At 39.2% G+C, this 144,179-nt stretch overlaps 2 protein-coding genes across 5 annotated transcripts; one reads left to right on the top strand and one right to left on the bottom strand.

Moving 5' to 3' along the window:
• Positions 1-24,807: 24,807 nt before the first annotated feature.
• Positions 24,808-83,379, top strand: klf12b (Kruppel-like factor 12b). 3 transcript variants are annotated; one of them, XM_036580635.1, is made up of 6 exons: positions 24,808-24,969; positions 45,330-45,412; positions 57,844-58,345; positions 67,320-67,455; positions 78,950-79,107; positions 81,920-83,379. In XM_036580635.1, exons 2-6 carry the CDS (start codon positions 45,347-45,349, stop codon positions 82,099-82,101), a joined length of 1,044 nt encoding a protein of 347 aa, XP_036436528.1. In that variant the 5' UTR covers positions 24,808-24,969; positions 45,330-45,346; the 3' UTR covers positions 82,102-83,379. The 3 variants fall into 3 exon arrangements, with proteins under 3 accessions (XP_036436528.1, XP_036436442.1, XP_036436367.1); XM_036580549.1 differs by lacking the exon at positions 24,808-24,969 and adding an exon at positions 24,977-25,169; XM_036580474.1 differs by lacking the exon at positions 24,808-24,969 and adding an exon at positions 29,314-29,565.
• Positions 83,380-92,074: 8,695 nt separating this feature from the next.
• Positions 92,075-100,786, bottom strand: klf5b (Kruppel-like factor 5b). 2 transcript variants are annotated; one of them, XM_036580356.1, is made up of 4 exons: positions 100,690-100,786; positions 95,479-96,262; positions 93,874-93,933; positions 92,075-93,538 (listed from the first exon to the last, which is right to left on the bottom strand). In XM_036580356.1, exons 2-4 carry the CDS (start codon positions 96,260-96,262, stop codon positions 93,360-93,362), a joined length of 1,023 nt encoding a protein of 340 aa, XP_036436249.1. In that variant the 5' UTR covers positions 100,690-100,786; the 3' UTR covers positions 92,075-93,359. The 2 variants fall into 2 exon arrangements, with proteins under 2 accessions (XP_036436249.1, XP_036436171.1); XM_036580278.1 differs by lacking the exon at positions 100,690-100,786 and adding an exon at positions 98,175-98,464.
• Between the last annotated feature and the right edge of the window lie 43,393 nt (positions 100,787-144,179).

Below are 144,179 nucleotides of genomic sequence, written 5' to 3'. Positions count from 1 at the left end.
AATGAGCAAGGAATGCCAAAAAGACAAAGAGGAATTTTCTCCGGAATTTATGTTGAATATCACACTGATGAGAATATGTATGCTCATAAAAAAGGTACTGGGGCAGTACTCCTGTTGTTACTTGGGTGGTACGCCCAAGGGTACATCTTCAGTACCCTTAGTTAGGTGACAGAAATGTACCATATTCCACTGAAATTATATGTTTTTTAAGTTGTGTTGATTCTACACACCCTGTGTTGACCCCATATCAACTGATACCAATATGTACCTTCTCCTCGGAAAAAAAAAACATTTTCTTATTTTCTTAAACTTATTACTATAAGATATTAAAAAACATTAAAACCATTATTGTACTTTTGAGGGTACATTTATATTGTTTGTACCTTAACCCCTTACCAAGCCATGGGCCCACCAGCAGGCCCAAAGTTTTATTACACACCTCTAAAAGAAAAGCTCCATTAGTTTGCACTGAAGTCCCTGTTCTTTATGAATAATAAGCCTCAGTATGTAATAAGCCTAGAAAGTTGAGGGGTTAATTAACAAAAAATGTACTTGCACAGTACCTTTTTCTGGCAACATGGGTCTACAAGGATATGTAGCTGTCAAGAAGCCATAATTGAGAAGAGGAAATAGACAAAAAAGAAGAAAATGAATATCAAACAAAGAAACTGCTGGTGTTCTCAGAATAATGGACTGTCCAGACCTCAACACCATTGAATGTCTTCTGGATTACTTGGATCGTGAAAAGAAGAAAATGCAACGAATTTCTAAGACTGAACTTTGGAGGTGTGAAAAAATATCCATGCAGATTTCTTTGAAAAACTAAAGCAAGTATCCCAAAAAGAATGGAAGCTGTAATAAAGGGTGGAAACTAAATACTGAAAAAAAAATATATATTTAGTTGTTGAGGCTTCTTTGGATTTTCTGTTAAATGTTTTTTTTTCCTGACACTGAGAAATATAACTTGAACTTAATGGCCGTTTTAGCTGGAAGTTAAATAAATGAAGGGTGGTCCCTGACTTCTCTGACTTTTGCACAGTACTCTGGATAGATACAAAAGAACAGACAATATGGCACCAGGTAAGCTTTCTGATGTTGTCAACAAAATCTATGAATGCTGGTTCTTTTTCACTTTAGATACATGTTATGTGTAATTGCATTCTCATACTGTCATATGTATCAGGGTGCAATTGTGTATGAGTGCTATGGCCATTTATGTCACAGTGCACCCCCTGACTGATGTTCCTCTCACCTCAGATGGCTGACAGTGTCACTGTGTGTATGTGTATGTGTGTTTGTGCGTGTGTAGGAGTTGCAGAGGACCGTGTGCTCCTCCTGCCAGGCAGGACTGGCTCAGACACCCATAGCCAGCCCCCAGATGCCCAGAGCGGCAAGGGCTGGGTGCCTCATCTGCTGTGCAGAGAATACAAATAGGTCAGTGTTGTAGAGTAGGGGCGGCCCTGGTCAGAAAGCCCTGCCAGATGAATTCCTCCATCAGACTTGATGGTGAGGGCCATCTGCTGCAAATGTGGGGGAAGTCAAGCACGAATCTGGGCTGTGCCTCTTCCAAACCCACCACACACATACAGAGATGCACCTGAAAATGTCACGGCCACATCTCGCACTCGCCACTCAAACTAGCCAATGTCCCCTTCACCTTTCACATTTATTGAAGCACTATATGTCACAGAAGTATGCAGACCCTCCTTCTAATTATTGAATTCATATACTTTAAGGTGTCCCTATTGCTGACGGAGTGGGATGCTTCACCATGCCCCATGCCAAACGTCAGCTAGAGGGGTATTAAGCCCCCAGCACTGGGCTGGGGAGCAGTGGACCTGCATTCTCAAAAGTGATGGAACTCCAATACCTTTGGGATGAGTTGGAGTGCTACTTGTGATCCAGAACTAATCATCCAGCATCAGTACCTGACCTTACTAATGCTCTTGTGGCTGAACGCAATCAAATCCTCATAGCAATGGAGGGACAAAATGTCATTGTAATTAATGGGGACAAGCTCTCTATTAATAGCCTTGATTTTTAAAGAAATGTTGGTTGAGATGTCTGTAAACTTTTGGTCATATAGTGCATATAAATGTGCATAATAAATACTGACCATTCATATAACTACAGTGGAGTTATTGTTGAAAAACATTCACTAGACCCAATGAACTATGCTAGGACAATTTACACTCTTTAAACAGTGTAAGACAGTTTTGGGGTTGCTTGACTTGCCCCTATATCAGAATCCAAGCTTTAAATTATGTCATTCTTTCTTCCTAAATAGACCCTTCACTATGCTCTGCCACGCTTTGTCACTGTTGCTGCATCTAACAAGCCTCTGAAGTCAACATGTCAATAAGTGAGACAACATAGTTTTTTAAGGCTATGATAGCCAACGAAATTCTCAGAAATTTTTAGGAGCAATTTATCCAAGAAGGAGTAGAAAAAAAGGTCTCCTGCACTGTTAGAAATAAAGGTTCTGTGCAGGTACATTTTTTGTTCATCAAGGTACAAACAGTGTACATGTTCCCTCAAAAGTACAACAGTGGTTTTAAGGTCCAATTGTGTACCTAAAATAAGTTTACATAAATTACATAATTGTACCTTTCCATAACCTAATGTTTCAAAACAGAACAATAAAATAAAAAGCCTGCAGAGGAGACGGTGTGTATGGAGTCAATACACCTTAGAAAATATATTTTCAATGGATTATGGTACAGTTATGTTCCCTGACTAAAGATACTGAGATGTACCCTTGAGGGTACCACTCCAGTGACAAGAGGGGTACTGACGCATTGACATTTTCATACCTTTTTTTGAGAGTATGTGTACATTTAAAGCCACAGGAATCGATGACATTGCAAAAAATATTTCAAAATTCTGAAGAAGATTAGTTAAAGTACTGATCAAATTATGCCAACAAATCTAGAAAACAGCTCAATGGCTGGCAGATTGGAAGAGATCAGTTTATATCCCAATACCAAAGAAAGGAGACAAAAAAGAGGGTGCAAACTAACACACAATTTCCTTACTATCACACTCCAGTAAAATTATGCTTAACATCCTTCAACACAGACTACAGCCTTACATTAAAAAAGAACTGCAAGATGTACAAGCAGGATTTAGGAAAGGCAGAGGAACAAGAGATATTATTGCAGATGTTCACTGGATCATTGAAAAAGCCAAGGGGATCAAGAAGAAGGTCAACATGTGTTTCACTGACTACAGCAAAGCCTTCGACTGTGTTGACCACATAAAATTATGGAATGTCCAGAAAGTCAGGAAACTGGAAATCCCAGAACATCTCATCATTCTAAAGAGGAATCTCTGCACCGATCAACAAGCCACAATCAGGACAGAAAATGGACAAACAGACTAGTTCCACATTGGCAAAGGAGTTAGAAAAGGCTACATACTATGGCCACATCTGTTCAACCTGTATGTAGAACATATAATGAGAGAAGCAGGATTGGAGGAACATGATTGAGGATTCAGGATTGGTGGAAGGAACATCAGTAACCTTTGATATGCAGATGACATTCATAACAGAAAATCAGGAAGACCTAAAAGCCCTTATAAGGAAGGTTAAAGAACAGAGTGAAAAGATGGGACTTCAGCTCAATGTGAAGAAGACTAAGGTTATGACAACTACTAACTTTTCTATTGATGGAGAAGATGTGGAAATGGTGGACAGCTTTTGACTATTCTTTATCTATTATTAATAACAGAGGATCCAGCACTTAAGAAATATGACACAGATTAGCTTAAAAGAGATCTTCAAATGCAATGATTTGTGTTTATAGACAAAGATCAGAACCACCAGGCTATGGTCTTCTCTGTGGTTCTTGACGGATGTGAAAGCTCGACAATAAACAAGGGAGACAGGAAAAATGTAGATGCTTTTGAACTCTGGTGTTGGCGAAGACTTTTGAAAGTTCCTCAGACAGTAAAGAAAACAGATAAATGGATGCTTGAACCTCTCTCTCAAAGCCTAGATAACCAAACTAAACCTCTCTTATGTTGGACATATTCTGAAAAGACCCAGTTTAGTGGAAAAGACCATTATGCTTGGAACAGTTGAAGGTAAAAGAGGAAGAGGACGACCAGAAACAAGATGGATACAATCAGAGGAATCATGGACCAGCCATTCAGAAGCCTGAAGACAGGATATTCTGGAGGAACACTCTCCATATGGTCGCCAGGAGTCAGAAATGACTTGACAGCACTTTAATAATAATAATAATAATAATAATAATAATAATAATAATAATAATAAGTTAATTACATTACATTTTAAGGAATGTAAGTTTTAAAGAAATGCAATCTGTAACTTACTAAAACTTTGACCTAATTAGCCGATTGCATTGCTAGTTTTGCCTCTTACTTTAACTAGACCACATTAACTATAGTGTAGCACTTGTTCTAAAGTGAAGGTTTTTCCATCATGAAAAGCTTGTTATTTGAAGCCATATTGAATCTGAAGCTACTGTGAGCTGCAAGGAGAATGGCATTACAGTAAATACTGCTGTTTACCTTTCCCGATTTCCACCTCCGGCCGTGGTCATAACAACTCAGGAGACTTTTCTCATAACTAGTTCCTGGACCAGAGCGAGTTTAACTTTCCTGTCACTCTGAAGATTTTGCACTTCCCTTTTCCAAAAAGTTGAGTTGTGTTGGAAAATCTGTGAAGTATTTGGCATTTATTGCAGATAGTTTGCTTATTAACCCACTGGAAAAAATATGAACTTAGTAGAACTGAAAAAGGTAAAATCACACAGGTGAGGTTTTATTTATTTCCGAATCAAGCTGTGATTTTGTTAAGTGTGTATTGAACTGTGAATCAGCTACACACATCCGAGTTGAGTCGCAAGTTAGATCAACATGTGACTCAAGTGTGTCTGAGATGCTAACTCGAGTCACTATCTCACTATCTCACTATAACAGTCAGTGTTCTCCATTTCATTCCTACTGCTATTTTTTACTCACTCATCCATGATACTGAATACTAAAATACTTGATTAACTAAGAGTTGCTAGTTATCTAACTTAGCTATGTGCCTTGAAGCACACGTATGCATTGCTCTTACAAGCATCCTACATGGCAGAAGGAGCCTTTACTCACAGTTGGTTGGCTAGAAAACACAGATGATATATATCAAGCCAGGTAGACAGAGAGCTTGTAGCCAGTTACCTGCAGCCAGAAAAACCTACATCTCTAAGTTTTAGGTTAACCCAGCATAACCCAGTATAGTCAGTGCAGTCTGTCAGTCACTAATTTGCCATTATATTGGGCATGGAAAAGAAGATGAGGAGAAGAAAACCAAAGTGTGTTGCACGCTTTGCATTTTCCAGGTCACCTGTGACCACATCTGTGGTGCTTCCAACTGGACTGTTAGATTACAGAAATGACCACCATTTTGTATTAGGTGCACTATATGCAGACGTCTGGGCAAATCCTGCTAATAATACAGAGAACACAGAGTTATGTGGCTGCTATTTATTCACCAAGATGCAGAGTGTTTTTTAATGTAGAGGTTCCAGCTTATCTTTATGGAGGGGGGAACCTTATCTGTCTATTTCCATCCAAATTATTATGTGAATTATCAGTGAACAAGTCATTTTGATTCAAATAATAAATGAGCATGCATTTTAAACCTAAAACTAGGCAAGCTAAAAGCAGGCAAAGTGCATGTCAAGCACTCCTGCACTGATATGCAGCACAGCTCTTAGTACAGGACAGTACTCTTCTGGGTTTATATTTTAGGGAAATGTCACTCCTTTATCAGGCCCCTAAATAGAAAAGATTCTACTCAAGCTGTAAAAGTCCTCATTCATGCCTATATGTTAAAATCAATTACTTAGGCCTAAATTCTGTATATTTTCTCAACTGTTTCATCTTAAGCAATATTCAGTTTAAATGAAGTGCCTGTGTACTGTGGAAAAGTCATTGTTAATTTTAAACAGAGTAGCATTTCAGGGCATTACTGAACTGGGAAAACGTATCTTTTGTTAGAATATTTCCAAAGATAGATCGGCAGTGAGTTTTTGAGAACTATCATCACGCTAAGATTGTTAGACTTGTTAGATGGTTTGCAGACTATGACTTTGATGACTCTCTGTGAGAGGTTTGATGATCTTCAGGTTACGGTGCTTTGGGAAAACATTGGGAGTCAAGTTTTCTCTTGAATTTGTTCTTGAGAAAGGTCCAAGGTCACAGAATTGTTCACACATTGGCGAATGTCAGAATCTTTGTAAAAACTGCAAAAGTGAATTTTAAGAAGAAATTTCTTCTTAAGAATGGTTGGTGAATGAGACCCATTGCTCTGAAACACATCACTAATAAATACTTGATTATCTCTAGAGTCAAGATGTTGGAAGCTCATAGAAAACTTCACACTGTGCCTGGTGTTGCCTTCTGGGCACCTATTGATTTTAAAGTGCACTCTGTCTTACACATGTAAACAAAAGTTTGCTTTAGCGCCTTATTTGAGAAGACTACAATTGTAATTCTAGAGGCAGTAGTCTGTCCAGTAAGAAATTTTTACTGTGAATTGAATATTCATGAGCGGTATTTTGGCTGTTAATAGTTATCACTGTTTTGGCTTTTGCAATATTGAAATTCTTTTGCTTTGTCCTTTGATGACGGTGGTGGAGAGTGCTGTCTAACACGTCAGAGCCAGATATCCTATAGGTGTTTAATTTGGTTGATATCTGGTGGCTGTGAAGGCCATAGCACATGATTTATGTCATTTTCATACTCATCAAACCCTTCAGTGACCCCTCATGCCCTATGTATGGGGGCAGTGTCATCCTAGAAGAGATCGCCTCCATCAGTACTAAAATGTGTCATCATAGGATAAAGGTGAACTTTGTACTGATTTGCAGTGTAGGCTATCATGACAAGTGGACCCAAATCATGCCAGCAAAATGATCCCCTACAGCATAACTGATCTGCTGGGATGCTACACATTCAGGTCTGTACCATTTTCTTGGTGTACACCACACATGCACTCATCTCACTTGTGGAGAATATGGTGAAGGATGACTCATCTGACCATATCACTTTTTTCCATATCTCAGTAGACCAGCGTCTATGGGTTCTACACTACTGAACTCTCAAATGTGCCTTTTTTATAATTACGCACTGCAATCCTACCATAACATCCATCTCTATGTAGTTGTGGATGGTCTGTTCTCTTTGAAACAATCTAATATTGTCCTGCATTGACATTCTCAGTCACCTGAGAAATATATGTCATATTAATGATTTTAAAGTGAAAAGACTCTGCAGTTACTTTAATTTCTATTAAAAATAGAAAAAAAAGCAATTGTGGAAAGTCTCCGGATGTAATCAGCTCATTAGGCCTTAATTGACGGGTTAGAACTGGTTAGACAGTTTAGGAATTGTCATTAGGAATTGTCAGTTGATGACAATTCCATATGGTAATAAATTATCTGACTCTTCAAACCTTGTGCTAACACTCAACAACCTTGCACTCCTCTAAGCAGCTGGCTGAGGATCTGAAAATGAACCTAATTAACACCTACAAGCATAGTAAGATTAGAAAAAGATATCAAATAAATGTCCAAATTGTCATTAAGAAATTATACTTATGGGGAACTGTGGAGGTCAAGGCAAGACAAGAAGACAAGAAGACAAGAAACCGCTCAGATAGAACTGCTTATATGTTGACCAGAAAGGCAAAATGAAGCAAAGGACCTACAGAAAGGCTTAGCTGACACAGGAGTAGTGCTGCTTCATTTTACTGTGCAGTATTGCTTACACAAAGACGAGCAACCTTATCACAAAAGTCAATGTGTGAAGTATGCAAAAGAACATCTAGAGAAGCCAGAGGCATTTTGGAAACAAGGGCTGGGGACTGATGAAGTGAAAACGGAACTCTTTGGCCACAGTCACCAAAGATATATTTGGAGAAAAAAGGAGCAGCATCTGATGAAAGGAACACCTTGTCAATGGTTAAGCATGGGGCTGTGTAGCAACCAGTGGCACAGAAAACACTGCACTGGTAGATGGAAGAATGGATTCCTATTATATTAGCAACTTCCATATGCAAATGGAACACAGGCCAATAATAAACTGAAGCTGAAAACAGGCTGGCTTCTACGACAGGACAATAATCCAAAACATACCTCAGCATCCACTGTGAATTACTGCAAAATGCAAACTCAAGCTTTTTGAATGGCTCTCGCAGTCCTCTGACTTTATTAAAAATCTGTGGGCAGATCTTAAACAGGCTGTGAATGAAAAAACCTAAGAATATTGCAGAGATAGAAGCTGCAAGGAGAAGTAGGTGAAAATTCATAAAAAAAAGAATTAAGAATAGTTGTTCTTTTCATTTAAGAAATCATTAAAATATGTAATTTGGCTGGGGGTGCCTAACTTTTGCATACAGCTATAGATACTTAGAACGCCCACTGTCACTTGTTTATCATTGGGGATGAAACAGAGGATTTGCCTGGCATGCCCTTAAAGCAGCATTATAAATTTGTCCTAAGAAAAAAGGTGAGCTGGTTTTGTTTAAATGTTAAAGTGCTATAACAAGCTAGCCTTTATCTTTTAGGCTGCTTTAAATTATAACTTCAGGTTTTAGCACCTGTGAGAAGTATTTGAGGCATACATTACCATAAAAGTGTGCAGGATATAAGAGCAGTGTCATAAGACCTCATCAGTGCATAAGTGAAGTTGGAGACCAGTCATTTTCACTTTGATTCTATATGATGCTGATGAGTTGTTTCTCATACAGTGGACCCATTAGTAAGTTAAGAAGATTTTCTAGAGGGTCTATCTGGGCTAATCACTCGTCGCTTTTGTACCAAACAGTCAGCTCATTAATAACCAAGAACAGAACTATGCAGTTTGCCTCAGCGTGATTAGTTTAACTTATCATAAAAATAACATTTTTGTAGAAGTTCATGGGTTTGGACCAGCAAGGAATTCAGTTTTTCCTCTTTTGGACTCTTTTGAAAATTCCTAAGATTAATAAAAACTGTGTTTAAGCTGAATGTAAAAATAGACGAGGTTGAGTAATGATGTAATGTAATCTAATATTTCTAATATTTAGCTAAGCAGCTCTTCTCAGTGCTAGCCATAGGGCACCTTTGTCAGCAGTGATGATTTACTTTGGCAGTGAATCAAAGTCCACTGCTAATTAAGGCTCACTTACTTTCAGTAGATCGACCTAAAATAAGTAGCTTTAAACGACTTGCCCTGGTCAGTCCTATTAAGCCTGAGCAGTCCTCGCACAAATGAGACATTCCTGTGTTTTAGGACGCTATCAGCTTCCATGTCTTACACCAGCGCTGGGTTAAAACCACATAAGGCTGATGAAAATACAGGAAATAGATGGAGTCAGTTTCTAGGTTTTTGCGGCTTATGGAACTCTCGAGGCTGCCAGTTATGTAAATGCGCGAGAGCTGGATTACTGTTTTTGGCACGTACTGTATGCCAGAAATCCCAAAACTCTTGATGGAAATCGGAATGTGGGCGACTCCCTGTAAGCACCTAATATTGCTATTGAATATTCAATAGCTCATATCCAATAAGTTGCAATAATCATGCAAGCCATGTAGCAAACAGCACTCATATTCAGAGGTTCCAGGTTTATGTTAATTGATGTAACTCACTGGCAAAACCTTTAAAGGAGTACTCCAATGTGCTACATTCAGTATTAATAATTACCTCTCTGTCTTGTCGGATTTAAATGGATGTTAATCATTCCTTCACAGTGCACCTTCAGCTTGCATTTTTGATTACGGTGAACTCAAAAGAATGCCTTTCAATTTCTCCTTCGGATGCGCATTGGGGAAAAAAGAAAAGAAAAAAGAGAGAATCTTATTACAGTAGCGAGCTGTCTGTGTTTAATACGGTCATTTCTACTTCTTCTATCTCGCCGTTGCTTTGCAACACATCCGTCTCCATGATTATTTCAACTGGTGCCAGCAAATGACTGTGACCCCTTTAATTTAGCCTGTGATGAGGGCCCCTCCAATTCTCCACAGTCCCTTTTAAAGCAGAAAAAAAAGTAGCAAGTGAAAGCAATGTTGTTGCCATGGCTACCTGCTGGCAGCCTCCTCGGTGTACCGAAAGCCCCCACAATGAACAGCACTGGCTGTTCCCAACCTCCAGCCTGGGTGGGAGGGGTGGAGCTGCTTGGAAACAAGGAGAGGTCTCTCTTCCACCGAACCAAGGCTGCTGGCTGGGGAAAGAGCAACAAAAGGCACAGCACAAATACAATGTTGTCTCCTGTGGCCGGGTGCTGGGCGCGCTCTGTATGACCTGACCGCTGCCAGGGACTGTCATGTGTTCGTACGTTTGCTCGACAGGTCGATAACAGGGTTGGCTACTAATTCGTAGGCAAGCGCCAACAGATCTGAAATAAAGTGGGGTTTGGTGGGTGAACATATTGGTCCACCGCCTCACTGTAGTCCACGGCTGAACATGTTTGAAGACTGTATATGAAGAAAAGCGAGGTTTGGAGATCAGTATGTGCTTTGCCGTTTTATCTGAAATTGGAATTGTCATTCATATCTGATTAACTATTAAGAAGCAAAATGACCACGTTATTGGCATGCTTGCACTAATGAGGAGTTTATCCTGGTAAATCTGGTGCAGCACAAAGGGTATCACAAAATATACCTTATCTACAATTTGTAGTGGGTATTTACACCAAGTCATTCCATGAGATCGAAGTCAAATTGACATGCTAATTTGACAATATCTCACTTTTTTGTCCTGAATAGTTCCAATTATATATTGCTCTTGACAAAAAAACAGGCTTTACCATCTCAATCAACATACATTTTCTGTGCCAAATAACACTAAGAAATCCACCCTCATCATACTAAAGTTGTGATGAAGGGTAAAGTATTTGGGGGAATATTTCATGCAAAATTGGCTGCTGGTTAGACCTCCTAATGTCAGTTTCTTAACAGCAAATGACATTAATTTTTTGTGAAGACTGCAATTTTGCAAAACAGGCCCTGTCAAGAGTGCAAAAAAGAGCAAATTATCAATGTTGAAAAAATGCAAACTTTCTCAGCTTTTCAACTTCACTCTCCTGAAGGCTCAGATACAGTATATTTATGGCATTCGGGGTCTTTTTTCTTATTCAATTAATATATTTTGATGTATTATCATAAATGGTATGATAAAGGTTTGAAGTTAATTATGAACTTTGAATTTGTATATATCACTACTGTCCAAAGAAAAACATGCAGAGACAAAATAGTATCTTTACAGGAGAAGGCAAAAGTATTCTTTACTTCTAGTGTAAGCTAATGTAAAGAGGTTTTATTCCAAGTGATATCAGACCATTTCTCATTTTCTCTTTCATCATGGAATTTTCTACACAATATAAAGGGCAACTGTTGTGTTCGAATGATGTATAAAAATAAAAATCTACAAAAATGGAGACACATGATTTTTTTATGACAGTAACGATATTTTCTTCCCTGTACATTGCATCAGTATTTTGGATTCAAATAACACTGTTTTCATAGAATGAAATCAATATAGATCAATGGATCTTACAACAGCCTCAAAATAGCAATTATATAAAAAAATAAACATAGAGAAGAAAAAAAAAGAAAAATAAAGAAAAAATGGAGTTACAAGATTTTTCCATTATAATATTTTTGTATCGTATTATTATTAGACCATAATACCAAAATACCAGTTGCCAGTTTACTAGGTATCTATATATCTTGGCCATTTTCTCAGGTACACTTACTACATAGCAGCAGTTTGTAGATTTACAATTACTGCAGTCCTTTTCCACTGATGGACAGAGTAGATGGGGGCTGACAAAGGGGCCTAAAGATTGCACTGGAATGCGTACCTAAGTATAAGTGTCAAGAGTCCTGCAGAGAGTGTTAAATACGTAGGTATGAAAGACCACTTAATGGTGGTAAGTATGAAATATACAAGGTGACAAAAGTGAAAGCTCCCAGTGGTCCGAGAGTGTTTCTTCTCAGCGGTCAGCTCGAACATTCTAATAATCAATATTAAGAGCTTGGGCAATCACTCGACTTTGCCACTGAAAAGCAAAATGTAGGACCTTAACGTAGGATTACTTATTGCTCCTTTATGCTTCAGAGTTGAATTAGCTTTATTCACACTGACCCAGCTGTTCTCAAATGACTCATGGGTTTGAGGGGGGTTAGATGTCAGCGCTGACCACAGTGAATGTGGCCCTCAAAGGGAAGATGATCCAGGTAATGGATCTGCACTGAGAACACGTAATACCTGCCCCGTTCCACATCGCTCTCCCTGTTACTTTCACAACCATCCTCTTACACGCTGAGTAACAAGCCCACCGTCTGTTAACCCCTTAAACTGCAGGCTTACTTTTCAGTAACTATTATAAAATAATAAGTATGGTATGTATTTATGAATTGAAGTGCAGGCCTGCTAATGTATCCTTAGGTTTTAATGTAGTATCCCATAATGTTGTTTACATTTTTTTTTTTTCTAATGCTGCCACTATGACCAAGTGGGAGCTGGGCAGTTACCTACTTCCAACTGGAAAAAGTAAATTTTAATGATCCTCAAACTCGTGATTCCCGCTTGGAAAGCCAGAATTTCTTAAGAGTTCCGACTTCTCCCAGTTGCTAATTCATGATTAGCAGCATGGAGGAACATATACAACAATAAGAAATGTGTTTTAAGTGTTTTAACAGACTTTTAAGTCTCTGTGTATGTATGTTACTGCAACATACAGAGGGATACTTGAAAAATTGCATAGCTAAGCTGTTTTGGGCAGGAATTTTGATCAAATCACACTCTTTCATGTCTTTATTGTCACTTTATTAATGATGAATTGCCATAGCCTTTTAAAATGAACAATGCATTTAACTAAATAGGTCTTTAATTCACATTCAAAACTTTTTACATGCAGACATAAGCCAAACAAGTGTTCGCTTACGTTAAGTATCCATTTTTTCTGACCTGACATCTGTTGCAGCATAAACACTTTTAGGTAGGAAGGGAATTAAAAAAAAAAACACCTTTATGATAATGCTAGTATGCTAGTAGTATGTTAGTGATGGTGATTCACATTAACATTTTTTGGGCATTCTAGCTTAAATATGGATATTTGAAGCATTAAAAAGTTGTTGCATTCTTGATTTGAAGCTTGTAATAGACATAATTTTACCTTGTATGATACAGGTTTATTGTTCACATAGAGCTGCCACTGCTTTTCATTTCTAACATTAAAGAAAATGCATTGATCAGCCTACGGCTCATATTCACAGTCAGTGACATGTAAGATTATATTGAATAAAAATTAAATTAGCATATTGTTAAATTTAAATACTCCTTAAAAGACAAAATCTATCTATCTATCTATCTATCTATCTATCTTATCTTTTATATTATGAGAGCACTTGTGTACCAAATGCTTCTGAGTGGAGCTTTATGAGTGAATGTTTTTGCTTCTAAATTCTCATCTCTCCCTTTTTTTTTCTTCCATCTGTGTTTTTCTGAGTGTGTTTCGTGGGGCTTCTCTGTGTGCACTTGTCTGTGTGTGTGTGTGTGTGTGTGTGTGGATGCAGTCCTCCGCAGTGTGTGTTTTGGAGCCCCCGCAGCTGCAGATGCGGTCGCTATTGGACACAGAGGTGGTGGTGGTGGTGTGTATGTGTGTGTGGAAGAGTCGGCCGACCCCTTGCTGCCCCCTCCTCTGCCCCGCGGTAACACACTGACCTTGGCCCCAGCATAGAGAAGCACCGCCTGCAGCCCCAGCAGCCTGAGCCCTCCCTGTGCGGCAGGTGGACGCACACACACACTTATACACGCACGTACACACAAGCACGCGCACGCAAGTTTGTATTCCTGTCTTTTGTGGGGTATTTACATTGTCATCTGTATTACTGTAGTTGAATGCCTCTGTGCTGCATCAAATCCAACTGGAACCAACTGTAAGCCTCAGGAACCGAAGGCAAGTCTTTACACCTCTTTTTTTTGTACTCAAAAGTTTTTTGAGTAAATTTTTTTTATTATTAAACATGAAGTGACTAAGGGGTGTCAATGTTATCATGTTAATAAAATGATAATAACACTTTAATAACATGCAGCAACATGTATAACAAACTGTAAAAAAAAAGAACATTAAGTAACTCTTAAGAGTTTGCATCTTAAATATTTACAAGGATTATGTTATGATTTATTTAAACCACATGCATATAGTAATATGCTAAATATATATAAAATCATAATTTATAGGGTACTTTCTGTTGGGGGGTGACTGTCTCAAACCCTAACCTCTAAATTTCAACTTGTAAAAATAATACTTGCATGTTTTTTTTTTTCAATTTTTCAAGATTTAAAGATTCTTTTGGCATTCGTTTTAGAAGTTTAAATGGTCTCAAGGCCACATGGTGAGCAGTTAGATCCCATTGTTTTGAAATAAAGTCAAACACATTTTCTGTAATTAAACAAAACTTCTTTGTCTTTCAGTGAGTGTACAGCTGTTCTAAGCTATGTTTGCTGGTCATGTGCTGGCTAGCGTTTTTGAGTTCTGCTCAAAATTACCTAAAATTGTCGCTACTGAAACATTTGGTAAAGTTTCGGAGGCGTTACTATTGTATTGGTAGTGCCCAAATGAAATGTTTTTACTTATTTATTTCATTTATTTCAAAAATAAATAAAAAATACACATGATTACTCAAAGCAAAAAGATTTTAGTGCAAAGTCTATGTTAGTTAAAGTCTGAAATGTCTTTTCAACTTTGGCTTGGAATCAATTTGGGAGAATGACCCATATACACTTATTGGTTGGAACAGCCACTGTTGCCCTCACTGAATGTCGGTGATGAAAACTGTAAATTGCATTCTCCTTACGGAAATCATGTGACTTTCTTGTTTATGTTCATGATCATCCGTTCAAATGATAAAAGCATTCAAAACATTGTTAAATTACTAAAAGTTTATTTTGTCCACTTTTATAGATATAATAACATGTACTGCTTTTTTACATTGACAAACATATTTCTTTAGAATCAAATTTGGACAAATAATACAAATGTGATTGATCGTATTTAACTACACAAATTAATTTGGTTGGAATTAGCAATGTTTATTATTTCACAGCCTTAGAAAAAAACACTGTTTTCTTTTTGGGCCAAATGTTCTCACCATATTGCACAATTTTATGTTTTCTATCATTATAATGACCTTTGGTTTCCACAAAGAGCTAAATGCATGGCCACACATAGACACCCACATGCACACATGCATACTGCCTGCTGGAGAGATTGCCCCCCTTAAGCAAGCACATGTCATGTGTCTCTGGACTCTCCTCGCTGAAGCACATACAGGAATAGTGGACTCGCTGGCGAGAAAAGAGCAGCTGATTCGGTTAGGCTTTAGCACAGGGGCTCTTTTTTGAACTGTTCAGTAGTGAAATACATGAAGCACTCAATGCAATTAAACTGTTTACATGAGCTCTGTTTTTGTCTTGTTTTGAGCTAGTCTAAGTTCATAATGGTGATGGATGCAGACACACATATTGATGCTCCAGTTAGGACTGGTGCAGTGAACAGAGCAGAACAAAGGCTACTCCAGTGTACATGGTTTCTATGTAAAATGCACATTTTCCATGCACTCATTTAGAAACGTATGGCCTTTTTTTCACCTTTCCGCAGTACAGCACAGCATAGTATGGTATGGTTACAAATCTGAACCCAGAACTATTCGCACCCTATTCGAATAGCTGAGTCTGTTACACATCGCACAGCTCAAATGTGAAAGTAGGTGAAGCTCTCTGTAGGTATGTGTGATCACAAGATTTCTCTGCTAATCTGCCATTAACAGTAAACATGAACAACAGTGGCAGCAATGGAGGAGCTTCAAAAGGCTCTTTTAATTTGCCTTTGGTTTTATGTGAGAGTCACAGACAACGATTTTTGCTTGGTAGTGTTTTTTTTTTAAAAAGCTCCAGGGACATCGCATGACAATTCTGTGATGATTGCATTTGACCAAGCAATGGTCTGCACTATATCTAGCCCCACCCATAGTATCTGTACTGTACATCACTGCCTGGTAGAAAAACATCATTAGAGCTCAGAATCCTTGTTTTTTTTTTTTTTAATAGCGAAACACCAGTAGCATTGCAGCTTAGTCTCAGACTAGGCTTAATCCCGTCCACGAAACTGGCCCATTGTGCACTAGACACAACAGTAATTTTATTTCAAAATGCTGCATATCCATTTGTAATAGTTTGGGATAAAAAGAGGTTTGCAATTAATAACACACACACACACACACACACACACACACACACATTTTCTAAATTATCCGCTTATCCTTCTGGGTTGCAGGTGGTGCTGGATCCTATCCCAGTGGTCATTGGGCGGAAGGCAGGATAAGATTAATAATAGGTGATGCATAATGTATGTATTTATCTAATAATAAAAGGAGGTGTCAAAGGGCCCATATTCTACATTTTTCTTTCATATTATTCTCTCTGTTGAGGTCCACTTATAAATTTTTATACACCAAAAATGGTCATAATTCATTTTTACATGACCATTTTCCAATCCCTCTTTAACCTTTAAAATGAAACAGGTTGTTTTTGTTACCATGTCTTTAAAGCTGAAATAAGATAACTGAGCTCTGTTCTGTATTGCACTGTATTCGTTCAAAAAGCACCCAGAGCTGAAACACTGCTTAGAACTTCCACGCAAACAGGCAGGGCTAAACTGTTGTAGGCTGAATAGCTGGACAGATACAGTGAATTCAAAACATGCTGTTTTTCCAGTTTAGTTTCCATATATGAAATGGATATACTGGATAGAGGAAGGTACGTTTTTAGAGTTTAAGAGTGTTTACACATTACTTCAAACATCTTTATGTTAAAAAAGAGAGTGAAATTTCCAGTATGTCATGATAAGGAAAGAAAATTCATGAAGGCGATATTTTCAATTGATTTTGGAAAAAAATATATATAATAATAATTAAAATAATAATAATATAATAATAATTCTAAAAAAACAGCCATCACTAGCCACATTTAGCACATTTAGCACATCTGATATGTTGCATGTTTCTGCAAGAGAAATTCTGAGTACTGTACATCATGAGTCCTGGTGGAATTGGACCTTTATTTGGATTGGATAGAAGTGCTGCTACAGGGAATTGGAAGAATCTGCGAACACACACGCCAGACTGTCCCCAAGCAGAGGGGTCTCAGTGGACGTCCTTACAGATGAAGTGATGGGACAACATGCAAAAACACCCAGTGACAAGTGACCTGTCTCACCCGATTGCAACTGCTCATCTTTCATTCTCCCAGCTCTAGTCAAAACAGCATGATGTCATTCTCACTCACAATACTCCTTATTGTTTTAACGACCACACCTCAGATTTTTCTTTAAAAAAAAAAACCATCATTTACAACAAAGGGGCGACTTCAAAAGAGATCTGATGTTTTACCACTTAAAATATGACTTCTTTGAAACATAATCTTGCTTTACATGTAATCCTTTGACTGTTTTCCCAGACAAACACTGAGGTCAATTTAGTTGGACATAATTTAGCCTGAAAAATTTGTTTCCTATATCCAACAAGAAACCATAATGATTGTTCTGCATAGCTCTGACAAATTGATTTTTCACTGTGAAACCTGAGACACACCTTTTTAAATGTAAGGCTTACATGACAATGGAGTGCACCACAGTGATAATTCTACAGGGATTTGTTCTTCAGCCGAAGCAGCTCAGAAAATATCCGTAATGCAGCAATGTCACAATTCTGAGCAATTTGGCATGGAAAATGGTGGGAAATTACGGATCTTTGTAAAATGCTTTTGCAGCGTTGTGAGAGCAGAGTGCAGGAAGGCAGCGGGAAGTGGCTCAGCAGGAGACGAAATTACGGCACTGTGACCGGGACCCTTGAGCTGTCGGGGGGGGGGATTGGGCAAACGCTAAAGGCCGGTACTCCTGCACTCTTCTGTACTGCTCAGTAATTTTCTTATTGACTGCGGTCTCTGTCTCCTAGGTCGCTTTTGTCTTTTCTATTTGTGTTCTGAAACAAAGTCAGGCCAAAGAACAGTAATCTTTTAGGCAGATGAGTAACTTCACTTTATTTTTCTGCTTTGCTTTGGAATGATTGCTGTCACAGCCATTAATGTATTAAAATATGCTAAATAATAGTGCAGTGCTCTTCTCTCAGAAGATCCACATTTTAATTCCTCATTCTTATAACTCTATACTTTATATATTACATCATTTAATTTAGACAATAAGCCAAAAAATTGATAACTGAAATATTGATTATTGATTATTGGTAATAAAATGGACTGTAGATTGTATGCAGTCAAAATCATTGTTCAATACATTCATTTTTCAATTACAATTCATTTTTCCAGGAGATATTTCTGAGGATATTAGATATACGACAGTCCACTTGTTAAAAAGGTAGTAGGAGAAAATGCAACCAACTTTTAAGACTGAACTGGAGGTGTTGAAAAAATTCCCAGCATGTTTTTTTTTAAACTAAAAGCGAGTCTCCTGAAAAGAATGAACGCTGTGATAAAGGCAAAACGTGGACACACTAAATACTGAAAAAATATATGTTATGTTTAGTCGATGGGGCCTTTTGTGTAGCTTTCTGTAAAATATTTGTTTTCTGCTTTGTTCCTGACACTGAAAAATGGAATTCCAAGAGTTTTTTTTTAAATGTCTTCATAATTCAGTTGTTGAAAGTTAAAAATGTCATTCAGGGTGGTTTGGTGTGAAACCAAGTGGTTTGATGTTAAATGGTTCTTTGTACAGAAAGGTTAATTTTTTTTACAGTGGTGGTGATAGGAACCAGGCGTCATAATGTCTACAACACAAATACAGTCATTATAATCAATATCCAAAACCACCAGTGAACCTATATGTGCCTTCTGAGTTTTATATGAAATGCTGACGATGGTAAAATCTGACAAAATGTTTTCTGTAGGGACTTTTTTGCCTCATAACATCCTGCATGCACCTGTCTGCCATGAATGTGTAAAAACGTTTTTACGCCAAAAGCTTGATGCAAAACTATCATAAAACGGGGTCTTAGACATCAAGCAGCATATTCATGACCATTTCATGTCATAACTTTCACTGAGGAATTATTAAGCTCTTCAGACGTCTGGTTCCTATCACCACCACTGTGAAGTCATTTCACATCAAATAAACTCTAAATGACTTTGTTTACATCTTAACCATTTAATTACTGCAGTACTCTCCTGATGTGACAACACTACGTTTCAGCTTCCCTGTGCCATATTAATGGTGTGTAAAAAAAAATAGCGCCCACCTTACATGGAACTCATCTTATAAGGGAAGCACATATAAAAATATACAGTGTACAAAACATCATCAGTGATGAAAGTAGTTTATTGACAGTTATGAAAGAGTGTAGTTTGGTCTGGTGCACTAACTTGCTGTTTAAGAGATATTTACGAGCAAGCATGATGTGAACCATGTATTACTCCTACGAGTGTCACTGTAAAACGTATGGATAATAACAACCTAGAAAAACAATAGTGGCCTAGTATATCACAGATTTTGAATCACACCACAACTGCTATTCAGCCTGTTTTTATATTTTAGTTTATATTATTGTGAACTCAATTATTTTAGCTGTGCATGTCATTTCTTTTGGAACAAAAGCTCCATTTTTATTGTTTTTCATTTTTTATATGTATATACGATTTGAAAACAGCCAACTGCTTTGTATTCAGATTTCACAGATGTCACAAGAACCAAAATGGTGCAATAGAACTGCTCAAAAATTACCTGGAAAAAAAATGTTGCATTAAATTCCATTCAAAGTTAAAAATTTCCTGCTGTAAAGTTGCTATTTTGGATATGTGGTTTTAATGCGACAGCAACAATATGCTGTATGAAATGAAGTGATGTGTTCCTGTGCAAAGTGTAACTGTAGAGAAACGCAGACTGTAGATTTGTTACAACTATACTAATAAATAATTTTTAACGCAATTGTATTGTGTAGGCTACAGTGAGCTCTGTACACTGCAGAGATGTAGTCAAATATCAATAAGCAACATTCAGAATGAACAGATGCATTCTAATGCATTCCAAACAGATATCAATACAGGTGTGAACAGGTGGTACAATTTTATGCTGTTGTTTATTTGTTTTAATTGCACAGGTCCTTTACTTGTTTTTTATATCCATGCCAGCTACCTGCTTTTTATCAATTAGTACCTTTTATAACTTAGTAACCCACTGTCCTCATTCAAAGGGTGGCACTTTTTCACAAAAACAACTTCCAGTTCAGGGTATTGTTTATTTAGTTAGCAGGTGCTACTAATTACAAATAGCGCAGAGAAAAATTAAAAAATGAACTAAACACAAAGGCTGGGTCTTAGGAGGCTACTGCGTTCCTTAAATACAGCTGATTACTGTAAAAAAAAATGCTACATTGTGGGTGATACAGGTCAAGCTTTTAGTCCAAGAAGTTAAAATACTGTACTTTACAGTAAAAGGCTGCTATTTACAAAGCATGTTGAGAAAATGACTGGAATTACAGACTTGAGAAGGCTGTCTCTGAATATTGGGCTACACTTCATTTCACAGGTGTTTTTTTTTTGCTACAACATATTAATATGTTTGAATGCATTTTACTTGTTTTGGTATTCCAACCATGATAATCTTCTGTATTTCAGTTAACTAGTTATTCTCGTAATGTTATCACTGGGGCTGTCAAATGATTCAAATAATTGCATTCTTACATGCCTTATTTTATTTCAATAACCCTACAGACTTTTTTTCATTTAAAAAGCAGGGCATTTTCTTATAACTATATATGTGAACAAAATGCTTTTATTAGCTTCAATAATTCACTAGTATTATTTTCGTCATGTTAATGCAGTTCACATGAACCTAACCTTAGAAAACCATGTCATTTCCAAAGAGTGAACACAGTTTCTAATTTTCATCAAAGGCTTCCAGTGAGAGCAACAAGAGCAGCATCTTTTAAGTCCTGCGAAACTGCAGTCTCTGCCTCTTATACCACTATGTTGCTTTGGCTTTCCACTTTGCCATTGCTTTTGTTAGTTTGCTATTAGTTGACCTATCAGTAGTTCTCCTGTCCAAGCAAATGCTCTTTTATTAAACAAGCAGCAAGGGAAAACTGCTCCTAAGCGCTGCTGAAATGGCCAAGAGAGCAGGCAGGTTATCAATAGCCTCGTAACACCAGTCCATGGCGACACAAAGACCCACTCCAACTATTCAGCAGCCCAGCACAACAAAGAAATGAAAAAAACATACACACATTATCACGCTAACAACAACATATTTACACATTAAGTCTCTCCTTACCAGGAGCACAGCATCTCCCAGGAGCTTCTACACATGGCTTCTCTGCAGGGCCACGCCTCCTGCACTCCCATGTCCGCATGACCCAGTAGCAGTATGCTACAATACTTTGGTGATAAACAAATTCACAGCATTGCAATAGTTGTAAATGACTTTGGTTTAAATGAGAGAGCCATGAATGGATCTTCATACTTTTTAAAGGCTGTACTTGAATACGAAGGCTACAATCACAGAGTTATAGCAGCAGCACGTGAGTAGCTGGGCCTCAGGGTGGAACTACGGATGGTTTATGGGGTCAAACAAGAAAAATGCATTAACATTGTTAAAAGAACTAGTGCTGTTAATAGTTTCACGTTAACACATCTTATTAACACTGATATGAGTCTTTACTACTGGCATAAGTGCATGCAATGTGATGTTCAGTTCATGGTGTGATTGAGAAACGGTACGACACTTTTATGAAAGGTAGTGGGATCACTCTCCTTACTATGTTACTGTATGCATGAACGTTCAAGCACTTGCTGATGGAAGCTAGCTGGCTAGATTTGTCATATCTGCCTATATCTTTACATGTTGTGCTACATAATGTTGGCGCTACATACTAAGGGCACTCAGACAGCTGTGGGTGCATATTAGAGCACATATGAGCAATACATTAAGAATACAGGGCTGCAGGATAAAACCTGTACAAATACAATAATCACCTGTATTTAGAAATACAGTGATGTGTCGTAATTTTATAAAGTATTATTAGCACAATATAATACGGTATATATAGAGTAAATAATGCAGTATTTAATCCAGCAGGAACTACTGTCACTAAATTACTGTAATTTGACACTATATTTTTTACAGTGAAAGGTTGATATGAGATACAACTAATTATTAAATAATGCCTATTACTGTAAAACTACAAGTGACTAATTCTTTATACTGTGTTGGCCTATATAAGCTTGTATAATCTTATCACCTCAAACCAACTGTTTCCATTTTGTGTGGTCACTGTGTTTGTCTGTGGACACTGGAGCCCACCTAATCGCTTTGGGTCCACTCTGCCACTTAGCCACAGCTGTAATCAGAGGTGGGTTGTTAGCTCAGGGCCCCCCCATCACCACCACTCTCTCTCTTGCTCTCTCTCTCTCTCTGCTGGGGAGGCAGGAAGAGGCCAGGTTTCTGGCAGTGTCCCATACGTGCTCCCATTCCTCCCATCCGGAGAGCCTGATTCCAGTTCAGCCCTTTACAAGACATGCCAGGACCCTTTGCGTGCCAGCCCAGGGGCAGGCTGGGCGAGCAGCCTCCTCAAGATGTCATTATTCCAGGGGAAATTGCTGCTCTCACTCGCGGCTGCAGCTGCCTGATACAGCGTCTCAGAGAGAGAAGCGTCAGGAACAATCAGCAAGAAAAGGGTCCTCAGAGTGAACTTGAAAAGCCATTCTGAAAGACATGAGCATATCAGTTTCTTCTTTATTTTGAGTAATAGGCCATTTTGTAATGAAACATCTTCATGAATGTGCATGCAGTTCATTCTCTTGTGTAGATAGGCTTTTTTTCTCCTTTCTTTTCCGTAAATTGCGGCTATTTCTTACACCTTGATGTGACCAATACTAAATTAGGCAAAAATAAATACATAACTAGAACAGCACTACTGACATTTCAAAACCCAGTATTTCCATTCATGGATTTCCAATGATTCCAAAATTACTTTGAATTGCATCTTGTTACATTAACTTACAATAAATTTTAAGATTTTTTTCTTTCTCCTGTAAAGTTTCCATTTTGGAGATACAAGGCTTGGTTAAGACAGCAACAATGTCTTAAATGAGATAAACACTAATTGTTATACTTACTATAAATGCATCTTTAGAAATGAAAAGTGTTAGTCTCAACACTGTATGCACTACATGTTCTTTCTGAGAAAATATAATGATGTAGAGTGGTGGGCAATGAAAGTGACAGGATCTGACTGTACATTATTATGAATATTCAGAGGGGATCAGGTGGATGAGTGAGTAGGTGATGTCAACACAGGATTCTTCAGATGCTCCAGGTTTTCAGCCTCAACATGCTTGTGTGTGCGAGCTGGACAGAGAGAGATGGGGAAAGAAACAGTGGGAGGAACGGTGGTTTATCAGTGATGCAAATTAGCTCAGAGTCCTATACATTAATTAAGATCCCCAGAGGAGCAAATGTGTGTTGTGAATATCACTGCTGCTTTCCACAGCAAATCCTTCAAAAGACCATCCACTGTGCTGCTCTACTTAGCCACAACTTGGCACTGTAAATAAAATATTACATGTTTCTTGAGGTGCAGGTGTTTAATGAGGGAAAGGCTAAATTCTGCAGAGCTGTGGCCTGGAAGGAACCCAGTGTGACACCCCTGGTCTAGGAGCAACAATAGCGTGGCTGTCAAACAGTAGGCCACACAACTTAACAGAAGAACTGTTTGTTGGATGGATTGGGTTTTCATGGAGGTCATGGTGGCCGAGCAGCCACATGCAAGCCAAGCATCAGCTGTAGTGGCGTAAAACCCAAAGCCATTGGTCTCTGGAGCAGCAGGAACACATTCTCTAGAATGATCAATTACATTTCACCATCTGAAAGTCTGATGGATGAGTCTGGGTTTGGTGGATGCCAGGAGAATGCTACGTGCACAAATACTTAGTGCCACCTATAAAGTTTGGCTGAGGAGAAATAATGGTCTGGGGCTGTTTTTCATGGTTTGGGGACCTTTACTTCTGGTGTTAATTCTACAGTATACAATGACAGTTTTCAACTTCAGGACAGCCAACTGCGAGCCAGGCCTTCTCAATTGACATCAGTGCCCGACTTCACTACTGCTGTTATGGCTGAATGGAAGCAAATACCTGCAGCCATGCTCCAAAATCTAGTGGAAAGCCTTTCTAGAAAAGTGGATGCTGCTATAGTCGCAAAGGGCGACCAACTCAAATATTAATGATCATGGTTTTGGAATGAGATGCTGAATGTGAAATTTGAGTGTTCGCATACTAATATCACATAGCATATTAATGTTTACTCTTTAATGATAATATAGTACAGAAATTAAAGATAATTTAGTGCAGCATTTAGGATTCAGGACTAAACTGCATTGAAGTTTGTGATATATTTATCCAATGTGATGTGAGTTTTCATCTGTATTCTGTTTTTCTATGCTTCTGTTTTGTATGTGAAAAATGATAAAAGTCATCTGACAGTAATGAAAAATGTCAGAAAAACGAGTGATATTGTGAGCCTACAAAACAGAATAAAGACTTCTCTTTACTGCTCCCATTTGAACATTCTCCCCATCAAACTTCTGCTTTTGTCATATTCTTTGACATTTCACACAGCAGGTTAAGCTTTCTTCCACTGTCAGTAGGAAGAAAGTCTCTCTCTCTCTCTCGCTCTCTCTCTCTGCCCTCCCCTTTAAGCGGGGAGGTACTCTACCGTGCCTCGGCTGCCGTGGCTCACACAGAGGCGGGAGGGAGCGGAGCAGACATGTCGGAAACCTCCCACGAGGGGCCCCGTGTAATTCGATGCACGCTGTTAAAGCTTAGAGTATATTGTCTTCTCTTGCTTATGAAGCCTCCACCCACTGGCCCACCCTACATTTAGCGGATCATGTGACTGTGGTAAGTCATTTGCAAGTACAACAGTTCTCTGTGAGCCCCCATTCATTTCCTGAGAACTACCCAGAGCAGCTGAGAGGAGCCGAGAGGGGAGGGAGTCTCGGAAAGCGAGAGAGAGAGAGAGAGAGAGAGAGAGGGAGACAGACAGAGAGAGCGGACTGTATAAGGAAGACACTTTCTGCCGCTCTGCAGCTCCCGATCAGGTCTGTATCTGTATTTTCACTCCTATTTTTTCTTATGTGTTCCTGTTCTGCTCTGTTCTTTTCTTGTTTTGGCTGCTTTGTCAGTGTCACTGTGCATCTTGTTCAGCTGTCATTGTAGTGTCATGTCAAATGACAAATCAGATCACTTCTTCTTCACTATTGCCTTACATTTTCCATAAGCATTACAAGCGACACTGTGCAGGTGGTATATCAGGAATAAAGTAAGAAATATCTTTTCATTTCCACCGTAGTTCTCTTTAAAGCATTTGTTTGGAAGAGTATAATTGAGCAGCATCTCGGCAGTTCTGCCAGAGTTGTATTTGCTCTCGTATCACTCACATTGTAGGTAAATGTTTGGACTTTTTTTTGCTGTCACACTGATGCAGAGTGTTGGAGAGAACTTGAAGCTCCTGAGTGTTGAGACAGACAGAGTGTTTTTCTGGGTTAAATATTGACACACTGTCAGAAAGGTGCGCGTGTGAGTCTGTGTGTGTGTATGATGAAGAAGGAGGAGGATGCTTACGAGTAGCCAGCGCTCTTTCTCTACATCGGCTTAGAAAAGTTTGATCGTTGTCATGAATTTGTGTGCGTGCATATGCGGGTTTTATGAGGGTGAAGAAAGGGTATGACGGGCTCCCTCGTTCGGTAACCGTGGTGACCAATGGGTTAAGAATTGGAAGGCTCGGGTGGCGGTGGAAGGACACCAGGGGGGTGGGAGGTGTATGTGTGTGGGGTGGAGGCTGACGGGGCGGGTGTTGCATGGGTGGCGTCTTGGATGTCATCTGCTCCTCTGGCACTTGTAGAGGAACAGTCATTGGTATTGATGGCTGGCTGTCAGCGGCCCGGTGCAGTGTGGTTGTGGGCTGGCCCGTGGCTGTTCTTTTCAATTACAGCAAACCTGGCCAGAGCTGACAGCAAAGGCATTTGTACACAGGGAGCAGTATGGGGGTGTGGTATAGGGTAGCGGTTTGTGTGTGTGTTCTGACCTGTGGGACTTTACCCTGTGTTAATGCTTGCCTGTAACTGTGAGGCAAGCTGGGCTTCAGCTGCCCCCCCTGCTGCTAAAGGCTATTGAGTCTGAGAGATTAGGTCCTATTTAACTTGCACTCTCTCTCTATTTAAGAAGCCCACACTCCAAGAATCGGAATAGTTTGTATGCATGTGCCTGTCATGGCCAACATGATATTACGTTGAAGAAAGACTTATTTTTCAACCCATCTGCCACATCTTTAGTCTTTCAGGGCCAGAAGTAATCTTAAGATTTCTAAACCAATCCAATGCCTCATGAAGGTGGAGCTCAAAGTAAGGGGCGATGGTGCGCTCGTCAACATTGTCTGACAGACAACAAGCCTGTCATTAGCACATGGATGTAACACAAGTTATCATGGCTAAAAAGTCCCCCCCAAAAAAACAGCAAATAAGCATGCAGACGTGTCATTATCAATTGTACTCTGGACAATAAAACAGCACTGGACTTCAGGGATTTGGGAACAGGTTTTTAGGGGGCATACCCTTTTTTGCTGTAAATTTTGCCACCATTCAGCACCCAGTGTTTAACTAGTTAGCCTTGTGATATTAGTTTCTTTTATACCAAACAGCAGCTACTGAAGTATTATTCCATAGGTCTCTGTTATAAATATGTTCTGAGTTGAATATGTTTTTTCTTTTAAGAAACAGACTTTCTGTGGTAATCAACTGTGTGCTACATATGTGCCAGGCAGAGATTATGTTGAAAAATGCTGGAGTATTTCTTTCATTCCATTTTAATGCAGTAATAGTTAATCCATTTTGGATGTTCCATATATGTAGAAGGCTGAACATGTTTTACAGATCACTTCTGACCTGTACCAATCAACCTTTCATTTGATTCTTTTGATTGTTTGGATTGCCCTTGCCTGGCTTTTATCTGGAATGTACTGGAGGATTTTATCCCTGGGTTGGAGGTTGCGATCAGCCAGGTAAGGGGCTCAATAATAGCACCCAATCATCAGAGGAAAGTCCGCTTATCTTCTTATCACCAAGGTTAGCCCCAGTTTACTCAGCTGTGCTGCAGGATTCCATTAAAAGTCCAGTGTGGGCTCCAGTGGAGGAGTGAATGAGGGAACGCTCAAGGTTAGCACACCTCTGTGTTGCCTGGAGGACCATACACGTTGGCTAAGGGAGGGGGTGAATTATTGATGGGCGCTGTCGGCTGCAGGACACCTCGCTGGAGGGATCAGCTGGCAGAATCCCTGAAAAGCTCCCTGCATCGTCCCAGCAAGCAAGCTCCAGGGCCAGGCTATAGGCAGCGAGAGAGCCCTGGACTGGACCCATCTGTGTCCAGCCAGGCCCTGGGGTTTTGGGAAGGCCCAAACGTCTCCTGACCTGTCAGTTCCAGCTAAGCAAAAGCTCGGAAACTGACCTTAACGACAAATACCAAAGAGTGTAGCAGCACACTGAAGGAAAAAACACAGTGATGAATCTGGGGTTGTCATGCCGACTGTACTACAGCTGGGGAAATAAGCCATTCAGACCAGCCCCCTTTAGAGAATAGAAGGTTCAGAAGTGTATTTTCAATTGACATGCTAAACTGAGTGACTGGTGTGGTGCACAGAGAGGCCAAGGAGAAAAAAAAGGGTCAGAGAAAAACATGAATACCGCTATTGCATCATGTCATGTTATATCCTTTCATAATAAAGTTCATTTCATGGTAGTTATCTGGCGTAGGTTACAGCATATGAGAAGCTGAGAATGTTTTACTCACTAACAACATTGACTCAATTGACTCAGTCATGCTTGGCACACATACAGCAACTGATGAAATGATGTCACCTTTTTACTCTATGAAAAGCCCAGACTTCGTTTTGAAGCAAAACACAGGAGTAACCAAATGTAATACTAATAAAACTGTAACAATAATACTAGTAATAATAATAGTATGAAATAAGATTAGTATGTTGGTAAAGCAATGTTTCATTAATATTAATGATGTTAATTAATAATTAAATAATACAACATGATAGGTACGAGCACTTTTTTTGTAAGAGACTTTTTAAGGGCTCATATCCTACGTTTTTCTTGTATTTTTTCCCCCAGAGGCCAATATGTTTGTACTTATGTGGTTTTATAAACGAAAAACAAATTCATTTTTAAACTACAACCTTTATCACTTAAAATCAATTAGACTTTTTAGTTACTGTGTCTTTAAGACTGGCTTATGTAAATGAACTCTGTTCTAACTGGCTGCCCTGTATTGCCTCGTACATGAAGCAGACTAAAAAACTCTTTTTAACTTCAGTGTGAATGGGTGGACCTAAACTGCTGTATACTGAATAGATTTGTAGATATATATATGGTGACATCAAAAAATGGGCTGGTTTTTGCAGCTTAGTCACTAAATATGGGCCACATGAACTGAAGAGTGAATGCTGTGTTTTGAAACTTTCCATATATCAAGCCCTTTCATTAAAAAAATCAGTTGTCCATAATAAAATAGAACCGTTATTCAGCTATTAGCTTTACAGCTAGCATGCTGGCCATGCTAGTTTGAGTTACCGGTTAGAAAAGTGTAATGTGATGGTACATAACCGTATTACTAACTTACCTACACCATTCAAACCTGTATAAAGCAGCAAAATAGTCCCATGTGAGTTATGAGATTAGCTGACATGTTCTGTTCTTTATTGGTTTTTACTAAAAGACGAAAATAACAGCACAGTGGCTGATCGATAACCTACTGTGTTGCTGCACTAGCAGCATATTAGAGTTTCTTACTGCAGTTTTGTTGTCTCCTCGTGGAAGTCTAGGGCAGTTCTTGAGCAGAAACGTTTAACTATTCTATTAAATTAGGATAATTTTAACTGAAGGAATTAATTCAACACTATAGTGAGCTTATTCTGCCAAGAAAGTCCCACCTCCAAGCTAGCGGAAGAGCAGAGCAGAGCTGCATCTCGATGGCCTCCAGCATGTTTGTGCTGCCGCGGTCCTTCGCACGCTGGACAGAGGAGGAGAGGGCGAAGGGCAATAATGAGGAGGAAGGAGGCCAGTGTGGAGGAACCGCAGTCCTGTTCTCTCCAGCTCCTCCTCATTTCGACATTTCGCTAAGTTGACAAAAATGTTCTTGTGCGCGTCCTCTGGTGTATTCAACCCTTGACCTGTGTGTCCAGCGCTCGCTTGTTTACTGAACGCGGTGCAGAGGGAAGAGGGACCGGCTAAACTTTGACACAGTCAGCAAGACGCGGAGGGGCTGCGCTGCTCACTACAAATAATTTACCGGTTATGGACCGTTCAGCGGCGAGGGCGGCTAGAAATCCACACGGAATAAGGATCAGCCGGAGCCTAATGAACACAGTCAGTAGTTCGAAATAGATGCTGATGAGTTGCCCGGAGATGAAGCCCAGCATGAATCTCTCTGACAGTAAGAGGAATCGCAGTCTGCGCTGCTTTAGAAACGCAGCCTGTCTGCCACTCTCAGCTCGTCGTCATAGCAACGCGGCCAGCGCAACGCTACTAGCTGTCAGTTTAACCTGAGAGAACTTTCTGGAAGTTTACAAACCGAGCTGTGCTAACGAGCTAAGTTAGCCTACTGGCTAATTTTGGGACGGGTTTGGGTCAAACTGGAACCCCCACCGTGCCGTCCAGTTTCGAGGAAAAGGAGGGAGAAAAACTTAAGGAGGCTTCTTTCGTAGCTGTTATGCTGCGTGTGAACCCTGTTAACAGCTGCAGGTCAAGCGTTTTGGGGAGAAATTAAGCAAACAACATGTGCTACCAATTTGGAGCTAGCGGCGTAGCGCGGCGAGGGGCCCCTAGCCACGTTAAAGGGGAACGCCACCGATTTTTCAAAATTTCTGCATAATTAAATGGTTAAGATGTAAACAAAGTAATTCAGAGCGGCCTGGCGTGAAATGCTTCGTTCTAGAGAAATTTACAGAGTCAGGGTTATTCACAGTGGTGGTGATAGGAGCCAGATGTCTTAACTATTGCATGCCTTTTTAAAGCACCCTCAAAGAAAGTTGTTACACGAAATGTCGGAAAATACACTGCCTGATGCCTGAAACATTGTTTTGCTACGTTTTTGAGATAAGGTGTTGGCCTGAAATATATCTTTTAAAAGCCATTCATAGTGGAGGGGTACATGCAGGGTGTTATAAGGCAAAATAGTCCTCAAAGAAAACATTTTTCCAGATTTATTACTATTTTACCACTAAAAACATTACATATAAAAGCTCAAAAGACATGGGTAGGTTCACTGATGGTTTTGGATAGTAAATAAAAAGGCTATATTTGTGTTGTAGACATGACAATCTCTGGTTCCTATCACTTACACTGAAAAGAAAATATGAGTCATTAAGTTTCTCAATGAAACATTTCACATCAAGCCAGTCCATATGACTTTGTTTACATGTGAACCACTGGAGTGTACAGAAATTTTGAAAAATCTGTGGAATTCTCCTTTAATGTATGTCCTCGTTTAACAACACAGCTTCTCTCACTTTAACGTGCCTCAAGTCTGGCACTTATTGTAAGACAGTATATTAGGTAAAAATAAGACAAGCTAGGCTATATTGAAAGCAGAAGCCAGCGCATGTGAAGCATGAATGTAAACACAGCTGCTTAATCTATTAAGTGGGCTATGAGTGCCGGACTGGGTCGAATTTCAGTTTAAAAATACTCTCGCAAGGACTTCCTGTATTACTTAACGTATCACTGGACTAAACCTTGTTCTTTTGCCATTTTTTTTCTCGTTTCAGTAGCTGTTTGGCCAAATACCACATGAGGGTAGTATAAATATGAGTGTTTGCGTGTACTAGCAGTGTAAGGAGGTTGAAGTCACGTTTATATTCTCTAGAGAGTGTTATTGTATTGTACGCTGCATTGCTCAATCAGTTTGTGCATTGCTCAATTGGTTTGTGTGGGTGGGTTTGTGAGAGGATGTGTACTGGGCATGCACAAGTATGTGTGCTGGAAAAAAATCTGGATAAATAGACATTTGTGTTTACCTGCATTTCCAAGGAGATAAGATGGTACTTATGCTCTTTAGAGGCAGTTTTTAATGTACACTCTAATAAGGCTGCGTACGTCATGAGGGTGTGGAAGCAGATGTCTGTACACAGTGTATGTATGCTCATGCTCACAGTAGGAGTTCACAGGCAGTGGATGCTGTAAGTGAATAAGAGAGGTTGTTTGCATGTGCACGTGTCTGTGGTTTGTGTGTGCGCGTGTTTGTACTTATTTGTGTGTTCTTGTGTGTCTGAGCACACAGACCTGGGTGTGCTTTTAAGCAGCGCTGGCTCAAGGGCTGACAGTAGACAGCAAAATTTTACATTGGCCCCCGCTAAGGTGAATCTGACCAACTCATCTTAGTATTTGTTTACTATCATTGGTTACATATATCTTATGTTGTTTTTGCGTAGTGTGCAGCAAAGAATGTATGGACCCAAAAAATTGGTACAGTGTATGTTGATAACTGATATTTAAATCACTTATGCCTAAAACACAAAGATAAACCACTAAATCAGACAATCATTTCTTATTGTAACTGCATGCAATAATCAGATATTAAACTTCTTGTTTTTTCTAACACCAAGCACCTCACTGACCTGACCCATTACTCACTCACACACGTTAAGCAGACTGAAGTTTCTCCACAAGGGGGAGCTCTTAGGTTAGGGTAAAGTAGGTTTTGTGTGGATCATTGAAAGAGAGAAAACTTATGAGCTCCTGTTTGCAGTTATGAATCATAATAAAGCTACATACAAAATAAAAGGTATGCTGCTTGAATACATTACAAGTGACACACTGTGTGCCCTATAAAATAGCCTATTTCACTTTGAAATATACAAAGTAGTCAAGTGGTCTGTATGTCATTTTGTAGCTCCACATAAATATTCCCACTCTGTTTTCTCCATCAAAACATTAGCAATAATGTGTGCACTTCGGTTTGGGGGGTGGCAGGTTTAAAGCAGAACTGCTCTACATGGGCCAGTCAGATCTCTAAGAGGGTGGGGCCCATCTTGAATCAGTGACATTAACATTAACATTGGTTTTGTGACCAGTAACAACAAAGCAATGTCTAATAAGAATTAATACTAATTCTCTTTTTGTGAATGCAGAGCAATTCTGCAGAGGTCTCTGTCAGTGTGGAAGCCCTAGTCCAGAGGTATTCAACTAAAACTTGCAATGCTTCAGTTACTTCAAATTTCTAGCTTGTGAAGGCCCAGAGAAACGAACCAGCATAAGTGAATATCAACAACCATTAACGATAAGTCCAGCTGACTAAAAAACAAAACATATAAAATATATTTTGATCAACTGCTTTATTTTGAACATATTTTATAATCTAATGAGGATTTTTAAATTGTGTGGCCATTGGTTATTGTTTGTTTTCTTTTTGAAAGAAAAAAAAATGTAAGAAAATCCCCAAATATCCTTAAAATTCCCAATAATATCTTTAAAAATATTTGTACACAGAAGAAAGATTCTTTCTTTCATAAGGTCAAATAGGTAAAATTAATTAAAAGTACAATTCAAATTAAAATGAATAAAGCCTGTTCTTGAGCATTTTACGCTCTTGCACGATCAAGAAATGGACGAATAGATGAGACACATCAGTTCTGAACTTGAAACAGAATCATGTTGTCGCTTCACCACTCAGACCAGAAATAATAAGTAAAATTATAAACCTGCAACATTTGATACATTTATTTGTGTCTTGATCTGATATATCACCCTGTAGTCTCTGTGCCAACGAGCTGCTTCTGGCTTCTGTGCTCTTGTGTGTTTTTGTACACGTGTGTGTGTGTGTGTGTGTGTGTGTTTGTTTGGGGGGAGGGAGACCCTCTCTGAGGCAGCAAGAGAGGCTGTAATGAGACTGAGGCAGGTCGCTTAAAGAATCTCACCATTAGGGCTTAAGGATGCAGCCACCCCCAAGAGATAGAGGAGTATGTTATTGTACTGATGATAATGCACCCCCTCCTCCACACTGACCCTTCACTCTCCTCCCAGCTATGGCACACATTCTCCAACACCATATACGGAAACCTTTACTGATGTACAGAAAAATACTACATTCATTTTCACAGCTCTAAATAGAACGTGGCAACTATGACTCTTTGCTATATGAATAGTCACAGAGGTTGAGGTGGAAGGTGCCAGTTACAGCTCTTTTTTTGAAGGTTATGGCGAATAAGATCGGCCCCAGTACAAACAACATCACACGTGTTTTACAGAGTTTGTTAGATAAACAAAAATAAATATGTATAAGGTGTGAGCAGCACAGTCCACTCAGAGCTTATTGACCTATAGTGTGGACACTGTTTAGATATCACAGCTTTCCAAGACCTTTTCAACTCAATCCAATTAAAGCTGCTTTTTTGTGTTTATGAGACAATCATACAAAAGAGTGTACAGTACATGTAATCCCTGTTAAGACTTGTTTTCTTTAGTTTTCTGTTTTAACCATTTTTGTGCTGTTTCATAAGTAATTTCTCAAAAACATCTTGCGATTGCACAGCTTGAGCATGTAACATTATTTATGTTTGCAACATCTGTGCTCTGGGCTATGTTTTCTTTGGATGGAAGCAGTACCTTTCCAACAAAAAAAAGAGTCCCCTGCTGTCTACAGCTGGTCCTGGCATACAGATGGCTTCTAAAAGTTAGCTTTGGCCACCTTTAAATGGATTTAGTTGAAAGCCTGGGACACTTTCTTCTCAGCTGTCAATCACAGAATGGACCATTGAGGTTGGATAACTAATAGGATGCGCATTACTAACGGAGATAATTGTGCTTAGAGCTAACTCAGTGCAGCTGATCCATGATCTTTTTTTTTTCTTAGTAAATGCGATGCTTATAATGGTCAGAGGATATCAGCAAGACTCCTTGGAGGCGATGTTTTACAGTCGCGCCTGTGTGACATTCCTGACAGCGAAGCCTGTCAAATCTGCAGGCTCATGTCAGTGATGTGACTAATTATACAAGGCTGAGTTCATTAAAGAGGGATTAATGACATATGAATGAATGTGACATTAAGAACCTGCTTCGTTAATCACAGCGACCTGTCACGAGCCCCCCGCCACCAAAAACTCTGTTAGTATGAGTATAGGTTTAAATGAAGCTTGTCATTGCAGTGCAAAGTAGACGCCACTCTGGAGGGTCACTGTCGTGGCATAGAACAGCGCTCCGTTTAGAGAGAGAGAGAGAGAGAGAGAGAGGAAGGAAGAGAGAGAGCGAGAGAGAGGCAGTGGTATTGTTGCCCTGGCAGTTCATTAGAGCTCTGCTCTGCATTACAGATCAGGCCGGCTGGTCTTTGCACTCACTGAGGGCTTGAGGTCAGTAAATAAGGAGCAGGGGGAGCATGTCGACGACTGCGTATGCTTTATTGATTTGGCCTGGGTCTTCCCTTTCACTGGCAATTTCACCTATTGTGGTTTTTCCATAGTAATCAATCTTGTATGGTACATCGTATAGGGGTGAGTGGAGGTATAACGATATGTAGAGATGGCACTGATCCAATACCATAATCAGAATTGGCTCAATATAAGAAGAACATGCTGCACCGAATATCATAGGGAAAAAAGGCATAAATATGATCCGATCCTGTAATCTGTCCTGACATATCACACACTCACCTTCACTGTCCTGACGTATCACACACTCAGTATAGTAGAGTGTTTTAGTAGTTTGATCAAGATTTACTTTTAGATGCTCATCTTAAGTGAAGTTCTTTCAATTAAAAATATCTCATTTTAAAGCTTAGTAATTTTTGAGGAAAGAAATTATTGGATCGTTATTGGCCAACACTTGTTTTAATTTTGGTATCCGTATCGGGCCATGAAAGAAGTGGTATCATCCCATCTCTAAATGTACGTGATCGTTAGCATAATAAATTGCATCACAATTTGCTATTTAAAAAACTAAACAACTGCATATACACTACATGGCCAAAGGTTTGTGGACACCTGAACATCACATCCATACATAACTGCCTCCACTCTTATGTTCACTCAGCTGGTGTTGCTTCTAGTCATTTCCACAATAACAGTGGCTACAGTTGACTGGGGCAGCTCAAGCAGGGCAGTAATTTGATGAATAGACAGGTGGCATCCTAACAAAGCCATGCTGACAGTAACAGCTCTTCAATATGACCCGTTCTACTGCCAGTGTTTGTCTATGGAGATTGCATGGCTGTGTGCTTGATTTTATGCAGCTGTTAGCAATGGATGTTGCTGAAATAGGCAAGCACTGATTAGAAGGGGTGTCCAAATTTAGCCCCATTATACAGAGCCTGCAAACTACAACAACCAGTGTACAGTAACTGCATATCCTGCATAGCAGCAGGTACCTCAATTTGTTAGCCCCCTTGTACCAATAGGTTGATTAAAAAACAAAAAAAAATTGTTTCATAAGTTTTAATAGCTTTTTTTATATTCAAAAACTGTGGCACTACTCTTCTGCTGGTGCATTTTGTCCATTGCAGTGTCAGAAAACCTAAAAAGCGCGAGACATTTTTGGGAAATGTCTTCAGGTCTTTTGACATTATATTTTTGCCATATCGCCCACCCTTACATATGAGTGCAGTTGAGGTTTTTGTGTCAGATCTATTTTGGAGCACTGGCCACTGACACCCCTGCACTTTAACGAGTACTGGCTATGGTGGGGGGTCCTCCCTTGCTGCTGCTGGCTGCGGTCCACTATTTTAAGGTTATTGGTTGTGTATACAGAATCAAGCCTCACTGAGTGGGTGCACTGTGTATTGCATGTACTGTGTGGAGGACATTTGTAATCAGACTGCTTACATGGAATAAGCAATGTAACTAGTAGGTTTTATGGTTTGTAAGTATTGTTTGCGTGTGCATGTAGGATGTAAAGCAGAGTGATTTTGCAGATATACAGGAGAGTGCAGACAGAGGTCAGACTGCTGTGGCACTGCCAGATTTAGCAGAGGAACCAAGGCTCAGGAAGCCAGACATGTTTATGAGAAATGGATAAACCACGTAAGAAACACCCACATGTACTTTTGCTTTGACTGTGAACATGAACACTGAGCTAAAAAAAAAAAGTTCCTCTGCACCAGCAGACCTTTTGACCAAATAATGTTGGTGTGCTAGTTTCATGCACCAGACATGGAATTCAAATGAATTTAACTTCTTAAACTTTATGGGCCCACACTTCATTTCCTTAATCTTGTAATTACATAACTTGCATGTTGATGGAATGGTTCTGCAAAAAATCTAATATAGCTGTAAGGTTAACATTGCTAAAAAATTACTAGAAGTCAATAGTCACCCAAATATTTTCAGTAAATAGTAAAAAAACATTTGCAAAATGTCTCTCCACCTACTCAAACTACATCCAGGTCTTTAGCAAGGTCACACAGACTTGTTGGTGTGGTTTAAGGCACAGCACAACATACTGTGAACAATAAAATACATAAAACTTCAGCTGTTGCCAAATGCTCCCATCAGCCATTTTTAATTTGATCTGATTTTTCACCGAACCTTTCCCTTATGGTTCATATGCCAAATAATTTCTAGTATTAACTGAATAATAAGACTTTAGATTAACAACTAAATAATATTCCTAAGTTGTAGGGGTTCATTGAAAAGTTAATGCTCAGTTAAATTGTTGCCCACACCTCCAAACCTTGGCTGTATTCTGTGTTCTCATTGCTGCATGTATTTGCATATAGTACTGTGCAAAAGTCTTGGGGATCTAAGCACATTATTTAAAACTATTTATCTTGGCAGTTAAGTGTGTTTTTGCTTGTAAAAACAGCATACATCATTTGAATAGATGCAAAAAACATAAATACAGTAAAAAGTAGACAAGATGACTTTCAGAAAAGTGGTTGACATCTTGTAAGATTAAAGAACAAAGTTTGGTTCCAGACTTCTCCACAATGCCCTTCCGTCACGAGCACTCCTGATTTAATTTAATCTAATTGATTAGTCAACTAGATACTGGATGTAAACTACGAAATAATACTAGGCTTCCAGGAGGAGAGATAAATCACTAACTTTTAATATTATTTGTATTTACTCCTATATTAGTTTGTTTTCTGAATAGATAAGCACTTACAGCTCAGAGAAATAACTTTTAATTATAATTTTATGAAGTGCCTAAAACGTCTCCTAAGTTCTATATGCTTTGTCTTTGTCACCCAAACCTAAATTTTGATGGCTTGTGTGTGTGGTGTGGACTCTGTCCTCTGTCCTCTTCCTTACACAACCCTGACCTTTCAGCCCTTCTGGGTTTACTAATGTATAAAACTTGCCAAATACTTTACCTTGTAACATTATGTAATCTGTTGAAGCCTTGACAATAATATTGGGACTACTGTGGAAAATGCCTGTTACATAAAATTTTCCAGCTTATTAGCTGGTTAAACGCCTCAGGGTGATTAGTATTATTATGCTTGTTAGAGTCCCAGGATGATTGCAGTTATGCCTAAACATAATCAGTGTGCACTTTCACGACAATTTTAAACTTTGCGTAGCTCACTTTGGCATCTTGATGAGTTAGCCAGTACCTTTCCCTAGAACAGGAGTGATTAACAACTGCACTTTGCTGGGACCCAGCCTCAGTCCAGACTGTAGGTGTGTATCCAGCAGACCAGGCCATCTCAACCCTACAGGATTACTGACACAGGATCTCCCCATGCAGAAATAGCCCAAGCCCAAGGGCAATCCACTGGACTGCAGGCACTTCCGTCGACCCTGTGGAGAATCAGCCTAATGTTTACCCCAGTATCAGCATTCTATTAATGGGCTCCCGCTTCCTATCAGGTGTTTGGGGGCCTAGCAGGGGATGCTGGGAAAAATGATGGGCCACAGGGCCTTTTCACAGCTGCCATCTTGGTGTCTATGTTTTTTTGCTTTTGGATAAAGGGACCTGCTGGGGGGATATGAGCTTTAAGGCTTTGTTCACTTTGTTCACTTACTGTGTTAACTGTGGACGGTAAAAATAGCCTGCACATTTGTAGACTAAACTGAAATGAATCTCGCCAGCGTCCAGCATAATCCTGAGATATTGCTACTTTTGTGTTTTTACAGTTCATCTGGTTATGTTGGCCCCTGATTCCCTAGTTCATCTCTCAGTGGGGGCACATTTGTCATATTTACTGGAATAATGGAAGCAACAAGATGAGTATACAATTGCTTGTAAGGCTGTGTAAATGAAAGACACTGTTTTGTGACTGATGATTTTAGCCAGTGGAGAATGGCTTAGGGGGTCCCTGAGGTAAAGCCCAGCACTCACACATACACACAGAACTCTCAGTGGTACTGAGGCAGCATATCCCTCTTGAGTCCAATTCAAAAATGTCCCAAAAGCATCCAAAGTCTTAGGGCTGACTCGCCTGCCAAGGAAAATGCGCCTTATGAAATGGAAAGTCTGAAGTCATTCACGGTGTGCCAGAAAAGATTAACAGACGAAAAAGTGTTCACCAGAGTACATGGAGGGCTGGGGTTAGGCTCTGCAATGTCAGTGGACAGAGCGTGTGTGGAAAATGAATTACACAAGGGCCACGGAAGTTCATTTTCAATTTAGTTTCAGTAAGAGTAGAAGCTAATACTGCTGCTAAGCTTTTACACAGTCACTCCACTCTCACTCCTCTAGTGATATGATCTTTTGGCATGTGCCGTTTGAATGGACAGTGCTGAAGTGATCTCTGAAAGAGGGAAGTGGAAAGCTTGCTGCCACAGACGTGGGCGGTGCTGGCAGCAGTGAAAAACTCTTTAAAAATTAACAAAAAAACAAAAAACAAACAGAGTTAGTGTGCCGATTGCAGTGTAGAGAACTGACTATTCCCTTTTTCTTCTCTAAAAGCGTGACAAGTTCCTGTACGAAGGGCAGGGCCGAAGTAGAAGGAACTATGGCTCCTTTTGGTTCTCTGCTGGGGTTGTTGTTGGGCTGACTCATCATACTGGGGGTGTTCGGAGGGGCTCAGAAGAGGGAAGTGGGTTTTGAGCTGAGCTTTCTCTCAGACACAGTGCAGGCCAGAGGAAGCCCTCTCCTCCTGTTCCATGTGAACTCTTGCCTGTGCATATGATTTTTGGCTTTAATGCTGACAAGATCACTATCTGAAAAATCCCCAGGAAGCTTCAAGAGGCCCATTGCAATAATTCCACAGACAAGACAAGGACTAAAGGCTCCAAACCCCTCAAAGATGAATAATATGGACACTTATAAATCTCCTCTTTCTGCTTTCAATAGAGCGCTAGTAGCTTTTTGCTGTTGTCTTGCATGTGATGTTTGTTGTTATGTAAAATGCTTCTTTTTGCTGTTACTGAGGCTGTGTGGCTCTGCTGGCACATTTCAGCTCTGTGCAAGTCTTGCTCTTGGCTGGGTTCCATCGCTCCTCCCCGTAAACACACACTGTCTCTCTCAAACACACACACACACACACACACCCTTACACTCTTCTGTATTTCCCCCTCGGCCTGTGGCAGCAGGACCAGCCTCTGTGCCACAGATGCCCACAGTTGCTCAGGGCGCTCAACATGGGAACAAAGCTTTGGCGGAACGGAGGAAGCCCGTCTGTTAGGGCTCTGCTCCGCCACTGCAAAGCTCCAACTTGCAGATAAGAAAACGGCTCCGTTTTTTTCAGGACGCATATATCATCCTCCTGTTCCATTCTCTCTACTTCCTGTGTTCCAAATCCTTTTTTTCCCTAATTTTTTGTGAACTTGCAGGGGAAAAAAAACAGCTCTGACTAATGTACACACAATTCCTTAGAACACCACTCCCCCACCCCATGTCCAAACCCAGGAGAACGGGCAGACACAACTTGATGTGTTTCACTGATTCCAAAATGAGACTCAACTACAAATAGACAGTTTACTCCCTAGACTGCGCACCCATTCTCACGTCATTCATATCTGTGCCATGCAGGGGTTTAGGAGGCGGGAACTGATTAAGTCTGGCAAGAATGTGAAAAAGAAGGCAAAAAAAAGTTGCACAATGCAGTGTGTGCCAAACTGCGGAGGGCTGAATGCTCAGTGTTCTTTAAATCTTTGTGTGTCGGGGTCAGCGTGGGGTCTTAAAGGTCTGGCTTTTCTGTGCAGGCCTGTCACCTCGTATTGATCTGCTCGTCAGTCGCTGAGACCCAGTACCCCCCTCATTGGTGGCTGTTGCCTCCGTTAGCACCCATATACATGGCAGCACTGGAGCTGTGAGTGGTCCAGAGAAATGCCAGCTAAGTAATGTAGCTGCGTCAAGACTGAGACCTGGACAAATCAAGGAAGAGTTGAAACCAAGACTTTGTAGCTGAGTCTGAGTCAAGACTAAGACTAGATTAAGATTTTTTAAGAATATTATTGAAAAGATAATTTATAAATGCTGATGGTAAGAAATAACAGATATGGTAGGGCACACAATATTTTACTGTCCATTCTTTGAATGAGGACAGCAGATGACTGTTTTTCCCCTGTTAACCAGTCTGAGTGCATGTTTTATTTTAAAGCTCTAGAGAAAATATTTTTGAATGTGTTGTTGAGATTTAATAATTCAGTACTGCAGGTGAGGAGGTCTTTCTCTCGGCTGATCTCAAGAACAAATTCTTGATCCTCTTTACCTTGAGACAGAAACAAATCCGAGACCATTCATTTGCGATCTTGAGGCCGGACTTGAGTACTACAACATTAGTGCCAGCCAACTCCCCTTCCCCTCCCTTGACTCCCTCGTCCTCCCCCTTGGCCAGACTCGAATCCCAGGCGAGCCCCCTCTGAGCCGCCCCGTTTCCAGTTGAATTGCCCTCATTCTTCTCAGGAACCTCCAGGGGGCCGGCTCCAGCAGTGCATGGCAATGAGACGCCTGAACACTCGCCTCCGTTCCCCCTCGACTCGCACTCACACCTGGGATCACCATTTCATTCCACAGCCCCGGTGAAATGGAAAGGTGATCTTAATCTGCACTCCCCACCTAACGCACACACATACACATGCACAGGCTGACCCAGTGTGTAGGTTTTCCAGAGAACGCCAGAGTACAAGGAGTCTCCATAGGGCTACAATTGAAGAGCTTTCTTTCCTCTTTTTATATAGAGTCCCTCTCTCTCTAAACTGGTCTTAATAACTGTTATTTTAGTTGCTCTCTGTGGCCAAATCTGAGTGATGACAGCTGGTCAGTGCAAATGGCAGACACTCACTGTGGGTGGCAAAAAATAAAATAATTATAGCATCAAACATGATTTATGCTTAATTCATTACCACTTGTTCTCTGTATTAATTGTGTGTAGATTTTGCATGTTTCTCTAAGTGCATTATCCAATTTTGCTAGCAACTTCTTTGCACATAATACATTTGTCTAAAATTGTTTAAAACTTGAACTTTTGACACATTAATAGGGATGCCACGTTTTTGTCTGAACATTGCTTTTTTATATCTGTAAATTCGGAAGTTGTATGTTGGCTGATTGTGATGCTGTGTTGTTCTCCATCAGTGTCTCTTGATGAAGTGTTAAGCAATTGAAGCTCAGTTATGTGCTCCACTCAGTTATGTTAATAATGTGTTTAAACACAGCTGTTTGTGCAGCTGAAAGCCTACTCACCTTATTGATTTCCCATTGCCAATGTCTTGTGGGAGCAGTGTGAGGTTAGTTTAGCTAGAGGTTGCTTCATTCATCTTATGTCCTATCTGATCATCATCATTACAGTGGCATATTGTGTGAAAGGATGATAGAGCTAGGGTTTGATTTCAGATGCACAAAATGGCGGTCGGGCAGGCAGTGAGGTCTCTGGTCATCAGTGTAGCCCATGTGTCGATCCAGAGGGACAGGAATCCCTTGAGCTCCAACTTGGGTTACCATGGCAACATTATCTTGGTCCACCACTACCTTAAGCCATTGCACATCCTGATCACAATACGTGTCCAATACTGCCAGATTACCTGGGGAGCCTGCTCTGTGGGTATCAGGAGACTAAGACTGGATTTCAGAGCAAATCACATTTTTTCCTCCACAAGACCCTTTAATTAACTTATCAGGGCTTTGCACAGTCCCTGCTAGATCAAGCCAGAATAGAAGACTGTTAGTTCTGCTGCTTTAGCCAGGTTTGTTTGGCATAGCATCTGCAGGTGACCAACTGCCCCAACTGCCTCTGTTTTTTTCTTCCATTAGCACATAATTCCATAGCTAGTGCAAAGCTGGCAACATGACCAGCCTTTTGGCAGGACCCATTAATTGACTACCATTTGAAGATGTGCTAACTGCTTTAGTAGATCTGGCTCCAAGTCAGGGCCAACCTTGTTCCTGGAGACATATCCTTCCAACCCTACTTTAACATGTTGTCTCTAATGTTCACATGTTTCTTGCCTCATTGATTAGAAACAGATATTCTTATGATAAGGTTAGAAGTAAATTCTTTAGCAGCATGGTTTAGCGCTATAGTTGTAATTTGGTTGGCTAAGAATAAAGCAATATCTAGCCTAGTTGTCAGATGAGCTGGTCTGGTACATTAGGGTTAAATTTCTAGCTTTAAACGCACAACCATGAAAAGGTCCGGCCTACTGAGCCAGGCTGTTGGAGCATGTTCACAGTGGCCTATGCCAGGAGTGAAGTGTAATGGAGATGTTTAGAGCATATCTGCTTTGCTTGCATTCTTTCTTGTGCTGCTGCTAAAATAATAAAAGAGCGGGTTACCTCAGGACACCTCCCACTGAGGCAAACTTGCATTGTTCCAATGGGCCCCACCGCAAGGGTCCTGCTTCTAAAAGGTACAGCTGCCCACCTGGTGGGAAACACACTCTTTATGCTGTTGAGACTATGTAACAGATGCTGTTGAGCTTTGCTCGTGTCAAAGGAAGCACGGATACAGTTGCCAATTAGATCGTATTATATTGTTTTCTCACTTGCTGTAAGACATAACCCACAGCATGCTGTTTGGGTTAGATTTTATTCCTTCCCAACGGCAAACATATCTTAAATCATTAAAGCCACACATAATAGAACATCACCAATGTTTCAGGATCTCTTACAGTGCTAATTTGAGCCAAGCTTACCACATGGAAAGCTAAATTGTCCTGAAAAACTGGAAATATTAATACAGTAAGTGATTTTTACTGTGTCTCCTCCTGATGTGGATGTGCTTTCTGTGCCGTTACGCCTTCAAACATGGCAAAATTGAGTAGACAGAGAGGAAGAGACGGCCACAGCGGGACCGCTAAAGCATTTCATCTTCCCGTTGCGGCCATGCTCTGAGAACTATATTAGCTCGTAATCAGATTCTACCAGTTCATTAAACTTGTCTCAGCGCTCATCCCTGTTTATGGCGACCACGTTTTTTCATGAGAGCCTCGTACAGCAGGGCTGGGTCCAGAGGGGAGTGCTAAGAAGAAGCTTTTGCAGCCTTTGTTGCAACCTAATGCCGCCTAAAGGCAGTCCTCATAGAGAAGCGGTTTCTATAAGAAAGCCTTGCCTTGTGTGGATATCTAGAGAGAAAGAAATGTCATGGGCTTCCTCCACCCTCTGGTAGCAAAGCAAGGTTTGATTGATTGTGTATGTATGTGCGTTGCCTCTGTGCTTCCTTACAGCCACACAGCAGGTCACCTGGGTGATGCAGAGCTTTTTGTCTTATCTACGAGTAGAGGAAATGGTTCAGGGCACATTATGCAAGGCGTACTGCTGGAATGCTAACATGTGTGTGAATCTCTGCCAAGTTCTGGTGCATTTTCCGGTTAAACATATATCACAGTTCATGGAAATTACAGAGCATTTTATCAGGTGTGTATTGTTTTCGTTTTACCAGTGGCGCATCTTTTCATATACTATCCAGATATCTCTTTAAACCCTGAGAATCACAGGCTTATTGCATACTAAGACTTATTATTCATGAACTTCAATGCAAACTGGCTGAACTATTCTTAGATTATAGAAGCGTGTAATAAAACTTTGGGCCCACAGGTGGGCCTGGCCATTTAAAGAGTTTTATTTATCTCACAGTTTGTGTAAATTCATCAATAATTAAAGTAAAGCTGAAGCTCAATGCATTTGGTTTAGACTAATTTGTCAGCTGGCACCCTTTGATCAGAGATTACAAGTGGTTAACAAGGAACGAAGTGAAATCTGAAAACAAAGAATATTTTTCACAAAACATTTAAACGAAAGTGATGGGGACTTGGACTTGAGTCATGTTCGAGTCATATGTTGACTGACTCACAACTTAACTCGCACTTAAGACTTGTGAAGTTTCACTCTAAGAAAAAAAAAAAAGAAATAAAATTAGGATCGCCAGCCTTAAATGCTGTAAATTCATTTCTGACCTTATTTGTGTGACTGCTTGTGCCATGCAGTGCCATTCTCTCACAGCTCACAGGTTTCAAATGAGTCTTTCATTATAGAAAAACCTTCAGTCTGATGGATAGAATGAATACACTAAATGTAATGCTTGACCAAAAGGGGAAAATCAATTGGAAACGGTTGGCTAGCATGTAGCTTGTATAGCAACGTGCTATCTCATGCACTAGCTAATTTGATTAGATGTCAGCTAATCTATCTGGAGTTTAAGTAAATTACACACATTCCTTTAAAACTTCACACAACTTCAGCTAGATTAGCTATTATGCTAGCTAGCTATTATACTTGCTATACACACTATCAACCATGTCTAGTTCTTTTGCATTATTTCTTTTTTGCATTTTTGTAAAATGCAATGCCTGCAGCTTATAACTAAACTAAACTAAACTAAAATCAAATTTTCTACTAAAGACTTGATTCGGACCCGAAACCCAGATACAGCCAGAAAGTATATACAAATATACATAAAACTATAAAACTAGATCACATAATTAACAGGTTAACTCTAATTTCAATGTTTTTTCAATGTTTCCTAAAAAATACTGTATATTTTCTTTTTTTTAATTCTCTATATCATTTCTAATTTCTGCCTGTAATAGCACTGTACTATCTTTGCCCTCCGTTTCTATGAACCTGCAGTGCCAGCACAGATGTTTTTGTTTACTCTAGACTGTAAAGCTGAAGTGTTTATTAATTACATACCATCGTGACATCACCAGCTGCTTCATTGTAGTCTGTGCTATTGTTGAGTGAGAACAGCAGTGCGGAAAAGGTGAGAAGATCACACACGGACGCTTAGTCATGGTGAACGCGGCCTACGCAGTCGCTCCCCTCTCACCTTTCTCCCATCTCACTTCTCTCTCTCACTCTCTCTCCCTCACTCTGTCCCCACAGACTCCATCAATAACAGGATGTTAATGCTTGACGGAATGCCTGCAGTCCGAGTCAAAGCAGAGCCGCTGGAATCTGAAAGAGGGGTAAGAGGGAAACATTTGTTGTTATCATATGAAAACCTTTCTTTTTAGTACCATTTGAAAACTGCAGCACATTGTATGAACATGTTATGATGGTATAAATTGTCCAAATTTATTTGGAATAAAATCTTGTTACATTAGCATACAGTAAAGTTAAGAATGTTGTTTGCCTTCTCTTGTGAAGTTACCATTTTGGAGACATGAAGTTTTGTTATCCTGGAGATGAGTTTTTTGTTTTTGCTGTTTTCTGCCTCTACACCCTACCTCCACACCTCACTCCTCCTCTGCTTCCATCCTGAACACCCCTTCAACCCCTTAAACCCCAACATTGCTTTCCACGCTGTGATACCCTTAATTACTCCCAGGCATTGATAGAGGGGGTGAAGGGTGTGTGTGTGTGTGTGTGTGTGTGTGTGTTTGTGTGAGTGTGTGTTTGAGTGTGTGTGGGGAGGGGCTGTCCCTGATGGAGCACAGGGCTTGGGGAGAGAGACACAGCTGGAGCAGGAATGCTCCCAGGGCTTTCAGTCAGGGCCACTGTAGCCAGGCCCACCATTTTGGCAAGACACAAGCACAGATGCACAGAGATACTCCTGCTGGAGTCTAGCTCTCTGTCTGTTTTTCTCTTTATTTCTTAGTTTCATCAAGGATCCACGCCACTATCACTGTTTCCTCCTTCTACATGTCCATAACAAAGATCATGTGATCACAGTGTTATTTCATTTCTTGGTCTAGTCTCACTTTATATTTTGATAGTCTTCTTTTGCTTTTCTACAAATGCTCAAATAGTTAAATTATCTGGTGAAACTTGTAGATTGTCAGTAGTGATTTAGGTTTAGGGTGGGCCTGTAGATAGTGACGGTTAACCAAGTTACCATGGTAACAGTCTCCAGTGATGATTAAAACTTGTTTACCACCAGTTTAAAAACCTGTCGTTCACTTATTTGTTCACTTAATGTAAACCAATGCAAGACACTGGTGCTCTCACACATAAACATAACTGAACTTTTAGACATGTTGGAGGATGTGATATCCTACTTTAATACCACATTTATTGTACCTAGCATAGATAAGGTTATTTTAGAAACATGGCTGTGCTGGTTAAATGTTCTCGGTCTGGCAGACAGACATTCCTGTTCAAAAAGCCTCAGATGTTACGGTGTACAATTTAGGACATTCTCATACCACAGCATCAGCTTTCACCCATCAGGAAAAATGACAGTGTCTTGGGAAAACTTGGTCAAATTGGGTACAAAATCATGGCTCGGCTCTCGTTCTTCAGGAGAAACAGGCTTTCTCAAACAGGCTTAGGCAAAATGGCTTTGGAGAAGGAGGCATCAGGCCAAGAGACCACAAACACTCTGACGAAAAAGTTTGTGTGACATTTGCAATTTCGTTCTTTCTTTTGAGGATGATTACAGTTTTGTGTCCAAATCGAAAATAACATCATACTACAACCACAACTTTTAATGAACTGTGCTTATGTTCTTTGATTTGACAAAGATTAATCTTGCTCCTGTGTCTGCCCAGTTTAAAAGACCATCACATAATTACTTAACGACAAGGTAAAGGAACCCCAAAAAATCCCCCCCAGGCCTGTGTTACCTGCACAGGCCTAGTTCAGGATAAGGGTTAGGATTAGGACAAGAATTAGGGCTAGGGTCCGATTCTGGGCTGTGGATAAGGTTAGGGTTATGTTCACACTATAGCGGGAAACTCATGTTGTGCGCTGCCCTGTACAGCAGCAAGATTTGACTACACCATCAATCAGACGGCGAGCAACTTTTCAGAGGAGCTCAAACAAACATCTAAAACACTCCTTAGAACATCAAAGTGAATGGGTGGAGCTAAACTGCTGTATAAGTGGACCTATGTAAAAATGTATGTTTAGCTGTGTTGTAGGTTTCATTTCAACTTTTGGGAGGAGGGCACAGCTCATACCACCTCACCAATCATATAAAAAAGATTTTAAAGTAATGATTAGCATTAAAGACACATTACATTAGGAATGTGCTGTTAAAGGTTTATTCAATATGAAATACATTTTTACCTTATATAATTTACAGTACTGTAATTACATTTAAACAACATGCTGTCACCAGTAATATTCACAGTTATAATGCAGCATCATAACTGTTGGAGGTGGCCTCTTGGTTAACTTCATTAACGTAAGTATTCATATAAAACTGTTCATCAAGCTAAGCAATAGAAACCTCACTTCAGTATCATTATGTTTATTAATGTAATAAACTTATAACCAACAAGGCTTTTCCCCTCATGGGAGTTCATAGATAAAAGTGATGCAAGTATCATGATGAAAAAAATTATACATTTATCTAGAACCTATATATGAGAGGCTTATTAAACAATAAAAACACAGTATGCATTTGCTGTACTCTATGTTTTTTGCTCCTTACGCTCACACTTTGACTTTGACGCTCAAAATAGTTCTAATACCGGGCTTCCTTCTCTAATATCAGACTTCCTTTTCTTCATTGCTGTTTACACATACAGATTTCTGATCTCTTCAACATAGATCAGTGTAGCTGTTAGGCAGTGGGCTGAGAGAGGCAAGGCTAGAATTGCACTAATCGAATACCTTTAGAATGAGACTCGACCAGACAGTTTAACGTACAGTCGTCACTGGACAACACCGTTTAAAACTGGACTCTCTAGCTGAAAACCAGACCCCTTGGTAGACATAGACACAGAAGTACACCTTTATACGTAAAAGTTTTTCTCTAGGTTCAACAAAGTAAATAAATCTGCTCGACCTACTAAACTAGCTAGCTAGCTAGCTATTGCTAACAGACTAGGCCTTTTAAACCATAGGAGAGGTGCAGGTATATAACAAGCTTGCAGTGTTTTACATAATCACAGGTAGTCTGCTTAGTTTACCTCACTTTTATACATCCATGACAGTCTTGAACATGTGGAGCTGGCTCAGTTTGCCACAGTAAAGAAACATGAAAGATGCTAATTATATTGAGACTACGTTTCCCAGGAGTCTTGTGTGTGCAGGGAATGTAAAGACATGACAGGAAAATATGGATTTAAACCTAGATCCTCTCTGTTTAGGCCATAGTTGATTAGCAGTCACAACTCATTGTTAAAAAGCATTGTCTGGATTCAATTCACCCCCCTCCAAACATTAAAACCATAAAAGCGACACACCCTACCACTCCAACTGTTGTCCCCACTTATGATATTCAGTTTGCATAAATGAACAGTATAGACTAGGAAGTGTGTGGAACATTTTGAAACTTTGGCAGTGTTTACATACTACAAAAAGGTCCTTTAATGACCAAGTCAGCATGTAACAGTTGTCCTTAGTGTTTCTCAGGAAGGACACTCATATGAAAAGCATTCGTAACTCCTCCATGTTTTCTTAAGCAGTAACTTATGCTGATAAGATGATAGCAGACCTAGCAGACAGACAGGAAGTAGTTTTATTTACATGCAGACAATGGGCTCGACTTTGTAGCTAGTGGGGCATACTGTATTAGCATCAACACACTTGTTATTAGCATTCTTCCCTTCATCTCATTTGATACGTTTGAAACCGCAGATGCTTATGATATGGCCTTCTTTTATGTGGCGTCTTGCCAAGGCCGGGCTGGAAATGGTTAGCTTTAGCGAAAGCCTTCACCCGAACAGGTTAGCGAAAACAAACTCCAGCTCAACCACCATCCCCAAATAAAGCGAAAGGCACTGGAACAGAGAGCGAAGTTGGTAGAGCTGAGGAGGCGTGAAAGTGAGAGAAGGGGGGGGTAGCTGAGTTGAGGTTTAGAAACATGCCGCTTTCTGCTGAGATGACATTCAAACAAGGGCAGGAAATGCGACATGTATGTTGTTTTGGCACTCCCACAGACACTTTGATTTAGACTGTTGTTAGTTTTGGCTGAATTTGAAAGTAGGTCATATGAGGTTTTCTAGGAGGAGATTTCCTACATAATCACTTTATTCACTTTAGCCATGCATTTCTTATATGCTTTCACTGTGGTTTATAGCATGGGAGCATGTTATCATGCTGTTTAATCGCAGAGGTGTATTGCGATCTAGTGCTGTGTGAAATTGTCTGTGCCGGTATACTGATATGCCAGTATACTGAAAATCAACAATATTTATGTTTAGTTTTAGATTACTTTAGTGTATGTCATTTGCTGGATGCTTCAGATTGTTATGAGCAGTTAGATCCCGTTGCTTTTAAGTAAATGTGTCTCAATATCTGAAAATCAGTGTGTACCATTAAGAATTGTCACTACTGAAACACGTATTTTATGCAAATTAAGTAAACGTTTTTGTTTTAATGAAAAATATTCAGATTTTATGTGTGTACAGCTATTCAGAGCTGTGTTTGCTAGTCTAGTTTTGTGCTGGCTAGAGTCTTTGCTCAAAGTTATGCTCAAAATTAGCTAAAACTGTTACTACCGAAACAATCACTACCAAAACATTTGGTAAAGTTTTGGATGTGTTATTGTTTTAGATGTGACAAAATGTAATGTTTAAATATTTATTTTAATAAAATAAACATAATAAAGGTATAGGGATCCTTTAAAGCAAACAGATTTTAGTCTTAAGTCCAATCAGTTAAAAGTCTGAAATGTTTTTTTCAGCTCTGACTTTGAGCCAATTCAGAAGAATCATCCACACATGGAAAATTTAGGGATGTTAAATTTTGTTGCGATTACAATCACAAACAACCTGCAAATGGACAGCATTTAATGCACTGCTTTGACCATTGAGCAAGTAAACTTAATTGAAACTGCGTTGTAGCTGAATGAGCCAGTTATAACGATATGGATGTCAGAAAGCTGAAGAAAATCTAAGCCTCTTCTCTGGAGACTTCAAAAGCCTGAGGCTAAACTGCCTGAGGAGAATCAACACCACAGTCCTCAGCTGATGAAGGAAACACCAAAGGGTACATCAGAGGGAATTCAGTTGTACTAAAAGAAAAGTTCAGTATAACAATGTGCACCAGGCTTCTCTGTCTTTAGAAAAGTTTCACCTCTTCATGCTGCACTTCGAACAAGACTGGGTCTCATTCACCAGCCTTTCTTAAGAAGAGACTTTTAAACCCATTTACGCAGTTTTTACAAGGATTCTGATATTCGCCAGTGTTTTCTTATTTGGGATTTGTTCTTAGGTAAGAACAGAATCTACACACACTCAAGAGCACAAAGGTGGGAACAATGTTTAAAAACATCATAAATCTGACATAGACTTTTTCTTAGGACCTTTCTCAAAAACAAATTTAAGAAAAAACTTAGGAAGACTTTGGTGAATGAGGCCCAGTGTCTTTTGTAGTAAGGGAGAGACTAAAGAGGAGTGAGCTACTGCTGCTGCTTCTCCTGAAAAAGGTTGACCAGAGATGTTGCCTCTGTGCATTAAACGAGAGAATCATTTTTGGGCTAGTTGAGGTCTCTCTCTCTTTCTCTCTCTCTGGGGAGTTTCACAAACAAGTCTTTCAATTAGGCAGTGAGGTTGTGATGCAGATTTGAAATTAGGGCCTGATCCTTTCTCTTTATAAAATGCTCATTAGCTGGTTGTTAATTGCAAATAGAAGCTGCTTGTTTGGCTTGGATATTAGCCCCTGTGTGTCACTGCATAGCACCAAAATCCTAAATGTACATTCTCAAAATTCCTCAAAGAAGGACCATTCACAGACATTTTGGGGGTTAGTGGCTCAAAAGAAAAAAACAGCCAACATCAATGTGGTTTAGTCTTGATTTAAAGTTAAGTCAAAGTCAAAGTCAGCTTTATTTCTTCTCATCCAAGATGTGGTGAGAAAGCAGTGAAATACAGTCTCTCCAATAATAGACAATAATACACTAAATACCAGTTGGCAGAATGTATTCTGTGGAGTGATGAATCACACTTCTCTCTCTGGCAGTCTGATGGACCAGTCTGGGTTTGGCGAATGCCAGGAGAACGTTACCTGCCTGACTGCATTGTGCCAACAAGTTTGGTGGAGGAGGGATAATGCTTTGGGTGGGTTTTCAGGGGTTTACCTAGGCCCCTTTGTTCCAGTGAAGGAAATCTTAATGCTTCAGCATTACAAGACATTTTGGACAATTGTATGCTTCCAACTTTGTGGGAACAGTTTGGGGAAGACCCTGTTCTATTCCAGCATGACTGTGCCCCAGTGCAAAAAGCAAAGGCATGGTTGGGTGACTTTGGTGTGGAAGAACTTAACTGGACCACACAGAGCCCTGACCTTAAACCCATCAAACACTTTTGGGATGAACTAGAATGGAGATTGGGAGCCAGGCCCTCTCGTCCAACATCAGTGTCTGACCTAACAAATGCTCTTCTAGATGAATGGGTGAAATTTCCCACAGACACACTCCAAAATCTTGTAGAAAGTTTCCCAGAAGAGTGGAATCTGTTATTACATAAGTGCGGAAGGTAAAGTGCAACAGATGAAGTGAGTAGTGTGGCTGAGGTAGCAGTCATGCTACATATTACAACATACTGCAACTACTCTTATCAAGTGAGAAGTCTAATCGTGTTTCAGAGGAAACCACACATAGTGTTGAGTTTTTCTCAAGGCAGCTAATTAATTTATCTTTTAAAGTTTGACGTAGTATGTAAAAATGATTAAAATTTCAAAATCTACAGTTCACTCTTCATATATAGAAACAAAACTGCAAAGGATTAATTAACTTGATTAATTAGTTGTTTCTACAATGCCACAAAAACCAACGTATTTACACATATCTCCCTATTCAGCCAACAGCAGTTTAGCTCCACCCACTGTTGAAGTTATAAGTAGCGTTTTTGCCTGGTTCTGTAATGATGTACAATACAGAACAGAGATTCTTTGCATAAATCAGTATTAAAAGCACAGTAACAAAAACAGCCTGTTTAATTGTTGGGCATGTAAAAATAAATTATGGATATTTTGGTGTGTAAAACCACACAAATATTGTAAGTGGACCTCAGGGAAAAAAATGTACTGACCCCACCAAACAAAAATTGAAAAAAACGTGAATTAAAGATGATACTAATTTGCTTGCTTACTCTCAATTGTTTTGTCTTAAACAAGTTGATGCTCCGAAGTTGTGCTACTCCACCAGCAAGCATCAAGCCTAAATGTTTAAATAAAACTGCCTATTTAAGATTTTAGAGATGCATTATGAATAAATAGAAGTGACTGTGTAGTTAGATGGAAGCTAACTGGTGAGGTATGTTGTTGAGAAATTGGATCTTTCCGTCAGTCATGGGTGTGCAATGTGTCAGTACCTATATGAGGGGTCTAGTATAGATTTTAGGGGCCCAAGTGCAATTTTGTCTCTGCTCCAGTAGCACCACCATAAAAAGGTTTAGCTGATAAGTAGCACCTCTTGCTGCCGTTTGTTTTGTCATTGTTCAAAGTAACCACATTATGCAATGTGATCTAAAGAGATTATTGTTGCTTTATTGGCAGGATTGACAGCCCTATGGTGACATACATCCATGAGAGGGCGCTCAAGAGCGATAAAGCTTGTGGAATCCAAGCTTCTGAGTAGCTCTATTCCCAGGGCGATGCTAAGCTAGGCCTCACTAAAACGAATCTCGAAAAATGGTCATATACAGCATAATTAGTATACATGCCAACCAAGAAGGCACTTGTACAGTCAACAGGACAGGAGCTCAAACAGCTTCTGGAGTCTGTGCATGTGCCTGCCTTAAAGAACAACAAAACAAGGAGTTAATAAATATTTATGTGCTGCCATATTAAAACCTTCTTATTGTTTTACACAATTTAAAAAAAGATCTGCCTTTTAGATTGTGTGAACATGTCAGGATTAATCCAAAATTACCATATATCAGTGTTTTTTAAAGTTTAAAGTTACCATGTGAGGTTTTGTCAAAGTTTTGCTTCTAACACAGAGTATCAGAGTATTCAGAGTATTCAGACTTCTGTCCTTTGTCACCAAGTTCAAAAGTGTGAAAAATGGTTTTGAAATCTATACAAAAGCATGCAAACTGCCTACATGTGAAAGATAGGCCTGGTGGAAAATTCAAGTTGACCTCTGTTGTACTGAAAAGGACTAAACTGCTACTGAGGGATTGTTAGGGGTATTGTCTAACTCATCAGTGTGAAGGGCTGGTCTTTGTTCTGAGAATAGTGCAGGCTTTTCTCCCTGTCCAATCAACTAAGTATTGTAATCCTGACCTAGAGGTCAAGGGTCTTGACCTGTGACAATGCCCTCTGACTTCTAACTGAATAACCCGTGTGTTTGTAAATCACGTCACAGGCGTTGGATGCCCCAGTAGTAGTCTTTTGGCCTCAGAAGCAGTTTCATTGTGCTGCATGCTGCTGATTCACAGGCCTGTTAGATTTTCTTTAGGCCTGAAATCACTCCATAATGCAAAAACAGTGCACCAGCGTGATCCTCCTCCAGCATGTTAATCCTAGCTGCCGTGAAGATTTGAGAACTTTTCCCCGTGCATTTAATGAGCTACTCTGTCATGATTATCTGACACTCTAAGGGTGATCATCTCCTGCATTGCTCCACTGCGCTTTGGCCAGAGGCTGCAGAGACCTGCACTGTACAGCATTCAAGACTTTACTGTTGACAGACTGGTTTGCCCTCCACATTGTTGTCCTTTGTGGTTCAAATTTCCAGCCCTTTTAAGATTTCTTAGAGCAGATGATTTGGAACTTCTTCAGAAATGCTGAGGGTTTTGTAAACAAGGTTAGGTATTTTTTGCCTTGTGTGAGGTGGTCAACAAATATCTCACACAAATATGTGTTTTGAACGTTTGCATGAAGACGATAGCATCTAGTGATAGCCAGGCTGCCTGAGCGAGCAGAGTCGGTTTTGGTTTTGGAGTGAAGATAGTGTCAGTTATAGGGAGTGTGCGTGAGTGTCCGAGAGAGAGTTTAAGCTTGGGGGGCTGGGGGGACGTGCTGACTGAGCCACCAGCGCACAGCTCCTCTGAGGCACGTGACAGTGCCAAAGCAGGTCAGGAAATTGGGCCCATATGATGTTTTTGCAGCAGTGGAGAGCAGATTTAGTGGAGATATGAGTGGAGCCATGAGGGATGAGTCGCAGTGAGAGTGAGGAGAAGCAGGACAGACACACAACCGCTGCAGACGCCACCCCTGCCAGCTCTGTGTTATTACAACTAGGGCTGGCCCGAATAATTGGAATACTCAAGTATTCATTCGTTATGTTGGTTTTCGTTTCCTTATTTAGTATTCGAAGCGTCGTCTTTTGTTAACCCTGTGGACCCCAAAAGACCTCTAGAACTCCCTCATAGATTCCTGATAGATTTCTGAGTCAGAGGCTTGTTTGTCATTGTTTTAAACAAAATTACTTAACGATAGACATGATATCCAGGTAATGTTACCTGGCTAAAGGCTGAACATAGCCACACCCCCCACACACACTTTCGCAGTGGCATCCCTTTTCTTTGAAATGTAACAGTTAAATGAAGCAAAATAGATAAATACACATGAATTTGTTTGGCTATAGGTTTGACTGTTGAGCAACATTCAGGTGAAGAACCTGAGGACATCCTCAGTTACTCATTTAGTCGAGATACAGAAACAAATGGAGACAGCAAGCTAGCTAATTGATTCATTAAACTTTAGCGGATTCCTACAAGTTATGAACAGCTGTAAATTTATAAGAATTTAGTATAAAACATTGAAATAAATTGCTGAGTCCTCAGTCCTGAATGAGATTTGTGTTCTGTCAAAGTTATTTCAGTTAGCATGGGATTGAACTTGGGCTACCAAGTTGGCAAAGGAATATAAGTTTGACTATCAATACAATCTATACAATCTATATAATCATTCAATCAGTTTTCTTTATGGCTGTGAAAACACATCACTAAAATAAATTAGCATCTCGAAAACAGCCTTGCTTAAGACTATAAGGTTAAGACTGTACTGTACACAGTGGAAGTCATATGTCAGCAACATCCAGAAACACTGCCAGCTTCTCTAGGCTCAAGCTTATCTGAAATAGACTGCACAGTCTACAATAGACACATGTATTGTGGTCCTATGGTCCAACCTTTCAGATTTTTTATGGAAATAATGGACGTTGTATCCTCCGGGCCAAGGAAGAAAAGGACAACCCAGATTGTTACCGGCATAAAGTTCAAAAGCAAGGGTCTGTCATGGTTTGGGGGTGTATTAGTCCCCATGGCATGGATAACTTGTCACACAGACAAGATGGATAAAAGTATGTAGCATAGCAGATACATCAGGGAAGTGGGGGTGCTGACTGCTAAAAATAGTAAAAAAAAGAACTAAACATGAATATAATTCGAGCCTAGTAACGACCTATGTGTGCTTATTTTAGGGTGTAGTTTGTATTTTATTTTGTTTTTTTTATATAGTATTTATATTATGATATTTATATTCAATTTTATTTTTATCTATTTTCAAAATCTGCAGTGCCATGCACTGTTTAAGGTAATGCATTTTCATTACTGCAGGCCAAGTCGCTTTCCTTGCCAACTGTTGGATGCTTTGGGGGGTGTGCTGCTAAAACACAAGGAACTTTAGATAGAGTTAGAGTTAAGATAGAGTTAGAGTTAGAGTTTTAAGAGTTAGAGATGCAGAGTTGCAGGTTTAGTTTGGAGCACCAAAGCACCCTAATGTTGTTTTTAGGTAACACCGTCCCATGTTTTGAATACATTTGTTGTCCTTTAAACCATTATATCTCCTGCTCTGTGTACATTCAAGTATTGAATCTCAGCATGTAGCTTGACTGTGGGTGTAACCCAATTGGTTACTGCGCAACATATCAGCAGTGTGATATTGCTCAGCTCATTTGAATAAAGTACTTTCAGAATAAGAAAAAGCAAATAAATCAGGGCATACAGCGGTAGTGTGGTATGTCAGTTATATGTATATACACCAATCAGGCATAACATTATGACCATCTCCTTGTTTCTACTCTCATTGTCCATTTTATCAGCTCCACTTACTATATAGGTGCACTTTGTAGTTCTACAATTACAGACTGTAGTCCATCTGTTTCTCTGCATACTTTGTTAGCCCCCTTTTACTCTGTTCTTCGGTGGTCAGGACCCCCATGGACCCTCACAGAGCAGGTACTATTTGGGTGGTGGATCATTCTCAGCACTGCAGAAACACTGACGTGGTGGTGGTGCGTATGTATGTGTGGTGGTGATACGAGTGGATCAGACACAACAGTGCTACTGGAGTTTTAAAACACTGTGTCCACTCACTGTCCACTCTATTAGGTGCACCTGCGTTGTTGGTCCACCCTTTGTGAAAAAGCCAGAGATAGCTGATGATAGCTCATCTCTTGCTGTACAGTATGAGCTAATCATCCTCTAGTTCCCTCATTGGTGGTCACAGGACGCTGCCCACAGGACGCTGTTGACTGGATATTTTTGGTTAATGGACTATTCTCAGTCCAGCAGTGACACTGAGATGTTTAAAAACTCCAGTAGCACTGCTGTGTCTGATCCACTCAGACCAGCACAACACACACTAACACACCACCACTTCAGTGTTACTGCAGTGCTGAGAATGATCCACCACCCAAATAGTACCTGCTCTGTGAGGGTCCATGGGGGTCCTGATCACTGAAGAACAGGGTAAAAGGGGCTAACAAAGTATGCAGAGAAACAGATGGACTACAGTCTGTAATTGTAGAACTACAAAGTGCACCTATATAGTAAGTGGAGCTGATAAAATGGACAATGAGCATAGAAACAAGGAGGGGGTCATAATGTTATGCCTGATCGGTGTATTGTATGTCTTACCTCATTATGGCATGTTATGACATGCTCTGTTTGATGTACATTATTAAAATTAAAAATTGGTACATTATTGTGCATCATGTTGCAGTGTGTTACACGTATATGCTGTTTAAAATTTTTGCGCCCCTATTGTAAAACACATTTGCAGGTGTCTTGAATTCTATTTTTTTAAATGGTGTCATACAGTGTCAGAAATCACATCCTGTTACAAGTATCCTGTTATAAGCATAACAGGATTATAAGGATTAACAAGATATGTATATCCTGTTAGAAGCAAGTATGTCTGAGCTAAATTAATAATTGCTTAACAATTTAGACATGCGTTTTGCGTGATGCTAACCGTGGCGGTATAAGCCTTCGGTCATGTAAGCTACTTCTTAATATAGATACCAAGGTGCCACTTTTTCTTTAAACACTACAAACAATGCCTGGTATCGCATCGGTGCCATCTCTACTGGTTAGCTTAATTAGCTTTGTAGCTCCAGTGCAAAGCTTAAAAAGCCAGCAGCAATCATGTCTCGACTGAATGCATTCATTGACTTCAAAGTACAAAAGTACAATTTGTGTGAGTTTTATTATTATATTTGTAATAGAACAAGTACTGTTGCTTGTTTTGAAGCATATTGGATTACTATCTAGGAGAACATCTTAGTAATAGGTTATGGCATCTGTAATCTGAATATCTCTGTCTCCCACAGTCCCCTAGAGTACACAGTTACCCTGATATGGAGGCCGTGCCCCTCTTCCTGAGCAAAGTGAAGGCAGAGCCACCAGAAGACCTCCTCTCTTCTGAGCAGTTCCAAACTCAGACTGAGCCCGTAGATCTGTCGATCAACAAGGCTCGGCCATCACCCCCTTCTGCTACCGGCTCTCCCATCACCTCTGCCTTCTCTCCTTCATCCTCCTCTTCATCGTCCTCATCCTCGCCCTCCGTCATCGCCTCCGTCTCTTCGGGCATGCCGTCGGTGTTGACACCAGGGCCTCTGGTAGGCTCTCCCCCAGGAGTCCGAGGCCAGCCGTTTTTGCACATCATCCACCCGGTGCCGCCCTCAAGCCCCAGCAAACTGGCCAGCCAGGTGCATCGCATCCCGGTGGTCGTGCAGTCACTGCCACTCATGTACACTACGGCAGTGCGCTCGCCCTCAAACCACCTCAACTCCACCATCATGTTACCTCTTGTGGACGAGGCCAAGGGCAAAGGTGAGGGACCACTCAGCACTTTATGAGTCGTTTCATGCCTGATTAGATTGTGATTTCAAGGACACATACCCTAATTTTTTCTTGCATTTTATTATTAGTTTTCATTGAGGTCCACTTTTTATGTACCAAAAAAGGGTCATGATCGATTTTTGCCTGACCATTTTCCAACCTGTCTTTCATCCCTCAGGAATAAACAGGCTGTTTTTGTTACTGTGCTTTTAAGACCAATGTATGTAAATGAGCTCTGTTCTGATTGGCTCTTTAGAACTTCAGCATGAATGGGTGGAGCTAAACTGCTGTAGGCTGAATCGGTGGATATAGAATAGGTGGATACATGGAAATGTGTTTGTTTTTGCGACATCACAGAAACAGTGAATTTAAAACAGGCTGTTTTTGTAACTGTGCTTCCATATATGAATTGTATGGTGTGGGCAGTAAACAGTATGTTTAGAAACTACATCGTTTTCCATTAAATTGGCTCTTAATTTAAGTTGTTTAGATGGCAGCTTAGACTACTTAAACTTATGTATTGATGAATTAATTGACTCATTTACTCTGTTATGCGTTCTTCAGTTCCTCTTCTTTTGCCACTTTCATTAACTAAATCTGTTCCAAGGAATTTCTTCTTTTGTGGTGCAGTGAAACAATAGAACAATATATTGCCCCCAGTGCTTCCTTTAGTTTATTGCACTCTGTTGCAAATGACTGTGTATCATATGATCATAGAGTGCCTTTTTAGAGTAAATGACACATCAGTAATAAAAATCCATTTTTCATAAGAAACGTTGTTGACTTTGTCGATTAAGCACTGCAGCCCTACAGCCAATAACAGTAGTAAGCTTCAAACGACAGTAGTAAGCTTCAATCAACAAAGAAATATAGAAAGTAGGTTATTTAGCGATGTCTGGGGTGGAATTAGAGGTATTAGACACCAGACGAGGCATCAGTGTCCCTATCCCTTTCCACCATACAACTGCTGATCTTTTAATCATGCACAGTTATGAGCTTGATTGTCCTCAGCTGCCTGTGCAGGTCCTGAAGTTTTACAGTAGGTTCTTTCTGTCTGGCCCTGGCTGCTCCCTGACTAGGTCTTTGTGCATCAAAGTGCACACTTGAGGTCGAACATGAAAAGAAAAAAAGGCTTGCAAGAAAACGTCAACACACTCTAACTCCAGTAAAGACCCTCTCCTGCACTTTCTGGGAGCTGCGGGTGTCTCCAGGCACTAATGCGTTTCTGGTGAGCGGAGATGAGATTTGAGAGATGAAAGTGACTTTCCGTAAGCGTGAGATTTTCCCCAGCGCTATCGCCTCCAGTGCAGGTAACGGAGACCCGCTGTCGGCCCTGTGCCACCCGGCCTAATCAAAAGCACACATCTCAGGCTTCCCACAGAGCTCCTCAGGTCCAGGACCTCACTGGCTGCTCTCTGGGGCTGCTGTTTGGAGCCGGTTTCCTGCAGGGTGGGGCTTTCTTTCACTGCTCTGGCCCAAAAACCACCAAGCGATGGGTGTTGTTATCAAACGGAGTCCGGCCTAAGACAGGCACTGGGGAGCTGTTTGTTACTAAACCGCTTGTTTATCTGGGACTAGTGTTGGTCCCAAAGGGCTGGGCATGGCCGGGCGCAGCGTAAGACGAGAGCTTTTTTAAACGTCGGGTGTTTAACGGCAGGAGAGGGGAGGAAGGAGAGGAAAAACAAAGTTTGCGTAATCGGGTGGGGCGGATATTGAAGATGGGTGGCAGTGTAAGCACTCAGGCACATAGCAACATGAGCTCCACCCAGGGAGATTCACTGAAGCGCAGGGGAAACGAGGTCAGGCCTGGGTGGAGCCTGCAGAGTGGCAGGCCATGGTATGGCTGTGTGATAGCAAGGTTAAAGCGATGCTTCAGCCAATAATCAAGTTGACAGAAAGTCCCTCTCAGTCGGTCAGCCAAGACGTGTTTGGTGTACGAAGTTTGTTTTTTTAGTCTATTATTCAAGTTACAATTCTGATGTAGCTAATACCTAACACGTGCCCCTGCAATGAGCATTGTGCAAACTGCAGATGATTATACACTTGCTTCAGTGTGTCAAGTTGCTTAAGGGCCCAATCATGATAAACTAAGTTTATCAAATAAAAGTTTGATGTAGTATGATGTAGTATATAAACACTGGTAAAGCTCCAAAACATACCATTAACTTCCCAGTTCATACTAACCTTATATTGAAACTAAGCTAAACTGCTTATTTTGAATGAATTGTTTTTGTGATGATACAAAAATGGGTGCATTTTTTTTAACATTATTGGTGCGCATGGATTTTAATGCTCGGAGCTCCGAGCTGAAGCCTCAAACTCCTTCACAAACACACATGCACACCCACACACACACACAGACCTTCTTTAGAACTTCAGCTTTGAGTCAGTGAATGATTTTAGCAGCTGTCTGTCTTTGAAAACTGATAACTTTATCGCCGTTACTTCTCCATGGATCCATTTTATTCTTTCTTTTTGTCCTCTTCGAATGAGTGTTTTTATTAAATGCAAGAGAAAGTAAAAATTCTCCACAGATTCCTACATGAACACCTTTGAGCTAACTTGAGAACCAGGCAGCTGGACATTTGTGGACCTGAATTTCCCACCTTTGGTTATTAGCTATGTAAATATGATGCTGTCCAATTTTTTTGGCGGTCATAAAAATTTGCGTGTAAATGTGTAAATTTGACTTTTGGCTGCTCAGTTGGATTGTGAACCTGAACTGTAAGAGTGTCTCATTACTTTCATTTCAAATATGTAGTGTCACAGGACTTACACTCGCACCTACACAGAGCCATGGACTCGAACAAATGTTCACATGCAGATGTCCGTGTCCAGGGCGCTGACGGTCAGAAGCTGAATGGACACTGTACACACACTCACACGCCCACACACACGCACACATACACATGCACGCACACACAGGTTGGCCATCCTTTTAAAGGGAGGTGTGTGCCCTTCTCTACAGCTCTGTCTCTGGTGGGGTTACCATGGAAACAGGCTTTGGCTGGAAACAACAGCAGAAAGAAATCCTGGGGTTTGCTTAGCTACCTCTCATGAACTCCTCTTTTGTCGCCGCCTTTATATGGACATTTTCCGAAATTTCCTGGCCCACAGTGTAGGTAAATTGGACAGCTTACTACAAAGCAGTTCAGCGCATTGTTCAGTATCATGCCTGAGAAAGCTGTATTTTCTTGTACTTATCATAATGCGTGGTATTCTGCTAGCATAGTTCATGCAAATTCATGAATCAAACACAGCCAATATTGCACAGTGTTTAAATACTGCGAGTGCACATTTACATAATGTACAGACTGGTATTCCGAGGGAACGCGCAAGCTAATAGGAGCTATTTTTCTTAGCCACTGTATGTGAGTGACTGAGCTGTGATGTGGGGTGTGCTGGTGTGTGTTAGCAGGCCGCTGTGTTGAGCTGTGTCTAGCTAGAATAGAGGAGACTCGGTGAGAGGGGACGTGCTCCGGGCTCTTGTAATGCATCCAATGAATCTTTCATTGGAGGAGTTGTCAGAAGTTCTGCTGAGCATTTGTGGCACTCTGAAATTAGACGTTCCAGCCAAGGCTGTTCTCTCCAAGTTACTCGGATACGGAGAACCCACCCCCTCCAATGCTGTCAATGAGAAGAGACACTGCCTCATAAAATCACCAGCAACTGACTGAGGACAGGGTTCATAGAGAATGATAGTGAACTAGTGACTACATGAATGTGGTTGTGGGAGAGCGGAGTTGGTTGGCACAGTCTTCACTCTCATACCATACATTAGGATAACCTAGCTGGCAGCAAATTGAAGTTGAACATTTTTGCTTTCAATGTCAGAAAGATTTCCTGGAATTAGTGCCTTCACAGCCACATTCATGTGGAGCACTTGTGTTATGTGGATGGTTGGCACAGCATTAAAAAACTGTAGTTTCAAAGAAGAAAGAAACAAACACAGCTTTTTATTTAAACCAGACCACAAAAAAAATGTTGATTGGCAAGCAGTTACCATTTTTGAATGAATGAAACAGTTGAAATCTTTCATGTCATTGTCTTGTTTTGAAGGACGTTAAGAAGGACAATAATCAGGATAATTTAACTCTCCACTTTGCCAATGTAAAACCTTTTTTTCTTTTAATAGCCTGTAATAAAACAACACAATTCATTGTGTCTGTTTTCTAGCTAGTGAATTAAAAATAAAATAAAAGTTAAATGTTTACAAATAAATGTCATATTTTAAAACATAATAATTTGAGTTCAACTTTATGCTATTTTCATTTTGAGATTTATCATCAAATGACCAAACAGCCTAGAGGTAAGAACAACTTATTAGAAACTGAATGTAAAGGACAGCTGTAGTTTTGGAGTTTTCAAATTCTATCAAAAAAAACTAGAAAAATAGACAAGCAAGGTTTTCTCTGACCATGGCCATATGGGTCACTGATATGACATTTATCAAATTATTTAATTGTTCATTTACTTTTTGCCTCTAAAAGTCTAAAAATGTCAGGTGGTGCAATCGTTCCAGCCATATATGTTGATTAACTAAACTATCAAGATAATTCAGTTATATAAAATTCTAAATAAAATAGTTTGACATGATTTTATGTTTGAAAACTTTAAAATAAGCACAAGGCACTTTTAATTTGACATGCTTTTACAAAAAAAGGGGCCAATGTATTGAATTCTAAAGAAGACCCAAATGGCCTTAATTGTGCAATGCTGAGGTCCGTAGCCCTTTCACAAATTTTGGAAAAAATGTCATTTTTGAAGCATGGTTAGAATGGTTCAGTTTACTGTGTCTGGTGGTATGACCTCAGGAAAACCATGAAAATGTGTATTATTTTAATATTTTCTTTTAAAAAATGTAAATATAAACTCAAGTTCAAGGACAAAGGTTTCTAAGTAGAAGGTGTCTAAGTACATGCCTGTTTAATTTGAAATTAGTCTGAAAAGTCAGGCGCAATCAGACCAGTTTTCACAACTGAGAAAGACAATTAAAAGCTTTGATAAAACTATATTGAAGATATAAAATGCACATAGATATAAATACACATGCAGATATAAACATGCACATCATGTCTTTTTAAAAAGGATTTGTCATTGACCCATATATATACATACCCTGTTATCTCACCCATAGCCCCTATCATACCAATCTCACCCATTGTCCCTATCAGAACACTCTATATTTACTTCATGTTAGCTAGCTAAATTTAGTTATGTTTTAAATTCTATATCAAAATGTAGCTTATTGCCATGAGGGCAATCATTTTGTCTTATGTGTTTGTAAGAATTCTCCCTGTTGACCTAGAAATTAACACTGTGTCACCCAACCCCTCTGCCAGCCAACCCTGTTCTCGCCTACATGTTGAGAGGTTCATGCTTGTTTTAGTCATTCTTTGGCCTCTGGTAAATCTCATCTGGTGCATCACAGAACTGAATACACTAGTTTTCTAAATCATGGCAGGAGAGTCTGTGTAGGCCTTTTTCATTTGTTAATTTAACCCCTTATTCTTAAAAAGCTCATATGTGGGCCCATATGTCCATACTTCTCCTTCAACTATGTGACTTATATTAGTTTCATAGTAGTTACAATAAATGGGGCGATTACTGATTTTATGAATTATTTCAGGCAGCACCAGTCTTGAATTTTTATGGTGAATTCCATATCTGCTGAATGAACACATAAAACACACTAGCACATTTCCAGTGCCTTCTGGTAGCCAAAGTCAGTATATAAATAGAATTATTTGTCCTTTAATTCAACTGGGTTAAACTGGCTGTTTAAATTCATTAATAAAAAACAGTTGCCTATTTAAATAAAATGAGATAAACAAAGTGCTACATTGAAAGAAAGAGGGAGTTGCCTATTCAGCACAATGACTCATACATAATTATGTTAGGACATTTTGGTACAGGTGTAGCAGCAGAATTCAAATACAGCGCAAACACACTCATCATAATGTAGCTACATAAATCAGCCAAAAAAAAAGAGGCAAAAACACCCCATTCAGATTGTAGCTGATATAATTTCAATTTCAAATGATTTCCAAAATTGTCTACATTTAGCATGTTTCTAAAAAGTCATGGTGGAAGTGAATGCTGCTGCACTGAAAAGTGTACACCAAGACAGCACATGATTACATAGTGCTGGTAATGTTTTTATATTTAAGTAGTTGTTTTATTATATGGGGATCCATGAAAAGTCCATTAATACAATACCTGCAGTAAAATGATATTATTGTGTTTTATGTGCTTTTTAAACATTCAGTTTATTTTAACAGTACTGCAATGTACCTAGTAGTTACCATTATAGTGATTGCTGTAATGATGCAGAGTTATACTTTATTGATCCAGCTGTGGGATTTGAACCCACAGCCTTCCAGTTGCTGGAGCGCTGCTCTTTCCAGAGGAAACTTTTATCGCTCAAACGTTGCTCTGTGATGGCTTAGAATTGTGATTCTCATAAAATTCTTTAGGATAAATAGAATTAGACAAAAAGGAGAAAGATTAGAGTTCAGTTGCAGATGAAGGTGAGCATTATTATCTTGGCAAATCTGATCACAATGTGTTACTTTATTGAGCTCTCTATTAAAACTCAAGAGGAGACACAAGTGAGGTCACTGGGCTCTTTTGTTTAGGACTTTGTCTTTCCATCTGATCTCACTGTTGTCTAGAAGAGACTAGAGATATTAGGGAGATCTCTTTTCTTGATATGTCTTTCCTGTGGGTTACTTTCAAGGCTACTGGCCACTCTTCAATAATAAGTCTTAAGATTAATAACTCAGTAATATACTTGCAGTTTAAGAGGTTGACTCCATTAACTAACGTCTTCAAACTGACTCAGTAAATCAGAGCGAGTGTCCCGCTGACCTCTGACCTCAGAGTTTTGGCTTGTGTTTTTGTCCGGACTTTCTCAGCATGACTGGCGGGGCGCCACCCTGCAGATAAACGGGAGTGGGTGGAACGCTGGCAGGACTGGACCATGTCTTTCTGCTCAGACTGGGTGGAGGAGGCTGTGATAGTGTGTTAATGGGCTACGCTGGTGACGTGCAGGGACAACACACTGACCAGGGGCTGATAGAGAGACAGCAGCACCAGCACTGGCCTCAGAACAGGCACAACATGCTCACTGAGAGGGAGTTGAGAGTTGCTGCTGCCTACAGCCGATCCTCCAGCAGCCTGCGCTCCGCTAGCATGCCTAATCACAGAGGACGCTACTGTTAGTCTCAGGGGACACTGATAGTAATCATGACGCTGGTGCATGACTGACTATGCAAGGGGGTGACACAAGACAAGAATATACAAACCTAGGCGTGGACATGATTTTACGCACAGAAGTGAAGACATGCATATAAATTTGCTGCTGAGTTTGATGTAGTATTTCAACACAAGTAAAATTTCACTCTCTAGTCCGTATAGCCCATATATGAAAAGGAGGCTGCTAAAACAGCCCATTCTGAAGTTGATGTTTTTGTAAAACCAAGGTGTTGAACCTACAGCAGTTTAGCCCCACCCATTAATACTGAAGTAATGATAAGTGTTTTAACATGGACTACTTTTTGAATGAGATACAATACAGGGCAGCCAATGACAATAGAGCTCATTTACATATAATCAGTCTTAAAGGCACAGTAACAAAAACAGCCTGTTTAAATTTAAGGGATAAAGAGGAGTTGGAAAGTAGTAATGTAAAAATTATTTTACTTTATTCATGAATAAAAGATATACAGCAACACTGTTTTGTCTTTCAGTTTACCAATTTTTGGTAATAATTGAGTAGATTTTCTCTTCTAAGTCTTCGGATCTAGTAAGCTAGCTACTTTTTTTTTTATTCTGTTCATCATTTTCATTGCCTGCTCTCATTTATTTTCTATTATGAAGTAACCAAGCTAACCAGCTAGTAATAAAATGAAAGATATTCTTCCCTTCCCTTTGCTTTTTGCACTGTTGTTCATGTGATCCAAGTATGTAGCTGCTACACTGTTCAGCAATGCTGTAGAACACTGCCTGTTCTGTCAGCCAGCACCAGTTTCGTAACACCACACTGGGTTTGAACAGGCCGATATCTTACCACTCTACCAGATTCATTAGCTCACCAATTACATCAGCAAACCAGGGTGGAACCGTTACAAATTAGTTGTGACATTTATAGTTTGTATGTGTGTTCTTGTATATGTGTGCATTTATATGTCGTCATATAATATAATATAAGTTCATGAAAATAGATAGGATTTTGGAGCATTTTTATTGGTCTGTTCTTCATTAAAATTATCACACAGTGTTAATCCTTTTACAAGCCATGGGCCTGCCATTTAGCCCAGAGTTTTATGACACACTAATATAACCTAAGAACATCTCCATTAGTTTGCATTGAAGTCCCTGGAGTTACTAAATAATAATCATTTGTATGAAATAAACCTGGAACATGAATGGATTAAGGGCAGCTGCTGTGCTCAAATGAGATGTTTTTGTTTGTTTGTGTGTTTTTTTTTTTTTCGGACGTCAGTGATATGTTCTTAGCTCACAGCAGCCAGCGCAAAACTATAACAGCCTTCCTCCTGACCCTCATGATTACTCACTCTGGCATTGGGGCAGTGACACATTTGCCCTCTAGTCTTTACCTTTTGACCACTGCTTGAATCAGAAGACCCAAATGCTCTTAAAAATAAAGTTTCTGTACGGGTCTTGGAGAAAAAAGAGATTTAATTTAGTGGCACAGAAAGAACCTTTACATACGTGAACCTTTACATGTGAAAGTTTTTTAAACTTCATAAAAGTTATTCACGCACACACATCTGGGGTACTGTAGTGTCTTTATGGAACAAAAAGTGGCTGCAAAGAAAACTTCCAGTACCTTTAAGGGTGCAGTGTAACTGTAAGTGTACATGCTGTGCTGTAAGTTTATAGAGTGTAATAGATGACTGTGTAACTAACGTACTCTTTGTCTTGCTCCCCCCAATGGCAGCACAAACAGACCCCAACGGCTTGTCGCCAAGACAAATCAAAAGTGACAGTGATGATGACGACCTGCCAAATGTAACCTTGGACAGTGTTAATGAAACAGGATCCACCGCGCTGTCTATAGCACGAGCAGTGCAGGAGTGAGTATGACTGCTAAACGCACACACACACCCGCACATACACACACACATATCCTCACCCATACTTTAAAACCAATCTGTCCTCTCTGACTAATGTTGAGTCTGCTAAAACAACAAAAAAGTAAAAAAAGTGAGTGGGAGTGTACACATATTGTAGCAGAGTAGCCATTATGCGTCCTCCTGAGAATGATGCATACCATACTTGAACTGTATTCTATTTTTGCCTCCATTCTATTCGGCTTTGCCTACACATTGTGAGCAGTCCTTTAAACGCTTTACTGTAACTCCTTTTTTTTTCTTTTGATAATTTACTGTAACTTCAGCACACTTCAAAAAGAAAAAAAAAGGTTCCTGAGTTGGAAAAACCTGTAATTATTATAGAACTTTTACCATACATGGAGGTTCTTTAACTTTTCATTTTCATTTACAAAAATGGCTCTTTAAAGAACCAGCCACTGAAAGATTTTAAGGGAGCCAGATGGGGTCATTTAATGGCTTTGCCCCAAAAGAAACCCCTTTCATTTTTAAGAGTGTAGTGCAACACACATTAAAAGGGATCCATGCTGAAGGTCCTGTTAGTCTTCAGTTATTATTTTATTATTGAATGATTTATTTAATCATAGATAATTATTGAATTGTTTTCTAATTATTTGTTATTTTGCTACACTATGTTAAGTGCCCTCTAGTATGTTAAGGTGGTTCTTCATGCAGAGGGGAACCATTTAGGAACGCTCTGAAAAACAAAGTTTTCTAAATTGTTCTTGGCTTAGTTCTAGGAAAAATGTTAAACTGGTAGAAACTTATGTGGAGGGTCTTTAAGCCTAAAGAGAATTCTTTACACATGCACGCATCTCATTTACAAAAATGGTTCTGGTGGAACCATCAACCGAAAGGTTCTTTAAGGAATCAAAAGCGAATCTTTTTGGGTCCAAAGAACCCTTTTATTTTTAAAAGCGTATTGCAAGGCACTTCAAAAAGGAACCAAGAAGTGCCATCATGAAGTTCATTCTTTTTCTAATGCTTACTAACATTAAATACTAGTTATTTAATTATTTTTGTATTGTTGTTCCTCTTGTTCCTATTTCATTGCATTTTCTACAGTATGTGAATGTTCTTCATGCTGCATAGGGAAACCATTCAGAAACACTCTTAAATTTGTACAGCCTTTACATAATGCAGAGGTTCTTTAATCTTAAAGAAGGTTCTTATCTGCACATCTAATTTACAAAAATGGTTCTTTAAAGAATTGTCAGTTTAAAGGTTCTTAGGAAACCAAAAGTACTATCTGTAAAATGTTAAACTGGTAGAAACTTTACAAGTTTCTTAAAAACATAACATTTCTAAAAGGCTCTTTAGGAAACTAAAAGTAATTCCAAAAAGCTCTCTTTATTTTTAAGAGTGTAGATGAAGGACTTTTTGCAAAATACTGCAAAACCCTGCATGACCAACTTCTCCACTGTTGGCAGCACTAGTTGTCATGTGGCTGAGATGAGTGAAGGCATCTCTCCTCATTAGAGACATTGCCCTGGTCCCATGCAGCCCGGGGGGCTTCCGTGAGAGCGCTGGCCCCATCTCCTCTCGTAAACTCTGTGGCGTTTCCTTGGCCAGGCCTGCGCCGGCCGCTTGTTATTTAGGCAAACTGCTTGGAAACTATTCCAGGATTCTGCTGTGTGTCAGAGTCCTCTGGAACAGCGCAGAGTAAATGTTTCCCTTTGCTGGGAGTGTGCTGCAGACAGACGAGGGACTTTGCCCCTGCTGGAACGCCATAGCCAAGGTTTAACCAGGACTTAAAAAAAAAAACATGCTGTTTCATAGAGGTGCTTTTTTGGTGTTTACAAAAGTGAGAAAGGGTGGGGAGAGAAAGAAAGAAAGAGAGAGAGAGAAAGAGAGAGAGAGTGCAGCTGTGTTCACTCTAGCTCATGAAATGAGATTACATTATGCCCAGTCAGGCTACAAGAATAACACTGATATCATAGCGTACCTATTGGGCCAGAACAAATAAACAGTTATCCTGTAAAATAAGAGTTATAAATATTTTCAAATGTTTGGCTTAAGACAGCGACTGTATTCTCACAAGACACCCAACTACAAAATCCAAATAAGTATCCTTCTGCGTCCTTTTTTTTAAACTTTTGCGAAATTACCCCAACACTGAGAGCTGAGATGGAGATTTTTGCTCATATTTGCGGGTGTGCCAGTCAGCAGTCAACTGTGTGGTGGGTGAGTGTGGGTGATGGGCTTGGTTGGCACTACCCAGCCCACTGAGATGAAAATAACTCTGACCTGTCAGTGCTCAGTCTATGCAAACTCTCCCTACTGCAGTGGTTCCAATACTAGTCCTGCAGGCCCCCAGACGTCACATTGTAGCATTTGCCCCACTCTAACACTCAGGAAGGGCTTGTTAATGACCTAATTTTTTGGATCAAGTATGTTAGGGAAGTAGCAGGTAAGATTTACAGCACAAGTAGGTTTGTTACTGCCTCACTATAGCACTGACATTGTTGACAGTGTTCCACTGCTGCCAGTTGTGCAGCTATATTAACGTAAAGGACCCATAACCCACATTTTTCTTGTGTTTGATTTTTGTTCCTGTGGTCCCATTTTTATGTACCAGACATTGTCATTACATGACCATTTCCTAAATGCTCTTTATCTCTAAAATTAAACGGGCTGTTTTTGTTACTGTGCTTCTACTGCACTGGCTTTACATGGTGAAACTTTCATGCAACTAGTTGCAAGTTGTGAGTTGCCTGCAATATAATTTCAGTGAATCTATTTGATACATCGTATATTTCTCATTATAAGATCATTCGTAATATATACATTTACAGCATTTTATCTTCTTTTGATGTTTTTTCCAAATGTCATTGCCATTCTTTTTTCTGTCAAAATATCTGTTTTTTTATCTATCTATCCAGGGTTCTTTACTATATATTTACATTTTTTATCTTTTGTTTGTATGTTAACCATTGAAAATGAATGTTTAAGCAGCAGTTATGGTTATTGCCCATAGCACAACAAGTCCATCGCGAACATCGCGTCTCCTCTTCTGTAATAATTTTTATCCTTTGAATCCCAAATCACTCTGAGTTCTGTAAAATTGCAGGGCAATGAGAGAGGAGAAATTGAATCTAGCTACACAGATCATGAACAACAAGCTAACAAAGAGGAACAAATGACGGCACAGACAGCCATTTAAACAGCTATTAGCATGAACTTGTTAGTTAATTCAGCTAGTTACAGAAACATTAGCTTTAACAAACTCAGGTTTGTTGTTGTGGCTCAGGAGGCTGACAAAATTAAAAACTACCAACCTTGAGCCATTCAGGGTGGGCACCTTTTCTACCACCAGTAAACCATCTTCTGTTTTATTTTGTTGTCTGATTCAGTGAAATCAATGCTTAAAAGTATGTAGTTTGAAGTTATGTTGTGCATTACTGACATTTTGATTGGCTGTTTCATGAAACTTGTTTCACGAAGATGTGATGCTTGTAACTGTTGTGGCTGAGTTTCAGCGCAACAAAAGATGCTTGTAAGTTTCACTGTGTAAAGCCAGCCTGTGATCATATATGTAAATTCTACCTCTCTATTCTAATTGGCTACCTTGTATAGTGCCTGATTTATAACTTCAGTGTGAATGGGCAGAGCTAAGTTGCTGTAGACTGAAAAGATTGATATATGTAAATATGTTTTCATTTTTGTGACATCACAAAAATGGTGAATTCAAAACAGGCACTTTAGTTTCCATATAGGAACTCTGTATAGACCCTCGCTTGTGACATCGCTCCTTAATAAAAAGTAATGCATGGCCATAACTTACTAAGGTGTGGGGACAGGCCTCTAATGCATGGTCATGACTTAGAAAGGCAGATGAAATGTCTCCAGTTGGGCTCCAAAGGGGAGCGAATGGTACATTTTGAAATCTTAAAAATTGGGGAAAAGTTGATGTCAGTTTGCACATACCTCATTGTACATGTATTTACTTTTAGATTTACTCTTTAACACTTATAAGTCTAGAAGTATTACTGTCATTTCATCTTACTCTTCTCATTAATACTACAAATGTAGTATAGATTGAATTGTAGAACCTGCACTTTGAATAGAATTTCTCTGCTTGTTTCCAAGAGCTACAGGTGAGAAATAATAAAGATCATACTAAACCATGCTGTTGTTCTCACTGGAGATAGTGGTGAATTCTAATGTTTAATATTCTTTATTCATGACATCAAATTCAGAGAGTTTGTCAGACTTGTACAATGATGATAAAAACATTGCTTTATTCATGAAAACACTAAAGGACAGGAGCACCGAGAGCTTCTCTATCACAGTACTGTCTTTAATCAGACTGGGAGAGAACTATTTTGCCTATTACAAACTCTGCACTTCCAAATGTCTCTTGACTGGAACTGCCCTACAAAACAGCATCTGGCAACGCTGGCAGGGAGGCGGCAGACGCTATCAGTCTTAAATGTCACACTTTATGAGATGTGAGTCATTGGAGGAGCCGTGGTACGGTGTGTGTGTGTGTGAGGGTGTGTGAGAGAGGGAGAGGTGATGATGGCACTATCAGAGAGTGTGCACCTGATCAGCACTGTGGGGGAGACTTACATGTGCCTGGAGCTCCGTCTGAAGCACTCTCCTACTCCCACATGGACAAACCTTCTCCAGTGATGTGTGTGTGTGTGTGTGTGTGTGTGTGTGTGTGTGTATACAAAACCCCACCTCAGTGGTGTCCTCCATATTCATGAATGCTGGGGGAAGATGCAGTGCTATTGTTAGAGTGGCCCTGGCAGATTCTGCCCCATCCCTTGAGTATCCGGGGCCGTTCAAGTAAACAGGTGGGGGAGCACACATGCACACACATACACACACTACAGTTCTGGAGTACCTTAAACACAGTTCAGACCCCCTCCCCCCCTTCTTTACTGTTCTGTACTGATGCTCGCTCTCCTTCTCTGTCATGTGGGGCTGGATTCAATTGCATTTCTTTAGGAAATGTTTCAGTGCATCATGAATTCTCAGATTTCACCGTGATTTGATTGAGTTTGCACAATAATTAGGCTGCGATTCTTTAAGAAATGATTTAGTGCATCATGAATTCTCAGATTTCACCTTGATTTAATTCACTTTGCACAATGATTCAATTACAATTCTTTAGGAAATTATTCAGTGCATCATGAATTCTCAGCATTCATTATGATTTGATTCACTTTGCACGATGATTAGGTTACGATTCTTCAGGAAATGATTGAGTGGATCATGACTTCTCTGATGTCACCATGATTTGATTAAGTTTGCCAATGATTCAATTTGATAAAACTTTTTAGGAAACATTTCAAAGCATCATGAAATCTCTGATGTCGCCATTTGATTCGGTTTTCACAACGATTTGGTTTGATATTTATTCTTTAAGGAAGCAATTTAAAGTATGACAAAATCTCTGATGTCACCACGATTTGATTCAGTTTGATTGATTCAGTTCGATTACAGTTCTTTAATTCAAAACATCATGAAATCTTTGTTGTCACCACAGTTTGATTAAGTTTACACAGCAATTCAATTATGATTCTTTAGCAAACAGTTAAAGCAAGGCTCTCAAAGTATGGCCTGTGGGCCAAAGCGGGCATTTTTTGACCTCCCAGAAAGTCACCTTAACCCCACCCCTTCACTCAGCAAGAGAATATACTTTTACACTATATATAGCTTCTTAAAGATGTAATAAACAATTGAATGTAATAATCATGACATTTCGGATGTGACCACGATTTGATTCAGTTTGCATATCTATTTGATTTGATTGTGATTCTTTAAGAAACTATTTTGTGCATAATGAAATCTGATTTCACCGCAATTCAGTTTAATTTTCAATATTTCAAAATCAATACAATTGAACCACTACCTTTAGTTGGATGCTCTGTCTGAAGAGCCACCAGCCTCATCCTTACTCTCTCTGTCTCTCTCTCTCTTTTTCTCTCGCTCTGTGTGACTAAATGACCACTGTTCAGGCTCCCTGCCCTCATTGGCCTTGTGTTCAAACTAATCCTGCTGACCCCCCTTTCTCGCCTCCTATTCTTTTCCACTGACTTCTCTCTCTCTCCCTCTCTCTCTCTCTCTTTTAAATCTGTTGCTGTAAGGTCTTGTATTCTTTGTGTCACTTGTTTAGGCCGTTGTGTCGGGGTACTGTCTGAGCGCCTCCAGCAGAAAGACCCTTTCACAGGTGACTCAGAGGGGACGGCTGAAACAAAGGAACAAAGGCACAATGCAGTCCTGTATGAAACAGATCGCTAGCACCATTTCCACAAACAGAGGAATTCATACACACGCACAAAGCCGGGATGTCAGGGTTATGCAGGGTTCAAGGCAGCCGTGTGGGGCTTTAGCAGGCTGAGAGTGTGTGAGTGTGTGTGTTCTGCGCTGGGCTGATCAGCCTTTCCTGTCTGCCATGCGGCACTACCCACTAATGTCATCAGTTCTCTGCGCTTTATGGATCAGGTGAAGAGGGTGTGTGCATGAGCCAGGCTGATGCAGTCTTTTTTATGATTCTCATGGCATCCCCTCTGAGTGAGAAGTAAACATCCTGTGAGAGTTCGCTGCTGAAAATCTTTCCACTGTAAATCCTCACTGTCGCTTCCCCGACTCCCCTCAGCGCTCCCTGTGCTTTTAGGAGCCCTGCTCCAACTCCCCCTTCTCTCTCTTCCGTCTGCATTCTTCTCTTATCCCCCTCTGATGTTCATTCTTCATTCTTACCAGAGCAGTGGTAACACTCTAGTGGAGCAGTCTAACACTCTTGCTGACACCTGAACTAATTTGAAACACTAAACTCTAAAGGACTTGGGGTCTAAACTTCAGTTACTTACTCTTGTAACTACACACCGTACGTATTAGTCTCGTTGTAGTTACTGAATGATTGGGAGTAGATGCTGGAAAATTCAACACCCAAATAATCGTAGTCTTAATTGGTGAAATTCTACATGCAGAATTTCTATGCAACTTAAAAGTTACACAAAGCAATTCAAAATAACGCAACACATTTTATTCTCCCACTAATTAGCATGATTATCTAAGATATCAAGATATCTAAACCAATCCAGTGTGTTATTTGCATTTTTGTATCATTTCAAGAGAAGAGAAAGTTAGCAAGATCATGATACAGCAGGCTAACAAAGCAGAACCAATGCTGGCACAAACAGGCTTTCCAATAGCTGTAATGTTAACTTTAGCTGCCTGTGTAACTAGTTAATTTCCCTACCTGGTTACTAGCAAATAAACTTGCTCCAAAAGAATAATTTGCTGTCACTTTAAATGAGTGGTAGAGGTTGGCTGGGAGTCCAAGACAGCACAATAGATCTCCCTCTTTCTGGGTGGGTAGGATGGCCCTCCGCTTGATGCCAGCACAATACTAGCCAGTGCAGGTGTCTGTTAGCTGATGTAACAGAATTGGCAGTTAGCGTTCTCCTCCAAGCGCACTGAGCTGTCCAGTGGCATTGCATTGACGAGCAGTTCAAAAAGATGCGGTGGCACTTTGGTGTCTTGGAGGAAGCACATGCTAGCCTTCAACCTGCCAGCTTGGCAGCATTGTGTGGTAGAGGGAGACCTGTCTAGTGGGTGGAACTGAACATGACCAAATTGGGGTAGGGTTTAACTTTAAAAAAAAAAAACAGTGGTAGGAAATGTGGAGTTTTTTAGATGACATTGTTTGATGTGGTCATGTGGTCATTTTTTTTATATAACTTCCAAGTTGCTTTATATAATGCAACACAAGTAAAATAAGATTGTGTGAATGTAAGTTTCAAGTAACTAAAAATGAGTGAGTTTGACCATGTAAATCTAGTCTAAGATTAATCTGAATAAGCTTGGGGTTACTTTTCATTGTTAGTCGGATCAAACAAACCAATAATGAGCTCTTAGTGATCTGAGCACATGCTGATACATTTCGCTATGCCCAATGTGGACATAGTGCGCCCCACTACTCTGGCGGCATATGTCTCTGAATGTTTAGCTGGCGGAATGTTAGGTTAAGACAAGGTTAACAAGCCCTACCTGAGCTGGGTGTATTAGAGCATAGAAAACACTAAAAAATGAAGGGCTACTCCAGGACAAATTTTGAGAAACCCTGTATGAGAATGTGTGGTACTCTCTCTCTCTCTCTTTCTCTCTCTCTCTCTCTCTCTCTCTCTCTTTCTCCCTTAACATCAGTCGTTGCCTCCATCCTTCTCCCTGTCTCTTTGTTCTCTTTCCTTTTTCTCTCCTCTCTCTTTGCTGTGTGTGATTTGGTTCTGGGCAGAAGTACAGGGGAGTTGGAGTTCAGCTTCATTTCTGACACATTGGCTCATTTCCGCTAGGCCTCCGCCTGGCACTGCGCCAACACCAACAGGTGATCCCTGGAGCAGAGGAGAAACAGGAAGTGGGCTGCGTGTGGTGGAGACAGTCCACTGGAGGCATCGTCTGGCCCCACCCACCTGGCCAATCACCAGGCAGGGGGGAGAGAACTGATCTTACTGCTACAGGGGGAGAGAGGGGGGGTGGGGGCGTTCTGTAGCTGTTTCTACTAAGGTTTGCAAGATGAAGAGACATTAAATTACACACTGATACACATGTGTAACACTTCTTACACACACATACAAAGGTTTCTATACACCATCAGGATGTATATATGTTATATTGTATATTGTATTCTTTTAATGTTACCTGTATTTATTGCAATATTAGTGTTAATATTAGTGTTATATATTAACACTTACTGACTAGATAAATAACTTATTACATCTAATGAACTAAACTAATAATTTTGCACAGTACTCTTTGTAAGTGCATATATGTATATACACACCAACTGAGCACTTTATTAGGTACTCCTACCTTGTACCTACACTCAGTATCCATTTTATCAGCTCCACTTACCATATAGGTGCACTTGTGGATCATTTCGACCAATGCAGTGAGTTTGACTTGGTGATGGTACTGTCCACTTAGCTACCTTGTTGTTCTACCTTGTAGAAATAAAGTCAGAGACAGTAGCTCATCTGTTGCTGCACAGTTTGTGTTGGTCATCCTCTAATCCTTCATCAGTGGGCACAGGAAGCTGTTGGCTGGATATTTTTGGTTGGTGGACTACTCTAAGTCCAGCAGTGACACTGAGGTCACGAATGAACACACGACCACCACATCAGTGTCACTGCAGTGCTGAGAATGAGCCTGTGGGGGTCCTGACCGTTGAAGAATGGGGTAAAGGTGGTTAACAAACTATGCAGAGAAACAGATGGACTACAGTCTATATATATGATTTTTCTTTAGTTTCTATCCTAAAAGTGGACAAAAGCAAACACACACACACATTCACACACACACAGACACAGATACTGCTTGGAGAGTGTATATCCTCTTCTCTTTTAGCACACAGTGACGTGGCTTTGCTGTCTGCTCCAGTAGTGTTAAGCTCATTGGCTGATACACAGCATAATAAAACCTCTTACTGAAAGCCAAGCAACTCTGTCACCACTTATCACCACAACTCAAAACAGTCCTGCGCTCACGTGTCAATATTTCATTAACCTACAGCCACTACAAACACAAACACACAGAAACATTAATGCTGTCCAGTTTTCATCCATTAGAGATGAGATGCCATCAGATATTGATCTAGTGTGAAAAGACTGGCCAGAGCCTATTCATTATGGCAGAACACAGTGGTGAACTATCATTAGGGGATAGCAAGCAAAACACTCAAAAACAAGATGCTCTGTGCTGAAAATTGGTGGTTGCTTCAGAAAGAGAAATGATCGGTCTTGGCTTCTCAACCAAAAAGCTCAGTTGAAATATATCAGGGATAGAGCGCCATCTAGTGTTTCATGAAGCATAGATCTAAACCTGTCTCTTCCCTGTAGCTGTTGGGCTGTGTTTTTTTGTGGTTACGTACAGATGTGTTATGTAGTAAAAGAGGCAGAGCAGTCAGTTGGCATTAATATAAAGAAGAAGAAAACTTGATGAAATCAGCAATGCACAAAAAGAACATGATTGCTGATGCAGTAATATGCTGAGAGAATAAAGAGCTGTCTGTTTCTGATTAAATAGTCCCTACTTGGATGTTACATGCTGATAATATTTGACTCTACAAAATGAAAGCCATGATCTGTGTACTTTTAGATGCAGTATGCATGGCTTTTGCCAATGACTGTTTTATATATAGTTAAGTAATGCTGCACATACAGTAAATATGTACTTAAAACTATGCACTTATTTATCTTTTACCTAGCTAATAGGTAACTTAAAGGACTAGTTTAGCAGTATTAGTACTAGTTAGTACTAGTTTGGTTTTTCAGTTTTGTAATGAAGCTACAAACAATTACAATGTACAATACTGAGACACCACCTTTCACTGATTTCCAGTCAAACTGACCATTAAATTCACACTGTTTATTATTTAGGAGCTATTTCTAAGAAGATAATTCACTTGCATAAGGAAGTGGAAAATATGTGTTAAAAAAGGAGTTTCCAAAACTGGAGTTCAAATAGTAATTAAAATATATAAAGGAAATGGGACTCCTAATAACTGTGCAAGACCTGATAGGCCATCAATACTGTCACTATCAGATAAACAGCACTTGCAGCTTTTATCTTTGAGAGAGAGGAGAAAATCAAGCTCCATTCTTGCTTCAGATCTGAAAAAATCCACAGGTGTTTTGTCCATTCTTCCACTGTTAGAAGACAACTCAACATTATGAGTCTGAAAAGATCAAGGAGCCGTTATAGAAAAAGAAATAGACACAAAAAGAAGAAAATCTGCAAACTAAACAAAGAAGCTGCTGATGTTCTCAGAACAATGGACTGACCACCTCAGAGTCCAGACCTATCGCTGAATGTGTTTGAGATTACTTGGATCGTAAGAAGCAAAACATGCAACCAACTTCTAAGACAACTTTAGAGGTGTGAAAAAACATCCTTGCAGGATGAGTTGTTAAGTAAATTAAAGACTTGTTTACATTGTTTCTGACTCTGTATCACATTATATTTATTAGACAGTGGGCAAATGTACAGCTAAAAGCATAAGTAGCAGACATGTTGAAGCCTGAATGTTGTCCCTACTTTTATTTATTCTTATTTTCTTTGTCTATTTTACCGATCTTTCATTTAGAATGAATAAACCTCTTTTTCTTTGGATTTTTGCATGGTTTGTAGCTACAATTTACTGATTTTTGTAAATGACTACTTATAAATAAACCAATAAACCAGTAAAATTTACATGGAATCTCCAGCACCAAATGTATTCAAAGAGAACATTACATTTGTTGGAGAGCAAACTTACTAACTGTAACTTCAATCAATGTGCCACTTGGAGACAGTAGTGAGTTCAGACATCAGCTGAAAGGAACCCCCTGCTGAGACCATCACAAGCTGATTAGAGTAGGTCAGGTTTCAGCTGACTCACTGTCTGGCTCTGTGTAGTGCGGTTCATTTGCTTTCTGCTGACTCATGCTCCTCTCCTCTCTTCATTCAGTTCCATGTCACCATTCAGTATTGAGAGCATGCGGCGCCCACGGCGGTCCGAGTCCCCGGACTCCAAGAAGAGGCGCATTCACAGGTGTGACTTTGAGGGCTGCAATAAGGTTTACACCAAGAGCTCCCACCTGAAAGCACATCGGAGGACACACACAGGTTAGACACACACACTGATGCATGCGTAAAGTCATTATTATGCTCTGTTTTTGTATAAAGGCATAAAGCTATTAACTGCAAATTTTACCTAACTGATTGACTGATTGATTTCAGTTTTGAGTATAATTCATTTCTAGTAAATACTGAAGCTACCAGTATGTTCCTTTGTTTAGTAGCTTTGGAGTTTCTGTTATAGATACTGTTTTTAAAGCAGACCTATTATAGGATATTCTGAGAACTTCAAGAGTCTAAAACAGGACCTGGAGACTCAAGGTCCAGGACAGGTTGATGATATTCTACATTTCCCCAATATAGCCTGCATATTAGTTTCTCTTTTCTCCTCTGAAATCAACATTGAATAATTAATTATTGAATAATTAATAGTTGCTACTAGGGCTTCATTGATGTGAACATTTTGTCACCTCAGTCAGCTCAGTCAAAACTTGTTGTCCAAGAATGTAAGTGAATTTTCCGCTTCATCATCTTGTCATCATATCTTCATCAATATAATGTTGATTTTGCATTTGAGACCTAAACTTCCAGCCAGATCCTCTTTAAGTATCTACATTAAAACATACATTAGTACATTTTAAATGATTATTTCAGGCTTTACAGAGCGACTTGCAGCAGTTATGCCACTTCTTTACATTTTAACAGAAAATCGTATATAGTGCAGCTTTAAACAGTGATTTACTGACTAATAATTTGTCAAAAATGACTGTCAGTTCTCCACTGTCAACTTCTTAAACACAAATAGTGTTTAGAAACAAGCAGAAACTCACATGCCAGTTTAAGCCTGATTGAGTCAAGTGGGATTTTAAACTCAATCGCTGTGTCTTTGGGAGCTGCAAATCTGTGGTTTAAACTAAACCCAATGGCTGTGTCATTTAAAAATCACACATCTGCCACTAGATGTCGCTGTATCTCAGGTTTAACTGAGGTTTATCTCCAATCTTCTAAAGACTGCTACAGGTAAGATTTTTGTACTTTAAGCGCATCTTGAGTTAAGATTGTTTACTATACCATAGCTACGCCTATAAACCTTTCACCATGATGTTTTCTGGACTATAAAACCTTAAAATCTCGGCTTATTACAGACTAAGGCTTATTATTCAGACACTACAGGGACCTCAGTGCAAACTGGTTGACCTATTCTTATCTTATAAAAGCCTGTAGGTAGGACATGGCCATTTAGAGGGTTTAATTCAAGTTGTAATTAAATGCTGTTTTGCTTAATTAAACACACTGAGATACTAGATTCAGGCTATCCCAACTATTCAAAAGGGAAAAATTTACATCTCAGCAGGCATTTTATTCTTTATTTTTCATTTAACAATTCAATCTTTGCATTTCAAACATTCAGATTTTTATTTAAATATATAAGGAAAATTTCACATTTCAGCTTTTTTTTGAAATTGTATTGAAATGAAAATTCATTAACTGACAAATTTGAAATAATTCATATAGCAAAATGTGTCCTTTTTATACAGTGTTTTATTTTAGTTGGGCTGATCATGGTTTACTGGACGTTAAGTGGTGGATCAGGTAGACTTGTTCTTGTTTTGACAGAGCAATCAGGTTTAATTTAAATGAGACTAAACTGCTGCTAAGCTAATGACAGAGCAATAGCACCACAGTCTTAAACAAAAATATTGTGTTGTGGTAGGTGGATCTTGGGAAGTAGTTGGCTTCTGTTAATTAGCTTTTATTTTATTTTTTATTTTTTAAATATTTTTTTCCTTCAGTTAACATGTTATAAAATGTTGTCCTTATGTTAAAGGTTAGGTTTGGAGTTTGGATTCAGTAGCATTGCCAGTTTTTCAGCCATTGTACCTTTCTTTTCTTTTCAATTGAACCTTAGTCTACCAGCGCAAAACAAGCCTTTATGCGACCATAATATGCTCCCACAATGCACCTGAATTTAACATTTAACACGATAATTCAGGTTGCACGTGTATATTGTGGCCGTATCTTGGCATATTTCACACTGCGTTTTCTCTTGTACTTACATCTGGTCCTGAGAGTTTAAACAGTGTCATTCTGATGGTAAATATTTTATCAGCACAGTGTCTAATCACTATGGCTGCTGCCAGTGTCTATGGAAGTCTCTCAACAACACCTCTTTTGAGACCCATTTGCAAATCTACACCTGTTTTTAAAAGGTGGTGAAAAGTTCCATTTTTCTCAAACTTCAGTAAATCTAGCAGCCATATGTGTAATATCTCCACCCATTTTTTGCACAGTCCTCCCACATATTACATGGCCCTCCCTCAAATGCATATCAATGAAAAAGATTAGCACATTTTGCGTTTTACCATGTACATAGCTCATAAACTGTGGGCTTTAGGCTTGTGCGCTTGTTTTGTACATAACATGCGGGAAAAGTGTGTCTGATTTTCACCTGAAACTGCTGCAAAAGACTTAGTACTTTAGCCCATGTGTAACTGATGCAAAGCTCAACTCTTAAACAGCTATATGAGTGAAAATATGCTATATTAGTGATAAAACATGGGTAAGTGAGTGAGTGAGTGAGTGAGTGAGTGAGTGAGTCAGTCATTCATTCATTCCGTCAATTCATTACAAGCCAAGTCTATGAGATACTTTGCACCTGACAAGCCTAAGCGTTAGCAAACTTCCTGAACTTGGTAACTAACAGATGAGTGATGATGAATCAGGAGTCTTTGAGCAGTGAAATCACCAAACTGTGTTGGACTGTGGCCCTCCAGGACCAGACTTGAGTACTCCTGGTCAAGAGTCTTTAATCCTTTGGCCTGTTGCTAATGTATAGTGTTTTTCTCGTTTTCTTCGGCAGGTGAGAAGCCATACAAATGCACATGGGATGGCTGCACGTGGAAGTTTGCCCGCTCGGACGAGTTGACGCGGCATTATCGGAAGCACACAGGGGTCAAGCCCTTCAAGTGTGCGGACTGCGACCGCAGCTTCTCGCGCTCTGACCACCTGGCCCTGCACCGCCGCAGACACATGCTGGTGTGAGCCCGGTCCACCTCACACACACATTCTCTCTCCCAAACACACGCGCATGCATGCCGGGCCGGGGGGAGCTGGGTTCTCCCCCTGCACTCGTTCAGCTGGGCTGGACACAGTCACAAGCGTACCGGACCCCAGGGATGAGACAGAAGAAAGACGGAAGAGGTATGAAGGATATGTGTCCGTAGAATTCCTCAAGGATGGAACAGGTCGGTCTTACAGGCTTGGGGTCAGTTTGGATATTCAGGATGTCTTGAACACGGACATATGGCGATGTTCAGCACCTGCTAGCTGGTTATTGAGTGAGAGTTCTTCTGTCTGCAGTTTGTTTTTCACTTTTTTTCATTCAGCATCCTTTTTTTTTGTTTGTTTTGTTTTTTTTTTTGAAACGGCTGCTTCTTTTCGTCATCAACAATGTGAAGAACTTCAGAATGGAGCAGCTGCATTCATGCCTTCCTTTTCTGACCCAGGCTAGACCTGGGCTAGAGGGCGGAGCAGGTGCAGCCAAGTTCCTTCAGGAACAACGTTGTTGCAAACAGTGATCTCCTGCTGATGCTTCTGGAAGCCATCGTACCTGTGCAGGGTTGAGGGGTCAATTCCATGGCAGCAGAGGAGGAACCCCAGGCAAGAAGGCCGGAGATTTTTTTCAATTTACCATAGGTCAGCAAACCAGCTAATGAGATTACTCACGCAGCAGGCGACACATCAACAGACTTTTTCACTGTCGTTGTATTTTGGTTCCCCCCGATGTTGGTTTTACACCAAAAAAACTGATCTTTGAAGCACAGGCACTGAAGTGTACGGAGTTTGTGTGGCTTTATGAACTCTTAGAAAGGCCTTACGACTGCGTTTGGTAACACTTCAGGTTTTCAGCCTTGTCCATTCGTATTGGTGCATTCTGTTCTGTGATAAGCGAGTTAAGTGCAATTGTACACGATTCATAGAATTTTCAGTATAAGATTATTTTGCTTTTCTTTTTCCTTCTTCTTTTTTTAACAATGTACCCTTTCTGTATATTCTTGCTTTGAAACAGCTTTGAATAGGATGGGCCCCTGAAATCAACAGTACAGCAGTATGTTCAGCAGTATTACTCATTCAGTCACCCCAACAAATGATCTAAAGAGGAACTGAAATGTCAGACGCATCACTGACCTTTCCCATGTTTGACTGGCGGGTTCGGTGCTCAATGTTCTTTGCCCATCTTATTTTTTTTCTTTTTGGCTCCGAATAAATCGGGGTATAAAAAGGCCGACCAGTTCTGCTAATGTGGGCCTTCAATAGTGTGGTCATACTTGAACAGACAATACATGCCAGGAGAGCAATACACTCACTCAAGAGCAACTGGGGAGTCTGCTCTGACATCAGAGGGCTTTCAAAACATGGACAAATCTTTGGCTTTCTACCAGTGCCACTTGGTTTTCTATACTGCAAAATCTTCTATATTTGTAACGGATTTGTAGCTCTGACATGTTGGACATTCTCAACCCCCAAAAGGATTGGATTGCATTTGAAAGACTAGATTTTCTTTTTAAAAGTGTAATTCGATACAGCACTGCAGAGTTTGCCCTAACGAAGCTCACTTTGTCCCCATATACTCTACTGAATCATGTCCAATCATGTACAATATTGCTGTATGGAATTTAATTCAGCGTTTTGTTAGTATTAAAAAGGGTCTTCTCACCATATGGTTATGTATTTGAATGCATTAAATGGGAATTCCAAAAATCTCTGCAGAATTCAATTACTGAGATGTAAACAAAGTCATTCAGAGTGGTTTGATGTGAAATGAATCTCTCTGAATCACTTTGTTTACATCTTATGATTCAATTATGCAGAATCTTTTTCAAAAATCCCTTTTATTTTGGAATTTCCCTTTAAATAATGCATGTCTGTACACTAATAAAATTACCTTTTATTAGAACTGTACAGCAATCCAGATTGCAGATGGAATCAGAATTCAGCCTCATTCTTTTACAACAAAAGCAGCCACTAGAGGGCAGTCATTTCAAAGAAGTTCCTTAAAGAACAATATAGACTATATAAATTATTCCAAATGAAGATACTAATTTTAGAGATTTATATGATATTATTTGTCAGAGAGATGAACAGTGAGGTGACGAAGTAATGAGTCGCCTATTTTGAGCTGCCAGAATTTGCGCTTACCTTAACCATTGAAGATAAACACTAAGTGAATATCAAAGGCAATATAACAAATATATCAGTTCTTTTGGTGTACTGATCCCAAATACAGGCCATTCTTAAAGGGGAATTCCACCAATTTTTCAAAATTTCTGCATAATTCATTTGTTGAGATGTAAACAGAGTCATTCAGAGTGGTTTCCTGTGAAATGGTTCATTGTAGAAAAAGATCAACTCAGACTCAGACTCAGACAGTGGTGGTGATAGGAAATATGTCCATTTCATATAATATCATGTAATATCCAAAACAACTAATAAACCTACATATCTTATGAGTTTTTATATGTAATGTTGATAATAGTTAAATAGTTATAAATTTTTTTTAAATTGGGAACTATTTTTCCTTAGAACATTCTGCATGTATCTCTTCATGAATGGACTTTAAAAATACATATTAGGACAAAGGTTTATCTCAAAACTATCATAAAACAGTGTTTCAGGCATAATGCAATGCATTTCTACCTATTTTGTGTAATAACTTTCTGCAAGGGAGCTTTTTTGCAAGGCATTATTTAGATGTGCGGCTTCTATCACCAGCACTGTGAACAATTCAGACTTGGTAATTTCACACCAAACCACTCTGAATGACTTTGTTTACATCTTAACAGCTGAAAACGGTAGGTAGAATAGCCCTTTAAGTTATTGGTGTTTTGTCCATTGTACAGTTGGATTGTTGTCAGACAGTAGACTCTGTGTGAACGGCTCATGCTTAGGTTTCTACTTCAGTTTTGTAGCTTTTTGTTCCTCCAGCGATGCACTTTCAGATGGCCAGTACAAGCCTCAGTGATACATTTTCATACAATCAGATTCGCACACGAGCAGGTACACACACTTTTTTCATGCGCACTGCTGTTGGCATCTCCACGTCTATCTTATCTCAAAGACAAAGAAGTTCGGTTTTGTGAAAATGCTGTAAGAGGAATGTGTCCATTAGGTAATGAACATGACCAACCACGTCTCTTGCTCTTTGTGTTCTGAAGTATTATGATCTATTATGTTTTTATTTGTCGTTACGTATCTGTTTGTGTACACATGCGTGTTTCCTGTGGTATATGGGCTCGAGCGTATCATCAGCACCTTGTTTTTATGAAGTATGAATATGAAATGGATTATTTTCAGTTAGATATGACATTAATCACCAGTGTATCTTATCATCTTAAACTGTATTTTCTTGAGGAATTTCTGCAATGTGGGGCACTTCATCTGCATATGACTATTTTCTGTACAAAGAAATCTTTTTTGAAATGTTGTAATATATGTGAAAGTGAAAGTTATTACTCAGTTTTACAGGCTGTAAATACCTATTGAGGATAGGTCCTTTTTATTTGTTTTGTAATACAAGGGATTACCTTTATACATATGCAGACTTTTTTGCAGAGACCTTCATGTACCTATCGTTAATGTAGAGTACAATGGGGCTGTATGAGCGAGTGTTTAAGGTCATGTCATCTTGAATGCTCCAATCCTTTATGATTGATGTAATGTGATTAAACAATCTGACGAAATGCACAGTCGTGGTCCACACACAGTGTTCAGGAGCGGCCGCTTCCGCCAAGGCCGTTCACGTTCAGCCATTTCTACTGCTCGATTATGCCTTTTTGTAACAGCGGTATTCTGCTAAATGTGAACGAAAAGGAAAACAACCTTGTTCAATGAATGTTCCTCTCCAAACAGTATTTGAGAGCCATCGGCATTGTTCCCTTTTTTCTTTCTTTCTTTTTTTCTAATTTTAGTTTGGTTTCAAACGTTCTCAAATGAAAGAGTTATAATTGAATTTGCCACCATTTTAGCTCTTGTACAGAACATATGTCTGTTTGAGCTAATACAGTCTGAGTCTATAATCAGTTTATGGGTTTGGTTTATAAAGACAATTCTTTGGCATTGTCCACAGTTAAAGGGGAATTTCAGTGTTTTTTTTTTTCACGATTTCTGTGTAATTTAGTGGTTGAGATGAAAACAAAGTCATTCAGAGTGGTTTGATGTGAAATGCTCCACTCCAGAGAAACTTACTGACTTAGATTTTCTATACAATGGTGTTGATAGCAACCAGGAGTTGCAAATATAGCCATTTTATTTGCTACATAAAATGACCAGTGAACCTCCACATCTTTAAGTTTTTATATGTAATGTTGATGTTGTTAAAATAGTAGAAAATCTGAAAAAAAGTTTTTTTGTAGGGACTATTTTACTACACAACGCCCTGCACGTATCTCTCCGCCATGAATGTATTTTTTAAAAAATGTGTTTTAGGCTCAAAACTGTCATAAAACAATGTTCCCGTTATCAATACAGCTTTTGGTGATATACATTTTAGAGGCGTTAAAGGCTTTGGACGTCTGGTTCCTATCACCACCACTGTGAGCAATTCTGACTCTAATTTTCTCTAAAATTTCGCATCAAACCACTCTGACTGATCTTACATCTTAACAACTTAACTTTGCAGAAATTGTGATTTGCTGGAATTCACCTGTAACCTACTAGTTAACAAGAGTATCAGTAAACAGTAATGTTTTCAAAGGAGTATTATCGACTTCCCAGTCTGGCATTCTTGCATTTTTTGTGGCATAAGTTTGTAACGGCAAACAGGGTCAAAGTTATGCAATAATGAAGAGTGCCTACTATATGACTTGCTTACAAAAAGTGCACAGAAAGGCAACGAAACGGTGCCGTGAACACAAAAGGGCATCCGATACCAATAAACCTGTACTAGACACCCAAAAGCAGCATACAGTGTAGAGTACAGTACAAAGCCTATTTGTAATGCACTGAGCCTTACAGATTGTTCGAAGATGACATCTTTAGCTAAAGCTGTGAACACTCACCCATTTATCACATTGTTGAGCAATGCTGTATATGTCTTCTGAGGAAGCTACATAGATTTGGATGGATATATTATTACTACAACTGAAGGACACAGTTTCTCCATTATTAGCGATTCCTTTTTGCCTCTTTGCTATAATACAGATGAATTTCACGACTTTCAACAGTTTGAGGCCTCCCTTGTGGCTAGGTGTAGAATAATTTGGTGCCTGCCATCCTCACAGATATTTTTCTGCGAGTACAAAGAGTTTGGGTACAGCACGAACCTTTGGTAATTCCTCTGTGAACAGCTTGATTCTTATTTGTATTCAATTTAGTCTGTACAATATTGCTTCTGTTTCGGTATCAACTCTTTTTTTATTTCTCTGCAATCTAAATATTTACTTAAATGCCTTGGTTTCCAGTTTTTTTCTCCCTGATATTCCGTGATTATTGTTCTTGTATTTATGTATAGTGTGTGTGTATTGTAAATATATTCAGAGCTTTTCATTTTACTGCAAAGTTGTGACATTTTGCCCCGCTATGCTTCAAAGGGAGTCCCTTCACACTGAATCCTATCAGAGGATGTCTTGTTTCAGTCGTTTCACAGGTTGAAAGAACAAGTGTTTCTTCTTTTGTTTGAGTTCTCCAGAAGGTGTCTAAATATTCTGTGCTTTTGCTTTTCTCTGTAGTTTCTTTTTTTCCCTAAAGATTGAGCTGTGAATTAAAAAATTGAGTTTTAACATTATACTTGTATGATAATCTAATCGGAGGCATGAAAGTTAATAAAGTTGCATTTTGTATGGAGTATGACTCTCTAATTTAGAAGAGACTGATGCTTTAGTTTTTTTTTTTGTTTTGCTTTGCTATGCTGTTTAGTTTTGAGGTCACGTGAGAAGTTAAGACGGGAAAAAAAGCTCCTGTCTGAGGAGACTGATGAGCGAATAGAATAGAAAAGACCTTCCTTGCAAAACTTAATGTTACTTTCACAAGAGGCAGGGCGTGGCCGTGTGACAACAATACTGTAAGACTACACCTGCCTTGAGCGAATGCACCGCACTGCATTTGAAATGCTTGAGACAACAATTCATGAATGTGCCTTTTTGTGTAACAGCTGAGCTTTTTTCTATGCGCTCTCTCACTGAGAGACAATCTTTATACGCACATTCAAATACACACAACAGACAGCTAGGCTCTGGATTTTACCATTGTTCTGTTCAATGGGAGAAGATAAATCAAAGGCTGTAAAGAGACTGTCTTTGTGATAACAGTCGTGAGCAGAGATTACAAAGGTAAAGCCAGGGCAAAACCGGTCAGTTCATATGCACAGATAAGACCTAAATTGAGGTAGATTACTTTCAATCCTTGATAAACAAGACATTTTTCAGTGCTGGGGCAACAAGAAAGTTTCTGCAGAGGAGCCTTAGTTACTAGTTACAAAGCCTGCTTTCTTTCTATTCACTAGGCCTCAAACTAACAACTCCATTGATGATGAGCAGTCTTAAAGTGGAATTCCAACAATTTCTACATAATGCAACTGCTGAGATGTAAACAAAGTCATTCAGGGTGGTTTGATGTGAAATGGTTCATTGTAGAGAAGTTTAACAACTCGCATTTCTTTACAGTGGTGTTAATAGGAACCAGGAGTCACAATGTCTACAACATAAATATAACCATTTTATTTACTATCCAAAATAACCAGTGAGCCTACACTTCTTCTGAGTCTGTACATGTAATGTTGATAATGGTCAAATAGCTGTAAATCCAACTCCAAACTTTGCGTACCGCTTACTGCCCAAAAATGGCCTGCATGTACCTCTCTGCCCTGAAAGTATTTTGTGAAATACAATTAAAGATAATCCAGAAAAGATAATCCTTTATCAGTCCCACAACGGCAAAATTCACAATAATATAGATGGTGCCAATCCATCAACCTCTGGGTTATGGGCCCAGCATGCTTCCACTGTGCCACTCTGCCAGCCGTACACCCCAGATGGGACCTGAACCCACAATCCCTGGCTTAGAAAGAAGCCAGAGCCTTATCCATTTGGCCAAAGACGTCATTGCAAAACTAACTGTAATGTTGATTGTTGTTGATGGTTACATAGTGGTTAAAAAAAAGTTTTCATTGGGGACTATTTTGACTTAGAACATTCTGCATTTACCTCTCCACCATGAATGGACTTAAAAAAAATCATGTTAAGCCAAAATCTTATCTCAAAACTACCATAAAACAATGTCTCAGGCATCAGTGTATTCATTATGATTATCATTTTATATAAGAACTGTCTCAGAGGGAGCTTTCAGATACATTAAAATCATCAGATATCTGGTTCCTGTCACCACCACTGTGAACAACCCTGGAAACCCTTTTTTCTGGAAAGATGCATTTCACATCAAACCTCTCTGAACGACTTTGTTTATGTCGTAATGATTTAATTTTGCAAAAATGATGAAGTTCACCTTTAACAGTGCTGAAAACAAAGGTGCCAAGAGGGTGTTCTGGAGCAATGCGATATATTTTGGTCCCCTAAACAAACTTTCGATAGAAAGTAGCATTTTAGTAAATGAGATATGTGAGTGTGAAGAACCTGCTTGAAGTTTCATGAAGCTCCACACAATGTCAAGGTTTAAGACTAGTTAAAGCTATCTCATAGAACAATACCTCTAAGCCAGGAACCATTTAAGAGCCATTATTTTTGAGAGCGTACTGAGCTGCCACCTCTCACTGGCCTGCAGCTTTTTTCACGGAGGTGTAATGTGACTGCAGAGCTTTTCCTTTTAGACTGACTCAACACATTTGCCCATCTGCTTCTCCCAGACTAATTAAAACAAACTAAACATCATCATAGCTCACCAACTGTGACAAACGTAGTGGAGAAACACCCTTTTTTAATGCAAGTTCTATTTTCTGACACATTCTTTAATGGTACGTACAACATGTACCAGCATTGATGAGAGATAATACAGAGAGCATGTGACTTTTCATGCCAGGACTATTCATTTTGGTGCAGGCTGTACTGTATCTCCTGTTAGAGGATTTAAAGTCTTGCAGCTGCACATAAAGCAACACCCAATTACTCATCTAAAAATATCCCTACATTTTTCAAGACCAGTAGCACCAGATGTACCAGTTTAATTCAATTGCACTATAGTTGTGCCACACCTATTAGCATTCAGCTAACCTCCCTGGCTGGGCTCGGAGCACAAGGACTTGCCAGCTTAACTTGTAAAACATTTGTAGTCATATGAAGCAATGACAGATCAAATTAGCCTCTTATTCACCGGTGTATATTTTAGTTTTTCCATTTAAATTTAAATGACCAAATTGTAAGGCAAATTATTCAGTAACTGTGTGAAATAAATGTACATTTTTATTTTATTTATTTATTTTTCGTAAAAGTTCCCCTCAAATTAACAGAATGTATTTTATGATCATACACATATTGCTATATGCTTACAATTTACTGCTGAAAGCCAGAAATCTTAGACGCTCTTTGTATTATTTTATAAAAATACTTTTTACAGAGCAGATCACTGAAGAGACACCATCTGTTTATAGTTTATAGCCCAGATTTGTGGAAAAATGGGTCGACTTTCAGTAGACAAAAAAAATTGTGAGTTCAGCTTTTTTTTTATTATAAGGGTTTAAAATTACATCACCCATCTATTTGACAGAAAAGAAGACAGTTTCAGCTCTCATATGACACTCACCTTTTGAATGTAGCTTATGAAATATGAAAGATGAAGAATATGACGAAGTGCGTTTTGGAACCACCGGTGGTCTCAAGGAGTTGAAAAGGTTAAAAAGATAAATACAAAAAGTTGGATTTTAATTAAAAGCTAAATTAAACTTTTTTGTAACATTTATTAAAAGTGCGTTTGACTCACTAATAACTCAATAACAGTTTAGAGGCATAATAACCTCTCCATGGCATTTGAAGAAGGCCAAAATAAAAAGAAAATAACCATTAAAAAAGTACATTTTGTAAGTAAATTCACGCAGGCATAAGGTACAAGCCTGAGGATCAAAATGTCTTTAAAATTATGAACAACATACATTCAATCAGATATGCATTAACTTCTGACTGGTAGTGTATCATTGTTAAAAAAATGAAAGCATTATGTCTCATTTTTGTGTAGTTTGCTTGATATACATGTATTTAATAGTTTAAAAAATCTTTTTAGCTTATTATAAGTAATAATTATACACTTGTGCTCCACAATGTGTGCAGCCCTGTAGCAGAAACTTATTTACAGTAGAATTAACATGCTTTCCTTCTGAGCATGCTGTTAAGCTTCTTGATTATGTCCTGTTTGTAATGTGACTTGCTTTAGTTCTTCTTCCTTTAGTAGTGTGTGTATGTTTCTATACCAGTGTGGCACATACACTGGGACCTAAGCCAAACGTATAATTATTATTGCTTAACTTTTTTATATATGTTATATTAACTACAGACATATGCAAAAGTTTGAACAAGTCTTGTTGATTTTCTAATTAAAAATAAGTTAACATATCCACTACAGAGAACAAGCTTAAATATTTTGTGAACTTTTTTTGCAAATTTTAACATGCAGGGCTCAGCATACTAGGAAAAAATAAAACACAAAATACAAAATGCTGTGACTTTTGTACAGGCCACATTTTATGCTCTGTTTTTTTGTGTTAAATTCTGCAAATAAACATTAGTTGTGCATTAAAGTGTGCAGATGTGTGTTCTCTGTAGACGATGTGTACTAACATTGACTTTTTTTAATTAAAAAAACATAGAATTTGACCAGGGGTGCCCAAAGTTTTGCCTTTGACTATGTTTATACCTTTTTAAATTATGTAATCTTTGAAAAATTGCAAAAGTGCTGAAAAGCCTCTACCTTTATACAATCTTGTTTGAATTTGAGTCATACCTTCACCTGCAGTGGATTTCTGCTGTTAATCATTGACTACACTGTCTCTGAGGAAGAAAGCCAAAAAAACACTTGATTACTGCAGTGGAAAGTAAAGTTTATGAGACCACACATACAGTACACACAAAACACTCTGTAAGCCTTTTTAACAGTTACAAACTGAAGCATTATCTGCTTATCTAAAGGCAATCATGTAGTTCTTCACTGATCTGAAAGATAAGATTTCTTTTAATAATTAAAACCATCATTCCCAGAACTCTACACACATCTTCCATGTGCATAGAGAAGTCTTTTATAGAGTAGAAAAACACCCAATCTCAAAAAAATAAATAATACAGAGTAAAACAATTACAATATTTACACTTAAAGCTTTAACATTCCAAATAAGTGTTCAGAACCATCCATAAAAATCATAAAACCAGCATTTATGGTTGTTCTATGGTGAAATGCAGCATTAGCAACTTTCCATTTGAAGTGACCAGGAGTGTTCATTTCTGAATTGTGCTTTGATTAAAAAAAAAAACAAACACATGGATACCTCCTTCCATAGGTACACTGATACAATGGATTACTTCTTTCTTTGGTATCTGAGACTCAATACTTGAATTAATTGAATACTTGAATTGTTTTTAATCAAGTGGTTCTTTTGAAAAGGGCTGTTCATGTCTTTATGAATCAGCATTTGGGCTTCACGTTGCTCTCAGAGTTCTTTGGTTTTTTCAGAACTGAAGAAAGCAGGCCTTGGAACTTGGACCACTGGGGTGAGATATCCTCCTTAGATTAACTGAGCTTTAACAAGAACAGTTGTGAAATTAATGTAGAACAAGTTTAGAACTGGAGCTATAAGGCTAATGTGACTAACAAACACAAAGAAGTCAACAGTCACCCAAATCTTCTTCCTAAAAAACTAACATCTGGGATTAGCAAAAAATCGTGTTGTTGTTTTTTTTTCCACAAAACTCTTTAATTTCATGACTGTCCTTGTTAAAGCTAAATTGATCTAAGGATAAAATCGCAACTTTTTTTCAGCTAAATCATTTAACAGTAAGGTGCAGTGGACTGGACGGTACATTTGCATTTGTAGTAGCTTCTATGTTCAATAAAAATGGAAAAGGCACTGAAAGTACTTTAGTCATGAACACGATAAATTAAAAAAAGAGCTGATGACAAATCTCTCAGCTAAGTTGGCATCATTTAGCTGTTGTTGCGTCCCACAGGGGCTACAGGCCTAGTGCCAACACAGTTCACTCCCGTACACCTCATGAGTTGCCGAAACCAAAGCGTAACCAACACACCGACGCCTACCAACACAAACAAGGAGGCAGCTTGGAGCATTGACTGGCCAGGCAGTGCTTGTAGTTCTAAGTCTGGTGTCTCTTCATGTGCAGGGCCAGGTGGTCGGATCGGGAGAAGCTCCTGCTGCACACGGCACACTGGAATGGCTTAGCCCCCGTGTGCTTCCTGAAGTGGCGCGTCAGCTCATCGGAACGGGCAAAGCGCCAATCGCAACCCTCCCAGGAGCATTTGTACGGCTTCTCGCCTGAAATAAAACACGACCTGATAAAGTTACAGTGGACGGGGGACACCATCTCTCCAACACGGAATATCAACACAAGAAAACTATGGCAGTAATGGACATATCAAAGAATGAGGGTTTGCAGTGATGGGGGCCTTATCAGCCAGTCTTGTCACTCTCAGTTTTAATGACTTTTTGCAGCCATCAGGAAGAAAATGTAACACTTTCAGAGAGCGATTAGAATGCGAGCGCATGCCTGCAGCATACTTCTGCCTGGCAACATAACAAGTACGCTCCAAAATAAGAGAACAGCCAGTCAGAAGAGGCCTTTTATAAAGTTCTCGATCAAAAAGTCTTACCTGTGTGAGTCCGTAAATGGGCCTTCAGATGAGAGGACTTGGTGTAGACTTTCTTACACCCTGATGCAAAAGAATGCAATAAATGTCAGTGAGCAGATGTTGTTGCATAACTTTAATTACCTAGCACTGGCTAGCTCTGACTTGTTCACCAAGCTCAAACCTGAATGATCATATCTTATAGAGAGGGCGAAGCTCTAATATTAATGATAATAGTCCCATTCTATTGCTGCTAAAGGACTGTTAGTCACTCTGAGACACTGATGATGCACAGGTGTTCTGTCAGGTCACGCTATAACACCTGTTACTTTCACACCTTGTGTGTAACCTTGTAATTATCATCTCAAACCCATGTTAGCGTGATCACAGCAAATATATGAAACATGACTGAGTTACTGAATAATAAGGCTTGAGACCCTTTCATGCTACTGTTCGCAAGCAAAATCACATTCTTTTCAATGCATCTGAATGCTGTGATGAGCAATTTCGTGTCATGGACTTCCAGGACGGATAAATTTCGCATGCAAAACTTGGCATCAAGCTCAACTCTGACACAAGATTTTGTGTTTTTGTAGTGCCACTGCTTTGGCTATGTTGACCTCTGAAGGGGTGGGACCTCATTGCACAGAACCTCAAAAATAGAGGAAATGATAACTTAATTAAGGTCTAAGCTCAAACCTTCTAAAATTTTTGATATGAAATACTGTCAGTCTAGAAAATGTATCATTATCTTTACTTTTGTGATTTTCCTGTTTGTGGTAGGTGGGTTAGTCCACTTGCTAATGGCTATGTTAGCTCCTTAGCTAACCACAGCTGCACACAAGTCATCCCACTGCCATCAACCATGCCAGTTATACATATACTTTTGCTACAGTTCAGTGTGCAGCACTATACTCTTGTAAGTATATTCTGATATGTGAGTATTATCTGATATAATTAATTTGTGTTTTTACCGTTTATGATTAGCGAGTTAGCACCAAAATGGAGGATCTTTTTTTCATTGCCAACCCTCTGGACCAGCCTTGTTCACACCTATTTTGCAAGCGCAATGCAAACTGCTTGAATCTCTTGAATCTTAGGTTCAGTTATTAATCTTAGGACTTGGACTATAAGTGCTATGAATTATAAGGTAATTCTATGAAACAAATGCATATTTATGGGCCCTTAGGGTTTAAGAAGTTAAATGTTTTGACTCTCATAGAGTTGTATGCATATCTTTGGGTACCCCTGGCCAATTTAGTCTACATATCTTGTTGACCTTTTAAGTGGAAAGAAGTAAAAGTGGATTTGTTTAAAACAAGATGTATCCTGCAAGGAAAAGTAAGTGAAAATTCATAACACAAAAATAGAAAGACACCTAGCTGGCTACAAAAAGTGTATTTTGTGTTGTGTAAATTGTGTTTACTTCTTTTTATTTAAAACAACAAGAAAATAAGTAATTTGGCCAGGAGTGCCCAAAACGTTTGCATACCACTCTATAAAAGCATTGAGTGCTAAAGAGTTTGCAGCCCAAAGCCACATATCCAGTTCTAATGCTTAGTCTGACAGCACCTGAAAGTGAAAACACTTTCTCCTCAGATGTTTGTCTGACAGCTTTTTACGGCTCACCTGGGACGTCGCAATGATGTATTCTCCTCTTGTCTAGATCAGGATTGTTCCTACGGTTATACCTGACATGCATTGCTTGTGTTTGCACTGCCATGGCTGCTGCTCCAGGGCCTAAGGCTGGCCCTACCAGTTTAGATGCCATGCTGGCAGCGTAGGAGGGTGGTGGTGACAGGTTGTGTATGAGTTCTTTCCTCCTGTCTGGGCTCCCCGGCTCTGAGTTTGGAGGGGAGGGTGGAAGGTAGGCTGCTTTCTGCTGCTGCTGCTGACCAAAGTGGCCAGAGGAAGGAGGCCCATTACTGCCCAGATCACACATGGATCTTCCTGTAATCTGAGTGGCTTGTGAGTGCATGTTGCTGTATGATGACATTGATGAGCAAACGCTGTTGTGAGGCTCAATGAAAGAGTGAGCGGCAGACACTGCAGGCTCCAGGTCTGAATTCAAAAGCTGAAATAAAGGAACATCCTGAAAGTCAATTGGAGGCGTCTCCTGTTTGATGAAAGTGTTGTTGCCGGCTCCGTTTGCTGTACTGAAGAACTGTGAGTACTCTGGGGCTGGTGTATGGTGACAGCTTGGGTAGTTGAGAGACTGCATGGGTTCGGGCTTCATTTGTGGTGCGGTGGGCCTAACGGGCCGGCAGAGTCCAGTCCGGAGATAAGTGACATCAGGAAGGAAGACATTCATGTTGATGCTGTAGGGAGAGCCTTGTTCCATCGTCAGGAAGCTGTCCTGATTGAACTTATGCTCTGAGCCTTGCTGGAACTGAGGTGGCAGGTATTTATCCATCTGAGGAGAAATGTAAACATGTTTAACTGCTTGTAGTCATCACAAAAGAGTAAACACCGAACATCCTAAAGTACTGTAGGGAGCAACATAATGCACATATTAGTTTCCTGGTAGTATGAAAACAATTAATAGTAGTCACTGAATAATAAGTCTTAAAGTGACCATATTCTACACTTTTCCTTTCAGGTCCCCTCATGACATTTGCATGGGTTTATGTAAAAAAGCATAACTCCAAATAATCCTTTAAACTCTACTGTGCCTAAATGCAAGCTGAATTGCTCCTTATAACTTCAGTGTGAATGGGGGAACCAAACTGTCACAGTCTGAATAGGGCATATGAAATACACCCTATTATGGGTATATTTCATATACCCATATATATGAAAATGATATATGATATATGAAAATGCATTCGTTTTTGAGACATCACCAAAAAGCTATTCATTCAAAACAGTTTTTTCCCTGCTTAGTTTCCATGTATGGACTGTGTAAACTAAGAGCTGAATGCTACTTTTTGAAACTTTAACTTTTATGTTAAAATATAAAGTGAGGACAATTTGTTTTTTCAAGAATTTTCCCCTTTAAGATGAAATCCTAAGGGTCCATATGTTGGTCCACACTTCAATTCTCCACTCCCATAACTTACACATTAGTTACTAAACAATACATTGTTGCTGCCATAGGAAATCCTTGTAACATTTTTAGTTTTTTCTTTTTCACTTTTTTTTTACATAAACATGTCATGAAGAACGTATTTTTTAACAAGCTACACTAACAGTTTTCTGAGTGACAGCAGCAATGCAGTAGTCTTTGAATAATAAATAATAAATCTTAAAGGAGTTGTTCAAATTCACATATTTTCCCCTTCACCCAAATGTTGTCAACCAGGAAAAGTCTTTTGGGTGACACAGATTTCTATTAAATTAGCCTCATAGTTCCAGTACAGAACTACAAAGCCCTGAGACACCAAACATTTTATGACTGATGGACTATGTTTGGGCTGAGAGGAAAACTGTGTGATCTTGATTTTCCACTGAACGGTTTATTTAAGCAACATTAACAACAAGCACACAGCGGGTGACATTAGCAGTTACACAGCTGACATATCAGGCTAACAACATCTTCAGTCGTCATAGGACCCCGAATACGTGTGTCACAGCAAAATATTCTCCAGTAAAGAGAATGAAACGAGTAGCAGTTGTTTAAATTGCAATGTTTATGGTGGTTGAACGCTCAGTGCATCTCGACACTGTAACTTACGAGTGATGCAAATCACTGAAAGCTCGTTCACCGCCAAACAGAAACCACCAAAATCTACGTCTGAATTTAGCTCTTCCAGCTGCTCCGAGTTTTCAGATTAAGGTCAGTACAAGTGCCGAGTTTCTCTCACACTCACACTGCCCGGTCTGCTGTGAGGGACAGGAGCTCTTATCCGCTGAAATAACTACAGCTACATCTGTTTCACAAACCACAATTAAAACACATAACGAGGAGGAATAACGTCTCCTCAGCAGCGTATCGTAAACACCGGAGCTGTTTAGGCAGGCCACTCCGCAGAACCTGACGAAGCTGGAGTCCGCTTCTCATTCGCCAGCTTCTTGTTCGAATCTTGCCGTTCCACCTTAAATGGTGCAGCAGTTACATTCTGACGCCTGAGACCATTTAAGGTGGAACGGCAAAATTCGAACAAGAAGCTGGCGAATAGGAAGCCAACTTCAGCCTCGTCAAAATGTAGCCTGTGTGCATTTCTTTTATTAGACAGCCAGCCCTGATAGATAGACGGATATAAAGATAGACAGATGGATAGAGAGAAAAAAGAGAGAAACAACAGCACTTTCAGAATCGACATTCTAAAAATTAAAAAAATAAATAAATAAATAAATAAAAATCCACACGCGACATTTTATCTTACCACAGTCTGGCTGTTTGTTGGGGCTGGCATTAAATCTAGTCCTCTCTCTCTGTGTGAGACAGTCCTGAAGGCTGTAACAGCGTCTCCTCCTCGCAGACCCTCGGCCACAGGGACACAGGGAGGGGTGGGCTTAGGCTGCACCTCTAAAGCTGGACCATAACCCGCGCTTTTCTCCTCACCACAGCTGGCAAAGCCAGAAAACGCAGCTCTTCTGGCCGAAACCTCGAGCCGGAGTCAGGTTCAGCAGTACTGAATGAGCTGGGCTAGGCTAGGCTAGCTGTCATGTCGCCTTTGACATGACAAATTACGCAACCGCCTCATTTCAACGCCTGGAGACGGGGCGGGGCCGAAAACTGAGGATGATGATTCCTCTCATGTTTGGAGACCGCTCGTGTATTGTCTGATACCGGGTAAACAATGTATGTCCAAAAGTATCCAGACATCCCTTCTAATTAGAAACACAGTCGAATCTGCATAGATAGAATGTGACTCCGCAGCAGCTACACGTGAGCCTAAGGACATCATGTTCAATGCCAAATGTTGGTTAGAGGGGTATAAATCCCCCCAGTATTGGACTGTGGAGCAGTGGAAGTGCGTTCTCTAGAGTGATGGAGCTTCATCTGATACCTTTGCTGGCACTCTTCATCTTGTGGCTGCCATCAAATCCTCACAGCAATGTTTCAACATCTAGCATAAAGCCTTTTCAGAAGAGTAGTGGCTGTTACTGCTGCAAAGGGTCACAAACTCCCTATTAGTACCCTCAATTTCATAAGCAACGCAGGATGAACAAGTGTCTACAAAATTTTGGAAATATAGTGTAACCTGCTATAAACCACTCGTAACTTGCTGTCCTCGCAAAAAGCACAACGTCCAGGAAATTCATTAACTATTACACCCGTTATGGCCAGTGCACCTGAGCAACTTCACTTAGGTTAGAACCCATCTAAGTAAGGAAAAAAAACAGTACCTTTCAGGGTGTAAACACTGTCACTGTGATGGTCCCCTTAAGCGTCTTGTTATGTATTTAAGTTGTACTGACTCCATACTCCCCGTCTTCACTCCAACCCTTTATTCGATTTTTTTAACTTAAAAAGTTAGGAAAAGGTACAAATGTGCACCTTTCCCCTGGGACAGGGAATATATGGTACCTTTAAAACTAATTTAAAATACACAATTTAATTGTAATGACTACCCTCTAACTCCAACTAAACTCCACCTCTACAGTACCCCTGTATTTAACAGTGAATCTGTTTGAATTTTCTTGATTCAAATGTGTTGTTTCTATTTATTACATCAACACAGTTATTGCTAAAAGTAAGTTAACTGAAATACAAAATTGTGTTGATGTCATATATTTTATTCAATATGGAAATTATCTACACATTTGAAGCAAGTAAATTCAGTGCATTACTTTTTTTCAGTGTAAGGAATGGTGGCAGGTGAACAGGCTGGAGAAAAGCCATTCTAGGCTTAACACACACATGTAAACTGTGGACTGCATTTGATTTCAGTTTCTCCAGTTGCCTCCCAGTTTTATATCACTGTAAGTGCATAACTACATAACTTACACATTAGTTTCATTCTCATAGTAGTTACTGAATAATAATTCTTAAGATGAATAACCTAATTATAAGCCTGGAGTTCAGTTGGTTAAACCCTGAAACGCTTGTTCCACATGCACACCCACACTTCAGTTCTTTGCTCTCATAATGACTTACATAATAGTTTCATAATAAATACTAATGCAGTTTTGCTGTTATGAAACTTTCGTTTTACATAATTTAAAAAGCTTTGAATGTTTAAGCAAATAATTTTCTAAGTTACATCAGCATATGTTAGCATTTTATTTCCATTTTTTTTATGACAGCAACAATGTAGCCACTGAATAATAAGCATTAAGATTAATAAATAACTAATAACAGTGTCAGTTTAACAGACTCTGGAATAGCAGCTCTAGATTTAAAGGGGAACTCTATTTAAAATATATGTATTATTAAAAGGTTAAGATGTACACAAAATCATTGAGAGTGATTTGATATGAAGTTCTTTTTTGTTGAGCAGCTTACAGAGACAACATTGTTTACAGCGGTGCTGATAGGAACCAGATGTCTTAAGCGTTTAATTCCTCTAAAAGCTCTGTCACAGAAAGTTATTACATGACATTTTTAAGAATACACTCCCTGATGTCTGATACATTGTTTTGGTGTTAGTTTTGCGATAAATAGGCCTAAATCATGTTTGTTTTTCATTAGTTTATGGAGGGGTACATGCAGGGTGTTGCAAGGCAAAATACTCTCCAAAGAAAACTTTCTTTCAGTAACCTGTGAAGAAATCTGAGTCAGTAAGTTTCTCCACAACAAACCACTTCACATTAAATCACTCAGAATGACTTTGTTTGCGTCTCAACCACTGAATTAGGCAGATTTTTTGAAAATCAATGGATTTCCCCTTCAACATAGAGACACTATATTTTTGACTTAACTTTGATCAACTTCTTTGGTTCAATTTTCATTACCAGATCCTAAATTGTTGACTTCAACGCTTGATTGCAGGACGTGAGTTACTTCAGCTCTCCGGTTCTCTCCCTTGGGCCATATGTGCTGGTATGCGAGTCTGCTCGACTGCTCTACAGCTGTCCGTGAGGACTGCGTGCTTTATGCCAACATGCCAGGGGAAGTGGTGAAGTAGGCAAAGACACTGCCAGGGATGAATATCGAGAATGTTAGATGAAAATAGCACAAGATGACACCGTTAAGTGTCATGCTCTGCATGCCGGCTGTATCAGAGGCCACTGATTTGAAGATGAATGTTCGAAGACAGACAACGTATTTCAGATATCGGGACCCACGCTTTTGAATTTGTTCCTTAATTGACGTGCTGTATAGCCTACGTATCAGAATTTCCAGCTGGCATTTAGTATTTCAGTCACGTTTATTCTCATCTCGTGCTAACTGCCTGGAATAGCTGTATGATAATTCATACTCTTCACAGTGGAGAGGCACAATTTTAATCTTTTTTTTATGCAGATTTCTTTAATCAAAAACAAACAGTATGCTTTGGCAATAGTTTCAGAACAAAAAGTAATGAATAGTGTGCATAACCTTCATGTATTAGGAGAAACTCAATGGTGATGTCAAGTTAAAGCCACGCCACTTATTCATATTAATAAAGTGCACAGCCGTGATTCATGGATGTCTTTGAAAAGCAAACATAGGTCTGTTTGCTAGAAATACAGAGTATTCAGAAGAACAAGGACCCATGTCAGACCGGTTTATTGGTTTTGTTCTGAGAGCAGTTACACTACTGGAGCCAAAACAAAGTGAATAATTTCAGATGGCATTCCTAAAGAAGCAGTCATTTAGCATTACAAGTTTTCCAATCAGGTTTCCCAGGTTTATTCTCTTTTCTTTACATGCAAATTACAAGCAGGAACAGCACCAAGCTGGGCAGATCAAGTCAAAGTAGTTCTCAGATATTTAAGTGGGAATCCACTGTTTTTTCAAAATATCTGCATAATTTAGTGGCTGAGATGTAAACAGTCATTCAGAGAGATTCAGATTTCTTTTTTAGTAGTGGTGGTGATAGAAACCAGGAGTTGCAATAGTTGTAACCCAGATTTAGCCATTTTATTTACTATCAAAAACACCAGTGAACCTACACATGTCTTTGTAACGTTAATAATGGCAAAATAGTAATAAATTGTTTTTGGCCAAAGCCATAATCTTAAAATTGTCATAAAATATAAAAAAAAAATATGGCAGGCATTAGGTAACTTATTTGTAACTACTTCTTGTAACACTACTCTGTGAGGTATCTTTTAGAGTCATTAAATGCTTCAGATGTCTGGTTCCTATCACCACCACTGTAAACAATTCTCACTCAGCAAGTTTCTTTAGAGTGGAGCATGTCACATCAAACTGTTCTGAATGACTTGATTTACATTTCAGCCATTTAACTATGCAGACATTTTTTTTTAAGTGGTGGAATTCCCCTTTAATGAGTTGCATTAACCTTATACTTAATAAGCTATGATTGATTTGTCTGTACAGTATAAATTTATGGACTATAGCCTGGACTAACTGAGCTCAATTACTAGAGCCAAATGTTGAATGGAAACTAGTTCCCCCACACGGCACTCAGATATGTGCTGAATGTGTATCAAAGGGGAGCAATTTCTGCCACTCATTAAAGCCTTCGAGGATCACAGCAGCCATGGAGCATCTGTCCATCTTGGCACACGGACCTCCGTACATATGAATGCAAGCAATCCACGTCGCCATCATTAAAAACTCAAAAAATGCCCAACAACTGCAACACAGATCTGGGAGAATGTTGAGCATGTGCCTGTGGCAGTTGGTGATCACTGACATGAACAAATAAGGCCAATCTGACATGGAGGGAATTGCGCTGACAAGAACTTGGCGAGCATCATGGCTAATATTCATTAGATATGAAAAATAGAGACATGGAAGTTTTGGAGCTTGAGAGCTGGTAAAATAGTTTTGAGAGGTACTGTCAATGAATATTAAGCTTATCAGTATTTAGGGTGCCACTAACTATGCTATAAAACTATTAACTTTAAAGGGCTCATATCATACAAAATCAAATTTTCCCTCACTTTCTTTGATATAAAAACATTTGTATGTTTGTATGTCGTACGTTTCAAAACATTCACTGACCAGCCCACTTCTATATATGGAAATTAAGCTGGAAAAAAATGGCCGGTTCTGGATTCATTGTTTTTGTGATGTCGTGAAAACCAACACATTTACACATATCGGCCCCTTTCAGCCTACAGCTCCGCCCATTCATGTTGACATTAGAAAGAGTGTTCAAGGCTGGAGTGCTATTTAAATGGCAGGGCGGCCAATCAGAAATGTAGTCATTAAAATATACAGTCTAATGCAAAATTTGAACACCCCCAGTCAAATAATGTGAAAATAAGTTAACACATCCACAGGGAACAAACTTAATTTTTTTGCTGAGTGTAACATTGGAAAAAAATAAATATGAAATATTCCACAACTTTTGCATGTTTTATTTATTCAAATATGTTCAATTCAGTAAATTAACAGTAATCGTGTATTAAACTGTGCAAAAGTGTGTTCCCTGTAGAGGATTTGTTAACTTATATTCACTCAGAAAATCGACAACATGTAATTTGACAAGCACAAACTTTTGCATACAACATACAACTTTTGCATCAGTCCTGAAGGCAGAACAACAAAAACAGTATAAATTGTACGCAGTGGCTGTTTGGTACACAAAAACACACAAATATCTCAAATAAGTTGACATTAGGAAAAAAGGAAAAAAGTACATACTTAAAAAAGATGGTTCTTTAAGGGTTCTTTGGTAAAGAAAATGGTTCTATATAGAACATTAGTTCTATATAGAACCATTTCATGACTAAATGGTTCTTTGCATGGTGAAAAGGTTTTTCAGACCGATGAAGAATGTGTTGTATGTGGTTCTATATAGAACCTTTTTGAAAATGGTTCAATATAGCACCAAAAAGAGTTCTTCTACTGTTACAAGCTTGACATTGTGACGGTAAAAGAACTCCTTTTGGTGCTATGTAGAACCATATACAACACATTCTCCATCAGATTTCACCATGCAAAGAACCATTTAAGCGTGAAATGGTAATATAGTACTCATGGTTCTAAACAGAACCGTTCACTTTAAAGAACTCTTGAAGAACCAATTTTTTTTGAGTGTAGGATGGGCCCTTTAAATGACTGCTGAGTTGCTGTAACATAGGCCAACACCTACTGTGATTAAAAGGTAAGAAATTCTGACAGTGTTACATGTATCAGTTAAATATACAACAGTTTTCAGATTAAGCTTTTTGGATTCTCCCTTCAAGAAGGCAAAACATAGCTTCTACTGTTTATCACACGATCAGGTGGTGCTTATATAGGCCTGTTAGCATACAACCCTTAACAAGACTGAATGGTGCTTTACTTTTAAAAAAAGAAGAAAAAATAAAGAAAATAATAAGAAAAAACAAATAGTTATAGGCTACAGTGAATTAGCTGAATGAAACGTTGCAACATCAGACGGACTGAGAAACAAAATGTCAATGGGATTAAGGGCAGGTTTAATTACAGGGTTATTAGACGTGACATTTCAGGTTTGCTGGCATTTAACAGGACTATTTTCTGCTCATTTCAATTCGAGTGGGCCTATGAGGAGAAAGAGAGGGGGAGAGAGAAAGAGAGAGACTGTTTATTTTTTTAAAAACAATTTAGAATATGTCTGTGAAGTGAATTTTAAATAAATAGACTGTGTAAATTCAATAGTGCTTTACGTAGCCTGAAAAAAGCATATCTATATGGCCAAAGCATAACCAGGCGTGCTGCTGCTGTCGGCTGCTTGCATCAATAGCTCAACTCAACAGCGCCCTGCAGGAAGGCCAACGTCCTTTCACACTCATATCAAGCGGTAGGTACAGATACGTAAACAAAGACTTACACAATGTGTTTAGGTTCTACAGTGCGTAAAAATAGTCACTGAATAACTGTCACTGAAGTCTAAACAAACACCACTACAGGATCTTTACAGCAGAACTGACAAGAGGACATTACCGTTAGCGTACCGTTAGCAAGTCAGCAAAGCTGACGCCATTTTAGCTAACACTTAGCTAGGCGTTATAAAAAAGAAACAAATACATAAATATTAATTGGTTATACAAAAACAACTGAATGTAACCAGCTGCAGTGGTTACGTGGTTAACCGCAAATGGCTGTTTATTTCAGGTAAATGAGCTTAGTTCACTTTTAGCCAGATATCCAGGAACATTAACAGCATCCATCATGCTAGCAGCTGTTTAGCTGCTTACATTAGTTGTTTGTGTGGGTGAACACCTTGTAGCCCGGCTTATTTTGCATGGATTGAAGCTATATTTTGATAAACTAATGTGAAATTTCTGTGATTTCATAGCTAGATGACATTGTGTAATTTATATATTAATTAGGCCTATTTTTAGCTAGTCTTATTATGATATTTAGCTTTTAGATGAACTAGGCTTATACACAGATCGAGCACTTCATTAAAACCACCTTCTTGTTTCTACACCCATTGTCCATTTTATCAGTTCCACTTACCATATGAGTGCACTTCAATTACAGCCTGTAGTCCCTCTGTTTCTTTGCACACTCCATTACCCACATAGTCAGGACCCCTGCAGGACCACCACAGTTGAGGTATTATTTGGGTGGTGGATCATTCTGAGCACTGCAGGGACACTGACGTGGTGGTGGGGTTTTATTGAGTGGATCAGACACAGCAGTGCTGCTGGAGTTTTTAAACAGTGTGTCCACTTACTGTCCACTCAGAACCTGCTCTGAGGTGGTCCTGTGAGGGTCTTGAGCATTGTAGAAGAGGGCAAAAGGGGGGTAACAAAGTCTGCAGAGCAACACATTGACTACAGTGTGTAACTATAGAACTACAAAGTGCACCTATATGGTAAGTGGAGCTGATAAAGTGGACGATGAGTGCAGATACAAGGAGGTGGTTTTAATGAAATGTCCAGTCAGCCAAATGTATGTCCAAAGGTTTATAGACACCTGCTCATCCAAAGTTCCTTCTGAAATCAAGAGGTTTGATAGAGACTTTGTCCTCTTTTACTGCATGGAAAAAAAACGTTCATAATTAAAATGTGTCAAGTGGTTGCACACAATTAAAATATGACACATCAACACAATTGCTATCTTTAAGTTTGTTTTTTTTTTTTGGCAAGAACTGTGTTGATGTAACATATTTAATTTATGTGCAACCATTTGACACATTTTAATCATGTGAATTCAAAACAACATTTTTTCCGTTGTGCAATAACAGCCCCTACTCTTCTGGGGAGGCTTTACACCAGATGTTGCTGTGAGGATTTGATTGCATTCAGCTGCAAGAGCATTATTGAGGTCAGGTATTGATGTAGGGTGATTATTTCTGGATCACAAACGTCAATCCGATTCATCCCAGAGGTACTAGATGGTGCTCAGTCTCCACAGTTTCACTGCTCCGCAGAACTGTACTGGAAGGCTTTAGCCTCTAGCCGATACTTGGCATTGAGCATGGTGGCCTTAGGCTCATGTGTGGCTGCTCCAGAGAGTCCTATTCTATTGGCATTGATTTTCTATGTAAATTATACAAGCTGAGTGTACGCAATTGGGGGCACCTTATTGGAGCGCACCTTAAAGTAGATGAATTCACTAATTTGAAGGAGTGTCTGTCTGGATACTTTTGGACATATTATGTATTTATAGATTAAGCCAAAGGGTCAGTGAGGGTAGCTTTCAATAGGCCCCAGAAAAAAAGGTGCGCTCTATTATTAATTTCCTGATTGTATGTGTGCTCCAGATTATAGAGTATTAGTATCTGTGTTAGCATTGGAAGGCTTATGTACACATTTCGAATTACTTAATTGGGTGTTTATTGTACAGGACGTAGGATATGTCCTTGTGTTCAGCCACAGTATTTCATGAAGGGTGACAGAGGACAAAACTAAACTGAAATTACACTGATGTACTTTAAATTCCTATTCAGTCATTTGAATGTGTTTTAAAGGAATCACATCATGGAAAAAGATTTTTTTCTTGCTATTTTAAAATAAAAACTTTTAAAATGCTCTGTTCACTCCATAGTTTATACACTCATATATGAAGACTAAGCTGCAAATCACAGCCTTTTTTTCATTAATTGTTTTTACATGTATCTGTATTCAGTTTACAGCAATTTAGTTATGTCCATTCACATTAAAGTTACAAGAAGTGTTGCACTGCTTTTACATGGGCAACCAATCAGTACAGAGGTTATTTGCACATATCAGTTTTATAGTAATAAAAACATCTTATCTAATTCTATGTGAGAAAGAAAGGTCTTTATTATGACTGTTTTTGGAACATACACCCACACAAATATTCAAATGTACCTCAGGAGAAAAAATAAAATGCGAAAAAAAAGTAGGATACAGGCCCTTTTGACGCAATTGTATTTATTGTTTTTACTCAGTAGACAAGAAATGTATCATCATGCAAAAAATCTGAGACCCTGACATGTAAGGCTGGATTTTTGTGAAGTTAACTGGCATACTGTGATACTGTGAGTCACAATTTAATTCCCATTTTCATATCATTGGAGAGGCTTGCTCCAGCACCAGTTCTTTTAACTTGTGTCCACCAGATGGCACTGGTTAGCTGTCACAGATATACCGTAGGTCTGAAATGGCCCTCATTATTTCATGTGGGTAGTTTCACAATGTCATACTGTGATTTCATGTGGCATTTCAGTTATGCATTTTTATTTATTAACTAGATAAATAACTCAGTAATGTGTTTATTTGCTTTACAGTTCTTTATTAATTTGTAATATAGATAAATGTTTTGTCTTCTTTTCGCAGATGGGTAAAACAGAAGGAAACTATAATTCTCACTGTATTACTTGATGGCATTGGGATGGAGAGCAATTCCTTTGTCCGAAGCGAAATGGTTGTTTCAGTTGCATATGTCTAAGTGGTCAAAATGTTTTTAGTTTTTGCTGTGTCCCACTCTTCAGCTTGTTTGAGAGGAACAGTCTAGTCTGTGAACAAAGGCAGTGTGTTATCATGTAGTTTATTAATGAGAGTGTAATATCTCTCCAGAGCACCTGATTATGAAATTGGATATGAAAAAGTTTTATCCAATTATCATTTCCCCATGAGTGTCATACCGAACAAAAGATGTTAATGCTCGCTTGCTGAGTTTTTCTGTGCCTCTAGTCTGACACTAGTGATCGTTTTTGCAGTATTATTCTGCTCTTGTTTGTAAAACAGCAGATGAGGCTAATGCTGCTCTCTGGGGAAAAGTTCAATATAATTTGTTAATTAAATGGAATAATTTAATTACAGTAACTCCAAAAGCATTCATCAATATAATTGTTTTTCAAGTCCCCATTATAATTGATGTTTAAGTGGAAACAACTCAGTTTCTAATGTACATTATGCTTCCCTACTAACTCCCCCTCTCCCACCCCTTGCCTGTTCACCCCCCCCCCTCTGATGTTCACCGCACAAGGCTAGTTGCTGTTTGTTTGATTTTCAGCGATACTGCCTGGCTGAAACCAAACATTTATTACAGCAATTTAATTTAACCTCTCGACAGGCTTTTACAAGGAGACCAGAGGGATGGTATCAGTGAAAGGCATTCAGTGTTCACTTATTAATCTGCTCCTGCCTCTGGCCCTTTCATAAAGGGCCTAAGCATTATCCAGACTCCAAACATACCACGGCCATTTAAACTGTCTTGAATTTCATCACAATGTGAAGTAGATAGAGTTCGATTCATCCGAGCGGGCCAAAATAATAAAACATAATTTTGGTTAATCTGCCTGAGGAATGTGGAGCGTTTGATGTGGACAGTGCCATGTCTTCGCTCGAAATAATTGCCTATTGACTCAGACGAGACGCTGGTCTGAAGTAAGCCCCTCAGCAGCTCGCACACCGTACAGGTGCTCCAGAGGACGCACAACTCAGCCCTTGTTTCAGACAGAGAGACATAAAGAAAAACACATTTGAAAGGAATCAGCTGACAGTGTGCATTACTTAAATGCTGGGTTGGGCAATGAACTGGGACTGTCATGATCAAACTCTGTTACAGTCGTCTGCAAATGTTTGAACAACTTCGGTTTCTACAAATTTTAGTGCACAATTGCTGTTCATTTGCTGAGTTTAACGTACTGGAAAACCCTAAAATATAAAATGTGCCATAACTTTTGCACAGACCGCATTTTATATTTTATGTTTTCCCAATATATTAAAAAAAATAGTAATTGTGTATTAGTATGTGCAAAGGTGTGTAGAGGACTTATTATCACCTTCGATCACACAAACAAAAAGTAAGCCCCTCAGCAGCTCACACACCGTGCGGTCAAGATGATAAATTACAGCCAACAAGTAAATTAAACTTTTAATTTAATTTAACTTTTTGGTGAATCGGCAGTGAATAGTTGGTAAATTGCATGATAACGCATATTTTAAGTTCTAGTCTCATACGGCAAAGACACAGGGCCTAATAAACACACCCACTTATATGCGTTTTTAAAACCTTCAATTTTGTTTTAGTTAAGTTTTTTTTTCTAAAAACGTTTTTTGAAATCTTTGATAAATCTTTGACTATATATAGTTTTTTATTGTTAACTTAAGTCCATTTTTAGCATTTTGCCTTTTTAAAAAACCTCTGAACTCTGAATTAATTGGTAGATTTTTTTTATTTGATCACTAATATAATCAATAGAGACAGTGAATAAAATGCTGCAGGATCTCTCTGCAGTCAAGTCAAAGGGAATTCTCTTCTAATATAGTGATGTCCAGATTTTACAGAAAAAAGCTGGTTAACTGTAAAAAGGTACTTTCAAACAAAGTACCCCAGACTTTTGCGCAGTATGTGTTGAAAGTTACAGTAGATTAAGCTTCACAGGGAGGTGACAATAACAGTCTAAGAATTGTGAACTGGCTAGCATTATCCCCATGTTAAAGCAGAATTTAAATCTACTTGTTTGAGCAGTCTGAACCTGCACATTATCATATACTGACATATTTTTAGCACATACAGAAGAGATTCTGTAGCTCTATAACATGAAATCCATTGGTGGTTAACAGGATTCTGGGGCTTCATAAACGCCTCATTTCAGGCTGGAAGATATCTGTCAAAGTGTTACATCAAACGGGGGTATTATTACGCTGGAATATTCACCAAAGTCTGGAATAATCAGTTACTCGCCTGTGAGACTGGCTAAAGCAGATGCCAATTTGCACCTAGGAGACGGAACACGGCTGCTGAACGTGCAAGGTGAAGACTGTTTACCATGTGTGAGAAAGGCTGAGAATAGAGCGATGGTAGCCAAAGCACAGGTCTTATAGAATGTGTAAAGTGCTATATTTGGTTGAGGAACAAGGAGAGATGTAGAGTTTTCCCTGTGAAGGTAGCATAATGCAGATTTGTTCAGATTTACATTCATTTTTTTGAAGGATTTTATACACCTGAACCCTTATGAAAGGCTTTTCTGGAGCAATGCTGTAGAAGGACCATGTTTGGTTCTTTACAGAATCTTTCAATGGATGGTTCTTTAAAGAATCAGGTTTGTAAATGAGATGTGTGAGCCTACAGAACCTTTTTAAAGTTTAAAGAACCTCCACATAATGTAAGGTTCAGGGAAGAACTGTTAAATTGGTAAAGAATCCTTATTTTATGTGAAGGTTCTTTAAAACTTTAAGTGGTTCTTCACACTCACAGATCTCTTTGTCAAACATGGTTCTTTAGAAAACCAAATGTGGGTGTTCTATGGCATCACTCAAAGAACACTTTGTGACACTTTTTTAAGCATGTGCAATTAAAGTGTGCCAAAAAAGGATTCTTTGGAGTGATGCTGTAGAAGAATCACTTTTGGTTCCTTATAGAACAGTGGATGTTTCTTTAAAGAGTCAGGTTTGTAAATGAGATGTGTGAGCCTGAAGACCCTCTTTGAAGTACCTCTGCATAACATAAGGTTCTGAGAAGAGCCATTAAATCGGTAAAGAACCTTTTGTTGTGTGAAGGTTCTTTATTACAGTCACAGATCTCATCGTCAAACATGGTTATTTAGAAAACCAAATGTGGGTGTTCTGTGATGTGGCTCAAAGGACCCTGTGTAGCACTGTTTTTTTAAGAGTGTACACTTACAAGGTGCCAGGCATTCGTTGGAGTGATGCTGTAGAAGAATCACTTTTGGTTCCTTAGAGAACCTTTCAGTGGATGGTTCTTTAAAGAACTAAATTTGTAAATGAGATGCATGAGCCTGAGGTTTAAAGTAACATGATGTAATGTTCTAGGTCGAGCCATTAAATTGGTAAAAAATCTTCAACACAGATTTACTCACAGATCTCATTGTCAAACATGGTTCTTAAAAAAAAAAAACAAATGTGGGTGTTCTATGATGCTGCTCAAAGAACCCTTTGTAGTACTTTTAAAGATTGTACACTTAAAAGGTACCAAGCGTTCTTTGGAGTGATGATGTAGAAGAACAACTTTTGATTCCTCATAGAACCTTTCAGTACTTGGTTCTGTAAAAAATCAGGTTTGTAAATGAGATGAAGAACCTCCACATAATGTGAAGGTTCTGTACCAATCAAAGGTTTTTCATAGAACCCTACATCCAAGCCAAGAACCGCTCAGGAGCCAGTGTTGGAGAATGAGCCTCAGCCCTCTTTTGAACACTGTGAAGGCTGAAGACTTTATCGCCCTCATTTATATGAAAAGTGAAACTAAATATTGTATGATACATTCGAGCCTGGATGTTGGTTAAAAGAGATGAGTGAATTTTCAGCAGGCACATTCTTAATCATTACCTGATCTTTCCTCAGCCCCTCCTCCACAGTCATTGCCCAGATTCTTTCAGGATGGACCACTAATCATCTGACAGAGCTGTCTCTATTAGCCTCCGCTGGCCTCTCCCTTCTCCTCAGCTGTCTCTGTTTGGCATCAAGCACAGAAACGGCCTTGGCTATTATCTTGTCCTTTATTGTTGTGGTAATCAATTAGTTGATCAACAATATTATTTACCGGCAGGAGAAACAAGCTAAGTCTGTAGATACACCTCAAAAATTGATGCCGCATGGTATGATGAAAACAAGCTGCGCTGAGTCTCTGAAGTCAATAAAGCTTGAACAAAGGGGCACATTCACGATTAAAGTGATCAGCAATCCCTTGAAAGGAAGACCTGTCAATCAGAGCAGTACTGCGAAGGCATTTGCCTGCATGCATGTTTTACATACTCGGTGAAAAAGGGAAAATGTAGGGAAATCACAGGCGTTACAACAACAATAAAATGTTTGCTTTGGGCAATGCTGGATCTATAAAGCCTTTAAAATTCAGTGCTCTTTTCACTGACCCTAAGCGATATTGTTAACAGATATTAAATATCTTACTGTCTGAAATGAAACAAGCCTAGTTTGACTCCTCACAGTATTTCCATATTTATTGGCAAGGACTTGTTTTTCCTTAGATAATGACACTGATATTTGGCTATCAAATAATCCTAGAATAAATTATAATAGCCCTCTTTGAAGAGCAACCTGTTTTTTCTTCTTGATATTCATAGAAGAACAAAACTCTCTATGTTTCTTGATCGTCATCCATTTGTGAGTTTTACCTGTTTTTAATAATTAAGAGCACTTTAGTATCAAAGAGTCTGGAGGTTTGTTCAAAGGTATTAATTAGGACTTTATTTATGCAGATTCGAAGAGAATTTGCATAAAAAGCTATTCCACAGATGGGTTTATGAGAGTAATGAATGTGCCAGCCTGTAATATAACATCTGCTTCATCACAACGGTGCTCGTCCTCAGAAAAAAAACAACAACAAAAAAAACATGTTGATTTTAATGAAGAGCGTGCTGAAAAAAAGAACATCTCACAGAAACTGGCAGACTTTTAAACAACAACAAGAAGTCAAAATGTCTTTGGTGTAAAACTTTTCAGCTTAGTTGACTTTTTTGTAGTGCTTTCCTCCTTGGTTTCACAAACACAATGGCCACAGCGGGAAGTCTTTAAATTGAGAAGTTATATGTATTGTCCATGCACCAGTGATTTTGGCCACTTGTTCCCAGTTCATAATCTCACATGAGCAGCAGCCATCAATAAGAGCTTAGTTGGCATAGATTGGTTTTATTGTGTCAACAACAGAGACTTTTGTGAACAGTAAGAATCCTGTGAGCCTGTACCTTTCTATGCATAGAACTATCTTGCGTTTTATGTGCTTCATTATCAAAGGCACAGTCTTTCATTGATTATAGAGCTGTTTCTTTCATGTAGGTCCATAATAAAAGCAGTTGCTTTTCATCAATGCGGTGCAGCCCAATCATGTATATTCATCAGAAAGTGCGGATGCGTTCAGGCCGTTCGGTGGGATTGAATATGAAGGGGGTGGGGGGGCGCTGTGTGAGCATCCGCCACTGGCTACAAGGTCACTCCAGTATTGATAAATCACACAGCTGTGATTCCCCCCTGACAGCTCAAACTAACATCAAGCTGGATGGGAGAGAACAAAAGACCATCAAGCAGCCCTTTTCTTGACACTTTTATTCAATCACGGCCAGATTGCTTACGACAGCAGCAGCAGCTGTTTTGTCTTCATCTTTCCCCATTTGATAAAGCGTGTCAAGTCATATTTTTGTAAGTACTCCGCTTCACCCCTACTGTGCCGAGCCGCTCCCGTTCGGCATATGTATTCCACATGAGGGGATCATCAAATGGGTCAGGGTTTAATGACATCCCTCTCAAGGTCATCAAGTATCTAAGAGGAAGCCGCAACAAAGCAACAAGCTGAGGGTCAAAGATAAGAACGCGCTGGGAGATATCTTAGATAAAAAAAGGAGAGAATTAAACAATGAGGCAGTGTGGGACAGCTTTGATTGTGTTGTTTAGTAGAAGGGCTTTGTGATTGTTATTTTGGGACCACCATTTCGCAGAGTGCCGATGTTAACCTTGTCCCCGCAGGATAGAGGTTACTGATATGAGTAATGCTGCACATGCCCATTGTTTATTTAAGAGCTCCCAGGAATGGGATTTCCATTCGCTCCTTTAAAGTCTACATTTAGATTGCATTTGCAGCAGTTGTTTTGAGAGGGATGTGTGATCACAATTACAGATGATCGAACGCTTGCTGATGGAATGATGTGTACTGCAGTCAGAACGTGGCTCTTGGACTTTAATGAAGAACGCTCACGGTCCTCTCGCTGTGCTGTTGGTTTTTCCTTGTTTGTCGTACTAGAGCTGGTGCTGAAAGACAAAATCCGCATGGGTTTCTCACAAAGCTCCTAGATCGTAGTAGATACGTGTTTACAGGAACAGATGGAGAAACTAATGGCCAGTGTTGCACTGTTTGCCCATAGCATTTCCACCCATGTTTACATCTGTTTCCTAAGCCCATCTGCCCTTAAGCTAAAACTGGACATAGCTCTAAGAACGCGCTTTCTTCAGTAGGGGGCTATTTTAGTCAAGGTTTCAGAGTGTAGTTAGAATCCTGAGTAGTGATTGTTTGATAATTTGTAACAACCTCCACTAAAATAAGGTTCATTCAATTTATTGTAGCAGTTTTTTTTTAAATAGAATGTCTAGTTGGAGGTTTGTAGGCCTACCAAATGTGAATGAGCTGAGAGTAAGCTCTTAGATATACAGCACCCAGGAAAACAGACAGAAAATGAGTGTAATTTGTGAGAAAGAAGTGCTGAGCATCTTCACTGATATTAATGTCATGCAGCAATATAGATTTTTAGGTTTTGCGATATTAGCAATGAACATTACAACATTACAAAAGTTTGCAATCACTTATCATAATGTTTTGTTATTTTACATACAGAAATAACAGTAATGTAGGTTTAAATATTATAAACTAGAGACTTAAACATGCTGCATTTCATATTTTGAGTATATCAGGGTCAACAAGAATTTATTCTTGATGTTAAGCAGGTTTTTTCTTTCAATATCATCTACATTCATTACATTCATCAACATCCTGTTCATTTTTATTTATTTACTTTTATACCTTTATCACTTCCTACTAACTATTTGAAAGCTGTGAAGGACTAGCATATTAGAATTATTTTATACATGTATGTGCAATCAAAGTGATTTTGTATAATTTGAAAGCATTGATACCAGACTTTTGAATGGCATGATATGTTATTAGCTGAATCCTTCAGACTGTTTTAAAAGTACAGTTAAAATGCATTAAAAAAATAAATAGTATGTTGTTTAACTCTGATTGATGCTCTTTTTGCATAGAGTAGCAGCACTCAGGAAGCATAGCAAGTATATCATTTGACTTTATGAAATATTTTGAAAATATCCTATAACAAAGTTTTTTCAGTACTATTCAGCTGTGCTAAAAGATATTCAGACAGAGGGTCCTGTTCCATCCCCAGGAGCTTGACGCTGTTACGTGTATGTATTTTTTATTTTTGATATTACTAAATTAATTTTACAGAGTCAGAGCACACACAGACCGACTCTGTGTCAAAACGAGGACAACTTCTTTGTTGGACTGAGTCCTGAGGATGTAGTCACCTAAGAATAACTTGTCTGCAGAAAAACAGATGCTTCAGCCATATGCTTCCCTCCAGAGGAGGAGAATTTCAGGCAGACCACCTTGCTTAGGTTAAGCGATGAATGCTACCCAATGCTTCATCTCCACATGTCCTTTCTATTTACACTTCTGGCTGCACTGGATGATACATTCAGCTCCCCACTATTTCAAAACCAGTGGAGTCAGAAGAGTACAGCTTTTGCTAAAATTTATGGAGAAAATGTTACATCCTAATAAATACTTGTTCTGTTATAGACTCGTTTACTCTCAATTTTTTCCAGCTGCATTAGATCCATTTTTTAAATTAATAAGTCATTAATTAAAATCATTTAAGTCATTAATATACAGCAAAATGTTTTTTTTTTTTTTTTGCCAGAGTTTTCATTGTTTATGCAGTGTTAGTGTATAACATATATACACTGCAGGCTAGTGTTTCTAAACCCGGTCATTGTGTACCCATCAGCCTTTTCACATTTTTACTGTAAACTAGCTCAGGTGCATATAATACCTTAGGGTTATAAAGGAATTCCGCAAGTGTTTTAAAATCTGCATAACTAAATTGTCAAAATGTAAACAGATTAATTTAAATAAGATGCAGCTGTCTGAAGAGGTTAATATCTCCAGGAGTTGTTGTTTGAAATGGCTTAATGTGTGAACACTGTTTGAGGTAAGATTTTGGCCTAAAATATATAGTTTTTAGATCCATTCTGCACAGGGTGTCATAAGGTGAAATAGTACCCAAAGTAAATACTTTACTATTATCAACATTACATGTAGCTTCACTGGTCATTTTGCATAGTAAATAAAATGGCTAAACTTGTGTTGTAGATGTTGTGACCCCTGGTTCCTATCACCACCACTGTAAAGAAATCTGAGTCTGAAAGCTTATCTACGGTGCACAATTTCACATCAGACCACTCTGAATGGCTTTATTTACATCTCAACTGTTTAAATATGCAAAAAATCTTAAAAATCATTTAAAAAAAATCTTTTTAAAAAAAAAAAAACAAAATCAGTAGAATTCTCCTGAAAGTATGAAAGCATTGGGTAAGCACTTCACTTTGTGGACAACCCTACACACAGAGGATATGAACATGGAAAACATCTTCCGTAATGGACTGGAAACTCCACTGCAGATGCTCAATGAACAGAGCTGACATAAATTTGATGAAATCAAGCTGGTGTTTACCACTTGTTTTGTGCTGGTGTGTTTTGAACCCCTGTTTTGACTGGTGTTGATTTTGTCAGCCCGTGCATGTCATGCTAAACCAACACTTGTTTTTGGCCAAGTTAAGTGACTTAGCTCATCAGTCTCTCTAGCTAGAGTAGAGCCTAAAACATATTACAGTAAAAAAATCTTTCTAATTCAGACGTTATTGGATTTTTACATGGCTGCAAACATTTTCTCTGGTAAATTATAACATGTCTCAAAGTCAAATAAAGACCATGAAATTGAACATCAATCTTAATTCAAGGATCAAAAGTAATTGTGTAGTTGGTTTTTTGGTAGTTGGCTTTTTTGGTTAGACTTTTACTGAAGAAAATCTGCTGAACACATCTAGAACAGTCTTCAGGGTGTAGGCATCGACATATGAAAGAAAAATCATCTGATATTGTGATGTATTTGGAAGGATGCAAGCCCCTGATAAGTCTTAAGAACAGAAAGGCCAGGTTAAAGTTTGCCAAAAAGAACATTAAAGTGAAGCAAATCTTGTAGCAATAGAAGAACCCTTTTGGAGTTCTATACTGAATCATATACAACACATTCTCTATCAACCTGAAGAGCCATTTTACCGTGCGAAGAACCATTTAAGCATGAAATGGATCTATATAGAACTCATGGTTCTAAATAGGCCAGTCTAGGGATCCAGGACTGATAGCCGAATCCCTGCACCATTTTGTTGATTTTTGTCTACTCAGGCACACCTGATCCAACTCATCAGCTAATTACCAGGTGTACTTGGTGTGCTAGAGCAGGGAAATCACCAAACTGTGCTGGACTCAGTTCCCAACACCCCATCTAAAGCATACTACTTCCTCTGTGAAATGTGGTGGAAAGTCATGTATGACTAGACTCACTCGTTTTTATTGGTGATTTAAGTGATGGTGGCAGCAACAAGACAAATTGTGATGTAAACGGCAGCATCCTAGCATTTCACATTCAGCCAAATGTCTCAAACCTCTGTGGACAATGCTCAACCTTGCAGTTGGACAATGAACCAAAACATACACAAAAACGGTTTTTCAGCACCAAAAGGTGAATGTTCTTGAAATCAACCAACCAACTAAGCATGAAAACAAAGGCAAAAAGTCTTCAAACAAGCAGGAACTGAAAACGACAGTTTTGTTAAAGATTGTGTTCATTATTTATTGCTTCTTGAAATTGGGGTAATAAGTAAAAAACTGTGATTCACTCAATGTAGATTTAAGCACTTGGCAAATATTCTTTACTTTAATCATAATGTCGTTGTTTAATTTTGATGTCAGTGTACAGAGTACATGGCCAAAGTAATGAAAATGGGATCAATGGCCATTTACTGTTTTTGCTAACAGTATGTGAACATACCATTTGGAGCCTTCAAATGTGGTTTGGTTTGTCGTGTCCCACAGAGCTTTAGTAACTTTAGTGTTTGACTTTCATTCAGAACTCCCTGTAGATTATCTCAAGCATAAAGAAAAATTTCTGTGCACCAAATATTGCGTTAATGACACATTGTGAATAGTAATTTTGTTTAATTAAATCAGTTATGGTGCAATAACATTTTCAGCCTACCTTTTAGATAAATTACATTCATAAAACTGTGCTATTGTGTCTAACTATATTAACGCTGTTGTCCAATCAAAGTAATTTTGCCTTGACTGGTGTGAAAGAATTCTCAGAGTGCAGATTAACTCTAACCTTAACTGAACTTAGTTATTGCTTTTGGAGTTATTGCTAAATATGGAAAATTATTTCCTGTTGGTATAGGTTTATAAAGGCCACTAGAGGACATGAAGAGTCTAAACACATTTTTTCAATTACTAGCTGCTGTTGTCATTAGTGGGAGAAAAAAAAACACCCTGCACTATTTTGTCAAAATAAACACTTCAAATTAAAATTACTTTTTGTCCACTGTTATCTCATGCGTGGGAGGTAATGAGTGAGATTATTACTGTATCTAGGCCATATATATGCATGCTGCCTAAGTCTTATGTAAGTCTGCTACACCATTATATTTTCTCTTAATCAAGAGTAATGTTTAGTATGCTGATTATTATTATTAGTATTATTGTTATTAAGTGCTGTCAAGTCAATTCCAACTTCTGGTGACCATATGGAGAGTGGTTCTGTAGAATATGCTGTCTTTTGTGTCTTCAGGCTTCTGAATGGCTGGTTCATGATTCCTCTGATTGTGTCCATTCGTCTTTGCTGGTCGTCCTCTTCCTCTTTTACTGTTCCAAGCATAATAGACTTTTGCAATGAGTCAGTTCTCAGAATGTTTCCAAAATAAGATCGGTTGAGGATCCATTTGTTTTTCTTCGCAGTCCAATGCTCTCAAAAGTCTTTGTCAGTGACTTCAAAGGAATCAGTATTTTTCCTATTTTATTGTCCAGCTTTCCACTGTTAAAGAATCACAGAGACGACCATAACCTGGACAATTCTGATATTTGTTTGCAGAGACAAATTGTTGTATTTAAAGATCTTTTTAAGCTCCTTCATGCTTGTTCTGCTGAGTGCCAATCTGAGTCGTGTTTCTTGAGTGCCGGATCCTCTGTTGTTAATAATTGATACAAGCTGTCCACCATTTTCACACCCACATAGCAGTCTGTCTTGTTATAACCTTAGACTTCTTCATATTGAGCTGAACTCCCGTCTCTTCACTCTGTTCTTTAACCTTCCTAATAAGGGCCTTCAGGTCTTCCAGATTTTCCACTGTAAGTGTTGTAACATCTGCAAATCAAAGGTTAATATTTCTTATACCAATCTCGATCCTCCTGTTGATCAGTGTAGAGATTCCTTATGAGAACAATAAGATGCTCTGGCATTTCCATTTTTCTGAGGATGTTCCATAAATTTACATAATAGATTTATATATAAATTATATACCCTTATGAATTTCCCTTGTTTTCATGATATATGTCGAGATCACTCTCCCTGATGAAGGCACAAGCAGCAACGTGTTGAGATATTTTTTTGTCCATAGCCATATTATAATAAAGGCTTTTATTTTATGAAGACTGCCATTGTTTGAACTCCTGGCCATAGAGCACCTATAATACCAAATTCATTTCCCTGCTGGCAGCACTCCATGTAGCATTAGATAAACACAGTAGCTTGTCTAGCTCTGAACATGGCACAGTTGTCAATTTGCTTGTTAACACTGAAGGAATAAACACTAGAAATCAGCAGCATTTAAGTTGTGCAGGTCATTATTGCTCATGTGTGCAAAGAACCTCCCCCATCTGCAGCAGCGAAAGGTTCGGCCTACCTGCAAGTTTGTCGTGCCCATTCAAAATGGCCGTTCTGCCGCCACTACTGTGTCATTTAGTTAGGTGTATATGCTAATATGTTTTGTCCAAAGGCTGTTACATAAAGAAATGAGGTTTTTTTATCCTGGGGTGACTTCAGGGTACCTCATAGTATATGAATGGTTACAGGTGGAGTTTAGGTAGTAGGTAGAGTCATATACAAAAGTTTAAACACCCCCAGTCAACATGCTTTGTTGAGTTTCTAAGTAAATGAACACATCCTCTACTGGAACAAACAAAAATCTTTTTTTCTACAAATTTTAGTGCACCATTTTTATTTTTCTATATTGGAAAAAAAACATAAAAAGCTGCCATAACTTTTGCACGGGCCACATTTTATGTTTTATAATATCTTAAATTTAGCACATGAACAATAATTGTGCATTACAGTGTGTAGAAGTGTGTTCTCTGTAGAGTGTTTACTTATTATCACATCATTGCACATCTACAAAATGTGCAACTTGACCAAGGGCGCTCAAACTTTTGCATATGAATGTGTAGTTGTTGCATACATCATTCATGACGTTGAAGTTTTGCGAGCAGCAAGGGTGGAATAAGTGAGTCGGTGAAATTATAGTCATATTAAATATAAACTGATCCTTAAACTTTTTCACTCATCCTGAATTCCTGTTTCTTCCCTTTAAGGCACAGCAGTATCTGCAATCTGCACATGCTTCCTTCCATGCACACAAACTCTGCCAGTGCATTTTTGAATCACTGGCCACACAGAATTGCTGCATGCCACTCAACCATATGACTGTGTGAATGACCAAAAGTGACCTCTAGCAACCACTCCATATCCAGTGGCTCATGGACAGCTGTGTTTCCTCAGGATTCCAGGCAAATTTGTGAAATTAGAAGGATTTTAAATACAGTCATTTTTCAGAGAAACTGTGGTTTATGTTCATTTGTTTGTAGATGGTCTTGCACTGCACTTGCACTGTAGATGGTTTTGTCCGGGAATGACAATTAAAAGAAACCACAAACCAGTAAATGAACTGCTATTATAAAGTTGCTGTCCCTCTGTTTGAGTAAGCAATTCGCATGAGGATTAATTAAGTCATATAGACCTAGTTTAAGTGATTATATTCTTAGCACTTTTAAGGCTTAGAACTATGGGCATTTGTGGTCTTTGTAAAATGTCGAGTGCTACAGTAATTATACAGAAGATTCTGTTTATTTGTCCTCAAGCACCATTTTATTATGCAAGGCACAATAAACTATAGTGATATATAAAATTTGCTCCAGTATAATTGCAGTTCTGTTAATATTATTTCACAGCATGCATTGACAAGCTGTGCTGTTCACATAAATTTTTACTGTCAAGAACAATGCTGTGTAATTGTCAGTGTGCTCATTAAGGGACACATTTGTACCGGCTCAATGACAACCTGCATTTCACAGATGACTGTGGCAACGTTTCCGATAAATTATACGTTTTCTATTAACGTGACTGTGCTCAGCATTATCAATTCTGAATGTTTTTTTCCACAGTGATTTTTTTCCCACTGCACCTTATCATACAACAGCAGCCCTTCGCCGCTTGGAAGTCATTTCCCTTTGAGAAAGACCCGTGGCGAACCCTGCTATTTCCCTAAGTGCCGTTCTCTGCTTACAATACTGGAAAGAAGCTTTTAGAGAAACTCAAGAAGGTGTTTTGCAAAAGTTCCACAGAAAGTTACCTCATATATTGTTGGTGTCCAAACAAATACACTTATCTCCAGAGTAAAAACTTGACAGGAGAAGGAAAAAAAGTGTTCTCAACTTTTGTTTATTCCAGGTCATTTTGAAGCATTTTTATTGGCCCATACATCATGAAATGTGTTCAAATGACGTATAAAAGTAAAAAATCAGAAAAAATGGTGATGCTTATATTTTTTTAGAACAGTGATGATATGCAAAAAATATGTAATGCAGGGAGTGTAGTGGAGGATGAACGCACATAAATACCATTTACATACCCTTTGAAATGGCATTTATGCCCATTTTCTTAATGGTTTACCCACCATTTTAGAGTTTGCTAACCTCTTTTTAGGGTTTACTCATCACTTGCTCATTTATTGGAATTTCTAAACTGTATACAGCTGTAGGCAGTTTCACTCTGATTTAAATGTTCTCCTCCTCCACTTCCCAGTTCCATTTACAAAGTGTAAAAAAGAGCTAAAGGTACAACGGCATATCGCTTAGTGGCTTAAGCTATACATTTGAAGAACTTCCCAAAGGAGGCATGACAAACCAGCTAATAAATGTAGCCTTCAATACCAACCATGCACTGCACAAGCGTCACACCACAGAAAACATGCACAAGATACTGTGGCAACAGTTTTCATTCATAAAGACAGTGTCACTGCTCTAGAAAATACAGGTTTAATGCAACATTACACTAAAGTAATTTTAGTGAAATTTAGTTTTAGTTTCATATTTAAACTTTAACTTAAAGAAATGAAGACTTGGTATTCAAATATTACAGAAATGTTTTTCTTATGCTATATGTGTTTGATTAACCAAGACATGTTTGGAATCCAGATTTTTGCTACATTAGCTACAAGGCTAATGTAGCTAACAAACACTAGAAGTCGTTACCCATATCATTTCCGTAAATACATCCCCAAAACTTCTCTCAAACTGCATCCAGATCTTCAATAAGGTCGTGCAGACTTGGCGATGTAGTTCAAAGGACAGTATAACTTGAATAAAAATGAATAACAATAAAAATACACAAACCTTACTGTGTAGCTAAACACTGTGGGCAGTCGTTTTAAAAAAAACATGTTGTGTCAAATTCTGCCTCTCCTGCAGAATCCAACTCCCCTTTATGCACACGCATATCCACCAAAGCACAGACCCCTGCACCAAAAACAATAATATAATTTATTTTACATGACCATTTCAACCTCTCTGTATCTCTCTTAGAAGCAAGCAGGCTGTTTTTCTTAAAATCTTGTGTCTTCATTTTTGCCGTATTTAATTTGTTTTTGTGTGGGTCAAAAGTTTATGACAAATGGAGCATTAGAAATTTCTGTTGTTTCTATTTTTCAACATACATCGACCTGCCACTTCATTAAGTACACCTCCTTATATCTACACTGCTTGTCTATTAAATCAGCTCTACTTATCTTATAGCAACTCTACAATTACAGACTTTAGTCCACCCTCTTCTTCAATGACCAGGACACCCACAGGAAAACCACAGTGCTGCTGGAGTTTTTAAACACTTCAGTGTCACTGCTGGACTGAGAATAGTCCACCAACTAAAAATATCCAGCCAACAGCGTCCTGTGGGCAGCGTCCTGTGACCACTGATGACGGACTAGAGGATGACCAACACAAACTGTGCAGTAGCAGATGAGCTATCGTCTCTGACTTTACATCTACAAGGTGGACTGACAAGGTAGGAGTGTCTAATAGAGTGGACAGTGAGTGGACACAGTGTTTAAAAACTCCAGCAGCACTGCTGTGTCTGATCCACTCGTACCAGCGCAACACACACCACCACCACCACATCAGTGTTACTACAGAGCTGAGAACGACCCACTACCCAAATAATGCCTGCTATGTGGTGGTCCTGTGGGGGTCCTGACCATTGAAGAACAGGGTAAAAGGGGGCACAAAGTATGCAAATGAACAGATGGACTACAGTCTGTAATTGTAGGACTACAGAGTGCACCTATATGATACATAGAGCTGATAAAATGGACAATGAGTGTAGATACAGGGAGGTGTACTTAAAGAAGTGGCTGGTCAGTATATGTATTCAAAATGGTATATCTTCTGTTTGAAACATCTAGAGTACACAGTTATTTATAAAAAGAAACAATAGAAGTTACAAAAATGTTCTGTAGTGTCCATATGCCTGTGTGAGGCTTTGTGCGCAAAAGGGAGTTGGAATTCAGCACACCCTGAACACATGATCACATGAAACATTAAAACTAGAGTGATTACAGGGATGAAAAGATATGCTCGGTGTATATACATACACAGATCTAGAAGAGATGAGTGAATTTTTTTACAACTGACATAACCTCTGCTGAGTATAATACTGAGACTAATAGGACCCTGTGGATGATTAACGCCAACTCATCAGCATTATCTAGCATACAGTAAATACTCTCAAAGAGAAATCACACATTCGTAATTACCACAAAATGGAGGGAGCTTTCAGTGTCCAGCTAATGCTGGCTTTAAACAAATTAATCACTCCACAGATGACTTAGATCAACTTTGAAAAACACTAAAACAAAAACCCATAAAATGATTACCAGCGCTGCCTGGAATGACAAGTATTATCAACAAAAATTAATCAGGCGCATCTTTTTATGAACTCAATTAATAATGTGCAACAACAGGGCCTTTTTTCTCGGGATGAAAATTAATTAGCAGTGGGAAGGTCACTCTGAGACGCTGACATCACTCATCACAATGGTGTGGCAGTTCTAATTATTTGTCTTCCAGGCTTGGGTGATCAAAAATTATTGCAATACCTGAGCAACATTTAGAAAAAAACCTGTGTTTTAAGCACATTTAATTAGACCTCGCTATGTGATTAATGCCGGGTAAGCATTTCAGATCGGTCTCTGATCATGGTCTGACAAGTTTGCTGCTTACAGTTCTGTGAAAGACGTTTCATTGATGTTAACAGACTGTTTAGTATCTAATTTGCTCACTTTGCAACAATTATACAGTTATTTGCTGAAAGAGTACTTGTTGATATTAATAAAGATGTTGTTAACTCTGACAATTCACTGAATTTTATATTAGAGTGTTGTTATGCACCACATATGCAAACCATATTCAGCAGAAATTCTGCTGATAGTATTTTTTGGTATTTTATCAGAAAGAAGCAGTTGCACGTCTTTTGTCAAGTGACTCATCACGATATTTAACAATTAAACAGACTTAAAACTGTGATCTGGAACACATAATTATTTCAATAAATTTCAATTAAGTGGTCTTATAACAGCAAACCTACTGTACTCCCGCTATAGTTTTTGACCTAGAACCAAATCCCAAATACCGTGCATGTGCTTTTTTACCCATTTTGACTCAATGGTGTTTGTACAGTGTTTGTTCACACATGATTCGTTCCACCTACACAGTATATCATGCTTATACCTCTACCTCTTATTCCACCACAGTCAGCGTACCATCTGTTTGGATGCTCATCTTATGTCACCATCATCACCCATCTAGCACTACCTTAACAACCACCTGGGTTAGCACAGCAACAGCCTAGAAAAACTTTAGCAACCATGTTGGATACCACAGCAACTGCCCAGCAAGACCTTAGCAGCCACCTGGGATACAACATAAATGTCCTACCAACATGTTAACAGCCACCTGGGTTACCATAGCAACAGTTTGTGCTCTTGAGTGTGCATAGATTCTGTTCTTACCTAAGAACAAACCCCAAATAAGAAAACATTGGTGAATGTCAGAATTTTAGTGAAAACTAAAATTAGTTGGTTTTAAGAAGAAATCACTTCCTAAGAACGGTTGGTAAATAAGGTCCCAATGTCCTGCAACTGCTTTAACTTTAAAAATATTATTACCTGGCTTTGTCAAGCCAAATTAAAGTTCATTCACAAACTTTCCTCTTCTAGAATGTTAATGAGTATTTATCATTCCTATTTTTGTCATTAAGATTATCTTAATAATAATCTGTGGAGCAATTACACGCAAAAATGATTATACACAGTGTAGTCTTCGATATTTGTTAAAATGATATATAAAGCCGTTTATCTGGGCAGTAAGCTGTAAAACATTGACATTAGGTTAAATACAAATAAACAAAACATTATGATTGTGTCAGTGTGTTAGCTTAACTATTTCCAAATCCCTCCTTGAGGAAGTCTGGTATTTACAGTACCATCCAGTACCTGTTTTAATTAATCAGTTTTTCATTAAATTTAATCAGGTGTGCTGATGCGCCAATGACTGGAGTGAACTGCGAAGTCAAGAACCAAACCTGTTGTGGGTTTTCCATCCACCTCCTTTATGTGAATTTTGAACATTTACATAAAGCCAGAAATTCTAAAAAATGCCTCAATATTGCTTGGATGAGATGGAAAAGTTGGTTTACCAACAAGTGAGAAATGCAAAAAATGGCAGTTTTTTAAATAAAAACTGACGTGGCTGGAATATGTTTCCACTACATCTCATGATAGCAAACACCCAAAGCTTGTTTGTAAAATGGTTTGGCGGTGCGTCCTCCCAGAACTGCTTGCTACGGTGGTGTTTCCAGAGATTTGGTGGGAGACGAGGGACAACAACTTCACCTCTAATTAAATGGACCACCACCTGCTCGTCCTGGCGTCTCCGAACTGTTAGAGCTTCAGCTGACAGAGGGCTGTCAAAAGTGTTTCTTCCTCTTCTGGAATTTGTACAAAACAGTAGTTAATGAAAACTCATAAATTTGCATTTTCTTTTACCGACTTTTTGGAAACATGCTTAAAATTTGCCAGCTTTTAACTGTGTTCTTCTAACCAACATATTAACTAATAAAAAAAAAACACAACAACAAAACATTTTACTGTGTTCATGATGATTTGTATTCATTCTAATAATATATAATGATTTCAATGGAAAAATGCACTTACTGCCAATATAAACAATTTCAAACAGTTTTTGTGGCTGCCTAAGATTTTGTAAACACTACTGTATATTTATAAAACTTCACAAAGACCAGAAAGATCTAAAATTTTCTTCTCATTTGGAAATACACAGTCAGAGGTGGAGACAGTATGATGCTGTATTGTTCTACCCACCAGGGTGCTCACTGTAATACAGCAGCATGGCTTATTTATCATTAATAAGCAATAGCAGGGAGGAATTAATGCCATGGGATTTATTACCAGGAGGTTCATCTTTTTTATTTGTAGTGCCTCCTTCACTTCCAGGTTGACACTTTGTTGATGTAAACACCACAACTCCACCTACTCAAAGCCGAAAACTGCAAGACAGCATTTAAACACAGTACACTGTTATTTGTGAGTGCCTTCAGCTTCAGCTGCGGCCTGTGTTTCAAGTAGTGAGAATTGTGTGATTTCGGATGACTTATTGGTCTGAATCGTTGTAATTGTCTAAGTGTGAATCTTTTGGATAGGCACCTCCTCCAGCTCTGTTGGTCCTCTGCTCTGAACATTCTTCATAAAAAAAAGTTTCTTTTTTTCCCATTTCATTGAAATGCAAGGAGCATGGCTGCTGTGATGACATATAACCCTGTCAGATTGTCAGATGGCTGGCATTTTCTGAACCATGCAGGGTTATTGTAATGGTGTAATGGTAATTTCTCTACAAATTAGTGGCCCTTACTCCTTGTAGATGACTCTTAAGCATGACTTAAAGGGCCTATATTCTACCTTTTATTCATTTTTTTCCTTAATATGTGTTTTGTATCCAAACATGACTATTTTTCAAATCGCTTTTTATCTCTTAGAATTAAACAGGCTGCTTTTTTTTAATATGTCTTTAAAGCTGATACATATCAGTGTTGGAACAAAACCTTGTATCTCCATTTTTGTTTATTTATTTGCATTTAATTGTTATTTTTGTATATGATTTCATGACAAATGGATCAATAAAAATAGTCTAAAATTAGCTGGGCAGCGATCTCATTACATTAACCTTCATTAGAAGCTAGAAATGTTTTTTTTTTTCTAACAAAGTTACCATTGCGGAAATACAAGTTTTTGTTCTAAAAGCGACAATATGTGAATAACCTCATGTTGTTGTGGAAGATCTTTTTAGTAACTTTAGTCAAACCCCTCCACAACTCCACATCTTTTGGGTTTGATGTATTTAATAACGATAGAGAATGTGACTGATGTAGAAATTGCAGAAATACAACCATAATCAATTATGGTGTGATATTTGTCTTAATCTAGTTTTTTATTTAGTGCTGCACAGTAAGTTGCAGATGTTACAGAAAATGGTAGAACAATTATTAATTATTTTTTTTCAATTACTAGTTATGAATTAGATTATTTCAGACTAGATTATCATTTTCTAGTCTGTATTACCTATCTAGAGGTGGCTAAAGCTTCAGGGGAAAACTGCTGTTATATTTGATACCTTGCATGGGTCATTTTTGTTGTCATGCCTTCTTGCTCGCCTATTAAGCACAGTGTATTATACAGTGGCACCTTCTTGATGCCTGTAAACCAGGGCCAATATTGTTTAGTTATTTATTTATTTATTGTTTTCCAAATTCAGTTTCATTTCAGTTCATTTTAAGTGTGCAATACTAATTTTAAACTTAAGGAAGTTTTGGTTTTAGATGTTTTCAGAATAACCTAAATTTATTCAAAATTCTTCCAGTGAATTTAGGTCATTTTAGCAATGCTGGAACAGCACAACAGTAGGTTATGCTCTGCTAAGTTTCAAGATTGTCAAGATTTCAGCTACACCTTCAGCTAGACTGCTTTCAAACAGAAAAACTATAGGGCCAAAAAATATAACCATCACTACATCAAACATGCTAACCACATCCTACAGTCGTGCTGAAATAGTCTCTACAGCATTTAAAGGCTAGAAAAGCACCCTTCTGATGATGTAGTTTGAAGGTGGGAGGAACTGTTGAAAAACTACAGCTACATCAGGGTGGATTTTTGGGGCTGAAATATTTTTTCTTTCATTAGCTGGTGAATACAAAGGAAAGCTGGATAGCTAACATTACTGCTAAGAAGCCAAATATCTTTTTGCATTTGTGTAACTGTGTCTTCAAATCATCATTACAGCAGAGAGAATGAATTACTCAAATGACAGAAATGACTCATCAGATGAGGAGGGCAACAAGCTAAAAGCAAAAGTTAGCAAGGTAGCTAAATGACTATCCAGATACTTTACTTTGGTTTGATTCATTTTCTCTGGCTAAAAGGGTAAAAAACCTGTTTGTGGTGCCATTTTGTGCTGGATAATGATAGAATCACTGTTTTCTTTACAGTTTTGTTTGACAGCTGAGGTAAGAGTTACGCTAATGTTTGTTTGGTTGTATTTATTAATGTGTAGGTGAATGTCTAGGCTAGTAGTCAGAATTTCTGGTGGTTGTATGGTGCATTTGTGTAATGCATGCTGGGTATTGTAGTGAGACAACACCAGTGAACAAAAACATGAAAACTATGTCTAAACTAAAATTGTATAAAATAAAACGATAATATACAAAACTATATAGAATTGTAAATTCTTTTGAACCGATAATGCTGAGAAATGAGTGCTGAGAAATTAGTGCTGTGTCGGTGCTGTACTCTCCTGTCTGTTTACTGTGTCTAATGTCTGTTTAATTTATCATATTTATTGTATTGTTTCTAGTTTCATTTTTTGTTTGCACATTTATGTCTGCACGTTTGCACTTGGTACTGTTTTGTTCCATGTTGCACTGTGTTCCTGGAGGAACGTAATTTCACTCCACTGTGTACTTGTGCATGGATGGAATGACAATAAAAGCCTCTTGACTTGACTTGACTTGAGGGATACAATGTTGTGCTACAGAACTGCATTACATGACAAATAGTGTTAAACTCTTCGTTTAGGCCAAAATGCCCCTTAAAGGAGCATCTGTAAGATGATGCAACATGTCGAATTCATACTCCACACAGTCCCTCCTCCTTGCCCTGTTTACTTACCAGTCTAGAAGAAACATTGCGAGTCCAGCGTCAAACTTCATCTCTTTACTTGTCAAGAGCTGTTTCCAGTGGTGAAAAACAATGCCAGTGTTAACTATTGGTTTACTTCTGTTTATGTCACTTCTTTTCTTTGTGGTTTCTTGTCAGGAGCGGGCATGCTACTTCTTCATCCTCTCATGTCGGACTGATGGCAGACTCGACCCTACAGTGACTCACTATCACCTCTTGAGGTACAAAGTAGTACTATGAGGCAGAACAGGCCGGAGCTAGCTGGTTAGCATGCTAACTTCAGTAGATATCTCTGTGACGTGGTACATGTCTTTTACACAGTGTCAAACTGTTATTTCTTCACATTCTGTTGGTAAGTTTAGCTTTAAACTAAAAATCTTACATATTGCTCCTTTAAGCTAAATGTAACAGATAAATATTTACAAGTATAGTTTCTTAACCCTCGGCTTGATCTTGAAATGTTAAAGAAATTTTAAAAAACTAGTTTGGGACTCCAAATAAGGAAAACACTCAAACTATAAAATCCATATGCAGATAACATATCTCAGTGTCTCCATGCTCAGTTTCATGCAGGTGTTATCTGAAGTATCTCTAACTCTGACTACATCAATTCATATTACCTGCAAATTAGCAAAGTTCTACTTTCAGGCACATAGCACATTTGATCCAAATAGACTTTAAATGCCATTTCTGTTCCTATTAACCTACAGATCGCTGTGGCAGATATTTCCATGAGGGTGTGTGAGGGGAAAAAAACAGGAGGCTAATGACTTAGTTGTGACAGCGCTTTTCATGATGATTTATGATTCTGTGTTTAACTTGATTACTCCACTGCTGACTCTGAATACTATTTCAATTAGTGCACTGAAGGTCACATCGCAAAATCCCTCCATAATCTATTCCTATTAACACTAATGCAGGGAGTCTCCATATCTGTTCACCCTTGTTGATTCGAATCATCCCCTCTCCTAATGGCCGGCTTGTTTACCAGTTTACTGGTTTAGACATATCCGAGATAATTTTCAACCCTAAGCGTATCATTAACGTCCGGGCTTTTGACACATTGCTGGAAGGGACGTCTCAATAGAGCTCCTTGCTTTTGCAGAGCTTCTGATTTTTCAATTGTGTCTCATGGATTTAGTGATATTTATGCTTGATGAATTTGATTCATAAATGTCCAAAGGCTAAATAATCCAAATATAATTTGCATAGCACTGTGTGTAAAGAAAATGCAGCACACCATGAATTCAAGTAATGTTAATAACATTATTCAAGTAAATATTCTAAATCCAAAAAGTTAGAATTAATTATGTAATTATGTAAATGTCCTATGTTCTGATTGGTTGTCCTGTATTGTGTCTCATTCCAAAAGCAGTGCAGACTGAAACACTCCTTGTAACTTCAGTGTGAGTGGGTGGAGTGAAACTGCTGTTGGCTGAATAGGCAGATATATGAAAATGTGTTGGTTTTCATGACGTCACAAAAAAAAAAAAATGAAAATGGGCTGTTTTTGTAGCTGAGTTTCCATATATGGACTGAGGAGTGAACAGGAAACAAGGGAGTTTAGTTTTTCCATCATATAGAACCTTTAATTATTGCTCTTCTTTGATTTAATGAAAAAATGATTGAGATACTATAAGCTAGACAGCTAGACAGAAGGTCTTTATGGTATTTTTAAATATTTTCTATTTGATAAATATCAAATTTGATATTGATAATTATCTATTTATTGTAATTTCTTGATAATTTGTCTCGTTTGAAATTTGATCTTCATTGTGGAATCATTTTCATCTCTGTTTATTCTGCATATATCTAATATTTCTTGATTTCTTTTAATGCTGTGCACAAAATAGTTAAAATCTTAAAGTTGTAGAGTACTTTCATCTTAATAGAATTGTTCTTAACATGATCCCTGCCAATGGCGTTCGATTTAGGGGGCCTAAGAAAAAAATAAACACATGATTGCGGCCTTACATTCAACTGCCTAGATACTGTGATAGCTGACATCATACCATGGCAGGTATTGGCTTTCTTTACTACCGTCAACCTTGACTGCTAGCTTGATAAGCAGTACCCTACGCTAGGATTGCCAGGTGTCCAGTTTTGAGCTCCATTGTCCAGTTGATACTGCTGACCGGATCTTAAACAACTCAGGTCGTGTCTCACTCTTAATGCATTGTACTGTATTTGCTGAAGTAGATAAAGTGCAGTTCGAGTCTTGTCATTGCGTTCCTGCCTGCCGCTGTTTCTCTCTCTACTACTCTACTCTAGACCACATTATGGCAAGGTTTATTTTTCAATTACTGTTCAAAAAGCAATTTAGTGTGCATTTTCATCTGTTTCTTCTGCATCTGTTTTCATCTGTATTGGTTAGCCTACAGAAGATACAATGAATAGACAATATGTAATGATTTTATATGTGCAAAAATCATCATCATCATCATCATCATTGTTAACCGCTTAGTCCAGATAGGGTCGCGGTAGCAGTTGGGAGAGCAGAGAATCCCAGACGACCCTGTCCCCTGCAACTTCCTCCAGCTCATTCCCGGGGACCCCAAGCCGCTCCCAGGCCAACTTGGAGATATAATCCCTCCAGCGTGTCCTAGGACGACCCCAGGGTCTTGTTCCGGTAGGCCGTGCCTGGTACACCCCCACCGGGAGGCGTCCAGGGGGCATCCGGATCAGATGCCCGAACCACCTCAGCTGGCTCCTCTCAATGTGGAGGAGTAACGGCTCTACTCTGAGCTCCTCCCGGATGGCCGAGCTCCTCACCCTATCAAGTAGAGTGTAGCCCGCCACCCTGCGAAGAAAGCTCATTTCCGGCGCTTGTATTCGCGATCTCATTCTTTTGGTCATTACCCACAGCTCATGACCATAGGTGAGGGTCGGGATGTAGACCGATCGGTAAACAGAGAGCTTTGCCTTATGGCTCAGCTCCCTCTTCACCACTACAGTCCGGTACAGTGACCGCATTACTGCTGCCGCCTGTCCCAGCCTGCGGTTGATCTCACGATCCCTCTTCCCATCACTCATGAACAAGACCCCGAGATACTTAAACTCGTCCACCTGGGGCAAGTCCTTTCCCCTTACCTGGAGTGGGCATGCCATCCTTTTCCAGGGTAAGATCATGGACTCAGACTTGGAGGTGCTGATCCGCATACCAACCGCTTCACACTCAGCTGCAACCCGCTCCAGTGCGCGCTGGAGGCATCCATGTGATCCAGCCAAAAGAACAACATCATCTGCAAATAGCGGAGACGCCACCCTCCGGCCTCCACACATAATGCCCTCCTGACCCCAGCTATGCCTTGACACCCTGTCCATGAATATCACAAACAGGAGTAGAGACAGGGCACAACCCTGGCGGAGTCCAACGCTAACACTGAAAGAGTCCGACTTAATGCTGAGTATATGAACACAGCTCTCACTCCGGGTGTACAGAGATTGAATGGCCCGGAGTAGTAACCCCGGCACCCCATACTCCCGGAGGACCTCCCACAAGATATCTCGGGGAACACGGTCGTAAGCCTTCTCCAAATCCACAAAACACATGTAGACTGGGTTGGCAAATTCCCATGCCCCCTCAACAATCCGTGAGAGGGTGAAAAGCTGGTCCATTGTTCTACAGTCAGGACAGAATCCGCATTGTTCCTCCTCAATCCGAGGTTCAACTATTTGTCGAAGTCTCCTTTCCAGCACCTTGGCATAGACTTTCCCAGGGAGGCTGAGCAGTGTGATACCCCAATAGTTGGCACACACACTCCGGTCCCCTTTCTTAAAAATAGGGACCACCACCCCAGTCTACCAGTCCAAGAGTACTGTTCCTGAGGTCCATGCAATATTGCAGAGGCGTGCCAGCCATGACAGCCCCACAATATTCAGAGCCTTAAGCATCTCCGGACGAATCTCATCCACCCCCGGTGCCTTGCCACTGAAGAGCTTGCCAACTACCTCAGTGACCTCAACCAGGGAAATGGAGCTTGACACACCAGAGGCCTCTGGCCCTGACTCCCGTGAGGGAGGCATGTCTCCCAGATTAAGGAGTTCTTCAAAGTGCTCTTTCCACCGCTCAACAATATCCTCATTTGAAGTCAGAGTTTCTCCACCCCCGCCCAATACAGCTTGGGCGCAGCCACCCCGACCGCTCCTGAGTCACCGGACAGTTGTCCAGAACCTCCTTGAGGCCAACCGAAAGTCTTTTTCCATGGCTTCACCAAACTCCTCCCACGCCCTGGATTTTGCTTCTGCCACCATTGCAGCTGCCACCTTTTTTGCCTGTCGGTACCTATCTGCTGAGTCGGGAGTCCTTCAGGCCATCCAGTCCCTAAAGGCCTCTTTCTTCAGCTTGACAGCCTCCCTCACCACCAGTATCCACCAGGGGGTTCTTGGGTTACCGCCCTGACAGGCACCAACAAGCTTTTGGCCACAGCTATGCCTGGCAGCTTCCACAGTGGATGTTTTGAACAGGGTCCATTCAGACTCTATGTCCCCTACCTCCTCCGGGACCTGAGAAAAGCTCTCCTGGAGGTGGGAGTTAAAATCATTCCAAACAGGGGCCTCTGACAGTTATTCCCAGCACACCCTCACTATTCGCTTGGGCCTACCGGGTCTGACCCTCAGTCTTCCCTGCCATCTGATCCAACTCACCACCAGATGGTGATCAGTTGACAGCTCAGCACCTCTTTTCACCCGAGTGTCCAGAACATATGGTCCCAAGTCAGATGAAATGACAACAAAGTCGATCATTGACCTTTGACCTATGGAGCTCTGGTACCATGTACACTTATGAGCATCCTTGTGTTCGAACTTGGTGTTCATTATGGACAATCCATGCCTGGCACAGAAGTCCAATAACAATTCACCATTCGGGTTTAGATTGGGCAGGCCTTTCTTCCCAATCACGCCTCTCCAGGTCTCCCAGTCATTGCCAACATGAGCATTGAAGTCTCCCAGTAAGACTATGGAGTCTGTAGATGGGACCCTTTCCAGAACCCTGCCCACTTGCTCCAAGAAGGCCGAATACTCCGACCTGTTGTTTGGTGCATAAGTACACACAACAGTCAAGAGTTTTCCTCTCTGCGGTTTTAATTCGCATTGAGGCGACCCTCTCGTCCACCGGGACAAACTCCAACTGCACTGCCACTAGCCGGGGACTCGTGAGTATCCCCACACCCGCCCGACGCCTCTCACCTTGTGCAACCCCTGAGTAGGAGAGGGACCAACCCCTATCAAGGAGTTTGGTTCCAGAGCCGACACTGTGGGTGGGGGTGAGCCCAACTATATCTAGTTGGTACCTCTCAACCTCCTGCACAAGCTCCGGCTCCTTCCCCCCCAGTGAGGTTACATTCCACGTACCAAGAGCCAGTTTCTGCCGCAGGGGCCTAGGCCACCGAGGGTCCCACCGCAATCTCCCACTGCTTGTATGGCACTGCACCGCTCCACCATGCTTTTCAAATTATCTAACTATTCAACACCCCCCCCACAAAAAAAAATCCCAGAGAAGACACAGTGGAGGATGAGATGTAAATTAAAAAAAACTTTTATGCTTGCTTGACAACCTCACCCCCCAAGTCCTATCAGGTTTTGCAATTGCTGAAATCTGGCAGCCATAACGTATGCTAGGAACAAGTGCAGTTCTCAGAATCTTCCAACACTTGAGTGGTGTAATGCTGTGTTTACATTTACAAAAGACGTGCAGAGTTGGTCTAAAACAGCAACTGTACACGACTCATGGTGGTATGCAGCCGAGTAAACGTTGCCATGGTGAGGGTGTCTGCACAAAATTTGGCTAAAAAAGGCTAGCTTTGTCAATCACTTTTATTTGTTTTTAATGTGACACACAACAGGCGAATAGGGTTATTTTTCAAAACAAATATCACAATAAATCTGTTGTTTTTATGTTGCAGGTTTTGCAAAAAAATACCTTTAGATATACAAATGAGATGCTATCTACTTAAATATGGATACACTTGCATATTTTCAAAACAAAATCTAGCCTTTGGATGATGTTAGAATAAAAAACACTTTATTCACACACTCCAGAGTAAGGATTGTACTGAAAAGATTATTGAAAAACTCTATGCACAGGTCATTTTGTATTACAGAATCTAACATAAATCTAGCTATGAGTAACGTTTTAGGAAATCCTTTGGTATGTCTTTTAGAATGTGGTTACAAATGAACATATACAATTTCATGAATGCAGGTATTCCATATGATGAGATTTTTGGTTGTGAATGTAGAGAAAAGCTGATTTTAAGATTGGGCCTCAAAGCAGCATTTCCCAGTGAGGTCTCAGAAAACAAGTACCATTTGTGTGAATCCTGTCATTAGTACAAAGGAAATAGACACATTTAGATATTCTATTTATATTCCACAGGAAACAAGCTTTTCATTGATATTACATGGTGGGGTTGTGCCAAGTGTGGATGGAGTTAAGCCTTCATTACAGCTGCTAACTTGTGGAAAATACAGTTATACGTGAGTGGACGTGAATTGACAAAATATGCTAAAAAAACATATTTCCGTTTTGACATGTTTGTGATCACAGTTTAAGAGAAGATGTATTAGATACTATTTATTAAAAGTCAGAAAAATGATTGATGGGACCTAAATTTTCATTTACGCCTTTGGATGGAAAAAAGGCACAAGTATGCATAAGCTCGGCCACATCATTTTCTTTAGCATCAAATGACTTTTTGTGCAGTCAGAAATCTAGGGGACCTGGTTTTAAAATGAGGGGGACCCATAGTATAGCACAGTGACTCCAAACTTTTGAACGGTAGTGTACTCATATAGATTGACTTGTTGTGTAGTTTTGGAAAACATGCTAACTTTAGGGAGATGACTCTAGTCGTTTACAGTTTACTTTAGAGGTTACTTGCCAAACAGCCCCAAAACTTGCTAGTGCTGCTAAGCTGTTTCTCTGTGAAAGTGCCCTGCAGTAGTTCAGTTGCGTTCTGGTTGTGTGACATGTGGAAAAGGCCCTTTTTTCAAAAGAAGGGTAAAAGTGCTGACATTGACACAAGATGATGGGGCTCTATCAAGGGATAGGTGAAGCACTTTGGCATAGTGACATCAATTTTCAAGATGATTTAACTCTACACTCTTCTAGTGAAGGAGAGAAATTTCAAAAGGCCTGATTTACCTCCACTGACAGCCACACTGCTCCCGAAACAATGTTTCCAAGGCTACTAGCGAATGACGAGTGGTCACGTCCAAAGAGCCGTCCCCATTGCTTTGATTTATTGGTGGGGGATCCAATAAAAATGGCAATCAAATCAGCCCAGCCACTTTACAGGTAGAGCGCTGTCTGATTGAGTTGTCGAAGGCATGGCTAGGGTTCAGAATGATTATTCAGAAGAACTACAAAAGGGGTCCATTCTCTCAGTCAACAAGGACGCCATACATCTCCAGCTGCGTTCATGCTCCACTGTGATACGTATCCAAAATAACCGCACGCACCTACTGCTCGCAGCCCCTCACTGAAGGTTATTTGTCGTCTGAAGGACTCCACTTGTCAAGATATGATGAATACCATGTACACAGACAGGGGAGCATCAAAACCCGGATTAGCCGGAAAACTCACTGATCTGTGAATAACCTAAAAAAGAGGAGCAGAAGATTAGCAATGATGCTTTTAAGAATGATCCATCAAACTCAACTAGCGGAGTAGTGCGAATGAATCATCCGGCTGGAGTTTTGAACCTGCTCTCCTCCGCTGAAAACGCTGTCATGTAGTCGTGAGAATCGCTGGGAGAATGTTATTAAATCAGCACTATTAATTTCCTCGCAGATCATTTCTTATCTGCCCTTCCAAATGAATTATTCACACGAGGATGTCTCTGATTGCTGTATTAATCTTGGCCCTTTATATTCAGCTCTGTTGACCAGAAAGCCTAAAGCAATGTCTGTGATTTGGCCCCTTATGTAAAAGAATGCTTAATGGAGAAGAAATCTCTTAAGAGTGGGTGACTTATTTTTCTCTTATTCACATTACAATAGCGCTAATGGCAGTGCGTTAACTTTTAGGGGGATGAAGGACAGTACTATGAATAAAGAGGCATTCCCCAGATGCCAAGGCCTGGATTTCTTTTCCCTTAGTGTTATGTTAATGTCCACCGCTAACACGGTTTCCTGTCCAAGCGCTGGTACCGCATTAAGTGACCGTGTCACTGCGTTAACACTATTGTCTTGCGCTTTGCATTGGGGAATACTGCTTGCTGGGAGTGCTCTGGAGCAACCCTGTCTCGTGTCCTGTCTGAAGGGACAGAGACAACAGGTAAAATAATCACATGGAAATGCTTTCGGAGGTCTGTGCCGATGACGGCATACTCCCAGCCTGTTTACTGTGTGTTCAGGGGGCCCGTTTCAGGAAGTACACTGGATCAAAGTCGGGGCAGCTGCTTTAGCAGTTAGCGTGTGTGATAAGTCAAATGAAATCACCCTCATTGTTACGCCAGAGTGACTTGTCTTAGTGTCTGACAGGAAAACAGCAGGAAGAGAAAAGTGGAGCTGATAGTTGGAGTTGCTGGAGTAATAAAAAAAAGGCTATGGGCAGGCCTCCAACTTTAAAACAGAACAATTGAATGGAGAAGCTTTTGTGATGGCAACACAATCACCTCCAAGAAATTATAGTCTTGTACGCATAACCGGTACAGACAAGTCTTTTTGGATGTAAATCAAACCAGTGAGACCATAAACATGGCAATTACCGCCGCGCCTGGGTTTTATCTCCAGGGAGTCATTCCTTTTAGTGCTTTTGTAGAAATGAGTCTTACTCCCAATATTCTTGCAAAGACATAAGCTGAGTATGTTTTTGTGCAACTAATTCTCTCTGCTTTTATTCCCACTGTACGCATTACAAACCCATAACCAGTGTAGCAGTTACAGTTATGTGGAGCAGCACAGGAATAAAGATTTTTTTTTTTTTTACCAGGGGGAAGCCTTAAAGCACAGTTCTCAGTAGGCATTATTACAGCGTTTGCTGTAAACCTTTAAGACCATTCTTGAAATGGAAAAGACAAGGAAAGTTCAAGGATTGGAGTAGGTCATTCGGACTAACACGCATGAAACAGGAAATAACCATCCATTGATTTTTGTTTTCCAGAAAGATCAATTTTATTCTTCCTTTGTTTTCAAAGTACAATGCACCAAAGCTCCTCGCAGCTGGTTGTATCCTGTACACCAAAGTAGAAAAGAGGCTATTAATCAAAATGCGTTGGTGTGAGCGCATTGTGTTGTCCTTCTGCACAACAGAGACAACCTAAATCATTTAGGTTAAGCAGTCAGAGCCCACACGTTTCTTTAGGAAAACAAATACATATATGGGATCACTGACTACAACAGCTATGAATAGATTGAGATAGCGTACACAGTAGCAGATGTTTCTGCTTTTATAAAATGATAACCTTTGCTGAAATTCTGCTCTACTTTTTCACTGAAGAACAAAGAAAAAATACCTTTTAGAGTGTTTGGGTTGGGGGGGGCATTGTGTTTTGAAAATAGGTTGGGCACATTTCTGGAGTTTTGAACGTGTATTTTTCCTTGAAAAAGCATTTCATGCAGGTTTCCTTTGAGTTTTTTTCCAGATAAGTCTCTTTGTTTGGGGCCTACACATCTGTGCAAAACATGTTTTCAAAATACTGTTGGTTGGGAGCAGATGGCATGCATCTAATTTCATGCACTCAAGCCTAACCTTTGGAACAAATGTTCAAATAAGCAGTCTAAAGTTTAGACATTAAACTGAATATCTTTTGTTTTTGGAACACCCACGGTTAAATTATGTGTTTTGTTGATCTTGTGGAAAAAAGTTAACACATTATCAACAGGGAGCAAATTAATAAGACATTTTTCTGCCAGTTTTAGTGCACAATTTCTGTTTACTTGTTGAATTGTATGTTGGAAAAAAAAAACATGAAATATAAAATGTGCCATAACTTTTGCACAGGCCACACTTTTCGGTTTGAATTGTATTTAAATTCAACTAATAAACAGTTATTGTGCATGAAAATGTGCAGAAGTATTCGCACTGTACACTGTTAGAAATAAAGGTACTGAGCAGGTTTTTTGTTCGTCAAGGTACAAACATTGTAAATGTTTCCTCAAAGGTACAACAGTGGTTTTAAGGTCCAATTGTGGACCTTAAATAAGTTTTTCCCAGGTGAAAAGTACATATTTGTACCTTTTCATTATGTAATGTTTTAAAATAGAACAATGAAATAAAAAGCCTGGAGATGAGCCGGGGTGTGTGGAGTCAATACAACTTAGAAAATATCATTTCAATGGATTATAGTACAATTATGTTCTCTGACTAAAGGTACTGAGAAGCACCCTTGAGGGTGCCACCCCAGTGACAAGATGGGTACAGCCCCAGTGACAGTTTCATACTTTTTTTTCTGAGAGTGTAGAGGATGTGTACTTATTTTCTCTGAGAAAATCAACAAAACATTAAGGGTTCATTTTTAGTACAGAATTGACTCCATATTCCCTGCCTTAACCCCAGATTATAAGATAAGAAAACGTACAAACATGCACCTTGTTCTTGGAAAAGTAACTGTGGTGTACTTTTTGAACTCATTCAAAGTACACAGTTGGACCTTAAGACCAGTGTTGTACCTCTGAGGGTATGTTTACATTGTTTGTATGTGGAAAGTACCCTTTTTCTGACAGTATGTGTTATTTCACAGTTTTGTTGAGCTGTTAATCTAAAATGTGGAAAATAGAAAAATGAGTGTCTCTGAGCAGGCTTGTCCAAACCATTGATTGGTAATTGAGTTGTTAACATATTAGTATTATACAATATGATATTTCTGAATGATAAATTCATTTAATTAATCATCAATAATAACTGCAGTTTAATACTTAAATAATCAGAGTAATGTTCTGGTTCACAAACACAAACAAACACTGGCGCACTATGATCTTTACACTGTAATTATTTTTCATGTTATTGTATTTTTTATGAGCAGCACTGTAAAATGGTGGCTGACTGACCATACCAAAGTGTTTTCCTCCCTTTAAAGCTCTGATAGTGAGTAAAAATGATGTCTTAAGCTTTAGCTCAGCACCTGCCTATTTAAGATTCATAGAAAGGCTATCTGCTCCAATCAATATCTTCTTGAAATTTAAGTTGCATAATGCATCTCCTCCACTAGCATGATTTAAAACATCAGCACAAAGTATTCTTAATTTTATTGCCTGCTGTAAATTAAAATTAATGATGCTGACATCCACAATTAACAATGAAAAATGCAGATTCCTATAATTACTTTAGCTGCAATATTGTTTTCGACGAAGGCTCAAGGTGCTCCTGTTTGGCTCCTCAGCATTCAGCAGAACACAAAAAGACAGCTTCATTACATTTTATTTGCTATAGGAAATAACAACGGGGAAAAAAAGCTAACAAAAATTCTACGCTCATTTGGGAATCTCTCGCCATGCATAATTAAGCAAATTTGATTGGAATTAGGCATGACTTCTTTGGTTGGGTTTTAATGAATGCAAATCAGGCATCTACATCCCTAAGATTAATTTCAGCCAATTAAAAAACAAAGCTTACTGGAAAGTGTAAAACTGTTCAAAGCTGAGCTGCAAAGCTTTTTTTTCTCCGCTCATCACATCCTCATAACTTGCACTCAGGAGATCCCCCCTCAGCTTTGATCATTACCATGGAGTTACAAGGAAGCACTGTGAATTCAGATAGAAAAGTGGAAAAGTATAGCATTTTTCACACTCATAACTCCATCTAGTATGACTCTCTTTCTGTGATGTGCACTACTACATAGTCACTGTCATTATTGAAATACTCTACTATTGTCTGCACATTAAAGTCAACATGAACCTCCCATACTGTGACGTATTTCTAGTCAAAACGTGGTATCAGTGAGGGTCTCTGATGAGTGGTGGGTGAGGGGGGAGGAAGACGTGAAACATGATTTTATTGGTTAATATTAGTTCCTCTCTGCTCCTGCTGGTGCACAATGACATGCTGAAAATTCAAAAGTGCCCAAAAGTCATTATATTGCAATAAATAGATGTGATTAATTGTGATTAATATGACCTGGGAGGTGCACAAACAAGGTAAAGCACAGGTTAAGCTTGGGCTTTACATTTACTTGGCTTTACAAGAATGACCATTTTGATGGGCAGTCATTTTTACACACATTTTTTTGGCTTCAAGTCATATTTTAATAGACCAATCATATTCAATGTACTGTTTGCATATACCTCACCATTACCACATTATTTCTAGTTCACTAAGTGAGCTAGAAAACAAGCAGCCAGTTAATATGCTGTCAAATATGTGATTATGTAAATGAACAGTTGGAAAATGAATGACTAAACAAACAAATGCAAATAGTTCAACAAAATGAGTGATGAAAATACAAACCCAGTTCCAAAAAAATGGGACAATATATGAAATGCTAATAATAATAACAGAAAGCATTGATTAGTAAATTCTGTTTTACCTGCATTAAACTGAAAACAGTACAAAAACATGGTATTTGACGTTTTACCTTATGAACTATATATGCTTGCTATATATGCATCCGGATATCACGGCTGAAACAAGTTCCAAAAAAGTTGGGGCAGGAGCTTCTTTACCACTGTATTACATCACCTTTTATTTTAACAACATTTATTAGTTGTTTATGGACTACAACCGATCTAATGTTAAAAAGTAGAATTTGCAATTCTTCAGTTGTACAAGTCCTCAGCTGTGCAATCCTGCAAGACCTTCATAATTGCATTTTGCACTTCATAATGTGCCATATGTATTCAGTAGAAGACAAGCAGGCCAGTCTTGTACAGCACTCTGCGTTTACACAGTCATGCTGTTGTAACGTGCAGAATGTTTGTTGGTGTTATCATCTTTACAATAAGCATGGACGTCCCTGAGAAAGATGGCGTCTAAAAGGCAGCATATGTTGCTCTAAAATGTGTACATATCTCTCAGTATTATTAATGCTTTCACAGATGTGCAAATGAATCACTAATAACTCTCCATATCATGACAGACCCTGGCTTTTGAACTTTACGCTGGTAATAATCTGGATGTTCCTTTTCTTTTCTGACCCAGAAAACACGACGTCTGTTATTTTCAGTCTGAAAAGTTGACTCGTCAGTCCACAGTACATGTTTCCACTGTGCATCAGTCCATTTCAGATGATGTTGTTGATATATGGCTTCCACTGTGCACAGTACAGTGTTAACTTGCATTTGTGGACTTGCATCAGTGTTTGACAACAGCTTTTCAGTATTTTTCTATTATTCTAGTATTCTAGTATTCTATCCTATTATTCAGGATTTTCAAGTATTCTTGAGTCCATGCAGTGATATCCATCACACAAAGATGCCAGTTTACAGTGCAGTGCCATCTGAGGGGCCGAAGGTCATGGGCATTCATTTGTGGTTTTCCGCCTTTTCCTTTACGCAGATTTCTTCATGATTCCCTGATATTTTGGTGGTATTATGCACTGTACAGTGAAACACCTTGGGCTTTCCTCCTTTTATATCCAAACATGATTACATTATTTTTTTTTACATTTCATAATGTTCCCAGTCTTAAATTGCCCCTTCACAACTTTTTTCAGATGGTGTTGCAGGCATCAGTGTATATTTACAAAAAAATAATGAAGTTCATAAAGCAAAACATTACGTCTTGTCTTTGTATTGTTTTCATTTGAATACAGGTCAAATTAGATTTACAAATCACTGCTTTCTGGTTTTATTTGCATTTCATATTCTGCCCCAACTTCTTCAGAATTAGGTTTGTATTGATTATGACAAAGAAAACAGACTAGCCATGTCTGTGTAGCTTTTCTGCTTTTGTAAAGAACATTTTACTGAAACAAAACAATCTCCTCATCAAAGATGCAGACAGACAATCGGTGCGGTCAGTTAGCAAAAAATGTTTTTGCTTTTGCTCTGTGGTCCAGAACACTGCATTTGAAATGAAACCATGACTACAAGGTTAAAATATAGCATGTCAGCTTTAATTTGAATGTTTTAATGTTTAACATAGGAATCACGTCTGGGCCTTTCACAATCATGAAATTTTAGCTGATGATTGTCCAACTACAAATTGTGACTAACAATTTGTGTTTGCTATATGCAACTAAAGTACAAGCTAATGTAAAAGTATAAGCCTGAAGTGGCCAGATTGGCTGATTAGTTATCTTGCTTCCTAGCTGTTGATACTTAGTAGCTCCCAATTGACGACAGACACAGTTCAAGCGTAAATAAACAAACATTTCTCTACAGGGATTATAGCACCAGACAGAACTTGAAGTTTTTGACCCATGATGTGTTTCCATAACTTTATTATATTTTACTCAACTGGTGTAAAGGCACTCAATGCACATTTTGTTTGTTGGGACAAAAAGCATATTGTGAAAGCTAACAACTACAGATGGGCTATCTCAGACTGGATTTGTTGCAGGAATGGATCCCTCTGAAATCCGATCCAGTATTTTCTGCTGACATCAGCCCAAACTATGGGCCATCTGTACTGTGGAAAATAACTGCAATCAGCTTATGTAATTGTGATCAGCTGATTTTGTAATAATCTGATTATGAAATGATTAACATGCACAAATTTAAAAAAGATAGTAGAGATGCACAATCGATCGTAATCGGCAGATTTTAGCTCAAAACATGAAAAAAGCAATCAAGCAATTTACTATTTTTACAACTGCGTTTTCAAAAAAGCTGGGACACTGTGAAAAATGTAAATAAAAACAAAATGCAATGATGTGCAAATCATTTAA

This window comes from Colossoma macropomum, unplaced genomic scaffold (genome assembly GCF_904425465.1).
Source record: "Colossoma macropomum unplaced genomic scaffold, Colossoma_macropomum, whole genome shotgun sequence".
Classification (NCBI taxonomy): Eukaryota; Metazoa; Chordata; class Actinopteri; order Characiformes; family Serrasalmidae; genus Colossoma; species Colossoma macropomum.
This window is presented reverse-complemented; position numbering and strand designations above follow the sequence as displayed.

Coding starts and splice junctions, on each gene's coding strand:
- klf12b (XM_036580474.1), top strand. CDS start 29,517: ATGCTGATGAGTTGCCCGGAGATGAAGCCCAGCATGAATCTCTCTGAC. Junction 58,346..67,319: donor GGACGAGGCCAAGGGCAAAG/GTGAGGGACCAC, acceptor CCCCAATGGCAG/CACAAACAGACCCCAACGGC. Junction 79,108..81,919: donor ACATCGGAGGACACACACAG/GTTAGACACACA, acceptor TTTCTTCGGCAG/GTGAGAAGCCATACAAATGC.
- klf5b (XM_036580278.1), bottom strand. CDS start 98,204: ATGCCAGCCCCAACAAACAGCCAGACTGTG. Junction 96,263..98,174: donor CAACAAACAGCCAGACTGTG/GTAAGATAAAAT, acceptor ATTTCTCCTCAG/ATGGATAAATACCTGCCACC. Junction 93,934..95,478: donor ACATCATTGCGACGTCCCAG/GTGAGCCGTAAA, acceptor CTTTTGCATCAG/GGTGTAAGAAAGTCTACACC.